At 41.6% G+C, this 137,945-nt stretch overlaps 3 protein-coding genes across 6 annotated transcripts; 2 read left to right on the top strand and 1 right to left on the bottom strand.

Annotated features, from left to right (window-relative positions):
* Window positions 1-663: 663 nt before the first annotated feature.
* Window positions 664-80,678, top strand: LOC117829550 (rho GTPase-activating protein 23-like). Of its 3 annotated transcripts, none has more exons than XM_034707096.1 (24): window positions 664-736; window positions 60,305-60,496; window positions 62,137-62,167; window positions 62,351-62,443; window positions 63,405-63,483; window positions 63,571-63,631; window positions 64,217-65,642; window positions 68,912-69,064; window positions 70,161-70,269; window positions 71,043-71,082; window positions 71,197-71,334; window positions 71,501-71,809; window positions 71,888-71,949; window positions 72,176-72,282; window positions 72,602-72,714; window positions 73,781-73,933; window positions 74,080-74,158; window positions 75,517-75,590; window positions 75,704-75,793; window positions 75,887-76,012; window positions 76,104-76,148; window positions 76,297-76,390; window positions 79,286-79,317; window positions 79,425-80,354. In XM_034707096.1, the coding sequence occupies exons 1-24, from the start codon at window positions 728-730 to the stop codon at window positions 80,352-80,354; spliced, it is 4,545 nt and encodes a 1,514-aa protein (XP_034562987.1). In that variant the 5' UTR covers window positions 664-727. The 3 variants fall into 3 exon arrangements, with proteins under 3 accessions (XP_034562987.1, XP_034562985.1, XP_034562986.1); XM_034707094.1 differs by lacking the exon at window positions 664-736 and adding an exon at window positions 26,944-27,225 and having other exon boundaries at window positions 79,425-80,678; XM_034707095.1 differs by lacking the exon at window positions 664-736 and adding an exon at window positions 27,008-27,225 and having other exon boundaries at window positions 63,571-63,625.
* Window positions 80,679-86,046: 5,368 nt separating this feature from the next.
* acbd4 (acyl-CoA binding domain containing 4) lies at window positions 86,047-102,829 on the bottom strand. 2 transcript variants are annotated; one of them, XM_034708183.1, is made up of 11 exons: window positions 102,709-102,829; window positions 99,673-99,809; window positions 97,406-97,526; window positions 96,260-96,344; window positions 93,353-93,473; window positions 93,079-93,243; window positions 91,828-91,925; window positions 91,483-91,693; window positions 90,924-91,150; window positions 90,536-90,595; window positions 86,047-89,235 (listed from the first exon to the last, which is right to left on the bottom strand). In XM_034708183.1, the coding sequence occupies exons 1-11, from the start codon at window positions 102,750-102,752 to the stop codon at window positions 89,107-89,109; spliced, it is 1,398 nt and encodes a 465-aa protein (XP_034564074.1). In that variant the 5' UTR covers window positions 102,753-102,829; the 3' UTR covers window positions 86,047-89,106. The 2 variants fall into 2 exon arrangements, with proteins under 2 accessions (XP_034564074.1, XP_034564075.1); XM_034708184.1 differs by having other exon boundaries at window positions 87,521-89,235; window positions 102,673-102,778.
* Window positions 102,830-104,206: 1,377 nt separating this feature from the next.
* On the top strand, window positions 104,207-129,872 carry LOC117829602 (1-phosphatidylinositol 4,5-bisphosphate phosphodiesterase delta-3-A-like). Its single transcript, XM_034707177.1, has 17 exons — window positions 104,207-104,296; window positions 105,096-105,356; window positions 111,814-111,869; window positions 111,946-112,057; window positions 117,744-117,972; window positions 118,601-118,730; window positions 118,820-119,045; window positions 119,993-120,194; window positions 120,559-120,703; window positions 121,466-121,618; window positions 123,144-123,278; window positions 123,367-123,520; window positions 123,648-123,764; window positions 123,863-124,041; window positions 124,366-124,501; window positions 124,920-125,069; window positions 125,524-129,872. The coding sequence occupies exons 2-17, from the start codon at window positions 105,266-105,268 to the stop codon at window positions 125,670-125,672; spliced, it is 2,364 nt and encodes a 787-aa protein (XP_034563068.1). The 5' UTR covers window positions 104,207-104,296; window positions 105,096-105,265; the 3' UTR covers window positions 125,673-129,872.
* The last annotated feature ends 8,073 nt before the right edge of the window (window positions 129,873-137,945 follow it).

Below are 137,945 nucleotides of genomic sequence, written 5' to 3' on the forward strand. Positions count from 1 at the left end.
TCTTCATGTGTCCCTGCTCCATTGATAGTTTACTCCACAGGACATCAATGGGAGTGTATGAAGCTCAGAGAGAAGTACTATGGAAGAATGAGTGCGACAGCTGCTGGGGGAATCCTACTACACTGTCAGGTCACATGGTACACACACACACACACACACACACACACACACACACACACACACACACACACACACACACACACACACACTCTCTATCCCTCTGATTCCTCCCCCCTCCTTTCTGCATGTCTCTCACTAATGCTGTGTACAGTGAGGGAGGGAAAAAGCAGGAGGGTTTTAGAGGAAGGTGGAGGAGGGGGAGCAGCTGAGAGGAGAGCCAGCGAGAGCAAGAGGAGGAAAAGGAGAGGCAGAGAGTGTTGTGAGCCCAGATTACAACCGCCGAGATACCAGAGCAGGAGAGACAGACGTGTGGAGGACGAGAATAAAGGGATACCAGCCCCGTCTGACACATTCAGAGGAGGAGAGAGAGACTCTATCTGGGAAAAGGGAAGGAGAAAGAGAAGAAAAAGAAGAGTATTTCAAAAAGTGAGCGCTTCAGAAGACGGTGCTGTCACAGAAGAAGAAGAGGAGGAGGAGGAGGAGGAGGAGGTGTGTGTGAAGTAAACTCCCCCATCAGCAGGAAACAAACATCATCTACTGAGAAGCTACCTGAGGTTTCTGAAGCCATGCTGAGGACCAGGAGCCAGCTGAAGTCCTGCTGAAGACCATGGCCCAGGTAAGACGAGGCTCACACACACAAAAACACAAACACATATGTACATGTTGGTCTACATATACAGGAATACACAAAGTAACCTGAAGAACAAGTTTCTAAAATGCAAGAATAGACCTTCAAGACTTTTTTAACCAAAGTTTGTCCAGTATTTAGTTTGTGTCTGCTTTACTGCCTCTCACACGTTAGGACACATGCAGGTGTTATAATAGTGTGTGACACAGTGTGCTGATCCAAGTTTGTTGAGCTACCTTACTTTGACATTTTGGGTTCTCTGCAGCTCTCATAGGGAGGGAAATAACCCCAGAGAGCACGTTATATCACCAAACATCTCCACGTGTCTGATCTGTCTGTAAATATGCATCATAATCATGTAGGAGTGATGTGCTTGAAACATAATGAGCTTTTCCTTTTTAGACTTCTAGAAATCCACGAAAGACAAGTATATGAATTTGGTAGGGTTACATCATTGCTCAGAAATTATGTAACATAACGTACACGGATTCAAGGCTGGATTACTAATTTAGTAAAGCGAGGCAACTGCCCAGGGATGGAGGGCCCTCAGGGGCGTCAAACCTCCAGGCTGTCTGTGTGTTCATTACTTTGATTAATAATAATCTGATCATCTTTGCATCTACATGGGACTATAAACAGGTGTGTGTCCAGGTTTTTAGACGAGGGCAGCCTAACTGGAGCACTGTCTGATGCAGAGATGTCATAAGATGTCATGGAAAGTCATGATTTATAGCACCAAAAGAAGAAAAAGTGCTTCACTGCTAAGTCCTGCCTTTGTCCTGCCTCTGACAAGGCAAAGAGTCAGTCATGGTTTAGGGTTTTGGGGTGACTCCCTTGACCTGCCCTTGTGTCCAAAGTACCTATAGAAATTGCTAAAAAATGTACATTTGACGGTTAGCATGAAAGAGTTTGCTTGCACTTTCTGATGGACTGATTCCTCTCTCTCACACATCCGTCCAATGAAAAACGTGTGTGTGTTTTTCTACAATTCAAAGCAGCAACAGAAGAAAAAGAGCAACACTGAAATGCACAGGAAGCTAGCAGCCTGATGCAAAACAGCCCCAATAGTTTTATCATACTGTCTCGCTCCGATAAAGCAAATAGCCAATCATAGTGTAGGATTTTAGAGGGGCATCTGGTGTGACCAATCGGATTTCAAGGGGGCTCATGCTGCCCCTGGACTCCCCTCTGAACATGCATCTTACTTTAAACCATGATGCAAAAGCAAATAAGATTAAAGCTTTGAAGTTGTGCCAAAGTCTGAATTTTCCAAACTCCTTCTGCAAGCACAAAGAAAATAACTGCAGCTGTTTTGCATTTTTGGGACATTTCAACATGACGGGACCTTTTTTTCCAAATTTGTGGTTCAAACTCTGCACAACAAAAATGATAGCTACAAAATAGTAGAATGCTAATGTTAGGTGGTGGCTATTGCTACCTCAAGGGTTGTTAAAAATGTTACGTCAGGAGACACTGGACCCTCAGAATCATTACTTCATGATGTCTTTTTTGCATAGACTATATAATATGTGGACATAGTCTCTGTGACGTCATCCAATTGTTTCTGAAGCTGAATTCTGAAGCCGCTAGTGGATGGACGCCATATTGGAAATGCTGACTCAACCTAACGTTTGGGGGACCCAGCAAGAGGCGAAGAGGCGGCATTAAGGTGGGCCTTTAGCCGCCTTGCTAACAGCTACAAGGTGTCCGCCTTTCAATCTAGTCAGCTGTGACGCTAATTATGGAAAACTCATAACCTTAATGCCTTCAAAGCTAATGAGTCATAAAAACATTCACCCCTAACCAGTGTGCGCTGATAGAGAAATGAGCTCTTCAGACCAATACTAGTTTTTTGTACCAGACTGTAAACATGTTTATTATCGCTGTACAGATCAGGTTTTTTGAATGGGTGTGTATGTGGTTTCTGGTACTTCAGGAGGCAGAATCTAGTGGAAACTCGATGAATTGCAGTTTTCAGCACTTCTGCATTGGCTTGATTTCCAACGCCCAAGGCTGCTGCTTGGTTTTAATTTGCTGGTCCATCTGGAGGTGGTGAAACAATGATGATTTATTTAAGTTGCTTTGTTATTATGATTTTTTTTTTTTTTTTTAAAAAGAGGTTTTGAGAAAGAGGAGCTTTTATGCCTTTATCACCTTTAATGAGAGACTAGAGATAGGTGTGGGGTTGCGAAACTTTACCAGCTGATGTCTGAACACACTCTAGGCTCAGTGCTGAACATCAACTCAGCTGTTTCCACAGAAAATCCGACCTGAACACAGGAGCTAAGATTATGTATAAAGAAATAACCAATCTGATTTTACTCTGTACGCCATGAAGAGGCATCAAGATGAGAGAGACTATTTCAACATCAGTTAAAACTCCTCACAGGGTCTTTAAGGCTATAAAGGTAGAGGAAGAAAAGTACATTCAAGAATCAGTGAGGAAGCACAATCGTTAGCTTGACAAAAAACCTTTCACTTATCTAATGTAGCCCAAAAGTAACTCAAAACTGAACATCAGTAATTTAAAGCTGACCCTAACAAGCAGAGCTCTTAAGTTTTGCTGCAGTTAATACTAAATTTTAACTCCAGAGTTTACTGTGAGCACAAACACAGACAGTCGTTGGGTCTGGGACTTCTTAACATTCATTGTAAAGATAATAAAATGTGTTACTGTGGCGTTCATGCGAGGGCAGAAGACGCAGAGAAACTGAAGAGAGGAGTATTTTGGGCTTGTCTCTGCGAGCGAGAGGACGTCTCTCTGAGAGAAAGGAAGGCTGTGTATTTTTAGCAAAGTGATGCAGTTGATTCAGTGTGTGTTATTTATGTGTGTGTGTGACTGTGTGTGTGTGTGTGTGTGTGAGTGTGTGTGTGTGTGTGTAGACTCAGAAACAGAGTGTATAGTCTTTCATAGCTGCTGACAGACAGACAGTGAGAATAAGAGAGCACTGGGGGTCTTTATGGTGTGTGGATATAGAGCGCAGTGTTTCCTTTAGGGCAGTGTGTGAGGGTGGGACGACTCATTCTGCCCGGCAGGATAATGGAGAAACTATGTAGTCAGTGTGAGAGGTGCATTGTGTTTTTGGAAGTTGTGCCTTGTGTGTGTGTGTGTGTGTGTGTGTGTGTGTGTGTGTGTGTGTGTGTGTGTGTGTGTGTGTGTGTGTGTGTGTGCGCGCGTGTGTGTGGTAACGTCAGGATATCCTGCTCTTGCTCTTGTGGACAGACAAACACATTTACGGGAACAAAAAGGAGACAAACTGAAGAACTTTCCAGAAATGTATGAAACAAAACGGACACAGGATAGAACTGACCCATTATATCGAAGCACAACAATGCTTTTAACACTCTTTTATTACAGTGTCACTCATGTTGTGCACTCATGGGTCCTTAAATATTTATCACTTGGGTAGACTTTCACCTGAACTGAAGCGTCATAAGTCGACCTGAGTCTGATTGTATATACGTTACAAAAAATCCCCTATGAAATCGGCATTAATGCAAAACTTCCCTGGATAATGACTTCTGCCGTCCAATCAGATCGGTGCACTGGGATGGAGATCTTGGCCGTGAAGAGTGGTGGAGGAAAAAGCTGCAGAGACAGCAGGGAGAGACATCCTTCCTCCCTACCCATAATCCTTTGGGGGCAAATAAGCCTGATCAAAGTACATCCTCTAAAAGTGTTTGTTTTTGTGGCTGACAGGCTCATTGTTATTCTAAGAGTCTCTTTCATATGGAAGTCAACTGCATTCACATCAGAAAGAAGAATCAGCTCTGTTTTTCTGAATGAAGGAGACACCTGTACCTCACAGTCCTGACAGAAGCTCTCTCACCCGTGTGGCGTATGTAGCCAGCCTGAATCCTGGAGGAACACTGAAACATTCAGATTAGAGCTGATCTGTGACACTTCAGTCAATGCTTGTGTTTCCACAAGTGATGCTTCATAGCAATGTTCCAGGACCAGGACCTTAACCTCAACCTCAACCTCAACTGCGCCTCTTCCGCTACTCATAAATTCCAACCTATCACTCTCCTCCCCTTCATTCCAACATTCTGCCGTCCTCCCTCACATCCTTTTTCTTTCAACTTCTTTCTGTCCTTCGATATGTAGGGCCCTAAAGAGGGGTCCGTCGTGCCTGGGAGCCCCATCCCCTTTAAGCTCCCCAAAACCAACAACAGCAAGAAGTTCAAGATTAAATTCAGAATCACTCCTCCAGTTAAACCAATAAATAACTATCAAATTGCATCCTGTTGATGGTGTGGTCCTTGCTAGTGAAAGAGCAGCGTGACACACCTTAGATCTGTCCCAGAAGCTTCTCTGCTCCTACTCCTCGCTGTAACTCCTGTTTCTGGTTTGAAGAAGGCAAATTAATCTTTAAGTAAAAACTCTTCTCTGGAGGAATTCTTTCTGTACAGTTTTGTGAGATTTAAAGTAAAAAGATGAGTCTGTGGATGCAAATGGCAGTTTTCATTACTGCACGCTGGTAACATTGTGACACAAAAGAGACCCTTAACACTGCATATTTGTGTCTTTTTGAGGCACTATTCCGCTGCTATGTTTTCAGTCTTTGTGTGATACTCAGCTCATAGGCAACTGGCTGTTTACAAGGAAACATATTCAGTAGAGAACAATAAATCAATGGGGATCAACTTTCCCTTGCATGTACACACCTCAGTCTGGACTAGACATTCAATCTACAGCTTCAAAATCGCTGTGTAAATACAGGAATCCCCTGAAAACAGTGGACTCACAGCCCCATTCGAACATGCTTATGTTCCCTTTAAATTACTTTGTACCCACCGCTCTGTTGACAGCTTTTTTCGATATGTGTGGTGTTCTTTGGTGGTGTTTCATTAAAAAACACTGGCCAGGTGTGCATGCTCCAGCGTTTTTCCGTCATTTTGATCTGTGTGCACGTGGATCTTTTTCACTACGTTGTCTGCACATGGCCTCATCTAGACAGGTTGGTTTTTTTTAACTCTGGGTAAGAAGGTGAATTAATTCTTGCTCAAAATGTAAGACTATTCTTGTGAGCTTTCACCCTCAGCTGCTCTCCGCTGTTTTTTAAAGGAGCAATAGTAATATCAATGAATGCTCTGAAATTCAACAGCTGACCTAAAACCATCATTTTCTGTTCTCAGTGACTTGAATGTGTGGAAGCGTGTGACTAAAACATTAGCATGCATGCTTTAAGAAAAACCTGGATAAATGTTTGAGGATATATTTCCTGACACCGTCATGTAGCGCTGTAAAAGGCTCTCGTGAGGTTAGTTGAACATACATGAAGTTGAGTGTGTGACTCAGTGAAGTGACTCACACTGAGCTGACATGTCCGCTGCAGAGAGTCCGGCTCAGCAGCCTGCGGGCGTCTCTCAAGACCTCTCCTTTTTATCTTCTCTGAGTTACGCTGCAGAGGCCACTCATGTTCTAATGGTCAGAGTGTGCTTACATGTGGATTACACTCATTGCATGGTGCTTTAACAGAGTCGTCCAGCCGCAGGGACGCACACAGACACAAAGGAAACAAAGAGGAGAGGCAGGCTGGACAGAGGATAGTTTGTGTGTTTGGAGACACTTTTGTACGTTGTGACCAAAAGACTCTTTGGATTTTTATTTTGAGCAGAAACTGGACATGTATGAATTCACTGACTCTTTGTCTGTGTTTGAAATGCGCACGTCTGAATGTTGTGCACAAAAAAAAGCACACTTCTTCTTCTGTTGCTGCCACTCCTGCAACTGAATATGACAGAAGAGCGTTACAGACAGAAAAGACATGAAAAAAAGATGTGAGGAATGGGATTTATTCAAAATTTAGAGTCTCACTGGTGGTGAGGAAATGATGAGAAAAAATTCAGAGAAGAAGTTTAAACTTTCAGTAATATCTGATCCTTTTTTTTAGCTTTCTGCATTTTGAGGATAAAGTCTCTGTTACATCTCTTCCTCACCACAAGTAAAAAAATCTTTCTTCACCCCGGCACTTACTCTAAATGTTTGACTTCGTACCCAAAATCAAAAGTTCAAACCTCTTCTGATACCTGGTCTTGCAGAACCTGATCAATATATCATCAGTCTATAACTGAATCAGGTTAAAGGCCTCCTCAGCAAGTTAACCAACTCAAAAACAGAAGCATCACACTTTACTCACAACCATCCATGAGAATGTTTCCATTCGGTGGGATGTTCTTTGCCCTTAAAGTTGACTGGATTTAAGGTTTTTCAACTCCATACTCAGCTCTGATTGGTTTATTTTGTCTGACCTGTGCCACTGCATGTTGTAGAATGACGTGTGGTGCTTTAATCTGCTGAGGGAATGATTTCTTTTATTTTATATTCATTAAGCTTCAAACTGTTCCCCATCTTGGCACTGAAGTCTTCAGTTATAATGAACTATGTGAGAATAAAGATTCAAAATAACTGGTGTACTGATGCTTATCATGCCTTAAAGGGATAGTTCAGGTTTTTGAAGTGTGGTGTTTTGAGGTATGAGTCAATGGTAAGTGTGTTACTCACAGGGGATCCCGGTCAGCCTGGTCCCTTTGTTTAGACACCGGCTGGAGAATCTGAACAGAAGCTAGTTTATTGACCTCTGCAGACGAGGTCATCTCTACCAGAGTTAGATAATCTGAACAAAGTCTGTCTAAAACATTAAGGTCAGCGTAAGTGTGTGCTCTACTCTAAAAAGACTTACAAGTACCTGACAAGTTCCTCATACAACCTACTTCTGGGTGAGTAACGTAAAATTAACGCATACTCACAAGTCTCTATGGTATGGAAGTGTGTTCCATTCTCATGAGAGAAAAAAATCTGCTGTTTTTCTGAATTAATGAGACACTGCTACTGTAAAATCCAAACAGCACAACCCGGCCACACAAAGAAGCAAACATCCTCTGGTTGTTCAGTTTAATCTATTTTAATTTAGCTCTAGTTTTAAGACATTGGGAGAAATTTAAGTATCTTAAGTAGCATAGATGGTGTTGTTATTATTTTGTCAACTTTGCACAGAGGGCACATTCTCACTATGCAGTAGTTTAGACGTAAAGCCCGTTCCGATCTGCTGGATGTTGCAGCATTTCTCCAGGATCAGCTGAGCAGATATGGCTTCATGGATATAAGATGATGCATCTGAAATGCATTCAAGCTAGCTACGTGGTTACTCAAGAGACAGTCAAGTATTGCTGAAAATACTGGATCTCTTGTTGATTCACAAAAACAGGGCAGTTTTTTTTTCCTCATGTGAATGCATATATGCTTCTTCAGTGTTGGATGCACAAGGGAAATGTGAGTAAAAAGAGGACGACAGCAATGTTGGCCTGGCTCCAGAAGGGCTCAAAGAATTGGATAAGAGCGTGGTGATGCAGAGATGTGGAGGTTCTTTGTTTGTGTGATACACTGAGGAAGTTATTTCAGTAACTAATGAAAAACTGCTTTTATCTCCTGGGATCTTTTATTAACTGTAGAAATTAAGAACATAATGCTGATGATTTACTGAGACTGGCTGCACCACACACACACACACACACACACACCAAGAAGTGGATAAATGGAGCACCAGCACGTAGAGCTCTGGGCAAAGGAGAGTGGGTTAAAGAGAAGGACATCTAGAGCACTTCCAGTTTGATGTCTTCAGCATTTCTCTCCATGTGTTTGTGTTTCTTGTCTTTGCATCCTGTATGTTTAGGTGTTCTGGGCATTTTGCAGCACATTACATTTGTAGAGTGTTTCAGCTGTGTTGGACTTTTGTGTCTTTAAATCTGCATGTTTTTACTCAGCCTGTTTCTCCTTCAGTAAATATTTGGGTGTTTCAGCCACCGTAGTTTTCCCTGGAAAACAAATACAGTCTGTCGGTGTTTGCTGAACAGATGTCAGAATAAAAAGATGTCCAGTGTGTCCTCTCTGATGGCTGAACCGAGCGTGTGATCTCTCTGAATGTGAGCTGAGGTAAACGTGATGAAACAGATCTGTGTGTGACATAAAAACATCTGAAAAGCATGCAGAAACGCTGAATTGTTATTATAATTTTCTGCTCCCACCCCCCACTCTCCCCTACTCTCCCCCTCCTCCCCCTCCTCCTCTGCTGTGTGCTGATAACAGTCGGCTCGCTGCTGGGATGTCGATTACAGGCCCGGATGTAAGAATAGTACACAATGCTTTTGTGTCTCACTCCATCATTTCTCCGGACGGTGTTTGTGCGTCTGTGGTTTGAACTCCATGACAAACTGGATCACATTCAAAAACAAGAACCAAGTGACCACAGAGCGGATATTATTGTTTGATCACGGTTTATTGTGAGAGTGTGATGATGGCATGTTTGAAATACACTCGTTGTTGAGAGTATCATTAAATCAGACAGACTACACATCCTCTTATTAGGAGTGTAGTTCATTTGAATGGTACGACAGAAGCTTTAGCTTGTTCATAAACAGCTAGTTTGACATTGTTGCTGAATGTGGATGAGAAGGATTATATATGGCTAATCAGTCACCTTTAATTTATATTCAAATCCTGTGCTGAGTATGGTTGTTTATCAGCCTTTATAAAAACACCAGAGACATTTTTATGTATTTGATATCACTGTGGCTCCTTCTCCTTCTCAGCATTTATGTGTTCGACTTCCGGGTCAAAGCCCAGTGTACAAACTCTGGAGCATGCAAAGAATGTCTTGTCCAGACTGAGGTGTATACATGCAAGAGAAAATTGATCTCTGCGGCACGATAGCAGTGTGTTGGTCTTTCTTTGAGAGATTCCACTTCAATCCGATTTCAGTTGGACTAAAAATGTTTACATGCATTTTAAAAGTCCAGTTTTAGTCAAACTCATGCAATAAATTGATGACCGATAGCTAGCTTGAATACATCCAGAAGCATCATCTCGTCCCTGTGAAGCAGCCAGTCATATTGGCTCAGCTGCTCCTACAGAGACAATGTGAAGTCCAGCAGATCAGAACAAGGTCCAGGGGCAACATTACTGGGATCTACTCGTTTAAATAAGTTGGGAGTGATGTTTATTTTGTACCACCCCAGCATCAGAGGCATGACACAAGTCACAGCGTTGACTCTGCTCACTTTCATTTTTTAAAAATAGCTCACATGTCTGGGCTTTATCGAGCTCAGCTGCTTTGAGTTGCTGCGATGCTCGAGTGCAGATCATTCTTTCCTCAGTAATTAGAAGGTTCTGGTTTAAACTCTCTCTGTCTCCTCTTTCATTTTCTGCTGCGTACAGAGGACTGTGCTCGAACAGCTCCACATGTTCACACGAGAGACTTCAGACCACTACCTAACTTCTGGTTTTGGTGGAGGCCGTGCACTTTTAGAAGTCGGTTTTCAAAGGGTCTGTAAGAACGAACTGATCAACTGTTTCAATGAGGAGCGAGTCAACCTGGATGTGATACTGTGAATTTTAAGCTTAGTTTGAGATAATTGGAAGCACTAAAATCTGAACATTCTGGTGCTGACACAGTAATGTGTGTAGAGTCTGTTGTCTCAGCTCAGTCTTCCCCTTCAGCAGTGTATTCTGGTAAGGTAAACGTGGTATGGAGCATGTGTTGTGTCATTATACAAAAACCCCAGTGAGAGCTGAAAAATTTCCATTTTAACTTCTGAAAATTGAAGAAAGCGGGTAAAACAGCAGCGTTCAGTGAGACGGGGAGCTCTGGATGTTGAGTGATGCAGATTGCAGACGTATGTGAGCTGCTGGTATCCTCTGATTCAGATTCAGATTCAGTATTGTTGTTACCAAGTCCCACTCCCGACAGCAGGAGCTCTCTGGGTTCATGGGCTCACAGTTTACACACCTGCACCACCAGGTAACTCTGGATCTCTCCTGTTCTCCAGTTAGCAGACAAGTTTCTCCTCTCTGTCCTCAATCCGTTGACTCTCTTTCTTCCTCAGTAAACTCTGATTCATGAAAGTGTCGTCTTGTGTCTACAGTAAACAGCGCCGCAGTCATCGCCTCTGTCAGAGTCACTCAGGTTTTAATTTGGTTGCTGGTTTCTCAACTAGCGGGGCAAGTATCTCATACAACCGCACTTCCAAAAAGTCTAACTATCCCTTTGAGAGAGAAAACATTTAATTACTGATACTGTTAAGAGGTAAAACACTTTTGTCAAAAGAAGAGAGTTTCATACAGTTCTTTTATGTCCGCCTTCGTCCAAAAACAAAGAAGAAGAAGAAGAAGAAGAAGAAGAAGAAGAAGAAGAAGAAGAAGAAGAAGAAGAAGAAGAAGAAGAAGAAGAAGAAGAATAAATGATAAATAAATAATCAATGTCTCAGAATGAAACTAGACAGACAGAATTCTCTTTACTGTAAGTCGAAGGGTGAGAGGACGAAGAGAAAAGGCTCTTTAAAGGGTTTCTTCTTGCTTCTCATTAGCATTGGCACACACACACACACACACACACACACACACACACACACACACACACATACACACACAGAGTCTATGTATTCCTGAAGCAGCTGCTCTTCATTGTTCGCTGATGAATTCATGCATTTAGACACAGTTCATCAAACAATACAGAGAAACCTGAGCTTCTGATTTAATGAGCGAGGAATGTGAAGCTGAAATGAAAACGATCCCTGAGCATCCTCAGCTATTGTTTCACAGACAGTTCTACTTTATTTTCATCTGCCTCAGTTTCCTCCGCACAGAATCACAAAGAAACAAACCGGCAAAGGCACACGGAGCGTCGTGTTTTTTGAGGTGAAGTTTCTGTTCTTGTCAGGAGAGTCTGGTGGCTTTGATTAAAGGAATGACAGAACTGTTTCTGAGTAAAAAAAGCACATCACACCTTAAAAAAAAACAAAGCTCTGTCCCTGCAGGGATCCTTTCTCTAATGTTGTTAGACTCTTAGAATAACGATCTGAGCCTGTAATTTGTGCACATTTGTTCATTTGTAACATTAGCTGGTTGGTGAAGTGAACAACAACTGCATTTTGACATTGACAAAGATCAGCGTTCATTTTAATACATTCTTGTTTGCTTTAACTATTATGTGTTTTCCAAGTTCCTTCTGCCTTTGTCTTAGTGAACCGATGCTGTGTAGATATGCAGAAAATGTGTAGACAGAGTCTTGATATTTTATTGTTTGTTCACTAGTCGGACTCTCAAAAGACAGAAAAGAAAGGCTTGTCCTTAAGAGCTTATCACAAGCTGCAGCTAAATGCCCTGAAGAGTTAGCTGATGCTTCCAGAAGCTGATGTCAGTGTCAGATTGTAAACCATGGAACTGATTTCACATCTGCTTTAAAACTGCTTTTTTACCTACATGTACATTTCGTTGTAAATCAGTGTTTCCACCTCACTGACATTTTCCTCGCCTCTGACATCATCTTTACACTTCCTCAAGTGTGACATCATCAGCGTGCTGCCATCTGTATGACTCTCACCTTCAGCAGCTGATCGTACCATCTGTCAGTGACACACAGCTCTGCAGGACGGGCTGTGTGAAGGTTGTGCGATGATGCGAGACAGAGTCTGAACGTATGTTTGTGTGTGTGTGAATGTGTGTGAGTGTGTGTGTGTGTGAGTGTGTGTGTGTGTGTGTGTGTGTGTGTGTGTGTGTGTGTAGATGTGTGTTTTTCTGCTCTGCTCTAGTTCATTCATCAGTTTGTGCTTAAAATAGAAACCTGAAAGCCTTTATATGTGTGTGTACGTGTGTGTGTATGTGTACGATTGTGTGTGTGTGTGTGTGTGTGTGTGTGTGTGTGTGTGTGTGTGTGTGTGTGCTCACTCCTGACCTGATAATAGGTTTCCTCCAGAGTGCTTCCCCCAGAGGCTTCTCCACAGAGAACACATGATGTGTGTGTGAGTGTGTGTGTGTAATATGTCTGATAAAATAGTAAGAGCATCGTGTCTGATCCCTCCTGTGTGCTCTTTCATTTTACTCTCCACGTGGAGATGAAATAGCTTACGCTCCTGGACTCATCCTCACCGATACACTCTCCTTTGAGCACAGATCTAGTTTTAGCAGGACCGAAATCTGTCCCACTATTTTGGAACACACAATCACTCACCACCAACCAGTCTCCATGCAGAGAAGTATCTATGTGAGGTATTTGTCAGCTATTTTTACAGCCCCTTTAGAACAGAGGAAGAGGTCTTTAAGCGTTTTAAAGCCAGGCTGTGTTAAACACTTGATTCTGATTGGTCAAAACGAAGAACAATGGAAGTTAATTCACAACAGCAAAAGTGATCACACACGTCATATCGAATCAATCGAAAGGTGTCTGGCACATTCCCCCTCTGCCTGTTGACACTGGTAAAAACATTAAGTGTCGTCTCAGGCTGGTCTTGAGAGTGGGGAAATATTGATAGAGAAAAGTGGACCTACATCCTGTCCTGCGATCCAGACAACAGCAGCAGAACTGGAGAGAGTATCTCTAAGCTGCTGATCGCTACAAAGTCACTTGAACCAGAAGAGGTAGAGATAACAGCAACAATGTTCAAAGTTGAGACATACTTCTCGTGTTCTTTAACCTGACCCTGAATTGAAATGTTCAGTGTAGTGAACATTCATCCCACAAGGATGCTGATAAGAGTCTGTTGCATGGTGGTGTTACTGACTGTTGAATCACCAATAAGTTAAAGCAGCTACAACCAAGACATGCATCAAAAAGCAAAAACAAAGAAAGAAATAGGCTTAAAACTATTAGATATAATTTACAATTAAAAAATGAACGAATATGTTTATTACAATGTGAAGCACCCAGCATTCAGCTCAGAAGAAAAGTTAAAACAGTCTCTGAAATCTACATTTTTGGTGAAGCTCACTTCACTGACTTCACTGAAGATGTAAATAATTCACACCTGATGTTGGCTATTAATAGACCCGGGCCTCGTGTCCCTGTGGAAGTTTGGTCTGTTCAGGTGGTTAATGTTAGAGCATAACACATCTGCACCCAGTAACCAAACTCCAACAATGTAAAGCAATCATTCCAAGAGTCTGGATTTGAGAATCAACTGAATGTAATGAAGTTAACTTTATGATCTTGACGTTTAGATGTATTATTCAAATAAATGTTGCATTGCTGCACCAGTGTGCTCTGAGGCCCTGACTTAGAGGATAAGACTGTTGCACATTAGATAATATTGATCTTTCATTGACATCCAGTGATTCCTGGTTGATGTGACAGAATTTGCACTCTTTAGGAGTTCCGGTTTGTTTGCTTTCTCTGTTCATACAGGTCCTGTATGCATGAAAATGTTCCCCGCATTGGTTAGGCCTGACTGTTCCCAACATGCTAACCTGAGGACGTCCCTCAGACCTGAGTGGAAATGAACGGGTTAATGCTGACAGCCCTCTTTATTTACATTTATATATAAAAAGCCAGAAATGCAGAAAAAGGCCCAAATATCAGCGACTTGCTCACAAAAACTTGATCTTAAGGACTGAATTTATGCAGAAATATTAAAAAGAGACTTTAGTTTAGGAGCTTAGACGACATTTACCTGACATTGAGGTGATTTAAATGCATCACTCTTCATCAATGCCTAATGCGATGGGGAATTTGAAAGAACTCTTTGAACTTTACAGGCTGGATAAATTGTGTGTGTGTGTGTGTGTGTGTGTGTGTGTGTGTGTGTGTGTGTGTGTGTGTGTGTGTGTGTGTGTGTGTGTGTGTGTGTGTGTGTGTGTGTGTGTGTTCGAGTGTGTGGTATAAGGACATGTGTGTATGTGATTGTGAGCAGGCGAGCGTGGTGATTGGTGGCAGGGTTTAAATCCAGCAGATTAAGGCTGTTGTGTAATGCTATGTAGGATTGACATGTGCCCTCTTTGGGGATTAAACATATTCTCTATGGATGAACTGAGGGAGCCTCACTGCTCCTCTCGTGGTCAGGTGTCGGTTAAAGAGGACACATCACATTTTTACATAAACAAGTGTTTAAAATTTGGACACTGAGATTAACAAAAACACAAATTACATTCAGCCTGTTACTGTTTCTTGTTTTCAAATACATTTTTAGTGATTTCACAAGCAGTTTTCTTCCCTTTCTTCTCCATAATGCATTACATTTTGCAATGAAAATACTGAACTTAAAGGTCAGCAGAACAGTACAAATCTAAAAGCATTACCTGTAAGCGTCACAGCACGGGCAGCTGGTCAACAGACGACATGCCGCTCTGCCACTGCACACAAATAGGATGACACACCTTCACTGAGTCAGCTTTTTTAAAGCTCCTGTGAGGAACTTTCAGTCTGTCATGATTCTGGCGCCCCCTGTGGATAGAGGGGGCATCCTGTTTTGAAATGGAAAATGTAAACAAAAGCTGTTTCAGCAGAGTGTGTCATACCACTTAACCCACCCCTGTCAGTGGCTTAAGACATTTAGAATAACCTTTTTGAAACAATCAGTCTTCATGCTGACCGTCTGGTTTGCTCTCGTACATCATGAAGAGACATGAGTATTAATTACAGTCTGTTTTATAGCCACTTAAAGATGCCTCACAGAAGCTTTAAATATATTTATATATGTGCAGTTGAGCAACGAATATATTGTGTAAAGCTAGTGAGTAAACTGTTAATCTGCAATATAAGAAAAGATTAGAAATGTTCAACATGTTTAAAGCACAGGATGTATAAGACACGGTCTCAGGTTTATGGAAGGGATTTCAGCTTTATGGGGCCAAAAGGTGGGAGTCACCATATGAGAGACATATCACAGTCAATGCACTCCAACTCCACACTCAGAGGGTTTGAACGGGACTCAATGTGGCGGACTCACAGAAAACATGCAAACAGAGGGGAAGGGAGAGGGTGAAGGGAGTGGTTTAAGAAAGCCACAGTGTTAACAGGCAGATGTGAAATGTGCGGAACTCCTTTCTGTGGATTGATTTGATATGACGTATGATCAGGTTGTCCCTGGCTTCACTAATGCTATTCAGAATTAATAACAGCTGTCACAGGGTTTTGACCATTTTGGTTAGAGGACGGGTGTGATGTCAGTCCTGTGACTCCATTAGTCAGATTGCTTCTGCCATGGGTCCACCAGCACATATGTCAACATGCGACAAGGTGGTCGTTTGGCTTCACGTCTCTTGCTGGGAGGAGCATGAAGGTGCAGTGTACATATACAGTCAATGGTTTTGACCAATTAGGCTCAAGTATTTAATACTGCCTGGTGATGAGTAAGACATTTCAGAAATGAGAGGAGCATTAAAAAGAGTCAGAGATAACATCAGAGTTGGTTCAACCCTGCAGTGACCTCTGTGCACATAATCATTTGATCCACTGTTCTCACATATATATTGATTAAAGAAGCTTTCATTTCTCAGGAAGGTCATCCAAGTTATCACAAAGTGTTCCCATAACATCCCTGGACTCTTTCTTCCAGGACACATGTATCATATTCACCTGAGATTCCTTGTTTGTAGCGTGTCAGGTAACTTCTCCGCCCTTGAAACAAACTTTGTTGTACAAATTAGTTTTATCTGCTGTCATACCTCCAGGCTTTAAAAAAAAAATGTACCTGGCCTGCTAATCCTGATGTCACAAAAAACCCTGCCCCTGATAAGCAGAAGTAAATACTTGAAAGATCTGTTTTCTCCTCATTGTGCAGCGTTTCCCTGAGGTTTCATGCTCCACAGCTTTTGAATAACACACCATCAACATCTGGACATGTTCAAAAAACAACATCAAGGGAACATTAAAGGGATAGTTCACTGTAACATTATAGAACTTTGGTGTCGTGTGCATCCCACTCCATGGAGAACATAAAGTCCAGAGACGTGTGTGTGTGTGTGTATGTGTGTGTGTGGTCGTGCCATGGCTGCAGCGGAGTGACACAGATGAAACATGATAGTTCTGTAAAGTAGAGCCTCTCTGAAGCTACAGAGCTCTAATTCAATCAGCACTTTATCCATGATCGGGCCGGGACAGGCCATCACTGCAGAGAAGAAGACTGGGACCACTGATGCTGCAGAGGTCACATGTAGGGTGGTGTGTGTGTGTTTGTGTGTGTGTGTACATAAAATCTACCCTTTCTCTACACTGCCTGTTCATTCATCACTTTTACATCTATTCCTCCTGACATGTTTACCCTCATTCATCCTCTCTTTGTGAGTGAAAACCAGTCTCTTCCTTCAGACAGCTGCAAACAGTCAGATCGCCCTCTAGTGTTCAGCAGGCGCCACTGCAGCCTCAGTGTGGTGGATTAGATGGATTAGATATTTAGCGAAATCTCCCCATGCTGCTTTAAATAGACAGATGGGTGTGTGTCCCCACCCTCCCCCAACATTCACACACACACCAGCCTCTCTCTGTTGCCATGCCAGGCCACAACACTCCACAAAATCCCAGAATAGAGACAGATGTTTGATTTTAATTCCAAAACAGGAATATCTCCTGGCTGTAAGAGAATTTATTTTAAACATTTTAATTATGTTTTCTCATCTTAATCAGGTCATGAACAGTTCAACAGTCCTGTAACATTTAATGTTGATTTATCTATGCATTATTAATGATGTATTTACAGATGCACATATCATGCATTTTAATATGCTACATAAAAACTGCTCATACAACTTTTTTGAAGTGTGTTTAATATTACCCAGCAGAGTCGTCAGGCATATGACAGAAAGGACAAGGAGGTGAGATTATTTTTAGTTTTGCATTTGGAGATTAGAGTCAAAATGTTTGAAATTAAATAAAAAACTTTATTAAAAAAAATCTAGATTATATTCAAAAATTAAAATCTCATTAGAAAAACTGCTCATCCTCTAAATCTTGAAATGCCAACAGAAAGCTTGGGTTTATTGTCAACTTCTGGTCTTTAATCTGAATGAAGATTTGAAAAAAATCGTGTTCATCTGTTTCTCCCCTGGCATACTCTTAAGATTTGTATCAGCCTATAATCCGAGTCAAATTGGTCAATTATTTTCCCTCTCAAATATCAGTACACAGAAATACAGCTGCAGTGTAATAAAGTAGAACACTGTGGAAAGGTTTCCCATCAGTTATTTAAGAAAGTGAAACTAAATGTATATAACACAGTGTATCACCAAGTCTCATTTAGTATATGCCACCACAATAACGGGGAAGCCTGCTGACTCAACAGTTGTCCAGAAGATGATCATTGACACCTTCACAAGGAGGATAGGCCACAGAAGGTCAATGCTGAAAAGGCTGGCTGTTCACAGAGTGCTGTATTCAAGTATATTAATGGAAAGTTGACTGGAAGGAAAAGTGTGGTCGGAAAAAGTGAAAAAGATACAGGGATGACCGCAGTCTTGAAAGAATTGCAATGAAAAGTTGATTCAATAACTTTGGATGATGCATTTATTTAATGAGGTTGGTGTCGGACCACCGTGTTTTATCAAGTCCAAAGTCAACGCAGCCCGCCGTTTACAGGGGAGATTTTAGATCACTTTGTGCTCCATCTGCTGATATGCTTTATATACATGCTGATTTCCTTTTCTAGCAGGACTTAGCACCTGCCCACAGCGCCAAAACTACCACGTTATGGTTTCCTGACCATGATATCACTGGGCTAGATTGGCCAGCTCACCTGAGTTGAAGGCTGCTATCAGAGCAATCCAATTCTGGATTTGTACAAGCAATTATCATCACAATGAAAACAAAAAAGAACAACAAGATTGACAATATATGAAAGTTTACATTTTCATATTTAATTATGAAAAAAAATGTTTTGAGCTGCACCTCTTCACTACTCCTCGGTACTTTCTCATTTTCTAGAAACACGGATGGATTTAAACTCAAACTCGACGGGCTGGCAGGGAAAAATACCTCCATGCTAATTTTCAAACAATATGTCAGGCGTATTTATATATCAATGCCACTCCATAAGGGAGCGGAAAAATAAGAAGCCAAGGAGCAAGAAAGATCATGAAAACCTCCAACCAGTGAGAAATTTGTGACTTGGTGAACAGCAGCATCTCTGATGACAGTGGTTTTGAGAGCGATGTTAGGTGGTGAATATTGGGTCTCCATAGACCCCCTGCAATGGGGATGAAACCCCTTCAAAACAAGGCCAGATTAGTCTTTACATATAAACCACACACACACACACACACACACACACACACACACACACACACACACACACACACACACACACACACACACACACACACACTCGGTCACCCTCCTCCTGCCTGACAATCATCTCTCTCCAGCACGATGTCAAGATTAAACCCGCCTTGTTTTTGGAGCAGAGGGGTGTTAAAGGGGCGTTACAGCTAGTGCGGTCTGCTCAGACACCCCTGCTGTTTTTTGGAAACCCTTTGTTTGGAGATGTTTTGGCATTATAACAGCTGTTAATCTCCTCTGATGGAAGATCAGATACTACATTTCCAATTAATCCCAAATCTCTTCAACCACACATCCTCATTGGGTGTAAAAAAAACACAATCAAACAGAAATGGGACCAAAGGTTGTTCATTTGAGTGTTTTACAAACTGCCACCTTAAAGAATTCCATCAGTGAGTGTCCCACGACTGACATGACCAACAAAAGAAGTAGACCCTGACTAATACATGGTTCACTGTTGTCATGGGCCTTTGACCAATCAGAATAGAGTATTTAACACAGCTGAGTGACAATTATAAATAATTTGATAGTGCTGCAGTCATTGTAGTCAAGGCAGCCTACTTTGGGAGGATACAAAGGATCAACACTAAATTTATTTTGATACACCCAATCTCAGCGTTTCACAACTTCCCAGAACTTGTTTACAAAATGTTCTAACTCTGTTTATAGAAAACATAATTCATTCTTCAGTATGTGTCCTTCAAAACATCCTGCAAATTAGTTACATTTAATTTCTGGAAATCTTATCAGACCTTCAGATATCTACCTAGATGTGGACTTTCTTTGACTTAGAACATGACGAGGAACAATCCTTTTGTTGAATTAAGAATATTGTCATTAAAGTTTGCCTGGCAAAGCAGGCTGTGATTCCATTGTTGAAATCCTGTCAGCACTTTCAGCACATGCTGCAGACCATCAGAGCTGTGCAGACTGTGGTCCAGCTACATTTAGACTAGTTAAACAATCAAAATTCCTTAGAGGTCCCATATAAAGAAAAATTATAATTTTACTTGCCCATACATTCATGTGTATTTCAGTCACCAACCAGCCTTCAACCCTGAGAATGCTGTGGCAAAAAAAAAGTCCTGCATTGCTTCGATAGCCCACCTATTAGGAAAACAGCTTCCATGAGGAGGTGTGAATTTGCTCCTGTGGTGACATAACGACAGGAGATTTGCACAGGCAGGTATACAAAACTATTCTCATTCATCAAGCCTTCAGCGTCCTTCTACATTATTGTAATTTTGTTTCTGTGTTGCAGAATCAAAATGCCAAGAGTTAAAGCCAAACACGCAAACTGCTCTGCACAAATGTCTATATTCTGTCCCAGCACCAGAGGAGCAAAGAAAACAGTGGTTGCTTTTTATTTATAACAAAAATGTACCGGCTATAGTTGGGGCTAATTTGTTTGTTGAGCTAACCACTTCACCTCTGACTGTTTCAACAACGAGGGCGGACCAAATAAAAATACAAAAGGCAGGAAGTAGGAGTAATGGTGCTTTCACACCAAGCGCGAACGATCGCGCTATTCGTGCGAATATGGACACGAGAATGTTTTGTGTTTACTCGCTCTATTCGCGCAAATGACTCAATCAATTCGCGTGTCAAAATCACATGTAAACTACTGCCAAGAAGCAAATATACGCGAGAGGGAGGGGGGTTCCCACGCCACAGCTGTCAACAAACAGAAGACAGTGGAGGCTGGCTTGACTTTCGTTTCAGAAGTGGAGGCTGGCTTGACCGCAGTAACAAGGTTGAGCTCACGGACATTGAATGGGGACGCCGGTTATGCTAAAGGCGTCCAAGATAACTTCCTACTACAACGGCTGATAGCGGACAGACAAAGTTCTTCACAACTCACCACATAATCCTCCTCACTCTCTGTCCTCACAGTGAGCTCCTGTTTATTCCTCACCCCATAAAAATAGGTAGTGGCACAGAGTTTGGGGAAGCTGCACGGTGGTAGAATCAAAGTGTTCAATATATTCCAGATGAGGGAATCTCTGCTTGAATCTCCGCTGGTCCATACGTCACACAACACACGTCCTGGGGGATGTGCACGCCGATTGGCTATCGCGCCGCGATTCATTCGTTTGAGTTCAGATATTTCAACTCTTGCTTCATACACGCGAATGATGCGCATCATTCGCACAAATCGCGCCATTTGCGTTGCGCGATACGCGCCGCCAGACCAGTACTCGCATCTACTCGCGTCTCTGCATTGACTTTACATGTACCTCATTCACGCGAATGATTCTATTTGCGTTTGGTGTGGACGCACCATAACACTCAGGTTTTACTGTACCACTCAGAGACCACAGACTGTATAAAATATGGACGTAGTATCCATGACCTCACCCATCTGTTCCTGAGAGCTGTTTTGAAGGCAATCGACGGCAGCAGCCATATTGGAAATGCGGAACTCAACCAGGCAGAGTGTGACGTAGTGTGAGCCTCCTAGCCAATAGCTATGTGTTCCCGACTGGAAGTCACGTCAGTCATGTCCTTATTTGGGCAAAACTAATCTTAATATCTTCTGAACCGTCATGTTAGAAAAAAATTCACTCCCCGTACAGTGTGTGCCATTAGAGAGATTGGCTTCATAGGGCCAAGCCGTTTTTTGAACCAGGCTGTAAACATGTTTATTAATGCTGCAAAGATCGTCTTTTTCCCATTCATGTCTATGTGGTTTCCAGTGTTTCTGCAGCAAGCCTCAAGCGGATTCTCGATGTACTGCAGTTTATAGCACTTCCGCATTGGCCTCATCATTTGAGATCGGAGGTTCCCGCTTGTCAGAGACATGCTGTTGTAAGCTCGGCTGCAACATTTCAACAGTTGCCTCCTCCTCCTGTTCAGGGTCAGTATCTGGATCATAATTGTAGTGTACTTCTGGAGCACTTGTCATGTTTTTTTTTCTGTGTTTTTCCACCTCTGCATCCATCTGCACCTGTCCGTGCCCCCTCCCCTTCAGCCAGCCAATCAGCACCATGCCTCATTATCAAATCAACCCCGCCCACTCAGGAGGAATAACAAGGTTAGAAACTAAGAGGCTTTTTTTGCAACTGCATTTAAAACCTTGCTTAGCAGACAACTAGGACTTATTATAAACAGCTGGATATACAATTACATGGGACCTTTAATAAAGTTATTTGTTGACATGAATCCATCTACATGGTGGTATTTGAGAGAAAATTGGTGAATAGGGTCCATTCTTATTACAGCTCTAAAATTCCATTAAATTTGACCACCATTTGGTTGATACGTGCCTTTTTGTCCTTTGAATCAGTTTCCGTTCCAGACTCACAACTCCCGTATCAGTCAGGCTCCTCTACAAAGCTATGTTTCAAAAAGAGACTGACATAAATCTCTCTCTGTGTCAACACTTCAGTGTTCTTCCTGCTGCCACTCTCACACTCTGAGTTTAGGGACTTAAAGTCGTATCCGGATGCTCTAAAACATGATGAAAAATTAAACAAACCTTCATTACCAAAGCAGGCGCAGACAGGAAAAACATCTCAAGCCCCCAAATCTGAGGTCAGAGGATGACCTGCAGCCATGTTTTTCTTGGAATGGTTACACAAATTCAAACCATCCCAAACTAATCCTGTACGTTATCCTGTGCCTTTGATATTATAAGTACATTTAAATTCCCAGATAAGGCTTCACATTGTTTGTGTGTGGGATTTTTTTCATCATAGGATGCTCTTTGTGCAGGAAGCAATTTAATCAGTAGCCCCATGTTTGTCAGACGCAGAGAGAACCAGTGATCGGTGTTACTAGCTCTGACATGTGGGTGTGTGTCTTCTCTTTCTCCTCTGTGATTCTGTGCCCTGTGATTACATAATGAGTGTGTGTGTGTGCGTGCATGTGTGAGTGTGTGTGTGTGCCTATATATACTATTTGCGCATGCCCGCTCCTCTGTCCTGAGGGCACTGTCACCAACATCAGCAGCAGCAGCACTGGGGCTGCGTCTCTCGCTCCACTGACCATGACACACACTCTCCTTCAGGCGTGACAGCTCTCCCACTTTACTCCATAACACAGCTAACAGCAGATTGACTGACAAAAGGAGAGAAAATACAAACAAGATTAAAAGAAAATGCAACAGGAAACAGTCAGTATGCATGTGTGAAGCAAGAAGGTAAACTAAGAAGAGCACTGATGGGAAATTAGAAAACAACTGTTTGCAGTTCTGTCAGAATTTGGCTGAAGTGAATTTGGCAGGGGCGTGTCCAGACGGTTTGACTGGGGTGGCCCAACTGAGGCACTGAGATATGCAGGGGTGGCATGAAGCATGTGTGCACACAGAAAAAGTAATACAACTATTTAACTACTGTTAAATACTAACATTTATGTGTTGTACACGTTATATGCCTGTATATCATTTGTTGACTTTTAAAAGTAACCCTGAAGAACGGCAACAAATCTTTTAAACTTTATTCTTTAAGAACTCAAAAAGAAGATGTTTTTCAAGAGTCGCAATTTCACGTAGATAAAAATGACAAGCAACATTTCAGAGCCCAAACATATAAAAATGTATTTGCAGTAGGTAGTGTTCAGGAGTTAGCTTGCACTTTTTCATGGACTGATTCCACCTGTCTTATGAAATAGATGTGTGAAGTGTTTTTATACCATTTCAAGAACCAACAAATGAAAATGTGCTTCATTTAACAGCAAAGAGAGCTGCAACCAGCCTGTTGCATCACAGTCTAGATAGTCTGACATAAGTCTCTCCTCTTATAAGTCAAATCAGAGTTTAGGATTTTAGGATGGCTCCATGAGTAGCTGATCAGATTTTGAGGTGGGTCAATGCCACCCCTAGCCACCCTTCTGCATATGCCCCTGCTCAGGTGAACTTTCACAAAAGCTGCACCTGGAAATTAAACATTTGGACTGTAAATGACCTGGAGTTGACCTGGAGCAGGGATCTGTGAGATAAATCTTTTGATCTGGGGCTGCATTCTGTCTTATCCTCTGCACATGAATTGTTTCCCAGGTGAAATGCATGGAGTAAAAGTCTGGAGGGGACTGTGTTCCCACTCACATTGTAGAAAATGTACCATTCTGCATTGGGTGAATTGTCATGCAGCTTTTAATAAAGGGTGCTTTCACACCTGGATCGTTTGGAGAAGACCTCCTGAAACTGGGGGGTTTCCCTTCTTGGCAGGGGTCGTTTGGGCGTGCGTGAACCAAGCGGCAACCTCCGGTCAAAAAATCTGAGTCCAATGTGGAAGTGTTAAAAACTGCAGTTCATCGAGGATCCGCTAGAGGCTGGCTCCAGAGGTACTGGAAGTCACATACACATGAATGGGAAAAAGACGATCTTTGCAGCAGAAATAAACATGTTTACAGCCTGGTACAAAAGACGAGTGTAGTCTGGATAGCTCATTTCTCGATGGGCACAGCTGACTGTGGGAACTCTGTAGCTGTAAGCTAGGAGGCTCAAAGGCCGCCTCTTTATGTCACACTGGCTCGACAGAAGCAATATGGCTGCCGTCGACGATTGACCTCAAAACAGCTCTTCAGAAACAGATGGGTGACGTCACGGATACTACGTCCATATTTTATACAATCTATGGTGTGAACAAAGCACTCACACTCTGATATGGAACAAAAACATTTGTTTCGTCCCTCTCATCACTGAAACCTCCACTTTCACCAAGCTGCTCTCTTACCTTTACATCCTCCTGTTGGACTTTCCTAGCCTTCGTGTGACACTGCTCAGCAGAGCGGTGAAAGCTCTTCTCATTCATGCTCTGACTCACAGGTTTGTAAACTTCTGTTGACCTCCTCCCTGTTCCAAGTCAACCCACAGCAGCTTGTTAGTCGGTGTCTAGGAGCTGACTTCCCACAATGCAAAGTGCAACCAGCATGAATGGCATTAGTTTACCTCTGCCATGGGAAAGAGAGACTGTGACGTAAGGACAGCCCTGCGATGGTGTGTGCTTTGGCCCTCCTTACAATATTTTTGTCAACACAGAAAAACTCAAGGGAAAAATACAACAATGGATAATTTGTCATCTGAATCAGAGCAAAGCAAACAGGCTTCAGGTGTGACAGCACCTTTACACTGTTTATTTAGCATGTTCACTGAAACATAATTATTTCAGTGTGCTTAAATGCACCACAAATCAAACTACAGTGTCGGCAATGACATGCAGACTCGCTGATCAAAAAGTAGTGTTTCTGTGTCATTGTCTTCCTCTTCAACCACAGCATGCATGCTGGTTCATGTTTAAAATGTAAGTTGTATTGTGCTGTTATTAATAAATAAGCAACCATTCAAGTTCTGCTTTTCCAGAAGCGTGTGTTTCTACCTCTGTGTACAACACAGCCAGCTGAAATGCTTGTGTATGATACTATTTGTATTTGAAACAACAAACCAGAACGCTTCAGATGGGAAAATCCAGTACAGCACCTACAGTTTCTACAGTTTTCTACAGTTTTTGCAAATAGAGATCAAATTGGAGCTGATGTAACTAGTTATTGTTATTGTTCATAGTCAGGAAGGATTGTTGCATAAAGGACAGACAGATATTTAAAACATATTTTCCTTTAAGTTTTGAAGGACAAATAAAAACGTTTCAGCCAGCTTGATTTCTCGCTGGATTATGAAGTGGTCTGGTTTACTGAGGAGCACTGGTGCAAACCTCCTCAGGTTGTTTGTCAGAGCATCAAGAGGGGGACCTCTCTCTGATGCAGGTTTAGAGGACCATGTAGCCTAATCCCTGATAGAGCAGGAGAAGTGGGCCTGATATTCTATTGTGAGGAGGGCTGGAGATCACGCTTATAATGCCCTTTGTAACTCCAAAAACATTATACTGAGCCACTAAGGGTATTAGATATTAGAGAGCTCACCTCTGGAGACTAGACATCCTGTTTAAATTTGCTGGCAAAACCTTGAACCATGTATAAAATAAGAAATTGCAGGACTAATTAACTCATTACTACTTTAAGTTTCGTCATATCTTGACCGCCCATGTTGTGTACTGTAGATGTAGAAGGAACCTTGTGACACTGGCTTGCTTGTATAGTAATATGTTTATTACAAGAAAACAATACCAGTATCGAACAAGCAGCACAGAATGCCTGGAATACAGCGTGCCAATCTGTGTATTCCTGTTTGCAGTTTACCAGCACCTTTTATAGGTCTGAGAGCCAGTGACATAGCCTACTACAGAGCACAAACTTATCTTAACATCTGGTCTTTCATTGTACTGTCCTTGGCTCTGCTGACTTAAGGGTCGCAAAAACTTGTCCCTGCAAGTCACAAAACAGGAAAGGGGTCTCTATCTAAATGTCCCTGAGAGTCTGAAACAACATAGACTTCTCCTTGACTTGTTTTATTTGTTTTATTTATCAGATATTTATTTAATGTCAGATACTTCAGTATATCATTATTCCTGACAATTTGCTCTAAATTTAAGATACCAATTCATTAGAATGAGGAATTCCCTCAGCATTGTGATGGTCTACGTCATAATTTTGATAATCTAAATGAATATTTTGCATAAGTTTGTCAGTATTTTAAGTTTAAAGTCTCTATTTCAAGAGTTTTTATTTTTGTATTAGTTTAATTTTTATTATTTTGAGGTATCAATTAATTTTTATACACTGATTTATAAGTTCACCACGTTGTAATTTTGGAAAATGTCTGATTATTTATTATAATAAGATATTATTCCGAGATGAGTCATCCCATTTATTTATTTTTATGTGAGTTCAACTCTCAACTCAACTCAACAACTTTATTTATATAGCACCTTTCATACATATAAACATGCAGCCCAAAGTGCTTCACAAAATAACAGAGACAGAAAACAACAGCAATGGTAAACTGAAAAAAGGCATTATCATAAATAAAATACTTAAAAATAAAATAAAATAAAATCAACATAGTAAAATCAATGAAATGATTAAGAGTGGAAGAAAGGTTAAAATAACTTTAAATGGATACAGGGAATAAAATAGATAAATAAATAATTAAATAAGATAAATAAATGTTAATGCTATGATTAAAATAATAATAATAATAATGCAGTCGAGGGCTAAAAATAAGTTACTTCAAATTAAAAGCTAGATTAGAAAGGTATGCCTTAAGTTTAGTTTTAAAAACACCCAGAGGCAGGTGGACACATGGGTGGACACCTTTATTCTGAAGTTCTTCTTCCGGCCCTATTGTGTTTTAACATGACGTCATGACGCTGCTCGTAGCGGGACAGTTGTCGACGCAGAGAGAGGGAGAGGCGGACCGTGCAGTCTGTGCCGGAGCTGATGTGAACCATAGATGTGAACGACGGGACCTCAGGACACAATGTTGACAGCAGAGTAGTTGGAAACGATTTCTTTGTTCGGTTTAAACACAACAGACGCCGTGAACTCATGAATGGAGTTACTTTCTGCCTTGTTGGAATCCCACCTCACTCAGACACTGAAGTAAGTCAGAACTCAATGTACAGAAGAACTGTTTTCATCCTCCTGTAATCGCAGCTGAAGGGATTAACCCTCATGTTTTATTGTATTGTGTATTTATTGTGCTGCATGTTTAAGTTTCTGCATGTTTTCCCTCACACAGACATACGCTTACCCTCGAGATGCTAATCTTTACTTAAGCCAAAGTGTGTGCTTTATTTTCTATGATCCATAAGCCTTTACAGACCCTTGAATGAATGCAGCCCGCAGAAAACCATGCTGTAGTTTTTCTTTGTGGTAAACATTTGCATCACATGCAAAGTGCCAGGTAAAGTAAGTTTTCCCCTCCACACCCCTGTATAAAGTGTGCTGTGGTCCTCTCCTGCAGAAACACACCCTCCAAGTCTTGGGACTGCTGTTTTTGGAGATGCTCTCATGCACTTGTCTTATGCAACTTGTCAAATTCCCCAGCTTGAGACAAAAGAGAAGGCTGCAGGCTGCTCCACCACATAATGTCAATCCACAAATAAGTGATGCAAATGCACTGTTGTGATTTAAAGCAGATGGAGGCGAATTTCCGTTTTAAGTCGCAGTTTAGTTGAACAATTTGAGAAATGCATGTCTCATCTGCAGCACAAATAACTGCATAAATCATCCCTGGTTTCAAGGAATGCAGCGCATATTTCTGCTGTGACAGTTTAACTCTCCCCCCTTCGCAGGGATGATGTACGGGTGGGTAGGCAGAGAGACAATAAGAAATTTGGCTGGAATGCATATTTCCATATGCCAGCCCACATATGCACAGTCAGTGACAGAAGGCACATTGTAGCCGTTAGTCTTCTCTCAGCGCAGAAAGATTCATTAAAAACATGACCGAATATTCCAGAAATATCTTCCCACATTTAGCCTGGAAGTCACACTTTTATGTGCATATTGATTCTGACAGTTTATTCTTGTCATGTCTCATCACTTTGATCACACAGCACATTGTTTTCTGTCCTGGAGCGTGTTAGTTATTTTCTCCCCCTTGCTTGTGTGTGTGTGTGTGTGTTTTTCTTGTTATTATTCACAGATTATTACTGTGGGGTTGTGTCATGGTCCAATTAGCATCAGGGTCATGGGTCAACAACGCATGGGATGAAATGAGGGTTTCCTGTGGTAATTATCCGCCTTGACATAACTGTGATGCTCAGTAACATCAGAATCACTTTTACTTCTTTTGAAGACACATTTCTGTAACGCCAAAGAATCATCATCTTTTTTTATTTACACCGTGGATAACCAATGAATATTTGAACAATAATTCTGATTCAGGAGTTTCTCAATAATATAAGTTTGTGTTTATAGTGGGATCTATTATACAGCTTTAACAACAGCAACCAGTGGTGCATTTCTACTTCAAGTTACCGTCTGTCAGGTGTTTTACGAGGGATTGAACGCTGCAAATATCACAAATGGAGAAAAGAGTTTAAGCTGATGAATAACTTTTAGTGTGGTAGCAGTCTTTCTGTGCAGTCTTTTTTTCCTCTTCAATGTAAAATATCATCTTTAGTTAGCTCCACTTTGAGCTATTTTCAGGTTTCTTTTGCATAAGTGATGTTTGTTAAGCTACACATTTATCTGCTTGTGTTTATGGGAATACTTAAAACTAGTGATGTCCTGAAGCGACAAATTTCTTCATTTAACTGAAATTTTTAATCCAGACTAACTAGTCTGAAGGTAAGAAAATGATCAGAGAACAGTCCAAATTGAGCACAACATCTAACCCTGTTAAACACGGGATCTCAGAGTATTTCAATCAGGAGAGGAACAATTTAAATATTAAAGGTTATTTATTACAACTGAATGAATGATGAAACTTGACAGAAATCTTTGGCGTAAGGACTCTACGGGGATAATGTTGTGAGCGTAGGATGCATGAATTTGGCAGCTGGAGAAATCCCCCTAGAGTCCAGACACTGGTGGTGGTGGTTGATGATCCTAGGAATTGAAGACTTGCAGAGACCAGGTGGAGATGGGGAGGTGGAGGGGTGCGCACCATCAATGCAAGAAGGAACTAGCTGGAGAGAGAGACGCATTTAAAAAGACAGCAGAAAGTTGATAGGCTGACGATAAGGGCGTGCCACTGAGCTATTGGATGATGCAGCTGCTGATTAACCAATGACAGCTCCGGAGCGTGCAGCTGGAAGCGGGTGAGCTATTGAACGAGGGAGAGGAGAGTTAAACAACTGCTGTGACTGCTTTATAGTCTTCCTGTCTGAACTTTCGCTGAAGCTACATTTGAGTAGCAATGTCAAAGTGTTTTGTAGAGTGACTAATATTAGCAGAGCTAGAACCACCAACCTTCAGTCCTCCTTTACAAGATCAACATACTGACAAACCACGGCGTGCTGCGAAATGAAATATGTCACCTGTGCTTGTTTACATCCAGGTAGTAGAGCTTTACAGCATTATGGTGGCAGTAGCACCGGAAAGGTGAAAGGTGGAAACTCTACAGCCTTGACATAACATATTGAAACACAACACAACACATAAAAGCTCCTGTGAGGAGCTTTTAGCCGGTTCTGAACAGACTGAAATCAGTCCTGATGCCTCGTTATGACCTACAAAGGCAAACAAGACCATCATTGACAAGATCAAATACTTCTAAATGTCTGAAAACTTTTTTTTCCGCACTTAACAGAAAAGATTCTCGATAAACGCTACGTTCGAGTGTTGAAAGATAACTTTGGGATGTTTCTCAAAAATGCTTCTTCAGCGTGTCCAGGACAAGATCAGAAAAGAGATGAGATGTACAGCTTTGTCCACAGAGGGCGCCAAAATCAACACGAAAAAAATAAATCAGTGGAGCTTTGATCATTTGACTCTTTACCGACACGTAACTCTGAGGCCATGAAGGTGACAGTGGTCTTTGTTTAGTTGGCTAACGTGCATATTGCTAGTTTAAATTGTAGATAAGTTTAAGAAACATTCATCATAAATGGTGGTGCCAGTTTGATCCAACTCATATAGCATTTAATGTACCTTCATTCAGAGGTCAGAGAGCGTCTCATCCTTCAGTATGATCTATAAATCCTCTGTTGTGGTGTCATAAAGCTGCACTGCGTGTCTTCAGATTGTCCTGCCACTCGTGATTCTTTACTGTCGCTCCAGTTCTGTCGTTATCCTGAAAACCTTCTTCTTGCCAGTGACTCACATATCCTTCATATAAATCATGTTTTCTTCTCCGTGATGGTCTTTTTACGAGCCTGTACACAGGGTCCTGAGGGCGAGTGCTGAGGGGAGTCTGCAGTCAGAGAGATGAGGTTGCTGGGTTGACGTTGCTCTCCTTGTTTCTGGGGCCTCAGCTGCCACTGGGGTTGCAGTTAGCAGCTGAGCGCTCAGGCTGATTGTAGCAGAGGGAGGCAGCTGCTTTCACCAAGCCAACAAACAGCCTCATCTTTGATGGTCATTTTCAGTTTACAGCCCAAAGTACTTCCACTCTCTGCCTCTTTACTGCTTTGATGTTGTGATTATCCAGTCAGCGGTGTACTGATAGTTCATGAGGCATGGCAATGTTGAGCAAAATCACCCCCTGCAATAACAAAGGGTTCAGAGTTTATCATAATCAGCTGGATTGAGCTCAGATTTTGGAAGTATCAAACCAGAGCAATTTCAAATGATTGAAAACACTTAAATAGTCCTGTGACTGACAGAGACACTGGATTGTTTTGTCTATTTCATGTAAAGATTGCAGTCAGGGTGTGAGGATAAGTTCAACTCGTACAACAAAAACTGCATCCAGAAGAAGTCGTTTAGCCAAGTTTAACACGGTGTGGTCTGTCAGGTGCTCCTCCACCCTCCTCTGTGACATGCAAGGACACTTAAGGCTGATTTATACTCCTGCGTCGAATCAACGGCATAGCGTACACCGGAGGTCCGCCTAACTCCCATACCTCTGCAGAGGCCTACGCACATAGCTGATGTGCACCCCCGCCAAAATTGAACTACGCGTAGAATCAACGCGGACCGCAAGCCCTGTGATTTGTCAGTTCGGCGGCATTGTATATCCCGCATTTACAGCACAGAGCTCGTAGCGGGGCCGGAAGCAGGGGACTGCCGATCATAGAGACCGCACTGCCATCAGGCGTTTCGGTGGAGAATTGCTGCGCGAGACAGACACATCAACGCACAAGTATGTGGTGCTCATGTCTGCGTCAGCCCCTGCTGCATAGGGACGACGCAGAAGTATAAATCAGCTTTTACTGTCACACAAATCCTCATCAATGTGTGGTTTTAGACTGATTTCATTCAAATGATTCAGACCAGATCACTAATACGTGTTTCCTTTCTAGCTGTAAAGGTCATACACAGTGGTGAAGGGATGTGAGAGTTAAGAAACATCTGAAAATTCAGGACGCTTTTCTTGTTTATTTGAGGGGTTTTCTTAAAAAGCTTCCAGCAGATCAGTGATTGCAGTTATCTGTCAGAAGCCTCTTTCACACATGGACTCTTGACATTTTCTAGAAGTTTTCAGTCGCGTTGCTTGTTAACCTGTCCCTCGCAGCAAGAAGTCTCCGGTGTCAGACGAGGGGTTTGGTGGGCGATGATGGAATGGAGATGAGTCTCAGGAGGCAAGATATGGCATCAAAAGCACGCTGTGAAAGCCACAGAGCAATGCTGACAACATGAAGGCAGCTGAAGCAACAGAGACCTACACTGTGATGGCAGTTTTTGCATTTCTATCAATGCAACGTGAAAATAGAAGGAAGGAATTGAAAATAATTCTCCATCTGCAGCCTTGAATATTTTTATCCATCCTGTCACATGGACATTTTTGGAAAATGTCCTTCTGTGTACTCATCAACTCATCCTGTCCTCATGTAAAAACTTAACTGACAGGAAATAGTCTGGCAAAGTCAGAGTGAATTACGCTGCTGTTTGCGTTCGCACATGCAGCTCATCCTTGAAAAGTTTCTGGAAGTTTTCAGGAGTTTTGTGCACATCTGTGAATACAGCTGGAGAGAACAGATGTTAGATTGAAGGTGGAAGCAAAGAGGTAAAGAGGTCAGAAACCTACAGGAGAATTGTATAGCGTGCTCTTATTCACTGTATATCAATGTTACACCATGTAATCTGCTGCAGGGCAGTCCAATTTTGTGGAGCTGACTGTAACATCAAGATTGCTGGCTGGCTCTGTAGTTTAAGTCAGACTGCGAGGAAAGATAATATTAAAGTCTCAGCATTGCCAGGACACTCATGGTCTGCAGGACTTTTCAGGCTAATTTGACTATTTTCCAGCTATAATTCAAATGAATAAAAAGAGCTAACTTGTTTCAGTCTTTAAGGGTAGTTTCTGAATCTTTCATGCTTGGACAAAATGCATATGTTGCAAAAGTTTGCTGTCATTGGTTTTCGTATTCTCAGGGTTTCATTTTAAACATAGAATTAAGTGAAGCAAAGAGGAAGACGTTCACAGACTTTATCAAAAAGCATTGCAGACTTCACACATGATGCATGAACGGGATAATCAGAGCTGAGACCGATAGTTTTTGTTTGTATTGTAATTCTTGGTGTCTGTTTACAATTATCCCTCTCAACATTATTATGATTATTATTTTTTAAGTTATGTTTTTGGGCATTTTTGCCTTTATGACAGGACAGCTGAAGAGAGACAGAAAACATGGGGAGTAGAGAGTGGGGGAAGACTTGCAGTACACGGTCGGGGCCGGGAATCGAGCTGGCGACCTCTGTGACGAGGGCTATAGCCTCTGTATGTGGGACGCTTAGACTGCTAGACCACCAGCGCCCCATCCCTCTCAAAATTTGACCAGAACACATCTAACAAACTGCGTGTTGCTGATTTGTCATGGACGGTGTGATACTCATACAGATACAACATATTCTTAAACACTCACCATAAAAACAGACCAGAGTTTGCCCAACAGGTGACTTCTTCAGCACGTTAAAACAATCCTCTCTGAGTCAGCAGTTAGTCGCTTGTCAGTGTTGAATTGATGTGACAAAGATGCACTAAGTTACAGATAAAGATCGGCCATGTCATTGGTGCATTGCACATTCTGCCGACGGGCTGATGTGTGTCAAAAGATCACATATTGACCTGCACTGATGTTCAGCAGATACATCAGTGGCCCTATAGGTTAGCTGAGGTTCATTTTGCCTACTCATTAGTGTTCAGAGCAGAGGTTGTCTCACATTGTTATATTTCATTGACTGTTTAAATAGCATCATTCAGAGTTTGGAGTCTGTGCAAACACAGAAATGCACCCATGGAAACCCACAAACCACAGAGCACCCAGCACAAAACAAATCCTAATTTAGCCGCCTGCAACAACCACAACAGCTGCATCACACCTCTCTGCAACGTCTGTGCTGTTTGCTTTAAGACAGATGTTCGGGAATTCAAGTCTCTTCACAAAGAGGCGTGTAAACAGAATAAGTTTCAGTAGGAAGGAATCATCCATCTCTGTTATTCCAAATGTGTGTGTGTGTGTTATCTAAGCCCTCCTCTTCATCAGATTCTGTGTGTTCAGTGGAGCAGGCTCCTCTCTCCTTATAAGTCCCGTATCAGGCTGCCAAATGTTGCCCTGAGCTCCGGCGGTACAGCGCAGGGTAATCACTTTGAGCTGGTCTCACTTCTGTTCCTCACACGAGTGAAACAGCTGCACTCCTCCGTCACAGCGGGATGTTATAAAAGGCATGTTTGTTTTATAAAGACCTGATTTAATTATGCATCCAGTCTGGATCCAGCAGCCTCTCAGTGGGCTGTCTTCTTGCCTCCATATGCATTTATCAAGTGTTCTCATTATGCAGCAGTGATGTCGGCCTGCAGGGCTCTTCCCCTCCATTGATCCTTGATTTATTGTTTGGAGGAAACGCTGTCGGCTCCCACAGAGGAGAGTAACCCACCCTAAAGCAGACATGGAGGCAGTTAAGATGCAGCGAGCCTGAACCGGCCCTCATAATGCATGGAGGCTAAAGAGCTCTATAAAACAGCACTCACATGATTCAGCGAGGTGATAATGGAAAGAGAGGATGAGATCATGTTATTGATCACAGTAAGGGTTGCATTAGAGCATTAGAGCTGCGAGGGTTGCTGCAGTTTGCTGATGCTCACTGATGGCTTGGTGTGGTCACATGCCTGTGAATAAAAGCAGAATCAAACTGTGATCAATATCATTGCAGCACATTTGTATGTCTTGTTTATGATAATCTGCCCCATTAGCAGAAGGCAGACGCAGGAAGCTGTAACTGGATACTATTCACAAACTGACAGTCATCATCACGCAGCAATCGATTCTGTCAATTAATTCAAGATGAATTTTTCAGGATGATGTGTAATCATGAAAATAGATGTACATATCCACAGTGGATATGCAGTGATAATCTTTAATGATCTGAATTTCTGTTTAATCAACGTTGAAATAAGTCGCCCAGGAGCTCCTAGAAGTCATTTTTTGTGTTTGACAATGCAAGTTGCAAAAGACTTGTCCCTGTCCAACTCTAGAGTAGTGCTCGCTGTTAGGCTTGGGTACTGGGAAACACATATCTGAGATTCGTGGATTCGATAATGCACATGCATTGCATTTCCACGCAGCGACATCAATCTTTCAGGATTAATCTTCAGTGAGAATTTTGCAGTCCACAGAGAGTTCCTCTTAACTGCACTTCCGTTATGAAATGATTCACTTTAACATGTTGTGAATTTAAGGGAATGCTCTGTCTACAATGTGCTGCGCTTTCCTGTTCAAAATGCCCCAACCACAGCTGAAGTAACATCCCCGTCACACTCAAGTATGAAACACAGCTGAGCTTAAGGTTGCATTTATAAAGAGGTGAACAAATCATGTCTGATAAATATTTCAAATATATTTTAGTTTGATACAAGTTCAGAGAGCTCCCCTCTGTCCGATGTTCCTATGAAGAGTTTTGTGTCGTGCAGAAACTTTGTTCACTTTGGTGATGAAGGGGGAAATGAACGAGGAGAAAAAGTCTCTGTGAAGTGGCAAGATTAGTGGCGAAGATCTCATTTTAGGTCACCAAGGTTTAGGTATGCAAAATCCACTATGTTTGTTGACATTGTTGTGCTTTTCTATAATTTATTTAGAAAGATTTGTTTTCCTAATGTTCTTATTTTTATATCTATCCTGACGAGAAATAGTAATGTTTAATGAAGGAAGAAAGAAAAGCCCTTGTCACAGCTGACAGTTCACTTTTGAGAACCCAAGTGTCTCGACAAGAAAGGCAGACTTACTTTAGTTCTTGTAGTATTCATTGCATCAAAAATAATGGATCAGAATGGATAAAACTGAAACGGTACCCAACCCTACTCGCTCCTCAGAGCGAGCAGATGGGAACCAGGTTTGGAAAAAGACAGTCTTTCTGTGCATGAATGTCCCTGCAGTTCAGTTGTTTGGTGCACGCAGGTTTTTCACCTTTCAGCGTGACGTCATAATGTGATGAAAATATCCTCTGATGGAAGAAGTTGAGCTCGATGAGGAGAAATGAGATCTGAAAAAGCAATAAAGCTGAGTGACTGTGTGCTATCACGATAATGAAGCATCCCTGTACTTACACAAACTACCCCCCTTCACAATAAGCAGGGGGAGTGTGTGTGTGTGTGTGTGTGTGTGTGTGTGTGTGTGTGTGTGTGTGTGTGTGTGTGTGTGTCAGAGTTGCCTGCTGCAGATGAGGGGCAGTCATTGTGTTGTGTTGTGTTGTTTTCAGACTTAGATGCTCGGCTCTGTACCGTATGGCAGAAAGAGGAGGGGGTGTTCGGTGGTTGTGTGTGTGTGTGTGTGTGTATGTGTGTGTGTGTGTGGGGTGGGACATTGGTGGGGGGGTCGGACGGGCTGAGACTTGCTGTGAACTGTTTGACAATGGAGCTCTGTTAAGCTGTGTGTGCTACATGTTTGTGTGTGAGTATGTGTGTGTGTGAAACGGAGGAATGATGTGGGTAGATGCTGTGTGGGTCAAGGTTGAGAGGTCGGACATGAGGCCAGTACGACCTCGTTTAATGCTGATGGTTCCCACGTAGACCGTCAGAGGAAAGGTGTACGTGTGTGTGTGTGTGACGAGCGATGGGGTGGGGGTGACCGCACACACAGGACCATTCTGCTCCAACAGGTGGGCTGTTCAGGAATGTGTCAATGAAAGAGTGTTGGTGATTACACTGCAGGAGAGGAATGAGAGAGAGGGGAAAGGTGCAGCTGGAATCAGCGAACTGAAGAGAAAGAGATGGATGTTTCAAATCTGAATCAGCTTTATAAAGTGTATGGAAAAGTCCCTCACAATAAACCATGCAGCTGTACTCTCAGGTCTGAGAAATTAAGCTAATTGAGCAAACAGTGTCTACTTGAAGCTGGACCTAAAAGTGACCCAACCTTAAGAAGTCTCACGTTCAGATGTCTGACGCTACAGCACAAATAAACACGTCTGAAGTCTTTTTGAAGTCAGCTTTTTTTGTCTTTAAAGATGATTCTTCCACACGGTGGGGAAACATTATAAAACACTCCTTTAATTATAGAAATGTTTAAAGGTGTGCATAATGAGGGGGTGGCTGCTGTAAATGACAGGGAGGAGCTGTATACTGTCTGCTACGTGTCACTTTGATTCAGACACTAAACTCCTCCTGTTGGAAGTGTTTGTGTTGTTATTACAGAGAATCATCACACATGTTGATTTCATAGTCTGGCATTCTGTTAATCACAAAAAGAGGTCTGTGCTCGGTTTGTTTCATGGATCAGATTCTAGCTTTATATTATTTATGTGTTTGTGCTGTTAACGATCATCTTTTTAAATTGAGATTAATGGCAGATTTTTCATAGTTAATCGTAATTAAAGCTGCTGTTGGTAGTCACGGAGTAAACATCTGTTCAGAGAGAGGGACTGCGAATGTCGACACTATCCCTCCCAACCAGATTTCCTCTTAGCCCCACAACACAGATCGGTGTGTGCAGTCATGATTGCCAGACTCATAGTAGGGGCTGCCCCTTAACCAATCAGGACAGATGATTGGACATTAGCTATGATTGGTCCGTCATAACGGGAACTAGGGGAAAAATAACATTGCTTGATACAATGGCATTGGAAGATGCAGAGATTTCGCAATAGTCTCATATTACTCCACTTACTGATGAGTACAGATGGGCATTATGACCTTTTCTCCAAACCCAGCAGAAAAAAAAATTACGTTCTGGACATCATTCCTACCAACAGCAGCTTTAATAGCATCTTTTGGATTGTATTATTTTTCATTTTAAATCAGTTTTTAGGTCCATATTAACAATGTAAATCTGTTGTTATCAGTGTCTTTATTTGGTAATATAATGATCTTGGTTACAATCGTGTTCTCCCGGGCATGCATGGGTTCTCTCCAAGCGGCAACCCCCGGCCGTGAGAATTAAAGCAAATGCAGGAGTGTTAAAAACTGCAGTTTCTCAAGTGTCCGCTTGAGGCTGGCTCCGGAAGTACCGGAAACCACATACACTCCAATTCAAGAAAGACGATCTATACAGCAGAAATAAACATGTTTACAGCTGGTTACAAAATACAAGTGTAGTCTGTATAGCTCATTTCTCGATCGGCACACACTGTACGGGGGTGAATTTTTCCATAACGCAGCAATTTCGAAGATATTTAGATTACAAGTTTTCCATTCCGAGAGGCACAGCTGACTTTACTGACAGGCAGGAACACTGTAGCTGTTGGCAAGGAGGCTCAAAGTCCGCCTCTTTATGTCACACTTGCTTGACAGCAGTTATGTTGAGTTCAGCATTTCCAACATGGCTCCCGCCGATGATTGGCATCAAAACAGCGCTCCAGGTACAGACGGGTGATGTCACGGATACTACATCCATTATTTATACAGTCTATGGTTCTCTTCTGGTTCTCCGGCATCCTCCCACAGTCCAAAAACATTCTCACCAGGTTGCTTGGTCACACGAATTTGCCCGTAGGTGTGAGTGAGTGTGTGCGTAAATGGTTGTCTATCTTTCCATGTTTGCCCTGTGATAGGTTGGGGACCTTTCCAGGGTGTACCCTGCCTTCCGTCAGAAGTCAGCTGGGATAGGTTCCAGCCCCAAACAGGATAAGTGGTCAAGATAATGGATGGATGGATGGATGGTGAAAGTTTGTTGCTTGTAGAGTCGTCCAGGCATCTTTGTTGCAAGCTAACCAACGTGGCGTGCCTTTTATGAGCGGGAGGATGGCTCTCTGCATCAGCTGTGTGCCTGGCCAGCATGTGGTACTTTAGATTTGTTGTACTCTAGTGGTAACTCAGTTCACATCGACAGTAAATACAAAAAACTTTGGTCTTGAGGAGAGAGCCATCTGACCTTTAAAGATGAACTCACCATTCAAAGGACTCGTCTCTTTATCCATTTCTTTCTGCTTGCTCTCCACAACGTTACTACTACACCGCTGCCTGATTTCCCACAGGGCGGGCTGAACAGTACATGTGTGCGTTAATACATTGAACAAATTAGGGTGTTTAAAGAAATGTATTGTTACCTGTTAACGCATTAACTTTGAAAGCCCTAGTTGGCACTAAGTAGCATGTTTCATTGTGTGAACTTGTTTTACCGGGCTTGATAACTTGTCCAATGTGTCTTTAACCCTTTTAACAGAGGTGCAGAATATGGAATATTTTTTTTAGCTGTACCGATTACTCAGAATAACCTGCTCCTGACGTCCGATCTGACAAGATCATTCATTTTTTTTCTTACATTTTTGTATTTTAAATGTATCGTTTCTTCACACCCGAGGGTAAGAAAGGCTGAGATTTAGTAAACAAAGATGCTCATACATTATAATATTCTATACTACTAGCTCTAGGTGAAATCACTGTTGTTAACACACAAAATCAAAGATCAGCACATATTGTTTAATGACTTAGCAGCCAGCATCTTGAGGTTAGACATGATACTCGCTGTGGACTCACAAACGAGGGCTGCAGTGCTCAGGAGGTATCAGGTGCAGTCAGCTACAGCTGCTGTCAGGCCTGTGTGTCTATATGTGAGTATGTGGATATCTATACACAAACCCCTTTTTACCCTGCCAATCCAGTGAGCTCCAGCTGGACCTCACTGGGGGGAGGTCTGGTCCCATCTGGGCTCCCAGCTGCTGTGCTTTGCTATCAGGATCAGGTATCACAGTGCAGCCCTGAGGCCTCACTAATAATATCATGACGCAGATTCATTGAAGCTGGGGCAGGAGGTTTTTTTTTTTTTACATCACAGGGCAAAGATTTCATAATAACCTTTTCTTATATGGTGACAGGGACTGGATTCAAGTTTGGGGTTGGAGGTATTGTGCATAAAATATTTATTCCCAGAATAACACTTAGAGTGTGTTAAATTCCAGAACACATTATCGGGTAATGTTTCATAATGAAGGTAGGAGGAGCTGTGACAAAGTGTTGGTGTTTAACAGCTTGCCTTACAGAGGGAGGTCGTCACAATACCAGGGTATTAATCTTTGGTGTGATACCAGTAAAAATTAGGGATGGGCAATGATTTTCGAATATTAAAATATTCGTTCACTTTGTAAAAAGTGTTATTTAAGAGTTATTTTGAATATTTTCTAATTTTAAAAGTACAATTTTTCATTAAATAACAGAAGAAGAAGAAGAATGCTAACTGCATTAAATAGCAAAAGAAGAAGAAAACATTAGCGACAGTCGTAGTGATTTTCTCTGTTTCTGAATCTCACACTACTACACTTCTAGAGACTGATCCTGGCTGTAAAATGTAAACACATACTAGCAGCACCTCGTCCTGCTGCTGGTTAACGCGACTGCCACACAAACGGGCTGTTAATGGGACAGGAGTGTGTGTGTCTGTGTGTGTCATCGAATAGATGCAAATGATTATCAAATAGTATTTTGGCTTGAATTGCCCATCCCTAGTAAAAATCAAAAGATATTGATACTGCCGCAACAGAAAAGTGGACTCCTGGGCCCCCAAAATGGTTCATTTGGTGGAGGTCCCTGTCAGCAGTCCACAAGTCAAGACTGATAGAAAACATACAAGGACCAGGTGACATCGCTGTCTCTCTCCTCTGCTCTCAGTCCGTCTGTTACAGACAAAAATACAACGTGTGTGTCTCTAATAGATGCTAAACAGATCAAACAAAAGTCAGTATTTGCAGACCTGTGAATGAGGAGAGTTATCGTGTAGTGTCTGTGATGGAGAGCAGAGCAGAGACACACAGCAGTCAGGAAGAAGAAGCATGACTTCAGCTGCAAGCCGGTCTGTGTGGAGGTGTGGGCGTGTTTATAAGTATCAGAATATAACTTCCCACTTTAGGTACGACTTGTCTGGTCAATATCCACATGCTTTGAACTGGACATTTTACGGACTTTACCCTGGCCTCCCTGTGCAAAGTGGATCTGTGAAATCCTACAAAGTCTGCTGTGTTGGGTGAAACTCTGTGATGAAGCTTCACGCAGAGAGACGTTTCTGCTCAAGGCGTTTGCTTCTTGGATGAGCAACATGAAAGACAGGAGCCCCGTCTGCTAACCCCCCGATTTCATCATTCCCACATGTTTCGGAGCCAAACACGGATCCTAAAATAGACCGAGCGCTTGTCAAACTTGCCAGGTCAATGGAAGGCAGAGGAGCTAATGCAGCTAACCAGATTCAAAACAAAGAGAGAGAAAAAGCTTCAGAGATGATGGTTTTGCCAACAGGAATCAGTTTGTTCATCTCTGTTCTCGCATACAGCACGTCGGCATGAATCTGCATTTATTCAAGATGTCATAAAATCTTTATTGATGCATATATTTTTGAAGAAACAGTGGAGGAAAAATCAAAATCACATTTCTGAGCTGTGCTACGAAGCTGTCTGTGCGCTGGTGTCAAACACAGACTGAGATGAACTCTCCTGTGTCTCTGGTGTCAGATGGTAATGTCCTCTTTGATCTTTCTCCTCCTCAGTGACCTCTGACCTTCCTCACTGGATGCTGGTCTGGCCTTAACATGACAGCTGATGTGGTCTATTTCAGTTCTTTAAAACTCATTCTCTTTTTGAGTATCTTTCCTGTTCACTATTGCAGTATTTAGTCATATTTTTAAACCAAAACTGCAGCATTAAGAGATGAGAGAAAGAAAGCAGCAGTGTTCAATCAACATGGAGCTGAAGTGAAGAGATAAAGCACCGGGGAAGAAAACAAAGCAGTGAAAAAGAAAGTTAAGATGTTGTTTTCTAATTATTTCACAGCTCTAAAACGTATTGAACGATCCACACCACACAATGCTCCATTTTGATGTTGTGCTTCTTCCTGCTCTGCCATCTTTCACAACCTCTCCTCCCCTAACTGTTCCCATTATTCCTAATCTACTGAACCAACCCCTACGGTGACCAGCGAGTAATTTTGAACCAAACTTTTCTGCTAATATTAACCTCTTTCTTTTACTGTATGTTCAAAATGTTGAGATAGAGGGGATAGTGTACTGTCTACACTGTTAAAAAGAAAAAGCTGTGAAAACTCAAAATTTCAAGGCAACTGTCTGCACTAGATTTTTGAGTTTTGAGGCTAACTAGAAATCTTAGATTTGAGCCAACTGATGAGTTTTTGTTGAGATAGCTTATCATTCATATGTAGTGTAACTTAAAGTTTTGAGTTCTGCATACTAAGAATCGAAAGTTGTGCCAACCTATTATTTTTTGTTCAGAAAATGTTCCTTTGTTGCTGCACGTTACTGCACCATTTTCACACCTGCAAGGTAACTATCTAATGTTCAAGGCAGCTTACTATTGGTAATGACCATGTCTTATTAAAATAACTAAACAAATTAAAGTAACATTAACCAGTATTCAACTCACCATCAACTGACCAACTGTAAAGCTAGAGTTTCAATACAATACTCAAACAAAATACTCATCTTTAGGACGAGTGTGGAAGACCCCTGTAGATTTGAGCTGGAGACCCCGTTCTTTGCCTGAAGCAGACTCAAATAATTTAGCCGAGCCTCAAACCCATAATTTCAAGTTTTGCCAACCTAACTTATGAAATGAGACCAACTTTACACAACAGACTTTATACAGGTGAGATAACTACTTTGATGTCGTTTGCAATGAGATGGAACATTTTTTGTTTAATTATTTTCAGGCCAATAATTTCAAGTTTTCATTTTTACAGTGTATAATATCTTATAACGCTGATAAAGACCGCCATTTTTCCATTAGGAGGTTCCTTATCCAGCCTCGAACAAGACCGTCTTTATGGAGACTCTACACAGTTAGTCTTTGATGATAAATACAATACTTCATGTGTTATTGTCATTGCATATTCAAGTTTTGGTCAGCCATTCCTTTAGCCACTTCCTGATACCTTGTGTTGGGTCACCAGACCAATCAGAGGCTTTGTTCCAAACTTTCCACCAATCAGAGGCCTCCTTTCTAAATGTGAGTCAGTCTCTCAGAGTGTTGGTACAGTGAGATAGTGATGTGTAGATCATGTTTGTGCATATTGATAGCAATGTAATGTACAGGGACAGTGTGAAGTAAGCATTTCATGGCAGCTTACTTCAGATTTTGTCGTCTGGATGTATAAATCAGCTATAAGTGATGTCAGAAGACGAAAAGCTGGATCAGCAAGTATATGGCTGATTCATTGGAGCGATTCTCAAAGAAGCTCGTTCAAGATGTGAGATATGTTCCGCACAAATAAAGCCCTCAAACATTGCAACTTAAAAATAACTGCTGTGAATCAGGCATGTCAGGCTGCATCACAGTAAGGAACTGGAGAGGTCTAATTTACTTTGTCTTATTTATTAGCATAGCACCTTGCTGTGTGTCTCCCCGGTTCACCGTAAAGAACAATCACGTTACTGAAGCCTTGTTATGAATGTGTGTGTCAGTGGTTCTGTTTCCTTCCTCTCTATCTCTCTCAGAGCTGCTGCGTTCTCTGAAACACAAACACCCAAACTGTTTGTGCGACGCCTCCTCAGACACACAGAGCCACTGTGTGATGTGGAACAATGGTCTCACATATCAGTCTGGGCTGCTCTGTGGTCAGTATGAGTCCTCAGTGAAGACGCGGTGTCTGCTCGAGGCTGACTGGACCAAGCTGAACTCAGAGCAGATCCGTCTTCAGGGTCCAGCAAGGAAGACTCTCTAAGTATCTGTTTACAGAGAAAGAAAGCTCTACTGTAGCTTCTTTCACACATGCTCTGCTTCTGAAATGTTCCAGTTCCAGTTCCTGGTTCACACATGTCCCTCTCAAGGTGTTTTCCCTGTTGGAGTCTCTGGAGGCAGGACATGAAATCAGTCTGTGCAAGTCACAGTGTGATGTTTACAACACGATGGGGATGAAGCAGCAGAGACCTACACAGTTTTTATATTTATATCAATGCTACATGTAAACAGACGATGTGCAGACATCTTCTCTGATCTGGTGGAAATGATTCTCCTTCCTCAGCCTTTAATCCATCCTGTAACACGTCAGACTTCTGGGTTCACACTTGTCACATGATATAGTCGTCATCACTCTGCTCGTTCTTGGTGAATGTTTCTGAATATTTCCTGCTGTGTTATCACTTCAGCTTTTTCTGGCTTCATGTGGACATGTTTCCAGGGCTGGCAGGAGAATTATTCGAAACTTTTGCATGTGTGATGGCAGCCTCTGTAACACCCCTAACCACACGTCTATGCACTCAATGTTTTTGTAGTTTACGCTCCGGGTTGACTGATTTTTTTTTTCCGGGCCATTATTATGAGGCCGACAACCAATACGTGGCACCAATATTCATTTACAGGAAAAAAGAAAAAAAAATCTAGGCTTCTTCATTGCTAATAATTATAGATGAGTATGTGCCACAGAATTGTCACTCAAATAAAAGCAGTAGTTTTTGGCAGGACAGGGTGATGAGTGAAAACAGACAGAAAAGGAAAGAGACACCTGCAGTGGAGCCGATATAGAGCACTTTTTAAATCATTAATTCTATTGGCAATCTGTAAATTAAAATAATAATACAGATATTTGGCCAAATGCCGAATATGGGCTCCTGATCATCAGCTAGGCTGACTCACTCACTGACTCGTCTTCTCTCGTGAGTAGAGCAGGGGGAAAAGTGACAGTTGTCATGCCATGTACACCAACACATTTAACGAGGTCGTATGATGAAGTTCAGACCTTATTCAAAATTATTCTGAAAAGTGTTTCAATGAATGCTAGCTGTTGGTCGTTTTCAGAGTCAGAAATCTAAAAGGAAACAACTTTGAGCTTGAATGCCTCAAAATTACAGAGCAAAGACAAAAGTAGCACAAAAGCATCAAAAATACATGAAATATAAATGCATTAAGTTTCTATTGAATTGAAAGGTATGATGGTTAAACGTAAAGAAAGTAACCCTAAAATAATAAAGCGATGTATGCATGAGGAGCTAAGTAACAAAAGTGATCTAACATAACGTAACATAGGTATCAGCAGATTAAATGTACAGTAATAAAAGACTTGAATTGCACCAGATAACAGTGCTAACACACATAGGACATCATACAATTAAAATAATATTACACTAGCTAGTTTAGAGTTTTATTTTTGTATGCACAAAAAGTGTCTCAGATTCTATATCCACTCTAAAGCAGTTTGAGCATAATGTTCCTCTTGTTTAATTGTTCTTTGTTATTTTTCAATTTTCTAAAAACAGGTGAAAACAAAGAGGTTACGAAAAGGTCTAAATCAGTCCTGATCAATCAGACATCTGTATAATCTGATGAAAACAGAGACTGGTTTCTTAGTTCCTGTTAAACTGGGTATTTGCTTATATTTGTGCTCAGCTTTTTGTTCGTATGGGTTGGATGGCGGTCATTCAGAGCGGCCTTGTCTCAGAAACATAAAAAAGAACTTGAAGTTATTTTTAGCATTTGTTTCACAGTTGACTAAAAATAGGTCAATTATTTTCTCTGCCTTCATGAGGGATATTACGAGTGAATGTGTCCTCATTTATACATATTCATGTTTCTAATCTGACCTCATTTTACTCCTGTTAACACATTAACACACAGGCCTACATTATCATACACATGTTCTGTACATCAGTGCAGCTGCTGGATTTGTTACTGGGTCAATATAACATGAAGAACGTCAGGTTTTTATGGATTTTTATCAGTAGATGTTTGTTTTCTGGCATGTTTCTTGGTAAGACGGATACATCTGTAAAATAAAATGTAAAGCCATAGGATCTTTATAAACAAACATGACAAATAAAAAAATATATGATGTAAGTTACTTTCATGGGATCAAAGGGAGGTTTAGTTCTGAGAAAGCAGTAAAAACTCTCTGACTTAATTATTTTAAATATTTAGTGTTAAAGATGCTTCTCTCTGTGCACCTCAGTCCAGCTGAGGAGGTGCTGTTTGTGGTGCAGTGCTTCCCCCGTGTGGTCGTGTAGAGGAATCATTGAATTATCCTCTGATCGCTCTAAAAACTCTGCTGATTGGAGATCTGTTTCTAAATTTTTCCATTGTAGGCTAAAAGTTATTAAGAAGACATTAAACTGAACATGGCCGACAGTTGTACAGATAGATGGCTAGATAGATACTTCTTTGATCCTGAGGGAAATTCAGGCATCAACAAGCAAATCACATCTGTCTAATGTGACAACGCTGCATGTGCAAGATAACTGTGCACAAATTACACCCGTAACAAAATAGTATTAAACCTTTACAAATTAAAAATTAAGAAACTGCAACTTCAAGCTAAGCACATTCATAAATTTCAATGTGCAAAAATAATTACTACACTCGTACACAACCTAAATAAAAGAGGCTAACCGTAGCCTAACATCATGACTTTTCTTCAGAATGTATCAATCAATCAATCAATCAATCAATCAATCAATCAATCAATCAATCAATCAATCAATCAATCAATCAATCAATCAATCAATCAATCAATCAATCAGACTTTATTTGTAAATCAACAATGAAAATAAAATAAATAAATGAAAAAAAATAGTAATAAGTTGCTGAACAAACTGAGGAAATGTGCTCATTATATTGATAATGAAGGAGCACTGAAGGTAAAATAAGATGTTAAAACTCAACACAGCAAATTAAACTCACCAAAATGAAATACATTTCTAAGATAATAAAACACTAAAATGTTAAACCATTAAAAGAAAATAAGATGCTGTACTAAAAATAATAATAATAAAATAAATAAATAAATAAATACAATTAAATAAAAAGTGACTCAAATTTGAACTAGATAATAATTAAATAAAGTAATATGAAATAAAACTGTTATAAGAATAAAACTCAGTTAAAAGCAAGACTAAAAAGGTAGGTCTTGAGTTTGCTTTACTCTTGTCATACTCTGATTTAATTCTCATAAATTTATTTATTTTTTTCTCATAAATTTACAACTTTTTTATTGTAATTCTGCCATTTTATTCTTGTAAATATATTTTGTTCAATAGAGTGGCCCTAATTCTCCATGGTAGGTAAGAGACAGTTGTTTTGTTGTATTTCTTTGGGTGTGAATATTCCCAGTGTTAAATATCAGGTTTTGAAATGAACACAAAGATCAAGTGCTAACACCTGCAGCCTTTTACTTTGATAATAAAACACAAACTGTGTTTTTACAGTAGCATTTATCTGAGGTACTTACCCCCGGTCAGAGAGTGTGTGTTTCTGTGTGTGTGTTTTGTATCTCTTGCGTGTGCTGTGTGCTGGGCTCACTGATCTGTCCCACGTGTGGTATTGTTGTGTGTCTGCAGTGTCTCTTTTGTGCGTCCTCTGCTGCTGTGTGAGTGAGTTTAGTGCTGTCATCACCTCTTTATCCCTCTATTCAGCCCGGCTCTCTTTGTCTCTCTCTCTCTAACTGTTGTCAGTTTAAATGCACGTGAGCTTTCTTCAAGAGAACGAGAGTGAACATGAGTTGATGTGACACTGCTGTGCATGAAGTGAGTTATGAGTATTTGACATTTTTCACTCTTGTTAGAGCAAAAAACTAAAACTAGACTGACGGAGCATTCATTTTGCAAATTGAAATGTCAGTGTCAGATGTGTCACGTTCCTCTCAGCTTATGTGCAACTTATTAACCCCTAGTGGCCAAGCATAATTCAGCACCACTGACTGTATGTAAAGAAGGATCATGCATCTAACATAAAGCATCATCGCTCCCTCAGGTGAGTCCGGTCCAGACACTCACAGTTTCGGAAAGTCCAATGACTCTTGTGTTACTGTTCGTACGTTTCCTCTTACCAGTCCTCCTCTCCTCTGTGCACACAGCGCTGCAGGAGCCTCATTGGTCAACAGAGCTGTCAATCATGGCCCTTTCTTTAGCATCAAATAACGAGCACAAATCCTCAAACATAAGTCACACTGGTAGTCTGTTTTGGGGCTCTCTAAGTTAGAGCGTCCCTCAGAACCAATTGTTTGGTCATCCTGATCGCTGAGCTCAGCCTACAGAAGCATTGATTGTTGTGAGGCATGGGCAGACCTACTGCCAGTGACCAATTCATCAAGACTCACTCCACCCCTCTCCACTGGTCACTTGTTGTCTTGTTGAGGAGTCTTTGAGTTACTGTCAAATCCCTCTTATCTTATTTAGCGTCCTTCTGCCCCCTAGTGGCCAAGCATTGATTATCTGGACGTTAAATGCTTCAATTTTTGCTCCAGTTCATGTGACATGATTTGTCTTCCTTCTCAGTCCTACAGGCCCTCTCTTCCTCTCCCTCTCTCGAATCTTACGTGCTGTCTGGTTAAGTCGCTCCTCTCTCTCTCTCTCTCTCTCTCTCTCTCTCTCTCTCTCTCTCTCTCTCTCTCTGTCTGTGTTTTCTCCTCTCAGACTCAGATCCTCTCTGACAGCTCTTTATTTACCTCCCTCTCGTTTCACTTCTTCCTCTCCCTCGCTCTCTTGCCCTCTCGGTTGCGCCTCGTTCTCCCTAAACTTTAGCACTTAGAACTTGACCTCGGCTGCAGAACAGTCACAAGTTTACAACTTACTTTACTACAGTGGTTAAGTTGTGTTTAGCAAAGGATGAGTGAGTTCACTGTCACACAAACGGCACGGAGACACAAATGTCATAATGAATGTTTGATATTCTGCAGCTTCGAGCTTTATAGGCCAAGTGGATTCATTTCAGTACAGTGTTTGTGTACGTGTTGTTTGTTATGAGGTGATGTGTATTTGTACAGCACAGACTGAAGTGAACAGAGAGTCAGACAGTCAGAGAGCAGCATCCCTCCTCTCGGCCATCATGTGGTCGCTCACCCTCACACTCGCCCTGAGCTCCAGTGCCGTCCTAACTGTGCCGACGCATAAAGAATCAGGGCAGAACAGATGCATACTCTCCTCTGACTCACTCATCACACTATGTTATTTTTGTTCTGGCCTTACTCCTCCATGATTATGAGTCCTCACAGTCAGAAAAAACAACAGTGTCACAAGTGCACAGATTTGTTTAAAAAGAGGAGAGGCATGCACGGTAATGTCAGGATCAAAATAAAGGAAAGGTTAAGAATGTAGAAGAAAGAAACAGAGACAAAAATAAGAAAGAGGAAAGGTAGGCTGGAGGAGGACATGAGAGGAGGGATGCAGAGGCTGCTGGATGATGTTTGCATGGACGTCAGCCTCTTTTAGCATCTCTGCATCCCACTTCTCCCTCTTTAGCTCCATTCTTCCTTTCTCTCGCTGTCTTTCTGTCGTTTCAGCTGCTCTCAGGTGTCAATGAAAAGAGTGCTGAGGGGATGACAGCGCAGCGAGAAGTGCTGTGGGGAGCAGGAGGACGATGGACACGTGCACACATACACACACACAAAGTCTGACTTGCACAGTGAAGAAGCACAAACGTTTACGCTGGTCGACACTTTGGTAGTAATAATTTTGCACTCTCAGATTCTGGCATTTATTTTTTACCATTACATAAGAACCAGTGAACGCTGTAATACCTCATAATTCAGCTTCAATAGTTTGTGCTCATGCAGGACTGCCCCCATTATTTACACTGATGTCTGTTTATTAAAGGAGCTTGTTCAAGGATGTAGATCACCTCAGCATTAAAAGACAGATATTATCTCAGTGGTTCACTTATTCTAAATCAGGGTGGAGTCAAGTTTTTTATGCAACCTCACCAACACTGAACTGCAGACAATCACATGGGGCTTTTAATCAGTGGCTCTCAATGTGGGGGTTACAAAATTCCTGTCAAAAACTGACTGTTAACGTAGCAATATGTGTACATAGGTAGTCTAATTTTCTACCTATGAGCTAAATTACGTATCTTAGGTCTTATTTTTGTTTTACTTTGTCTGTTTTTGGATTTGCCTATTAGTGTATTCTCCCAGCAGTGAGGGACATCAAACCACCTCGAGATATAATGGGGGGTCGATGGTCTCCGTCACTGCTATTTCGGAGGTTTCAGGCAAAAAGGTTTGGGAACCACTGCTTTAAGTCAAAGAGAGCTCGTGATGATTGGCTGTGAACATCTTTTATTATAGATCTGGGTAAAAAAATAATCTAATGCCTGTACCAAGCAGCAACCTCTGGTCTCAAAATATGAAGCCCATGCGGAAGTGTTATAAACTGCAGTTCATCGAGCGTCCACTTGAGGCTGGCTGCAGAAAAAACGGAAACCACATACACACCCATTCAAAGAAGACAGCAGAAATCAACATGTTTACAGCCTGGTTCAAAAAACGGCTTTGGTCTGAAGAGCTAATTCCTCTATCACACTCGCTGTACAGGGGTGCATTTTTTTCTAACGCGACGGTTCCAAAGATATTAAGATTAAGAGTTTTGCCCATTTAAGGACATGACTGACTTGACTGACAGGCGGGAACACTGTAGCTGTTGTCGAGGCGGTTCAAAGCCCGCCTCTTTACCTCACACTCGCTCGACAGAAGTTTGGTTGTGTTCAGCATTTTTGATATGGCTCCTGCCGACGATTGGCCTCAAAACAGCACTCAGGAACAGATGGGTGACGTCACGGATACTACGTCCATTATTTATACAGTCTATGGCAGGTACTAAACAGGGGCAGTCGCCAGACGACTCACGGTACGATATGATACTGGGCCCACAATATCTATGATATCAATTAGTGAGTGAATTAGTTGCAGGCAGTGTAAACGTCCTCAAAACTATCAGCACTACCATAGGATGAGCTCAACTTCCATGGAGGTAGTGAGAACAGATGGTGCTAGAAAGAGCTACACATCTGCACTGAAACTGAACGTTACTGAATTCAAACAAAGTCTTCACTCAGGAACATAGTTTCAAGCTTTTTCACCTCATTTTCAGCACTTGGTACTTTGGTCATTATTGTGGATGACGAGTTAATTGTTGATTAAGATAATGGAAGGTCTTAAATTGTTTGGTTGCTTCATTGTAGATGTTCCTTCTTTTATTATTATAACAAAAAAAAAAAATCCTTATTTACTTTTGTGCATTGTCTTTACACTGCTTGGCAGTACCTGCACCCAAATGGAAGCACTTTGTTACTCTTACTGATCTTGTTTCCTCTTGTCTAGATCTTTGCTTGTGTTGTTCTTGTTCTCGTATGTACGTCGCTTTGGATAAAAGCGTCTGCTAAATGACATTGTAACATTGTAACATTGTAACATTGTAACCTCTAGCCCTGCAAAACAGACTGCATCTCATACACTGATGTGACTTCTTTACAGATTTTGCGGTAACTGTTTTCCACCGTGCTATGACATTATGGCAAAAAAGCAAAGTCAGCAAAATATTGAACTTCATCTTTAAACCCGTTTTTGCTCAACAAGTCTAAAAGTTAAAAAAGTGACATTAATGTTTTTACTGTAATTATCTATGGAGATAAAAAAAATGGCATAAGGCTTTGAATGGGATAGCATGTTAACAACATCACCTGTATGTGAAATAGAATTAACATTTAAAATCTAAAAATGAGAATGATAATAAATGTCTACTTCAGTTCTCCTAAAACAAACAAACAGATTAAAAGGTCAAGAATAGTTAACCTGCATTAATAACTCCTGACCTGACCCTGGAAAACATCTTTTGGCTCTTTTTTTTTTTTATCAAAGCGACACACATGAGGTTGTGTTGTTATATTCATGGTGATTTTGGACAGAAATGCCAAGAATTCCAAAACCCTATGATGGCATCTCCATATCATCTGTTGTGCAGAATATAAGATTTCATTTTGCCACTAAATATAGAAAAGCAGGCAATCCTCATGTTTCAGACTCTGAAACCAGAGAATAATTGGTCGTTTTGAACGCTGCTAGAATGTTTTCCAAACGAATGTAGTTGTAGCTCTAACCCACATAGCTTGTAGTGTGCTCTTGATGCTAACAGCAGCATCATCCACCAGTTTGTGAGTCTTAAAGGAGGAGACAGGGAGACCCAGCAAACACTGAGGGAGAGAGGAGAGAGAGGGTAACGCTACTCTCTGCTTTACCAATCGGCTGAACTGTGCAGCAAAGGGATGAGAGGAATGTGACTGAGAGAGAGAGAGAGAGAGAAAGAGAGAGAAAGAGAGGGTGCAGGGATGTCAGCAAATAGACCCAAGGGAGAAAGAGAGAGAATGAATAGAGAGAGAGAGAGAGAGAGAGAGAGAGAGAGAGAGGGAGGGCAGGGTTGAGCGGAGGGAGGACTATACTTAGACAGCAATAAAGATAGTCAGCCACAGCCAATGCTGCGCTGTAGTGCCAGCATGGAGGGGGACACAGTGGATCTCTGAGCGGCAGCATGGGATCCAATCCAGTCTGAAAATCTGGTCTGACAACAAAATACCTCCTCGGTCCGGCCGGTCCAGGGACAGGATGGAGTCGCTTCAGAGATCGAGCTTGCAGCAACTACCAGAGAACTGAGTGACTGTCTGGTCTGATATGGGGACTTTTACACTCTGTGCATTTTGAATAGGACAAGTTTGATTTGTCAGCTAACGCTTACATTGATATTAACCCCTGGGGTGATGTCGAGGATGAAAGGATGCTACTGAAGCTGCAGAATCCTTCGTCTTAAACTTAAAACAGGACTGGATAAAAGGTGAGCGATCGCAAGAAGAGTTCAAGATTTGTTGACATTTGCTGTTTTGGATGATCCCAGAAGATGTGGACCAAAAATGAGGACTAGCTTGAAGGATCATGGTGGAAACTGGACGAAGTATGACAAACTAAAACTAATCAAATCAAAACTAGATGCTTTCCCTTGCTTTGGACTGGATCACCATTGCTTGACCGTGAAACTCTGAGTTCCATGAATCATGACCTAATGAGCTGCCCAGAGGAAGATACACATGAATGATGAAGCCTAACCAAGGGAGGATCCAAGGATTACAAATTTGTGCGTTGCAGATTTGGAGATTTGCCTCCAAAGGGCTGACTGTGACTCCCGAGTTGTAGACGTGTGTGCGTGTTTTCCTTTGATTTACCATCAGCTGTAGCTTCTGGCCACGATGCATCAAGCAGAGATCGTGCAGAGGTGACCGATATCATAGTTCTGGGGTCAGCAGCGTTGTGACCCTCCCCGGTTTGTGTTGGTGTGCGGTTGCAGCACAGGAGGTTCATGCGTGTCCGGATGTTTTGGTGCTATGCTGAGGGTGTCGGGTGTTGCTCCAGCTCCGTCGGGCCACGAGTGGCGGTTTCAGTGTTCTGTCGGGGTTGACTGTAGCGACGCCGAACCTCGCTGTATCTGGCTGGCAGTTTTAAGGGGCATCTCACCTCGTGCCTCACCCCGGCCGACTCCCATCGCATCGCCAAGAAGACGAGGCTCCCGGAGGATCATACAACGACATCGTCTGTCCTGGGTAAGAGGCGGGACGTCACTTTGAATTTTATTTTATTTTTTGCTATAATATACTTTTAAAAAAGAAGGGGTCAATATTTACCTTCAAAAAATAACCATTTCATTTTTTTGTAGAGATTAGAAATAATCTGACACGTACTTTTAGACACTGGGTGGATTTAAATTCTGAGATATCTGCCTGGTTAATTGAACAACAATAAAAGTAACAAATCTTTACACAAGGCAGACACCTCTATTCGTTTTTACAAACACACTATCAAGTAAAACTGTGAATATAATACATTTTGAATTTATTTATCTGTATGTGAGGTAATATAATCAGCTTCAGCATCCATGTCAGCTCAGAGGGAAGCTGGTCCAGTTACTCCAGGGCCAGTGATCCCCAAAGTGTGGGCTACAGCCCCCTGGTGGGCTCTGAAGGTACTGCAAGTGGGCTGGAAGAAGTTGTTTGCAATAAATACACTTTTTAAATTTCTATTACAGAAGGTCCTCTTTCTCAAATAAATTTTAAACCTCCTTTTTGGATCGACTTTATCTCAGTGTAAGATGTTGATCAGAGTTGTGTAAATTCAAAGTGTGGGTTGGCCTCAAAATATTTTTATATTTCATGTCCAACATTTACTTTATAAAATTTGTGAATGGCTGCTTGGAGGTTTTAAATTCTTATAATTACACCTGATAATATTTTTCTTCATCTGCTTACTTGAAATCAAATTCCCAATATGAATAACATGATTATTTAGGCCTCTGTGTGACTTACACAGATGAAAACATCATTGAAAAGACTGAAACCTCTAGACCTGGGGAATGTCAGATGAAGTGATTAAAAGCATGCTTGCAGAAACACACATTGTTGTTACTTACAGGAAGAAGTCAGCAGAGTTCTTCTCTGTTTACAGATATCTTGTCATTTGGTTGTATTGTTTTGAGTTATTATGATTGTGAGCATAGTAGTACACAGTATTGTGTCGTATCCTATCCTATTGTGTTTTAACATTTTGCTGTGTCGTATCAGGTCATATTGTAGTGTTTCATAAAGGATTGTATTATATTTTTTCTTATGGTATTGTATCACATTTTGTTGTATCTTATCTTACTGTTTCGTATCTTATAATATTGTACTGTATTATAAGATATATCACTTAGCCAACAGGGGGTGCCAAAGTCATCACAAACTAAAAGTTCCTCACAGGAGCTTTAAATGATCCAGTCCATAAGTTGTAAAAAATAATTTGACTCACTGGAGAATATTGCTTATGTCGCTAAAAAAAATATTTTCATGCTCCAGTGAGATTTTAGATGTAAAGGAATTAACAGATCTGAATCCAGTTCTGCTTCTCAATCCATGATCAACAACAGGCATTGAACATGAATGGCCATGTGATTTGTGTCAGTGCTGAAGAATATCATTTATGAAAAGGTGATTGATTTGACAGTTTTTCCTGATGCAATTTCTTCTTTTTCAAACCTCACAATAAGAGAATACTAGTGTTGGAGACTCGAAGTGGTCTGGTTTAGGCGGAGGTGGCTGGGCAGTGGTGGGAGAGGAGGAGTCTTCAGTTATAGTGGCTGATCCTGTGATTGTATGACTACAACATGCATAAGGATAGTTTCCCAAGGCTGAAACAACAGTGGAACATGTAGTGCAGACAGCTGAGGCCAGCACTGAAGAGCTTAAAGCAGAGAAACACTGCTGACTGTGATCACCGTCCACTCCCACCCTCTCTTTTTTCCAGCTGATTTTACACATCAGCTCACCCTGGCTCCTTGCAGACTTTGTACTGGAGGGGTGGCAGAAAATAGTCCAGATAAAGTCAGCTGTTTGTGTTCACACATGCAGCCCACTGGGATGACGTTGTGAATGTCAGGAGGGCAGTGCATGTGTGAAAGGGGCTAAACATCATGGAATAAAGGAGTCCTTGTTTCAGGGAAATACTAGAAATAAGTGTGACTGATTATACCTCTTACCTGTTTATTTGTGAGTCTTGAGCGCTGTTTGGGATCAGCCAAGTACTGGGACTAGTTTGGGAATTCTCTCATGGTGCATCTCTGCCCAGTCTGCAGCTCTAAAAACAGCAGATCAGACGGGGTCTTCATCGCCTGTCTGATCTGATGACTGTGGACAGGTGTGTCTCCTCTGGGATGCTACTTCCGCCGTTCGTCTCTAACCTTCCCTGTCAGCGTGAGACACGGTTATTGACCGCCCTGTTCTTTAAACTCCATGTTGGCATCCTGGGAGTCAGAGTCAGTGTCGCTGGACTCAACTTCAGGGGTGACTCCAGCCAATGTCAGGGGGTCAAACCGAGCAGTTATTACCAGCCTGTCATCGTCGGCGAGATTCAGCACGTGGTGTTTGATTCATTCATGTGTGTGTGGTGTGTGTATGTGTGTGTGTGTGTTTTTTGCCTCATGTTATGTAATATGGCGCTGAGGGGGGCCTGAGAGGAAGAGGGGATGAGAGATTGTGCCGATGTCCTCACGATGCACACAGACTCATGTAGCTTTAAATAAAGCCTTATGTATGCATATGTGGGTGTGTACAGTGTTGCTCTTATATCATCTGTTCCAGGATGCATCGAGGATCTCACCTTTCCCATAACACTCTCTTGTTTGTGTTTGCATGCTGGGAGAGTGGCTGTTGTTGTAATGCAGCGTCTCGTATCCACAGTGTGTGACTGTGTGTGTGTAAATACACAAAGTCTCTGTCAGTTTGTGTTATGTGATGTGCGCATGCAGGCTGGATTTATGTCTTTTTGCATTCTGTCACTCTTTCTCTCGGTTCAGCTCGCTCTGCTGCCGTCTAAATGTCAGACGAGCAAAATAAATTCAGTACACTACAGTCCGCAATTCAATCCTCGGTCCAAATCAGACAAATGAAACGAATCGTGCAGGAGATGGAAAACAAGAGAGCTGAGTGATGACCCATCGTAATGATGAGCTATGAGTTGGAACAAGAAGCCCTTGTTGTCCTGAAGGAGCAGTGAAATCAGAGCAAAGATCACATGAGGGCTCTCATCTTCTGAAAGAGGAAGACGCCAAAAACATAAGTCACAATAAGATAAATATTGGAGCATTCGGGGTTTGCAACATTTAAGTAATTCTAACAACAAGAGTAAAGATCGGACTCATTCAACAGCTGCTTTTTGGATGAAATGTCATCCTTCCACCCTTCATGCACCTGTCAAGTATATTCCTCCCGTTCTCACAACAACACAGTCCATTTAAACACGGCTCACGCTTCACCACCTCAGCCTCCTCCTTTCTAGTCCCACAGTTTATTTGACTCTGTGGGGGACTTTGCAGTGTGTCCTGTGGAGAGCTATAACACGCTGCTTGCCTCATCCTGGGAGCCTCCTAAAAGCCTTTAGCCCCAAGCCTAACAGTGTCTCTGTTTGTCATCATGTTGTACAATTTATGACGAGAGCAGTCCTGACTGAGACTATTTTGGATGTGAGGAACAGAATCTGAGAACACGCATGCACACACTTCAGAGTGTTTAAGTGCTGACATGTAACATTACTGGTCAATGATTTTTTATCACCTCAACACTCAACCAAGCAGCAACCTCTGGTCTAAAAATATGAGGCCAATGCAGAAGTGTTAAAAACTGAAGTTCATCGAGGATCCGCTTGAGGGTGGCTCTGGTAGTACTGGAAACCGAATACACACCAATTCAAAAAAGCCCATCTTTACAGCAGAAATCAACATGTTTACAGCCTGGTACAAAAAACGAGTGTAGTCTGGATAGCTCATTTCTCGATCGGCACACACTGTACAGGGGGTGAATTTTTTTCATAACGCGGCAATTTCAAACATATTAAGATTACGAGTTTTCCATTATTAGAGGCACAGCTGACTTTAACTGACAGGTGGGAACACTGGAGCTGTTGGCTAGGAGGCTCAAAACCCGCCTCTTTACGTCACACTAAGGTTGAGTTCAACATTTCTAATATGACTCCCACTGACGGTTGGCCTCAAAACAGCGCTTCAGAAACAGATGGGTGCTGCATGAAAACTATGTCCATTATTTATATAGTCTATGCATTCAACTCACATTTTCTGAGTTGTTTTTTTTGGTTGTTTTTTTCTGATATTTTTAGGGGTATAAGAAGCCAGATTATTTTTTAAGTTTTAGAGAAGAGATTGTCACTAAACTTTTTTTTTCACACACTCATTTTGCCTTTTTTCTGCCTGAGTTACTTTACTTCTTGTTTTTTTTAAAAACAACATGCTTTTATTCTGAAAGGACACAAAGGGTTCTTCTGCTGCATCATATATTTAGGGGAGTAAACAAAAACAGCTAAAAGATGAATGTCAGTAAAAAACAATGGATGTCTCTTAGCTGTCACATCCCCCTCTCTCTCTCTGTCTCCATCTCTCTTTCTTTCGCCACATAAACATGATAATGTGAAAGAACGAGGGACCACATATACCTGGAAGTTTGTCATTTTAATGGATAAGAAAAGAAAAATTGTGAAATGGTGGTCATTTGGCGGGCTGTTTAATATTACCGTCATGCCTTTGTTCCTTGAAAATGATCCCGTGACGGCGTAACATCAGTGTGTCATTTCATATTACTTTATAGTGTTGCGGGCATGAGAGTTAAATACAAATAAACACAATAAAAACAAGAGCTCAAAATACACACACACTCTCAGCGCCCTCTGCTGATTGAAGTTATTTTCAGTACTCATTTTTCATATCACCTATTTACAACATCGTCTCAGCTCCAGCATGATCAACACACAGAGTACATGATGCTTTTTTTTAACTAATTAGAAAGGGCTGGCAATTAAACACTCTGTGACATGTTGGCATTTCCCCCTCTGAGCGTGTGTATGTGTATGTGTGTGTGTGTGAGTGTGTGTAAACAGAGTGTAGACAGACAGAGATAGGTAAGCATGTCGAGCATCTCACCTCTGTGTTTACACTCACTCGTGTGTGAAATGTCACCTGCAGAGATGTCACATGATGAGGAATCTAACACAACAGCATGTCCGACTACCTCACACACACACGCAGAGCAGCGATGACTTCATGCATGCTGATGGTGTACACAACACGACTCTCCACACACACACACACTCACCCACAGACACAAACAGAGAAATGTCAGTGGGCAGCAGTCCTCAGAGGTTGTTTCTTTCTGTTGTGAGGATAATACGTGTTACATAACGCTTTAAGAGTGGGTCCTTATAAAGTTCTGGAAAGTCAGTCTTTGATTCAGAGTCCACAAACACTTTAATCTGATGATTTAATTCTTTCAGCACATTTAGCAGCTTTACACTCAGCGACGAGCTGATCCTGTCCGCCCACTGATAAGCCAGCGTGTCCGTGCTGTGATAACAGAGAATAAACTGTTGTTTCATATAATGGAAAATCAATCTTACCTCTGTGGAAATTGTCTCTTCCTCACTCTCCTTGGAACTATTTTTAGAGGCGAAGGTTTCCCCAAATCACGCCTCTCAACTTCCTGCCTCAAAGAAACAGACTTCCTGTTGTTTTCATAACCGGCTGAGTCGGCTGTTCAGTGTTTTGAGTTATGAATGTGTGTGTGTGATGGGTTTCTCAGTGTAACCTAGTTTTATGTGTTTAATGATAATTTTCTTCATAATACAGCAGTATTACAGAATAAGTGTTCCCTGCGGAATGAAGCTGTGGCTCACCTGTGGAGAGGGGGAGGCGGAGACTTGCTTAATTTGCACGTGTTCGAACAGCAGAATGTTTCGTATCCACACGCTTTTTCTTCAGACGGTCAAAGACATCGCTACTTTCCTGCAACCCCTCAGTTTATTAAAGTCAAGCATCTCGATGTAACACATTTTCTTATGTAAGTATTGTAAGGAAACGTTTACGTTTAAGAGTAAAGATTTAAGCTTGGTAAATGTAGATGATGCTACTCTTGATATTTGATTTTTGCAGATATCTGACATTAATTTCTTCTGAAACCAAACCCATACTGATCCATCATTAGCCTGCAGCAGTACCCTGAAAGGTTGCTTATCGAGAGCAGTGGCATCAATGATTTGCTGGTTGTGCTCCTTTTCCCCTCCGGTTTGTTGCTCCTATGTCTCAGCCTTGTTGAAGGACTGAAACAGGCTGCTGAAGTTTTGTTTTCTTACTCTTCAAAAACTCTTAGTGCTTCAGGATGTCTGTTCTTGAGATGCACACTTAAATTGGTGCGCGTATTTGACGCTCCAGAGGGCGCTGGTTCGGCCTTGTGGTTGTACAGAGGCTGTAGTCCTCAAGTGGGTAGCTCAGATTCGAATCCAACCTGTGGTCCCTTTCCAACATGTCACTCCCCACTCTCTCTCTCTCTTAGTTTCCTGCTCTAACTATTGTCCTGTCCTCCCCAATAAAGACATAAAACTTTTGGATAGTCACTGGGAACTATTTGCAGATTAATCAAACAGTCAATCCCCCTTCTCCTGGATGCCCTGCTCTCTTTGCATAGTTGTAGTAGACTAGTGCTAAGCTAGTTTGAGCCAGCCAAATTTGCACTTGATCTTTGTTTTTGTTTTTTTAAATAAGTTCTGCACACAACATTTTGATGACTGACAAAGTCTCACAAGTTTTCTGTGGTTCCAAATCTCACAGAACGCCTGTTTTACCTGGCATTAATGCTTTCTTCTTCTTTTGTTATGAATCTGCAGCTGGCTAACAGCTTACAGCAGTGCTACAGTCACAGTATGTTAATTGTACTGCATCACAGCCAGGTCATAATGATAATAAGAAAAATGTATTTTAAAGATGAGAAATTGGATGTATGGCTGAGAGTTTAAGCATCCTCTGTGTGTATATCTGAGTATTTCACCTCGTATAGCCTGCAAGAGTATCAGTGGATGTTTTGGATCCCTCTCTTCCCCTAAGCCGTGCTCTCTCTTTGTCTATTGTTCCATCTGATTTTCCAGATCTGTGTTTATGAGCCCTAATCATTTCCTGTTGTTCCAGCGCTGATATTTATAGACGGCATATATTTTTAACCGTGCCATTGTTGGGCAGAGGCAGTAAATGTGGCTATACGTGAGGTTCTCCGTGAAAATAGAGCTTCCTCTTTAGAAAAGGAAGTCTCTGAGAAATTCCTGGCATAGGTGGAATAGCCCTGGTCGGATCTGGGCAGAGTCCTGAGTGAATGGAGCTCCTACGCCCACATCCACCCACTCACACTTCCTTTAAATGTATTCAAGGTTGTATGAATACTCAGTCACAGTCACAAAGTCAGGGAAGACTCCTGGAAATGCGACTTACGACTGACTTCACGACCCAAGCTGTAAGGTTTTGATCATTTTCCACGAGAGAGAAAGGAAGCTGAGGATTCTTGAACTGAGGATTTTCTCTTTCTTCTGTTCTTATAGGCTAAAGGGCGGAGAGATGGCATGGTGGCATCCAATGAAATCAGACGCCGGCCGCTGTCGTCGGGTGAGGTGGAGGGCGTGTCGTGGCAGGGCCCACGGACCATTTTCGTCCAGAAGAACTTGCAGGGATTTGGCTTCACTCTGCGTCACTTCATCGTCTACCCACCAGAGTCCTCGCTCCACAGCCTCAAGGTGAGCACTCTACTCAGAACATGTATTCCAGTTCAACATGACTCATTTCAGTCATTGGGAATGATTTAATGTTTAGAGAAACTGACAGATCTCATAAAATCTTCATCCTCTTAACCTGCTTATGTCAACTAGAGAATTTTATAGTTCCTTTTACGGCATGTCAAAAACCAGCCGAGCTGAAACGAAACTCACGGAAAACTCAAAGTATGAGGCTACAACACCAGCTTCTCTTACGCGACATGTTTAGTCAGCCACAAGGGGGGGCTGTTTTGATATAACATAAACAATCTAAGTTAAACCAGCGAATGGGTATCATGGAGTACAAAACATCTCAACAAATCATCACGAGATTACTTCCTTCTGATTGAAACTATAAAGAGGGAAGTTTTTTGATTGAATTGAAATCATGACTGTGATTAGCTTCAGTGTTCATTCAGCTTTAAACTTTTTAACTTGATTCAAACGGTTTGATTTAGATGTTTGTATCAAGACTACCTGCTTTGTACTTGTTCCTCAGTTAGACCTCCTCCGCTTCGACTAAAATCTTGGCAGGACACAGATGGTGATCGTAAATTTAAGATCCTTTTTAGTCACACTGTACAGACCAATAACAACACAATAGCATGTACTGCAGTCATGGTCCCCAGGGGATGATACCTCATGACTAAGGAAGATATTTTTGTTGGATTGTAGCTCTCAAATGTTATACTCTGTCCCATACTCTATGTTATATTATTAGCAAAGACTCAACATCAAGACAGGATAAGATCCAGTCCCATCTTTCTGACAGGATTCAGTCTGATCTCATCTTAATCCACCATGAGCAGAGCACTTTGCAGCATTTAGCAAGTTACAGTGGCAAGGACAAACTTCCTTTAACAGGCAGAAACCTCCAGCAGGACCAGACTCATGTTAGACACACATCTGCTGAGACTGAGGCATGAAGACACTGAGCCAGCAGGAAAACAAAAATTCCTGTGTTCCGCAAGGTAGCATTTTTTTTTTCTGTTGCTGGAGTCTGGTTGATGTGTAGAGATGTAACGGCAGATTCTGGTCTCATGCAAAGTTTCCTCCTCTTAAACAGAAAGGTCTTCCTCAGTAGGGATCCTTCAGAGCATTTCCCTCTCAGGGATTATTTTGCAGCCCAATCTGTTTATTTTTCGTACTTACTTTCAGGGTGTTGCATTTGACCTGTTTAGTCATTCTAGCCACTTTTCCTCTCACACTACACCGCTGCTACACTCACAAATGTGTAACGTTGTAATGTAGACGGTGTACTAATGTCACTCTGGCCCGGGGAGAGGTTAGTGTTGTGTAGCAGCAGACTGTGCAGAGCTCTTTGTGTGTACGAGTCAGGAATGAGCCAAGTCAGCGAAGCATCAAAGCCTGAGGATAGACCCAGCCAGCAGACAGACAGACAGATAGACACACAGACAGCTAAACTAACAGGGAAACAGTATGTCAGTGAGACAGTCAGACACTCATTCAGGTTGTAAATCAGCCAACCAGGCAGCTGGGAAACATCCCAGAAGGCCAGGTCAGCTGAAGTCACTCAGGCTTGTACCTGGGGGTAAACGTGGGCTGAGCAGCGCCCCCTTGTGGTCCTCCTCTCTAACATGTGTGCTGTGTTCTTCCCGCAGGATGAAGAGAACGGAAATGCCACTGGAAAAGGTGGGTCTTTTGTGTGTTTGCTGGATGAGTGGGCATTTCTGTCTGTGTAATCAGTCCTTTATTAAGATCTTCTCTATGTCCAACCTTCCTTCTTATGATGCATTTCTGCTCAGGACATGTGAGGTCAACTCGGATGGAAAATGTGAGTGTAATCACATCTTCTAAATGTGTTTGTCCAAACAGGCTGTCAGCAGTCTCGTTTGGAGCCGATGGACACCATCTTTGTCAAGAGCGTCAAAGACAGTGGCCCTGCCCAGGAAGCTGGACTGCGGACAGGTAGACACAGCCTCCCAATAACCCCTCTGATGTCCAATCCACAAAGCATCTTGCACCAAAGATTATTAAAGTTCAAACACACCCATAGTGTTCTGCAGCTCTGTGCATTTTGCTCTTGTTTTACGTCTCATTGAGGAGATAAGCTGTTAGCATCTCCACTCTCTTCTGCACAGAGCTGTGCTGTGAGCTTTCAGCCTGACATAGATCAAATCTGTCCACATACAGATGATCAGCTGAAAGGGGAGGGGACACTTTTTATTAGTTTATTGTGAAGTCAGTTTATGACAGATGTGATGCAGATTTAATGTTTTATGACAAAGCTTTCTCCCTGCATCGAGTCAGCTAGAGTAACTCAGTTCCAGACCATCTCCATATGTGGATTTTATATATCCAAGGTAAAGGTTCACAGTGAGTAATAATGTTTCACTGTAAGAAGAAAGCAGGATGATATTTTCGTACAGGAAAAATTCAGGAAAGAAAAAAGAGGTGCCAGTTCATCCACAGGGGGCGCCAACATCGACACAAATCTAAAGTTCCTTACCGTTCCTTAAATTGCTTGAAATTCTCACTGGAAATAACAGGAAGCACTGAGTGCTGTTCTCACTGTTAAGCCCTGGGTCTAAGCCCTGGGTCTAAGCCCTGGGTCTAAGCCCTGGGTCTAAGCCCTGGGTCTAAGCCCTGGGTCTAAGCCCTGGGTCTAAGCCCTGGGTCTAAGCCCTGGGTCTAAGCCCTGGGTCTGGCCTGTCAGGCTTTAAAAAATGTAATCAGATCTTTATTTGTGTTTATGTAATGTAGTCCTTTAAATACACTGAAATCAGTATACCTAAGGAGAAATCTACGACACATGATGTTAAGTTTGAAGAATGTTTTAAGGAATGTAAAACATTCAGTGTTTCACATGTTTCTGAATATGCTTTTGTGTGTATAATTGTTTGTGTGTTGTTATTTGTGTGTCCTCTAGGTGACAGGTTGGTGAAGGTAAATGGGGAGAGCATTCTGGGGAAAACCTACTCTCAAGTGATCGCTCTCATCCAGAACAGGTAGAGTAAAACAAATATATACATCTACCGTCTCCATCAGAGCTGCAGTTTGTGTATTTTTCATAAACGCAGTGTTTGTTGTTTTAGTGGAAACATCCTGGAGCTCTCTATAATGCCAAAAGACGAGGATGTGTTGCAGTTGGTAAGTGTGAGTATTATCCTTTCTTCTTCTTTCTTTCTCTCCTTCTCTCTCACCTTGCCAGTGTGTGAAGCTGCAGTATGCAGTTAGCTAGGGTGTTAACGTATCAATATCATATAATATGTATTTCTATAATGACTCTTACAGCCACTAATTGTAGTTTAACTTTAGATATTTGAAAGGTGCATGGACAGAAAGGACCGTAAAGTGAGCTTTTACACAAGGTGGTTACAGAGTGTGCAAACAAATGCTAATACTAGTTTCTTTTGCTGCTTAAATCCTTAGAATAAAAGACATTTAAGCTTTTTATAGATTTATTATTAGAGACAGTTAATGAGATCAGAAAGAACTTTTAACTCAGTGTGTTACAGATTAAAGGAAACATTACAGTCATAGTACAGTAACCCTCTTTGTTATGTATTTTAAGGAACTACAGCTCCAGTGTTGTAAAATAAAAATCAGTCTAACAGAAAATGTTTTTCTGCATGGTGCACGTTGCATCTGCATCGCTCTCTCCACCGACTGTTCCCTCAGACTTTCTGACTTTTCCCTCGGCTGTGTTTTACATTATGTCCTAATCACCTTCGTCCTCAGGCATATTCCCAGGACGCCTACCTGAAAGGCAACGAGCCGTACTCAGGTGTGGCTCATCACCTCCCTGAGCCCCCACCTCTCTGTTACCCCCCCACAAAGACCACAGCTCCCCCGCCCGGCGACGGCCTCCACACTCCCCTGGACAACTGGCAGTGCCGACCCGGCCCCCCCACGTCCCCTTTGGACAACCGCCCCCCTGCTGCTTCTCCCCCCACCTCCGGCTGGTCCGGAGGTCCTGAGGATTCCAGTGCTCAGTTTGCTCCTTGGGGGCGCCACCGCGGCCGCTCCTCCTCCGCCATCAGTGCGCTGGACTTTCACTTCGCTAACCACAACGCTGCCATCGCCTCTGCAACTCTGCCTGCACCACGGAAGAGCGGCATGCAGGCCTCTTCCCGCTCACGGGCCGATGCTCTCTGTCATCAGGCTCTGTCGGACTGGTACTACAGCCAGGCTGAGGCTGCAGAGTCCATGTCCCCCCGCCACCGCAGTATATCTCAGGACCGTTTGGCAGAGCTGGGACTGGGTTTGGCTCTTGGCCCCGGACCTGCACCTGCTCCCACAACCTCTGCAGAGCAACGCAGAAGAGAAACCCTCATGCACCACCACCAGGCAGCTGCTGCTTCCCATGATTCCTATTGGTTAGGGGGTTGGGGTGGAGTATCAGGCCCAGGAAGCAGGTCGTGCTCAGAGAACCTGCTGGCAGCCTACGCTGAGTACGAGCACAACTATGGGCGCTCTGTGGAAACACTGGCACAGGCATCTGCGCTGGTCTCACAGCGCTTGGAACCCCCCTCACAGGGGACTCAAACCGCAAAGTTCATCGAGCAGAAAGACCAGAGGGTGTCAGCAGGGCTTCAGCACCAAACCACAGTGACGAGCCCGGTCATAGCCGTCTCCACAGCACCTCCTAGTGGCAGGCAGCCAGGTCAGCAGGTAGCTGAACCCCAAACAAGGAGAGTCAAAGGAGAAGAGCTGGTGGGCTACCAAAGCTACAGCCCTTCATTCTCTCGTAAAGCTGGCCACATCCTCCAGCAGGCGCACTCCTTCAGAGAGCCCGGCTACAGTGGCCCCCACCTCAACTGGAGCCCTAGCAGGAACGAGGTACCCAGACCTCAGTCCACCCCCGCCCTGTCTGCATCAGAGGAGGAGAGAGCTCGACTGGGTGAGGAGAGGGAGGTCATCTCCCCCGTCTCTCTGAACCAGGAGGTGGTCCTGAGGCAGAAGCCGCCCTCTGGACGTCGAACACCTGTTCAGGCCCTCCGACATCCCCACTACGCCTCACCTGTGGAGTCGCCGGAGCCTCCTGCTCCGACACCTTCACCAGGGACGCCTTCTCCGGTCTCTGGGGGGCCTGGACCAAACCGAAGGGCTAATGGTAGCCTGGCACAGCATGCATTCAACTCCCTGTCCTCTATCCCCTTCATAGGTTAGTGACCTTTACTCCGTAGCAACTGACTTTAATCAGCTGGAGCACAAATCGACATGTTCTGATAATGCCATGGAGTTTTGAATTAATCTGTTATGATGTAAGAAATGTTTATATTTTAGTTTCACTTTACATTATATTTATATTTTTTATTTATTATATTTAGCTTTTATAGATTTGAATGTAAACAAGCATTTAGGTATATGTGTATTTAATGAGTTTGTGGAATTAAATAAAGATTTAAAAAGAAAAGGTAAAAAAAATCAATGAAGCCAAAGAAAAGTCTTACACTGTGTTCAGATGAAAAGCAAAACAAAGAAATGTAAATGAAAAATAGAAATATTTAGATATAGTCGATGTGATCATGATTAAAAAGAAAGAAAAGAACACGATCTGGCCAATCACAAACTTAGACTTTTGTTATTCCTCTTCAAGTTGTTGTTTTTAAACCACTAACACCGATGTCCATTCTTGAATTGACTCAACCTGTTGGGCTCTGCTTGACGCTGTGAACATAGACAGGTTTGGCATTGAGCTGTATCTGACGTAGGGCTGCACGATTAGAAAAAAAACAATTTGTTGTTGTAAATTTGACTTACTTTCTGGCAATAAATTAAACACCTCTCCTGCTTTTAGCACACCGGGTTAGGCCCTATGTTAGTGCATGGAGAGGTAATACGACAACCTGAGGAGAGAGACAAGTGAAGCAAGTGTCCCTCCATCATTAAACGCTTTTCCGGGTTGAATCGAGGTTGCCGCAAACTTAGCGAGTCCACCCGGACGTTTCTCTCCCCACCTGGAAGTTTTTGAGATTTTCCTAGGCCTGGTGACGGGGTATAATCCCTCCAGTAAGTTCTGAGTCTACCCCGGGGTCTTCTCCCAGTTTGCACCTGAAAAGCCTCCGAAAAGAGTGTTGTTGCTCCTTTCATGGCAAGGAGCAACAACACAACACTGTAGGTGCGCTGCAGGTGTAGCAGCTAAAAGTAAACACTCAGAGGTACATTTGCCACATTCACACTCCATATATGATGCTTTCACCAGCAGCAAAGTGGAGTGGTTACAGAAACACATGCACTTAAGATCCATTCTGCGTAACTGAGCAGCAGCCCTGAGTATCATGCTGGGTGTCTGTAGCTGCAGCAGCGTTGCGTGCATGTTTACTTTTTACCTCCTGTAGTGTGATTACTGCAGATGTGCACAACATAATTGCAAAGCGATATATCATGCAGCCATGCTCTGAAAACTCTTCTGGCTTCTGTTTAACTGACTCAAATAAACACAAACAATCCGTTGACAGAATTGATACAAGAAACACAAAGCTAAACTTTGCTTTGCTTTTACTCTGAGTGCAGCATTACAGTGGATCTTAAAAGCATCCACAGACTCAGCCTGTGTAAAAGCCCCTGACAGGCTGTTCCAGGATGAAAGGACAGCTAGGATTTATTTTGGACTTCATTAATAATTTCACATCTTCATTCTGAAAAGGTCGTAAACAGGAAATGGTTGACTGAGAGAGTCCGAGGGCGATGGAGTCACAGAAAAAGACCGAAAGAAGTCCTTTTGAAGTTAGATTTGAACTCCACAGGGGTGGGAGTTACTCAATGGCATTTTCAGACATTGTATACTTTGAACCTTTACTTTGTCTGTTGCTACAGAGCTCTTAAATATTTCAGTTTGCCTCCATGTGACCGTGATGGTGTACCTCTCCTGTCTGTGTGTTTATCACTTTACACATTGTTGTGTGTTTATAGTCTCAACATGTGTTATAATCATGCAAACATGATGTTTGTTCTGTCCCTGTGTTAAACTGTGTTGATGCAAACTTAATACTGAATTCTGTATTACGTTTTTAAACCCTTTTCACATTTAGTGTTTGTGTATTTCAAACAAGTGACAGAAGGTGGAGTTTGATTTCTGGAAACATTTCAGGGAGGTAGAGCTGCTCTGAAGTCAAAAATAACCTCACTCACTGCGGGCAAAAGGCCGTGTTAGAACAGATTTACAAACCAACATAGCTGTAGACTCAAACTTGGTAAAATTATGTAAGAAGTAGCAGGAAACCATTTAAATTTCACATTACTGCCATAAAACTGAAAATATGAGGGTATCCTGAAGTGTCAAATGTCCTTGTCGTTAAAACTGAAATTTAAATTCTGGCAAACAGTCAAGTTTAATGGTAAGAAAACATTCAGAAAAGAGTCAATTTATTTAGCTAAGTTTATTTAAGATGGCTAAATACAGGATCACAGAGTCTGCAGGTAAACAAGGTCACATTGGTTTACTGAGTGTGGCTACAGCTAGCAGAGCTGGCACCACCAGCCATAGGTCCACATGTCTGTGCTGGTTCCTCATCGCTCTGGTGGAGTGGTTATATGTCAGTTTAATCAGACACAGCCTACATACAACTTAATCACCATTTACTAGATCAACATACTGACAAACCACGATATTTGTCATCTGTGCTTGTTTACATCCAGGTAGTAGAGCTTTATGGCAGCAGACATTAACCAGAGCTACAGCCCTTGCTAGTGGTGGGTAGCTGCACTACAGCTTACACACAACGTATGATCGACATTTCTGGTCGACAATATTAAAATAAAAATGTATCATTTGTAAAACTGACTCGTAATTCTAGTGCCGACTAGTGAGGTTAACAACGTTTAATTGTTTAGTCAAGGTGACCTGAAAACTTTCTTAGGGTTTTTCAGGGTTCACTGATATGTTAAGAGATTGTTCAGGGCTATTATCACAAATCAAAAATGAATATAACTGAGGAAAAGGGATGTTTTAAATCCATATTGAATGGTAAAAATATGCCTCGGCCTTGTGGAGATATTAATGTCCAAAGTTATGAAGGTTTCCAGTAATCAGATTTGGTTTTAAGACAACACAAAAAGAACTAGAACAAATCTTTGCACACCAAAATATACAACAAATCAAAGAAGAGTCCAACACCTAATGGAAGGTCTAATGATTGTGTCAACGCTCAGGGGAAAATCTTAAAAATGTGGTGAAATTAAAAGTGACTTTTTTCAATACCTGCCACATGAAGCCACATACAGATGTAGGTGAACAAACGAAGATGCTAATCTTCATAGAGGAGAAACTTTTGTTCTCCTTCAGGGTTTATTCCTCTCTCCAGAGCAGCTCCCCCTCAGAGAAATACTCCACCCAACCAAACTTCACCTCCTGTTGTCTCTCCTGTCTGTGTGTCTTCATAATCATGTCTCATCCCTTTATGTGGCTCACCTCTGATGATGACCTTTCAGATGAACCCACCAATCCTAGCATTGAGCTACAGGCCTGCTATGTACCTGCCTGTGTGGTGTCCAGCTCCCAGGCCTCCACCCTCACTACCACCTCTGTCTCCCCCACCCTCACCTCCATCTCCCCCATTGTCCGACTGCGTTCTCAGGACAGCAGTGAGTCTCACACTGAATACAGACAGGCTTCACAGAGGGCTAGACCAATATACAGAGTGTTTTCTGAGCTGGTCTCAGCATTTTTTGGTCAAACTGGCGATCAGACCAGCACCGTATCGCTGATATATTTGTCTAGCCTCGGCCTCTGTCTTATCATAAAGGAGAAGTTCAGTACTCTTAAACCTGGTTTCCACTTTTATTTAATTTTTCAGGCTCTAAACGACTAACAGATACAAAATCTTTTGGCCCTGCTTCAGTAGTTTACTTCAGTTTGAGCGGTGAAAGAGGCTGTAATGGCTGCAACTTTGTTCTTGGTGGCATCTTTTTCAGGATCACTCCAGAGAGACTTGTTTCCTGATGAAAGATCTTTTTTTTAACAAGCTGCCCCTTCAAGTCATCCAAAATCCTGTAATGTAAACATTTTACAATGCAGACCATATCGCGGTGTCCCTGCAGTACTGTTCTGTGATGTGTAATCACTTCTGGTGGATTCTGGCAGCTGTGAAAAGAGGGATGTAACATCTGTTTCTGGTGAGACAATAAAGATGCTGCCTTAAAGAAAACCTTAATGTCTGCTGGGCACCACTCTGTGATGTTGTTAGACACTTAAAAAAGTATGTAAGCCCTGCAGTGACAAAAACAAACACATGTAGGTCACATGCTTTGATAGGGCATGGTCTCCTTTAGGGATCACGTTGCAGATTTTGCAGATATTTGCAGCTGCCTGCTGAAGAGATCGACTGCACAGTGCTGCAACTTTCACTCATTTAGAGTGTGAAGTATGTCAAATAAAAACAGGACCCAGGTTTAAACACACTGGAATTACTCTTTAACATTGATATGTGTCATCTAATAAGCTCATGTTGTAATTATCACGTCTACAGACTAACTATGATGTATGTTCATCAGTGTTGATTCCTGATCCTTAAAGACGTATTAATGAGTCACCGTCTGAAACCATAAATCCCTTTAATTACTCATCTCTCTGTCATGTCACATCTCATACATCACTTACATACAGCTCATATTTCCCTCCCCCTCTGCGTCTCCCTCGTCCTCCTCTTCTTCCTCTCTGACTCATCTCCTCTCTCCTCAGGAAGTATTAAAGGTCGTCGCTCCTCGTACCTGCTGGCCATCACCACCGAGAGATCCAAGTCATGTGACGAGGGTCTGAACAACTTCAGGGAAGAAAGCCGAGTCTTCTCGTAAGTCAGGGACTCAGAGGAGACTCTGGAAATGCTTTAATAAAGATGAACATGTTATTGTTATAAAGAGCAGCATGCTTTATTTGCGAAGGTCAGTCTGAATATTATTTGTTGGTGGGTGAACCAAAAGCTGTCTCTGGGTCAAAGCTGTTCCAGAGAAAGACTTAAAGCAAACGTATAAACTCAACTCATCTCTGTTGAAAAGGAACCCTGTAGATTATAAAATGATAAAGGGAAGGGGTTTGACTTCTGGGGTTCAGAGATCTAGTCAGAATTGAACTCCTGGCGCTGCGTCTGAGACAGTCCATGAAGGATGTGTGTCAGTCACAGTGCTGGTGTCAAAAACAGAAACTAAGAATGTTTTCTCTTTAATTTGATTCTATTTTATTTAGTTTTGTAACATACATTACAGTTTCAGTTAGATGTTGTTTTTTGGAGAGCTTTACATTTATTTTTTTCCAGTTCAAAACATTTCTATTAACATTTCTTTGAGTTTTAACCTTGGTCAGTATCCTGAAGAACTTGCACCATGCATGTTTCCTGAACACTCAGGTTTTCTGCTTTTTCAATGATAAAAACTGCACAAAGCCAGCGGCCTTACCAAGTGTGTTTTACCTACAAATTCATTGGGCAGTAAATCAGACACTATCAAGGGAGTTCATGTATTTACCTCTTTGTGTATTCTTTTATATGCATCAAAAATTGTGCTCGCATGAGTTTGAAACCTCGGCTTTCGGCGTCCTGTATTAACTTGTGTATTTTCTGTTTCACAGTAAACTACCAAAAAGGGTCAAGAGCTTTTTCACCGATGGGGTGAGTCTCTAAAACTCTTACTCTAACACTTCACTACATGAAGAGTAGTTTATGTATCTATTCTATTCAACAACCCTAACAAACTCTGTTTCCTGACCATTATTCCTCCTTCAGTCTCTGGAGAGCCTGCGAGCCCAGGAGGAAGCTCGCTCTAAACGTCACTCCACGTCTGAGCTGGGAACCATCACCTTCAGTGACGTCCGGAAGGAAGGCTGGCTGCACTACAAGCAGATCCTCACAGAGAAGGGAAAGGTACCAAACACACCTGTTACTGCGCCTGTCACTGCGCCTGTCACTGCACCTGTCACAGCTGCACATTTTACACTTTATATTGTTCACTCATCAGAGTTCATCCAGTTAAATCAACAGTCCTGTGTTTCTAAGCTTATCTTTTTGTTTCTTTCTTTTCTCCTCACAGAAAGTAGGAGGCGGTATGCGGCCATGGAAGCGCGTCTTTTCCGTGCTGCGTTCCCATTCGCTCTTCCTCTACAAGGACAAGCGAGAAGCTGTCCTCCACGGAGCGGGGGCGGGGCCTGGCCAGGATGAACATCCTCCAATCAGCATCCGTGGCTGCCTGATCGACATCGCCTACAGTGAGACCAAACGTAAGCACACCCTCAGGCTGACCACACAGGACTTCTGTGAGTACCTGCTGCAGGCCGAGGACCGGGACGACATGCTGGTCTGGATCAGGGTCATCAGGGAGAACAGCAAGACTGACAATGAGGTGAGAGCTACACAGACAGTTCAACTATAGAGGTTACTCTGACACAGGAAACTAACTTGTGATCTGTTTCTGCTGCAGGAGATCGGTTTCTCAAGACAAGCTCTCATCAACAAGAAGCTGAACGACTACAGAAAACACAGGTCAGCACTGAGGTCATATTTACAGAGCGCACAATTACAAACATCCTGTACTCTTTCACTGAAGCTCCAGGCTGGAAGCCTGTCAGAGACGATCATTGTAATAATTTGTAGTTTCTACAAAAACAAAAATAACGAGGCATCCATCTATTTTGTTAATTATCTATCATGAAAATAGAACAAACCTTCCTTTTTATTGAGCCGTCTTTGTGTCTTTCACTTCATGCAGTCTGACAGGAAACAAACCGGACTCCTCTCCCAGAGCTCACCGCATGATGCCTCCTTTCCTCCTGGCTAAGACTGACAACACCTCCGTGAACCGAGCCTCCAGAACAGGTGAGACTGATGTTTAATTGGCTTTAGTTGTGGAACTTAAGATGAGCTTGCAACTTTAATCATGACCTCTGATTGTACGCTGCTTATATCACGATGTGATCAGACAGGCCTTCATTTATTGTAGGCTTTGGGCCAAGTAGATTGTTTAAATCAGTTTAAACCAAATCAAACCCCTGTGACCTGAGTGATTCTGGTGTCTCATTGATCTGATGTTTAGTGACCTTTTAGTGCTCTCAAACTGTTTCCTACATCAGCACTGAGTAGTAGGTTTTTCTTTGGGATATATTTTTCAAATGTTTTGCTCTGTGTGTGCTCTCAGATGAAAACAAGGCACTGTGGGGTATCAACATCATGAAGAAGGCCAAGAAGACAGGAAGTCCAAAGGCTTTTGGTGTGCGATTGGAGGACTGTCAGCCTGCTGTCAACAATAAAGTGAGTCTTCATTTTTATAATGACGAGTCCGGACGGAAGCAACTAAATCTACGACATGATTCATGAAAGAAAAACAAAATTTAAAAAAATCACTGTCTCAAACAAAGAAAAAAATAGCTGTAGTTTTTTCCTCTCTTCTTTGGTTCCACAAGTTTATTTAATATACATATTTAATACATCCACATACAAAAAACACAGATTCTGTGAGAGGTAATGTTAAACCAGTACGTTTGCTAACCTTCTGTAAGCTAACTAACGGTAATAAATCAGAGTTTACAAAGTTTAGTCTTCGTTACGTTACAGTTCAAAATCTGACGTAGCTACAAATCAACACATGACCTCATCACTCTGCATACTGATAAAAGTTGTCTGAACAAAGTAGGATTAAAAGGAATATCTGTATTCATTAATTTACTTCCACAACGAATGAGACACATCTTTACCACAGAGGGCTCATGGGAAATGTAGTCTTCATCCTAGAAAAACACTACTGACTTCCTATAGAGGGGGCAGCAGAATCAACATAACAGGAAAACTCCTTACAGTGCCTTTAAGTTTCTTGTGAAAAAATGTAATATTTTATTACTACTTGGACTTGTCAGGTGAATAGAGGTTATATTTATCACTTATTTTACATGTATTCAGATGTTTGGACTGGAAAACGACAAATAAACATATTGTGATGGAAGTTTTTGCAGCCCAGAATTAAAAGCTTTTGTTTCCGCAGGGACAGAGTTGCATACACACTTCTGAGGAGCACACAGCTTTAGCACACAGTTGGTGTTTTTGCAGTCCAGCAAGAGTCGTGTTGCATGTTTGTGGACGCTGAGTCACAGTGTTAAGACTTTGAGATCTTAGTAGCACTGACTTTATTTTAGTAATTTTAGATAGATTAGGTGTGGTTGATATGGAAAATGATTAATGTGATGACACAAGACCACCTGAATCCTGTGTTTTGAATCATGTCTCTGCTATTATTGACAAATGGTCAACCTCACTTACTTCCCTCTCCTCCTCCTGCTCCTCCTGCTCCTCCTGCTCCTCCCTCTACTCTGTCTCTTCACAGTTTGTCCCTCTGATCGTGGAGTTGTGTTGTGGTGTGGTGGAGACGACAGGCTTGGAGTACACGGGTATCTACAGAGTACCCGGGAACAACGCCATGGTGTCCAACCTGCAGGAGCATCTCAACAAGGGCATGGACATCAACACGGCTGAGGAGGTGTGTAGGATGCATGCTCACACCTGTTGTTTCAGACTTTTTTAAATGACAGACTGAGCCTGAGTCACATCTGAGACTAGTTTCTGTCAGGATTCATTAAGGGTGTTATTTTTTGTACTAAAACGCTCCCCTCTCTGTCTCCACAGAGATGGCAGGACCTGAATGTGATCAGCAGCCTGCTGAAATCCTTCTTCAGAAAGCTGCCTGAGCCGCTGTTTACAGACGGTGGGTGCAGTATTTGTTGGTAAAGGTTACATGAATCATAATGACCGAGAGGACCTGACTTCAGTCCTGTGAGGGGCATGCCGGGATTATTTCAGCTTGTGTCAAAGAGTTTTTAACCTTTATTTAGAATTATTAGAAAATATAATATAAGCAGCACATTCTATGGAGCCCCTAAAGTCCAATGAGGTGATCTTTTTTATATGTGCGCAAGTTATTAACTTAAAGCAGCAGTGGGAAAGATTCCAAGTGCCATCCCTCGTCATCATTTGCCATTAAATGCCAATATATATATAATTCCCCCCCAAAGAGGGTAGCCTTCATAGTTAGTGAAGCAAAATACTCAAAAGTGTTGGAGTTTGAGAAACGTGAGAGTTTGCATGACTCGTCCTGTTGTGGAGAGAAGCAAACAGGTCAAGTATTCAAGAGGAAAACGCTCCGTGATGATCGGATGCCAGTTTGTCTCAGAAGGTGGTTTTACACTTATCCATAATTACAATCGTCACACTGGGACTGATTGTGTGTCACATGATCGCCCCCTGCTGGGCAGAGCTGATTGGTGCCAACTTTTTTTAGTCACAAATAAGGAACAAAACACTTTGTTTGGAGCTCAGGGCCACAGCAGTGTAGGTATGATGATGTGTGAGGTTGGGGTATAAGTAGAAATGTGTGTTTGTGTTTGATTGTTAATTAAACTTTACTATGATGCATATTCATATTTATAATCCACTCTTTTCCCCTGAAAAGGACCCCTATATTGACAAATGATACCACAGACCTCCATCTGAGAATCAGTAGATATCTTTATCACAGAAAGTGATTGAAACAACGATCTGTAGCTGTTTCTTGCACCTCTGGCTGGCGTGGCTTTCTCGTGCATCTCAGTCACAGCATGCTGTGCTCTGCTCACCTCAAAGCCTTCTTTGTTTGTTGAAGCAGCAAAGTCTTTTCCCTTTTTTCAGTTCATCAATATTTTAATTCACACGTTTGCCAGTCTAAAGAATGAAATGATGCTGCAAGTATATTTGATGCACACAAGAGGGGCTGTGATTGGCTGAAAGGTGTCACTTGACGGACATGATGGGCTGCTGCCTGTGTCAGATCTGATCTAGGATCAGTGAAGTGTCATTCAGTGATAACAGAAAATGAACTTTAAGGGGAGTCCCAATAAGGACAAATCAATGTAGTTAGAAATATGAGACGTACTGACCAATACAGGACTTTTACAATCCCAGGAGTGCACCCCATGTTTTGTTTAATTTGTAAGAAGTGCTGCTAGAATATGTTAAATGTAGTTTATTGACCTGTTTGTAACGTAGCTCTTTAACTGTATATTACTCACATTACCATTCTGTCTGCAGACAAATACAACGATTTCATTGATGCCAACCGGATAGAAGATGCAGAGGACCGACTGAAGACCATGAAGAAACTGGTATGTGCGCACAGGCGTTACAATCTAGGACAATAATTGTGTTTGTTATGAATTAATTTTAAATCTGATCTACCTCTTTATCCATCTCTTGCATCCTGTCCTTCTTCATCCAGCTCCACGACCTCCCTGATCACTATTACCACACCCTGAAGTTCCTTGTGGGGCACCTAAAGACGGTGGCAGATAACTGTGAAAAGAACAAGGTGATATGATCGAAGCAGTTTGATTTCAGTGTTTGAATAAACTGCGCTCTGTCATGGAGCCACATGTTAACATAACTCTGACATCACGTCCAGATGGAGCCCAGAAACCTGGCCCTGGTGTTCGGTCCCACTCTGGTGAGGACGTCTGAGGACAACATGACCGACATGGTGACCCACATGCCCGACCGCTACAAGATAGTGGAGACGCTGATCTTACATGTGAGAATCAACAGCTGCTTCCTCCAGTGCATTTAATACTTCACCTTTCCTCACAGGCTAGTGATGAGCTCTGTCTTTGTTTCTCTCACAGCACGACTGGTTCTTCAGTAACAGAGAGTTTGATCAAGAGGAGAAGGTACGTGAGACTACTGCAGATTTAGTAGAGATAGATATAGAGATGTTTGTATCTAGATGTCCTCATTTGTACTTTTCTCTTGGATACACTGAATTTCTGAATGTTCACACAAACATTTGTGGTTGTGTGTGTGTGTTTGTGTGTGTAGGCCCCTGAGGATAAGCGTGACATGCAGCCTGTACCCAATATTGACCATCTGCTGTCCAACATTGGCAGGGCAGGTATGCCAGGAGAGGCGTCAGGTGAGGACTGTCAGGGTGTCTGACTCATAAAGAAACTTGTTTACTGTTAGAGGACTCAAGTTAACAACCTGATCCTTTTCTTCCTTCCTTCTTTTTTTTGTTCTTCCTGATTAATATTTTAAGGATGCTGTTTTCTTCCAGTGAAACTTTATCTGTTTATTATCAGTTTTTTAGTTCATCTGTTTTTGTGATTCAAAGACAAACTTGTGTTTTTAGTGTGCTGGAAGTCTGCCGTCCCTGATTCCTACCTGAGAATAACCACATCACTATGCACACAGAGACAGTTACACTTTTTAAAATATGATTGGATATCATTGGTTTATTATTGTGATATTGATCTCATTTATTAATCATAACTTCATGTATTAGAAATACTAAACCAAATGTCAGTAAACATCTAAGTATGTTTACTAAGTGTGTCCATCTGAAGCTAATTAAATTCAGTGTTGCATTTGACTTTAAGAAAGATAAATATTCCTTCAATGTATTTTGTTTCTTTCATCAAATCTTAGTTTTTATGTTTAATTGATATGATTCCTACCAGTTTTTAAATGTGTCTCCCTTAAATTGCAAAGAAAGTTACCAGCAGCATGTTAGAACACATCCTCAATAGACAATGTTAAAATAAGTCCCGCCTCTGAGAAGGCACATCATCCAATCATAGTTTTGGATTTTGCGGTGGCCAATCAGATTTTAACACCCTCTGTCAGTCGTGGAAGTAGAAGAAAGGCATGTGTATGTTTAAGAAGCTGGATTTAGCTGGCTGTTTGCACTTTCTTCCTAAGGACAAGAATAGCTGAGCAAGATATACTTGACCTGCTTTTTCAGCTCTTTTTTAAGATTGTAAACACTTGTTTGTTACGTAAACAAGAAAAGAGGGTCTTAAGCGGGGGCAAGGATTTAAACATCTCAGAGCAGGCGTACAGACTGAGCAAAAGCACAAATTTAAGCGTGCACAGGGTTCTAAGTGAATGTATTTCAAAATCTGAATTTAAAACCAATATCATGCCTTCAAACTGAAGAGCTACACTTGATGCCCTGAAGTTATGGAAGGAACGAAGGTTAAAGAAGGAACCGTAAATGTCTGAAAGTTTTATAGGAGTGGAGTTCAGGACAAAGATAATGGTCTGATGCACGTCAGGAAACCTGACTTACAGACTGAGCAAATCTAACCTAACATTTAAAAGCTGCTCTCTTTATTCTGTACACGTCATGAGGTGAACCTCAGTGTAGTGTCCTTCCTCCTCAGTAGAAGTCTTCACCTCTCCTGGTTTCTGCCTGTGTATACTCATGATGTTTCCTACTTTCTCTCACTCTCTCTCCTCTCTCTGATCTTTCTGCACTCTTAACCTCTAGCTGAGACCTTGGATCAGCCTCTTCGGTAGGACCTGGTCTTGCTCCCTGTGTGTTTGTGTTTGGTGCACTTGGATTCATTCACTCATTGATTTTCTTTTTTGTCCGTCTTGTTTTCCACCAACGTACCATCATCCTTCTGTTTCAGTCGTGTTAAAGGTGAACCCTAGCCATTGTTTGCTTTGGGTAACGTGCCAGCAGAGAAAACTGGAGCTGCTTCATTTTAAAGATAAAGTCTCTGATGATGGCTAGAGCTCACCTGAAGGTTGCAGTTCTTGTAGTGTGTGCAGTGATTAGACATCACACCTTTGTAACACTCCTAAAAGAAAGTTCAGACCAAAGATTTGCATGGATATGTCGGTGCTTCAAACTTTCTTTCAGTTGTAATTTTCTAGTGTTACATCTTAAAAAAGTCTTCATGAACGTGACTTGTGTCGCTCGTGTGTTTCCTTTATGAGTTCTTGGAACAGTGTCTTAATTTAAAGATGTCTGCAGTAAAAACAGTCTGTATGGAGAGCAAAAGCATGAGGAACATAATCCAGCATAATGACATCCTGGCTCCCATTGTTGTTAATCTGAGGATGATTTATTTCTCTCTATTAACAGATATCTGCATGAAGAGCAGCTAACAATCTGTTCTAGATCAAACATTTACACTGAGACACAACTCTACTTGATGCTATGTCACTAAAGACAAAAAGGGTTTAGATTTCCTGGAACACATCACAAATGATGGATCCCACCTCCATTCAACAAACAAACATTTGAAAAGTAGTTTTCTTCTCCTCTTGAGGACAGACCTGACAAAGCTTGACTTTTTACTTTTGGCTAATCTCCATCAGGATGTAACGAACCAAGGAATTATGGCGTTTATTTTGCAAACATATAAGGAGGGCTGCATTTCACCTTTCTTTTGGTTTTCTCAAGTTTCTAATTGGACTGTAAACAATGCAGCACACAGAAAAAGAAAGTTGTAGCTGGAAGTCATTTATCATTAACAGCTGGCTACACCATTAGCTGCAAAGTGAACCATTGTTCCTGGAGGCGTATATTGTTATTGAACAATAGCTGGTTGGTTCTAAGATTGATGATATAGCTGCCTTTCTGGGACACAGTTGAGAACAGAGTCCTTATTCACACCGTGGTGGGACTTTTAGGTTTGCTTGTTTCTTCTGTTAGTACATTTTAAGACATTTGTCAAATAGACATGGCTGTTCCCAACAGACATCAAGAGAGGATCCTCTGTCTTTAACTCCAAACTGAGCCATTTCAACTAGTTGACAGTTTTCCGATGACTTTACAATCTGGTTTTGCTCCTTTTATTCTTAAACCAACCAATAAGGATTTGACAATATGTGTAAAGAGCTTCGAGACCAGCTGACATGAGTTGTGAAAGAAAAAAAAAAAGCTCACACAGCTGCAAATTTTCCTTGTAAAGCCATTTCTTCTCTTTGCAAATCTGTGATCTGAACTTGCTTTAACATCACTACGTCCACCTGCTCAGGGAATACACTTTACATCGTCTTGTTTCTTTTTCAACAGATTCCACCACCAGCGATTCTCTTAAGTCAAAGGTAAGCAGGCATCTTTTACTTGTAGCTCAAATTTGAGGATACAGTCCAGGATCCTGGTGTAGGAAGTAAAAGGTGGCGATCATTTGACTGGAATTTCCTTTTTTCAGCTCTCATCAAGCTCCAAGAAAGACCTGAATGCCCGGGACTTCCTGCCCCTGTCCTTCATCTCTGCTGTGACCCGCAAGCGTAAGAAAGGCCTCAGTGCCCACCTGCAGGGCAGCAGCACTGACGAGGACTCTGAGCACGAGCCTGTCAAAGCCAGCAACTACGGTGCAGGAGAAGGAGGAGGAGGGGAGGAGGAAGAGGAGAAGGGAGAGGAAGACAAGGGAGAACATACAATTCCCAAAACAGAAAAATGGGATGAGAAGGAAAACAAAGCTGAAGAGACCACAAAGGGAAAAGATCCAGAGGTGGGAGAAGAAGCATCAGGAAAGGATCAAGGGAACAGGAAAGGAAAAGAGGATCCAAGTTTTGTCCCTTCAAAGCAACAGATCAGGACCACATACCCAAGACCCCCAACAGTGACGACTCAACCTTCCCATTCCAGGCCTCTCTATCCAGCCAGAGGGCGGCCCCCGGTCCCTTTCTGGGTCAGCCCCACCAGGCTACCCAACCTCTACCAGGCCTCTGGCAACCAGCACCCAGACTGGAACCAGTCAGTGCCTGTCCGCTACAGGAAGACCAGAGGTGGGAGGACGAGAGCTGTGTCCATGAATCTGGATGTTGAGTTTGGTAGGAGTGAAGACAGAGTCAGAGGATGGAGAGCAGAGAGGGTGGAGGTGATCAGAGTCATTGATGGAACACCAGGTCAGCGCAGGCCTGTTGGGGTTCCTCAGGGATCAGTTTTAGGTCCTCGGCCGATTTCACAAATCGATCCTCTCCCTCGTCTACCCAAGGACCTCCCCCCTTTCTCCTCCTCTGCCTCGGGAGTGATAGATCAGAGCCCTGCAGGACCCTCCACTGTGGTCATGAGGAGGTCGGCCCTGGACCCACGGGACACGACCAGAAGGTGGCGCCGTCACACAGTGGTGGTTTAACCTGGCTGTCTCCCCTTTACTAACGCAGAACAACGTATTTCCCTTTACTCACCAACACTGGATCACCTCTGTCTTGCTTGCAGCACCGAGTTTCCATGACCTTGCTCCAGAGATCTCAGTAGTCTGAAGACTCTCTCCTCCTTCCTTGTCATTGGCACTAAAGTTGGAAACATGACCTCATGGTAAAAGAATCTCACATTCTGTGCAGGTGAAGAGTTTCATTCCAAAACTAAAACCATTTCAAAACATCTGAATACATTTATCTCTTCTGCTTTTCTTACAAAGAAAAACTGTAAATGTAATTCCCCATGTTTTCATTTATAAGGTAAAAGAAAAAACAATTAATTCTTAAAATATTTTACTTCATACTAGTACTAGGTGGTGCCAAAATCGAGCTGGACGCCATGAAAGATGTTGATAAAAACAGATTAAGACATTTAAAGACCTTTTTAAGTCTATATTTCATTGAAAATAGTGCAAAGACAACATATCATGATGTTATAACAATGTTATTGGTTTTATGAAAAATATTTGCTAATTTTAAACTTTATGTCAGCAACACATTTTCTTTTTTCACCCCTTCTTTTAACACAACTCTTTAAACGTTTGTGAACCTAGGAGAGTTTCTGGAGTTTAGAAAGTGAAATGTTGCCCCATTCTTACCTGATAAAGGATTTCAGCTGCCCAACAGATCAGGGTCTCCTTTGTTTTCAATGAAGGACAAGTCAGGACTACAGACAGGGCAGTGTAGTACCAGATTCATCACACAGAAATCAAGCTGGGTGGTTCCTCTTCTCTTTAGAGCGGAGGATGCAGTGTCCATCATTTCCAAAAAGAGTGTCATATTTTGATTCATCAGACCACAGGACAGTTTTCCACTTACCCCAAGTCCATCTTCAGTGGGCTCAGGTCCAGAGAAGTCTAAGCTGTTTCTGGATCATGTTTATATATGGTTTCCTCTTTACATGGTTAAGTTTTAACCTGCATTTGTGGATGCAGCAACGAACTGTGTTCACAGATGATCATTTTTGGAAGTGATTTTGGGCCCGTACAGTGATTTCCACCACAGAGTCAGTTGTCCGTTTCTTAAGATCAGGTCCATCCAGTCTTGGTTTTGGTCCTTGTCCCTTTAGTACAGAGATGTCTCCAGATTGAATCTTTGAATGATATTATGTACTGTAGATGATGAAATCTACTCATTCTTTATCATTTTACTCTGAGGAACATTATTCTGAAACTGTTGAACTATTTGCTCACACAGTCTCTCAAAGAGTGGTGAACCTCTTCCCATCTTTCCTTGTGAGAGACTCTGCCTCTCTGTAGTGTTCTTTGTATACCCACTCATGTTTCTAACCTGTTGACAATGAACCTCATTAGTTGGGAGATGTTCCTGCAGGTGTTTTTAATAGTGTTACATAACTTTCTCACTGTTTTGTGGTCCCTGTACCAACTAGTTGAAACATGTTGCTGGCATCAGGTATAAAATGAGTATATATTTTTGATCAAACAAAAACATTTTTCAGTTTCCCATCTGATATGTTGTCTTTGTACTATTTTCAATTGAAGACACATTTTAGATGATTTGCAAACCATCCAAATTTGTGTTTATCAACATTTTACACAGCGTCCAAACTCTTGTGGATTTTGAGTTGTATGATGACCTTGAATCTTAAAATCGTTGTTGTCTTTCACGTTCCCCTTGTCCTATCTCAAACTCATATATGTAGTAAAACATTTTGGAATGAAACCCTTCATGCAAACTTGTATTAAAAGTAACGGTAAATGCCATGTTAGACATCTGAGAGTCCCCTCCAGAGCCCAGCAGCTGCTGTCACAACTAACCATCACCAGCAAAGACTTCAGCAGCCATGCCGTGTTTTTTATTGCAAACTGACTGTGCTGTACAGATGCTGGTGTCTTCCCCCCACTGGTTTTCACCGATGATGTCTCTGACGATACCCACGTGGGCCCACTTACCTGCCAGCCTGAGTACAGCACAGATCACCTCTCAACCCTTTACAAGCTCTTCCAAAGCCTCCTGTGGATCTACAGGGACCTTCAAAGATCCTCAGGAGCAAAGATGACTCACTCCCTCTCCAGATGATGTCACTTGGGCATTATGCCAAAGCTTCTGTGGACTAAAAACTGCATGCAAGGGGTCAGTGACATATAAAAATATGCAAACCCTAAGTGTTTAACACAAGCCTATCATGCTTCCCAATGTGTGTGTGTGCGTGTGTGTGTGTTTAAGGAGGAGGGCCAGACTTTGAGGAAACTAACGCTGTTTTTTATCAGAGGAGCAAAGTGTTTAAAGGCAGCTATGTGACGTCATGCCAAAATCATGTTTCTGTTGGGGTTAATGTAAAAAATATCAGCAGTATAGAGCCAAAAAAGAACAAAACGTACTGCTACTACAGACTGACCCACTCTGACTCTACTCAGCTCCACTGGTTTGATACTGATGCTGGAACCTTCTCTTTGTCTCCAGTGAAAATTAGTGCCGGCTTATTTGACGTGTATTTTGATTTCCTAGTTTGACCTGTGCTGCAACCAGCCTCTAGAGGGAGCTCCAAATGTTTTGGCTTTACTTTGGGGAGCTGTTGTGCTGTCCACGTGTTCATATAGTCTGCGGCTCTATCAGATTGAAAGAGTGACAGCTCCCTCTGACCCTCATCAGTCTCCAGTGTTTCCATATCTCCTTTTATTGGTTTGATTTGTATGTAGGGTGACGACTAACAAGTACCAGGTGCTACCCACAACTTTTTTTAAATTAAAGACCAAAATAAAAGAACAGTTACGAGCATGTGGAGTCGAGTAGAGTCAGACTGCACCATGCAGAGATGAGGCTTTAGACACTCTGAGGCCCGTAGTTGAACAGACAGGCTCCAGTTATATCAGTGTTACTGAGAGAGATCCGCCACAACAGCAGCTGAAACTGAGTGAATATCCTCTTTAAACCCAAAAACCACAGAGTCTTACCCAAGTGATATTTTTGCATTCTTCCTTTTCACATTTTCAGTATTTTTACTCCCTATAGTTTTGTAAATCAGAGTCTGAAGAAACAAGAATTTGAGCTGACCCGATGTTACTGCCAACCGCTGTCGTCCGACCAGACTCCATGTTTGTCTTAATCATATCAGTGTGTCCTGCTCTCTCTCTCTGTGCCCCTGTGCATGTTCTCTATGTACGTGGGTGACTGTGTGTGGACCAATTTTGTAACAGTTGTACAAAGCCTTGTTAAGTTAACCTGTGTATATAAATGTTATACATAATATATTAAATTATTTGTTTTGGAAATTCTGAGTTGTTTATTTCTTTCTTTAAATATAAAAATGTAATGAATTTAAATATAAAATGACCTCCCATCAGGTGATAATCATGCTAACCTAATGGTGGAGACATGGTGCCATCTGCAGGTTCACATCAAAGTGTAAAGCTCTATTAATCAGACTGAAAAGATGAAGGAATTAACAAAATATGACTTTATATAAGAGATCTGAAAATCTGGTTAACAGTAAAATATATTAGAGGCAGCAATGGTTCATCTGTAACATTGTAGTTTTTGACTGAGAACAATGAACTCATATCTGCCCTCAGCTGTACAGATATCTGAGGACAGGCACTGCTTCCATGAGTTTAAGTAAAGAGAACAAATGTGAACATCGTATTTTTTCTTATACCTGGCACTTTCTTCTAAAGATATACTCTCAAGTTGACACCTGAGGTACTGCAGTATGTTTAAGCACTTTTGCATTAGCTTCATTTCTCAAGACTGAAGGCTGCTGCTTTGCCATAGCGACCCATGCCATACTGTATGATGGAAGATAAGCAGCATGTGGTGTTGTCAGTGATATGCCACAAGGGGGCCAGTAGCATGTGGTGGTCACTACATAGATAGTTGAAAAGGACATTTAGCATGCTGACTTTTTTTGGATTAGTGTTGCTGTGTAGTTGTGCTCCTTTTTTAGTCTTCTTCACTAGACGGGTGTGCCACTATTATACACTTTATAAATGGACGTAGTCTCTGTGACATCACACATCTGTTTCTGAAGCAGTGTTTCTAACCATGTATTGTCGGTGGTTGCCGTATTGAAATGCTGACTCAACCTAACTTTGGTCAATCTAGTGTGACACAAATACGTGGAGTTGAGGAGGGCTCTTAAAGCCTCTTTGCTCACAGCTACAGTGTGCCCGTCTGTAAGTCAGGCCAGCCATACCCTTATTTAGACAAAACTTAAAAGTGTAATATCTTCAAAAAATAAAGAGTTATAAAGGAAATTCACCCTCTGTATAGTGTGTGCCAAGAAATGAGCTATTCAAGACTAAAACCTTTTGTTGAACCAGGCTGTAAAAATGCTTATTTCTGCTGTAAAGATCGTCTTTTTTGAATGGGTGTGTATGTGGTTTCTAGTGTTTCTGGAGCCAGCCTCAAGTGGACGCTCGATGAACTGCAGTTTGTCACACTTCCGCATTGCTTCATATTTTAAGACTGGAGGTTGCTGCTTTGCGCTACACATTTTTAGTCTTTATCAACAACTGATGTTCAGCGTAGTGATGTAATTAAAGAGATGTATAGAATTGTCACATCCTTCTTTCATGTGTACTGAATGTGTGCTTGTTTGGTACCTCCATGAAGACATAAAAGTAATTTAACATTGCTAACATATTAGCCTAGCCACTGTAGCAAGTCAGAGTAATCAATAGCAGAACGTTATCCCTCTTCATAGACGGCTCTGCCTCATGGAAACAGTGGGAATGGCTAACCTGCTGCTATCCTACGGAGCCCCTGAGGTCCCAAAAAGTAAACTTTTTTATTGTTGTGCCTGCAAGATATCTTGTGCGCAAAAGATAATTAACTTGTTCCCTCAAGAATACAACTTGTAAGCAGAACATAACTACCTTGTGGGAATTATTGATTATCCTTGTTAAAAATGATTTTCTTGTGTGCACAACATAAAAAATTGTACTGTTGGGAGCTTCAGGATCTCTTAGCCATGCTAATGCTCTGAATTCATGAGACATGTCACAGGCCACTTTCCAAGCCCCAACTTCAGCCCCCAAGTGTGTGTTTAGTCCACCATTACTACCTATGAATTAAAGGGCAATTAATACTTTACCTCGTGTAGGAGTTCACTATCCTCTCTTGAGGTCACCATGCAGGGAATGGACTGATCAAAAGATGAGACCTGTGACCGGTTCATTTGTTTGAAATCATGCAGCAAGGTGAGGAGACAAGTGTTTCATAAGGAGGATGCATGTGTTGATGACAGATCTTTTTTTTTCATACACGTAATCTGCATTAAGTCAGAATCAGGATTGGCTCTGATCTTTTAATTCAGTGCATCCTGTTTTGGATGCCGATCAGTTTCTGTGTCCTACAAAAACACACACACACACACACACACACACACACACACACACACACACACACACACACACACACACACACACACACACACACACACACACACACACACACACACACACACACACACACACACACACACACACACACACACACACACACACAAAACCATCCAAATCAGCTGACTGTAGCTGCAGGTTTCATAACGTGATACCAAAAACCTCTGGTTAAATGGTGTTGTTTTTTTCTACTGCCGAGACATTTTCTCATGAATATCAATGTTTTAATCTGGGCTCATGCTTCAGAATCACACACACTCAACCAATGTTGACTGCAGTTCCTCCATCATTTATTAAAGACAGTCTCAAACACACCTCCCATGTCACAGTGTCACTCTGATCAAACCCAACGTAAACGGACGAAACAAACAAGCTGCTGATGTGAAAATCAACATAATTAGCCACATGATTATTCTCACAGTGATAAAAAGATGGAGTTAATTTACATTAAGGACACAATTAATCAAAAGATAAGCTCCAGAGGAGTCTAAAGATGTGAGGGGAATCCCTGTATTTTTGGGCTTTAATGAAAATTGGTGCAAAAACTTTACTCTCTTCTCCAGCAGGTTGATGCTGAAGAAGCTGCAAAGGCTGCAACATTATTCTAACAGAATAAATTCACAAAGTGCGTCACTCAAAGTTCTTGTTTCAGCCTCTGGTTTGGACCAGTGACAGGAGTTACAACACTTCCTCTAAGGCAAACAAACTCCATTGACAAAAGGTAATGTTAGCTTGGTTTGGATCTGAACCCAGAATCTGAAACCAGGTTCCTTTGAGAAATGAAGCCAATGAATAAGTGAAGTTAACTTAGCCACTCCTCTATTTATGCAAATTATGTATGGCTAAAGCTGCAACCTGTAGTCTTAAAACATGAAGTCAATTAACGAGTGCAAAACCTGCAGTTCCTGAAGTGTCCACTTGAGGCTAGTGTCCATCATTACAGCAGCGTCAAACATGTTTACAGCCTGCTACATAAAAAGTATTATGTTCTATAGACGGGGTTAATTATTTTGTATTATTATTTTTCTGCGTTGACAGACAGGTATGTGGTAGCTATACGCTGTACAAGAAGGGACAAAGCAGACTCTTTCTGCTCAGGAGACTCAGGTCTTTTGGTTCAGGTCTGAGGTCCTTCTTTGACTCTGAGGTGGCATCAGCCATCTTCTTTGGAGTGGTCTGCTGGGGAAGTAGCATCTCTGCTGCTGACAGGAAGAAGCTGAACAGACTGGTAAAGAAGGCCAGCTCTGTCCTGGGCTGCCTGCTGGACCCTGTGGAGGTGGTGGCTGACAGGAGGATGATAGCAAAGCTATCTTCTCTGATGGACAACACGTCACACCCCCTTCAGGAGACCATAACAACACTAAGTAGCTCGTTCAGTGACAGACTTCTTCACCCGCGGTGTCTCACGGAGAGATACCGCAGGTCTTTTCTTCCTGCAGTGGTCAGACTCTATAACCAACTATATATATATATATATATATGCTTATTTCTTACCTCTTTAATTTTAATTGCTTATAACTTTTTAATAATTGTTACTTTATAGGCTGTTTGCTTTATATATTTCTTTTGCACTTTGTCTACTTTCTTACTGCGACACTTGAATTTCCCTGTTGTGGGAATAGTAAAGGACTATCTCATCTTCACCGCTCTACCTGCTTTTAATCCGACTGAACGTCGAGTCAACATTTTCACTTTGGTGACCACCATTGTTTGGCTTCAAATACGAGACAGCCTCAAGTGGACACTGGAGGAACTGCAGTTTATTGCATTGTTTTTATATTTCAACTTCAGAGGTTGCCACTGAGATTCATCATGTTAAAAAGTTCCTACACAGGTAATGTGTGCAAGTGTTGCTGCAGTGCCAGACCCTGATGTGTTTTTACACTATTTAAGTCTGACACAAACTGATTGGCTGGTATCAACCGAGCACCAATGCTGAAGTGCAAAACACAGGCAGTGTCTCCAGTGACCACAGGTGTCTTCAAAAGCATGGGAGACCTCATCAGAGTCATAGACTGAGTCAGATTAAACATGAAAGTGTCTCTAAGGCGTTACCCATTCATTTCTGAAGAGGTATTTTGAAGCCCAGCGATGGCAGTCGCCATATTAGGCCAAAGAACAGGTGAAGAGGTTAAGCTGAGGCAGACTTTTAACTCCTGGCAAAATATAAAAAGCTTCAAAACCAGAACTGTTGTTTCAGGTTGTATACGTTAAACTTTTATGTTTTAACATGGGTGTTAACAAGGACTCCTGACCTCATGTGGACATTCAAGGAACTGCAGTTTATATCACACTTAGCATTGGTTTCACTTTTTTAAACTGAAGGATGCAACTTGCTTAAAGATGAATGAAACATGTTTGCATCCTGGAACAGAAACAGTTTCAGTCTGTTCAGCTCGTTCCTTTATTCTGATCAGACTGAACGGGGGCGACGTCAATGAGGCTACGTCCATGTTCATACAGACTGTTAATTAAATCAGAGGTCAGACTCCTGTGAGGACTCAGGAGGTTTACATTGTAGTTTTGTTAAAGGAGTCTGGGGAGAGGGATGAAACGTTTCTCCTCTCAGAGAGGACAGAATCTTAAATCAGACACTTTGTGTTTGTCTCTACAGGCTCAGATTGTTCTAACACTTTAACAGACATCTAAATCCAAACACAGCAAGTGTAGCAGGTATTTTACCTCTGGGTAATCTTTAAAGGGATTAATGCACCTAATTAAGTACCTTATTAGAAAGTTAAACATACATGGATTCCCCAGTGATTACAAATCTTAAGAGATGCTGACGGACAATCGGAGGTCAAGAATCATCTGTGAGAGATATTAGTGAGTGAGAAGTGTAACAAAAGAGATCACATCCGAAACAGTCTTCACAACTTCAAAGTGACAGTGACAAAGTTTCTGTAACTACATGACTTCTTTTCAACAGATGTGCAGGTTGACTTCTTTAGAGGGGACTTGGGTCGGCTGCAGCGACTGCAGAATATTCTGAATATTGCAAAATGTGTTGAGAACTTGAAGTTAACCTCGCGCTACATGATGAGGTGACATGAAGTGTTGTGTGCAGGCTCTGATGATGAGCGTTAGAACCAGTCCAAAGTTTCTGCAGCCGTCAGCAGCCAGCATGAATCCACCCGAATGATTTAAATAAAGACCCTTGTTCTGTAGTGAGGGATTGGGATCCAGATCTGGATCAGGTCTGAGTCCTCTCTCGCTCCTTCCAGTGCACACAGTGAGGAGGATGAAGGCTTTCCGTTCATTAAGTTTTGATTCTTCTTCTTCAGTAGAAATTAAACTCCTCTCTGTCGGTGAATCAGTGAAAGTCTCTTCATGAAGTTATACGGTTCCTCCTCTGGGCCTTCCTCAGCAGGTGGACCAGACCCTGAGCCACGAACGGCCACAAGAGGAAGAGGACGACGGTCTGACCCGACATGTCAAACGGCCACCACCGCTCCTCCTGTAGGGAAAAAGACAAAACATACAGAGCACAGTATACTACACTGTTGAATAAACATCAGTCATCACATGTGTGACCGTTCTGATATAACAAAGTGAGAGACTCATACTACTGACGCCATGAACTGTGATTACAAGATAACTGCTGCAGATTACATCTCCACCTGAATTAAAATGCCAGCGTTACCTTTCTTAATCCAATAAAAACAGACAGATCAATCAATCAATCAAACAATCAATCAATCAATCAATCAATCAATCTCAGATGTTTCCTGTTTCAAATGATCAACCGTAGTGACCTTAACAGCCAAGCATCAAAGCTTCGGTCTCGTCATCATGTTGAGGTGTCCACAGCATTTTGACCATGGACTGTAAAATAATGGATGACATGTAAGCTCCCATAAGTGAAGCCAAAGCATTTAGAGCTCCCCCTTCTGACTGGCTGCAGTATAAAGATCACCTCCTCCTTGTAACAGATGGGACATGAGTCAAGGCATAGAATCAGAACACAGGTGTCTCAAACATGGTTTCTGACATCAGATGTTAAACTCTGATTAAAAGCCAATCTGTGAACTTAACTGCCGTCATTTGGGTCAGGAGCTTATAGGAGACGGGTTTTCAGTTTTTATGTCATGTTTCATTAATTTATTTCTGGTGTTAAACTAAACTTCTGCCCAGTAATGACGGAAAAACAAATACGTGTTGTATAAACCAGCGAGAGTATTTACCTGTGCACAAAATGAGTCAAAGCCTCTATGGACGTGACTTAAAATATTAAGAATTCACACAGGATATCAAAACTTGATGCGTCATCAAGTGTCAACAAATATCAGATTGAAATAAACATTTATAACTATTAAAAAACTCTCTTCAAACACAGCTTGTTTTCAGGTTAAGACAGTTTCTCAGGACTGTGGGGGCTTGGCCGCTAACGTTTTGATTATTATGTCAATCAAACTAAACAATGGCAACAGTCACAACAAAACACGGAGCTACACAGAGAGTGGAATCTTCGTCCAAACCAGAAGACAAAAAAAAACTCCAGCTGACTTTCTATCTGATACAGTCTTCTCTGTTAGTCTCTGAGACTGAAGCAAAGGTAAGCTGAAAGTTGTAACACTAAAAACAAAGAGCACACACTGCTCTATTACTAAAGAATTTGAGGGAAGAGCAGGTTCTGTGAGTTTGCAGCTATAAATGACTCATGACTCATCACACAGTCATGTGACTGATGAACTAAACTCGCTAAATCAAACTTTAACAACTTTGTTTCAGAGCACTCAGCCCACATGAGGTGTTACCTGTTCTTGTGAGGCAGCAGCTGCACACTGAAGGCATGGTCTCCACTCTGAACTCTGGGTCTGTGAAACAGATGAAAGCTTCAGTCAGCACTGAGTGCAGATTAAAGACGGAGTCAGACACCACAAGGAGAGGTGGAAGTTATCAGAAACAAATCAGTGAGTTGAGTCCCTCTGACTTAGAAGTCAGAGGGACAGATTCAAGACAGGATTGTGAAACTTTTGTTGATGTTCTGATATCTGAAATGCTTAATTATCAGCTAACATTATTGACACATGAATCAGCAGTAACCCTGCCCTGAAGCAAACAAGCCTGTTTTATCTGTTATACCTTACATTTCTTTCAACCCAACCCTTAAACTGTTAACAAAGGACGACGCTTTGAGCTCACATGTGTAGCAGCGAGCCGCTCCACCACCTCCAGCCGGTCCATCACACTCCTCATGTCCTCTCTGAGCCTCCGTAGGGCCAGGATGATCTGCTGCTGCAGCTGGACGTCATGCAGCCTCTCTGCTGCTGCCTCTGAACCATCTCCTCCTCCTCGTCCAGCACCGCCTCCACCGCCTCCACCACCTCCGCCAGGGGCCCCTCGCCTCGGACTGCCCTGAGGGACACCACCTACAGAACACCGGGGTTAGTGTGAGCACCTTGTGAAATTATTTACAAGTTTCATATTGCTGCAATATAAAGATAATAATTAATGTGGTTATTATACCTGAGGAGATCCCTTCTTTCAATGGATGTGATAAATGTGATTAATGTCTTATACTTTCTGTATCAAAACATCAAAAACTTCATACCTCTTAATCATTAAACATATTGATACAAGTTTATGGATTAATTACCACTAAAAACCGGACTGATGTTGTGCAGTAGATTACATGGCAGCACAATTATTAACTGGTTTATTTAAAATGAACACTCTGGGCTTCTTTGTTCGAGCAGCTTACGTTCTCTCCAGTTGTGATTAGAACCGTCCCGTCCAGCGTCTCGACTCCTCCTGTTGGGTCCTGAACCCTTCCCGTCCTCTGCCCCCTCTCCACCCTGACCGGCTCCGACCTGACGGCCCTCCAGACGGCCCTCCAGCTGCTCACTCTCAAGCGTGGAGGGTTCTGGGGACACGTGGCCGTTGTGGAAACCGTTTGATTTGATGACCGGAGTCTGTGAACAGAAACAATCTCTAAATAATCCAGCTCTATCACTACTGACAGGACTAATAAGCTGTACTGTGTTTGGTGCTCTTTCTTATCTATTAGATTTTCTCTGTATATTGTCGGAGTGTTGGTAAGTTGTACCTTTACATTGCTGAGTTGCTCCACTGAGTCCACAGAGTCACAGAAGATCTCGCTCTCTGAGTCACTGGTCAACACCAAACCCTCCGACACTCCAGAGTCTGCAAGAGCAAGACAAATTCATGCATACAGTAAGTTTAGAGAAAGAATAGTCAAGGGGCGCCATTGACCTAGTGGTCTAAGTGCGTGCCCCGTATACAGAGGCTGTGGCCCTCGCCGCAGGGGTCACAGGTTCGACCGTTTGCTGCATGTCCTCCCCCACTCTCTGCTCCCCTCATTTCCTTTGTCCATTGTCCATTAAAACCAAGCGGCAACCTCCGGCCGCGAGAATTGAAGCCAATGCGGAAGTGTTTAAAACTGCAGTTCCTTGAGTATTCGCTTGAGGCTGGCTCCGGAAGTACCGGAAACCACATACACACCTATTCAAAAAAAGCCGATCTTTACAGCAGAAATAAACATGTTTACAGCCTGGTCCAAAAAATGAGTGTAGTCTGGATAGCTTGGCACACACTGTACAGGGGGTTAATTTTTTCATAATGCGGCAATTTCGAAGATATTAAGATAATGAGTTTTCCATTATGAGAGGCACATCTGACTTGATTTACAGACGGGAACACTGTAGCTGTTGGCGAGGAGGCACAAAGCCCGCCTCTTTACATCACACTAGCTCGACAGTAGTTATGTTGAGTTTAACATTTCCAATATGGCTCCTGCCGATGATTGGCTTCAAAACAGCGCTTCAGAAACAGATGGGAGATGTCAGATACTACGTCCATTATTTATATAGTCTATGCTTAAAATGCACTAAATACAACTTCATACACTCCAAAAATACATTTTAAAAGGGAGCCTTTGTCTAACTAACAGTCAGAAAAAAGTTACATTTCACTTTCATTTATGATGATGATGATGAAAACAAAAGCTAAAGTACGAGGCAGGGGAAACATTTCATGTTTGCTCTGAGGGGGAAATACTTCACACATCATACAGTGAACAGTGAAGAAACGACTTAGGGTTTCATGTTTGTTATAAAAGAGTACATATAGTCAACATGAAAAGCGTACTATGCACGGGGAAAAAAAAGGACCGCATCTAAAATAATTCAGATTTATAAACCTGTTCTACAAACGCACCCACATGGATCAGGTTTGTATTGTCCCTCTATATGACCACAATGTATGATTAGTGTTCAATGCACGGCACCTCATGAATTAAAGCATACTAATGAGCTAGTGGAAAAGGTCTCTATCTTACCATTGGTGATGTTGATGGCAGTGACCTCTATGACCTCAGACAGGTTGAACTCCAGATCTGGATCTGCATCCTCTGGAGGAGAAGAGTCTTCTTTAGAAGCAGCCTGCTCTTCTTCCTCCTCCTTCACATGTTCTGGTCCGCTAGCGTCATCACTGCCTTTGAGATCTACAAGAGGAGGACAAAGATGACAAAGCATTCATCTATCAGGGAAAGAACTGATCAATCAGCAGAGAAGAAGTCAATGAGTGCTGGTTTGAGTCTCAGGGTCACTGACCTTCTGTGAGTGTGAGAAGAGATTCTGGAGGCCGTGGCATGTCATCTATCACCAGGTAGAGAGGCTCGAAGTGGTGGAAGAGTGAGGCTGTCTTCTCATTCATGGGCATGGTGTTGATGACCTGCAGAGTCAGTGGAAACATATATTGATCTTTAGACTGCCAATTACAGCTTCCTGTTCATGTGACAGTTTAGAGGGCTGCTGAGAGACTTTTTCTCCTCCTCAATATGAAAATGAGATTTCTGGTTTTTCTTTTCTTTTTTTTTTACACATTCCAGGGTCTAGTTGATTAACAGGTTCAAAAAGTTCTGGTATATCCAAAGGTCATCATGTGTTTGGAATTGCACCAGCAAAACAGGCTGAAACAGCTGCATCACAATCTGTCAGCAAGTTTTCTAGATCAAAGTGTATCCACTCAGAGTCATTATTTCAGAATTTTAGTCCGTCAACATCAAACAAAACAATCCCTGAGAACATAAAAGGTTTCTTAAGATACAGCTGTTCTCAATTCTTTCAATATTGTAACCTTGTGATATACGGGAACTGCTGCACTACAGTTCGGGCCTGAGGGACAAACCAAGGAATGACCCTCTTCTTTCATGACCACATATTCAGAGGCTCCAATATATCCCATCACACACCAAACTTCAGACATGCATCAGGCCTGGCAAAAAATTTGAAAGTGTATGGATCTCATGCGCCCCCTGAAATATTTAAAATTCCGCCCCTCCACTGGGTCTCACCTGCATGGTTGAAAATCATGAGGGATACGGCCTCCCAAAAAAATAATCTCTTTTCGTCATGGGGAAATCCCGACAGGAAGTCCAGGATTTTGATTTGACTATTTTGTCATTTTTTAAGAGCAATCTTGAACAAACTTGTCATAGGGGTTTCGCCTTATCAGCTCTAAAGTCACTCAGTGTATTATGGACACTTTAAGGATCCAAATTAGTCAAAGGATGTTGCGTACGTCAAAGGCTGTGTCCCTGGCAGCTTATCAAATATGTCTTGTTGTGAAAGAGGAAGGTGTTGTAAATCCTTCATACAGTGTTTGATCTGTTTTATATTTCGTATGCATGATCAATGTCCATCCCTGAGCAAAACTATATGCCCATTTAAAAAAAAAGAAATCATAGCGCCTGATTCAAAACCGGTCCTCACCAAAACATTATCATAGTGAAAGTTAAAAACACAAACAAACATGGCTGCTGTTAGTACTCACAACTGTCATGCTGGCATTATCCAGTTGTACTGGTGACACGAGATCAGGAGAAAAGTTATAACACATATAATTCTGTCACAGCTCTACAGTTTATTTAAACGTGTTCAGTGTAGATGTTCTTAATTCCTCCAGTGTTGACAGTCAGTGAAGGCATCAGGAGAGGTGTAGAGTGTGCGAGTGGGAGAGAGGAGAGACAAGAGAAGTTTTTCATTCATTCAAACTTTGATTGTTGCTTTGTTGGTTGGCGTGATCACGGCCGACAGTGACCGGTTATTAAAGATCAACGTGTTCACGAATCGGCTCATCATCACTACAGAGAGGGGCAGTCAGTAGAGTCAGGGAAAGCAGAGGCAGGGGACGGGGAGTGCACACTGGGGAAATGTACGCGCAGGAGGCAGGCAGAACGGCTGGACGGGATTTGATTGGTTTAAAATTTTGGGACCCAAAAACGGTGATTGGTTGGTGTTTTCCCAGGTTTACTCCGGCTGTAGAGAGCAGCTTTTTTTCACTCTTTTTTAAGAACACATTATGTATTGATTGCCATCGGGACATAAAGATCATTTTAACCAGTATGACAAAAAGTGTATCTAAATCTGATTACCAACCCCAGCTTTAACTAAATTAAAACAGTGTTCGAACAGTACCCTGTCTTAAAGTCTATGATTTTAAATAGGTACATTGGTTTGTTTTACTGGTAAATTACTTGTAAAATAGTCTGAATAATCTAAATGAAAGAATCGTGATAACATCGTGATCGTGATTTTGCAAAAAAAAATTTGTGATACGATTTATTTTTCATATCGCAAACCCCTAGAAAACAGGAAGTTGTTGTAAATCCTTCATACAGTGTTTGATTTGTTTCAAATTTCGTATGCATGATCAATGTCTATCCCTGAGCAAAACTATATGCCCATTTATAAAAAAAAAATCATAGCGCCACCCTGTGGGGATACATGGTACTAACTTTTACATACTATATCCATTCTGCTCTGTATTTCACAGGTTAATGAAGGTCCCAGCCTGAGCGAGCGAGCGAACAAACAAACAAACATTGGTCAATGTCAGAGAACCACCTATTGGAAGCAACCAGTATCAACTTCCATCTAGAATAAGTCTTCAACTTTAACTTATGATCAATGCACTGTCATGAACAATCTCACAGATAAGCACTGGGTCAGGGTCAGTGCTGCAATGTTCTATGTGCATAAAAATCACACATTCGCTGACAGTCTCCGCCTGAACAGATCTGCTGCTCAGTAAGAACTGATGCCATCGGCACACCTTGTGACATACACTAACGCACAGAAAGTTGCTAGGGCCCTTTGATCGTCACCTGCAGCTTTAACTGTTTATGCTGTTGTGATTTTGGGGTTCTAAATGGATGGTTTGAAGTATTTTAGTACCCCTCAGTAACGTAAAATCTGACAGACTGAGGCAGTGGTAGACCAGCAGCTCCTGTGTTCAAACTGAGTCTGGTGGTTCTGAAAAGAGTGATTTAACAGCTTTAAACAATGTTATAGTTTAACAAAAGGTCTCTCTCTCTGTAGGGATCCTTTTCTGAATCACCAGACTTACTTTCCCAATTTAAGGCGTGCCCTTTTGGTCTGAGAGCCAAGACAAAAACAAGGATCTAAATTAAACATAGTTTAATATCACCTTTAATAATGAATAAATCTGTCATGTACCTCCTGTGCTACTTTCTTCATCTCGTCCACGTATGCTGCCATGGCGCTCTCAGTGCTCATCCCTCCCAGGCTGCTCCAGGCATCCCTGACACAGAATCAGTGAAACATTTAAAATAAAAATCAACCATTACACAACACCCAATCACTCTGTGCTCATATTGACTGAATATTTTAGTGTCCAGGACGAGGAGAATTTTACAGTGTCGCAAAAATATGACTTGTTTTACTAATTTTAAACCATGGCAAGATTTTTAAGTAGACATATTCAGATTCTTTACTTTTCATTATTGTATTAAGTTATAACAAAAAAAAAGACATCAGAAAATCAGTTCCCATTTCTGGTGCACTGATGACTAGAACCCAATGACTACACCTTTTTCTTTAAATACATTGTGCTCAGGTTCATTTAACTTCTCTTCAGATACGGCCGAGTAAAGGCCGGGCACCTCAGACCACTTAATGATATATCATGATGTGTGATTCCACTGCAGCAGATACAAGATGAACGTCTTTACATTAAAAGAGAAACAGTCCGAGTTTGTATAATGTACAGAAGTATCATCATTATATTTATATCTGCCCTCAAATCTGCCGGATCAACATTACTGTGTGTTTAACAAAAGAGAAAGTGCGTCCCCCACTCTTTATTTGAATATCTCTGAGGCTGGATGGCCATCACTGTTTATGAACATGCATTGCACATGCACTAAGGGGTCTGTTCAAATGGCTTGAGTTTGTGGTGTTTTAGTAGAGACAAGAATCATGGCTTAATCTGTCACCCCAACTTTACCTGGACCTTTTTCCTGCCATGCCTGTAATAACATTTCCACATGAAGTCAGGTGAGCCGATATGATATTGCAGCAGGTAAGTTAGGAAAATTAACAAGAGAGATAACATTTATCCATATTAGCCACTGGTGCACGATCGGTGTGATCATCATGCTCATATTGAAGCTGCTTCAGAATCTTTCCGGCTCACCCGTATGTTTTTTTCTATTCGTCTGTTGATGCCTTCACGTTTACACGTACAGGGAAAAGGATCTTAGCAATGTATTGAAATGCGTCTTAACATTCAAAGGAAATAAAACTCACAGTATAAACTGCATGGATAATGTTATACAGTTGCGCACACACACACACACAGACCATTTGTAGCGTCCCACAGGGTCCCAGAAGCCGGGTCGAGCCACTGTGCAGGGTCCACACACCGCCTGCTTGTACAGACTGTAGAAACGCAGCATCACCTCATAGGACGGCCGGTAGGACCCTGCAGGATGACACACACCATTATTTATCTCATTCACTTCTTAGTTTACTCTTTACTTGAACACAGATCTAAAGAGGAGGGGCCAGCAGGTATGTGGTGGAGCAGATCCAGGTTACTTAGGAAAACACTAAAATAACATAGATAATAATTATCAATATTGGTATATAAAAAATCTACCATTCTATTCTATCTATTCTTTCTGCAGCTCAAAGTATTTCTTTTGCCAGCTATCAAAAGTAATGAACCATGACAGTTTTTGTTATGTGTTATATAACAGAAAGAAAAGAAGCGTGGATGACACGTTCATTCCATTATAATCAAAATCTTGCTATACTTTAAACATTTCACAAAATGTTTCGTATGGGAGAAAACCTTTTAGCCTTCTTAGAGGTAAATAGCCCCTGCTGTAATAGAATATAATATCTTTATTGTCATTGTAACATGTACAACGAAATTACATGCAATCCTAATTCTGTGCAGAAGAGAAAGAAAGCACTATGTGCGCAGCCATGTTCACTAACATTGTCTGGGAAATAAATCAGTCAAAGTATGTCCTCTCAGAGTGCTCGTTATCGCTGCTGACAGACAGATATTCCTGAAAGATGACTGACATAGTAACGCTGGCAGAACAGGTTAGTGAGCACAACAGGTGAGTTTCTCTGTATGCTTTAGAGACATCACATTGGATCTGAATTAAACATTGAAGGAATCAAAGTCTCACAAAGACTTTCAGCTGCTCCCAGCAACTCTCGTGTACTACAGCCTAGAACGACTGTTTTCGTCAGAGGAATTTGAGGTCTTTGAAGGGAGCACTGTTAAGTTCCTTACTGTTAAACAAGCTCTGTCTCTGCAGGGATATTTTCAGTTACGTTTTATGGTAAAGAGAAAAACAATCAGACCTTGACAGCTCAGTTCTAACTGCTGATGAAGCAAACTGCTCAAAATTAGACCAAAGTCTAAAAAACTGAAAAGCCTTTAAGGTAGGGGTGTGTGAAAGTATGATATTAGCTCAGGAAGGATTAGAGCATGTCCCCTGCCTGAGGGACTTTGAATAGAGGCCAACACCAGACATGCTGAACAAGGTACTCAAAGCTTTCCGGCTGACTACAGATTGAACCTGTGAGCAGGTGCAGACCCTCAGGGCTTCATGTGTAGCTGTTTACTACAGAAAAACTATGACGGTATTTGTGCAGGAATTGTGAGGGAATTCCTTGAAGGTGGGACTCTGACAACAAGACGTAATATCCAAACAGAATGATCTTGTATTGGTAGTCTCCACCAATTCCCCTCTGGGGACACTTTTACTATAGAATATACTGAAAGGGTTGATTTTGTCTGTCTCTCCAGGGAAGACTCTGGTTTATTTGGATCTGTATCGCTGTCTTTGTCTGCTGGACGAATAAACCTTCGCTTTCACACCTTTCTTGAGAATATCATTAGATAACCACTTAAATTATGTCGCTTTAAATTTTACTAGACAGTTAAATCAATGTAGGGAAGTAAAGGACAGTTACTATTAGTATAAACAGTTACATGCTGAGTACTGCATCAGAGTGCACTAAAGAGTGTTGTTGTTGTTTACCTTTTCAAACCATGTTTATAACCTTGTTTATAACCATGTTTATAACCATGTTTATAACCATGTTATATTTTGAATTAAGCAACAATAGAAGTTTTACCAAACATCCTCAGGTGGACTCAGTACTAGTTGGCTTACTTGCACTAAGTTTAAATCTGTTCAAAGTATTTCGGTTCACTTGGTCTATTATTCTGTTTTCATTTGGGACTACATTTTTCAAACAGCAGTTTATTTTCTTTTTTTCTGGTCAGTAACATGAGAAATCAGACCTAAAAATAAACATGGAAAAGAATGGTGAGGAAATCAAGATTGTAATTCTGCCTTTAAAAAGTCTTCATTAGAATTTGTACCATATCGCCCACCCCTACATTAAGGCTATAATTAGATCCCACTCTTTCTAAGAAGTTTGGTTGTGATGCCCAGCATGAACCACAGCTGTACTAACAGGTCGACTGCCCTGTGGCTTCTGAATAACACAGTTCAGACCAACAATAACAGAGACACAGTTTCTACAGCCAACCAAACACAAACTGTGCATCACATGGGGTATGAGCTAATGTGCTGTACCACTTTTGGGGAGGTTGTGGATGACGTCCACTGCAGCCTGGAAGCGTCTCTGGTGATCAACCACAGGCTCTGCCATCGCGGGGACCGGCATGACACTGACTTGTTGAATCTTGTTAAGGGGACGAGTGCAGGAGACGCTGAAATGAGGAAACACAAAGAGAAACAAAGGAAGTCAGGAGAGGGAAGTCAACACTAAAAACCATTCAAGGGAATCATGAGTGTCAAACTCTTAATTACTTACTGATCAACATCTTTATGTAAAGAGGACAAAAATAACTTCATACCTTAACTACTGAAAAACAATCTACTTTATTTGATTCCCCATCAAGCTAAATTAAAACACCTCGTATTCACATGTTCCTTTATCCTTTTTAATGTAATAATAAGGGGGAGAGAAGACCAATTACTGCCTCAGCTGCTCCCTCTCTGACTCTGAAGGATTTATAAATCACTCAAATCATGTGACTGTTCCATCGCTGCCTGGAGTCAGACTGAAGGGAACAAACGGATTCCATAGATGAACTCCAAAACCTGCTATGGCTGCCTAAATGTGTCTCTTTGACCACAATGGGCTGAGCTGTTTTAAGTTTTTAGACAAAGAGGATGAACACCTCATCAATCCTTTACAGGAGAGAACACTGTCAGCTTCTGTCACAGTTAAGACACCACATCTGACACTAAACATTAAACTTGTAGGCACTGAGGAAGTAGACACAAATGTACTAAGATACGTTTTTTAAATAGACCAAATCCCACACACGGGACAATAAAAAATACATGAGACATGAAATTTAAAACCCACAGTCTGATTCACAAAAAAGACTACACCTGCTTTGGACTGCACCACAAACTGCGCTGCACAACAAACAGCATCTCTGTACACCAATGCTGTTTGCAATTACATGAGACATAATGCATTCATCTATTATATTACACCTTTACATTAAGTCTGTTCATGTTAATTTCAGATTAATGTTGTTGTTACAGTCAGGAGTTAAATCAGGTGGCGGTCCGTGGCTCAACCCCGGACTCACTTTTTAACATGTGTGCAGATTGTCTGGAGCCGTTATGAACAACATGTTACGTTATTTGAACGAGCCGCTGTTGCTGACTCAATTCAGGGAGGAAGGTTTCTTTTATAAATTATGAAGTCTGTATCACATCTGTTGTTAACCAACTTCACAATACAGTTGTAAGAGATCATCATCTGTATGTGGACAGATTTGAGCCAAATCAGGATGAGAGCGCGCCGCACAGCTCTGTGCAGCAGGGAGTGGTGATGCTGACAGCTCATCTCCACAATCAGACACAAAGCAAGAGCAGACTGCACAGAGCTGCAGGACCTTATTGTTGTGTTTGCACCTGAATATCATAAGTACACGTTACTTTGTGAACTAGACCATGAGATGGAGCAGATAGCAGGGGCAAATTAAGTGTTGTTTCATTTAATATGCCTAAATAATGCTGCACTCCTCAGGACTGGGAGAGAGAAAGAAAACATGCATATGGACTGAAGTGCAATATAATAACTATGATGTGTACTGTTTTGTATCATTCTCTGGTTCCCCTGTTTGAATTAGTATTGTTACTACAAACCTCACTGTAAGGGCTGCAGTCCCAGTTTAAGTACTCAAAAGTAATGATAACCTAAAGCCGGTTTTTAAGGTAAGAGATCAGTTGTATTTGTTCCATGAGAGAATAATGTCCAGTTAACTATTTAGCAGTCTCCTACTGTCGTCTCTGAGCCAGTAGTATTTTCACAATCTGCTCCTCTTTCAGGGCAGATATTCAGTGACTATGTGCAAATACCACTGGCCTATTTCTTTGGACAAACTATGTGTGCACAACCAGAGGCATATCCATACTGTTGAGAGTCTGGGATGGCCCATAATGGGGACCCTGTACTCACAGCAGTGAGCAACGCGAACATAGTTCCCGTGCTGGAACCAACTCGGCACCAGTTTGTTTTTCCACCCGCTCAAGCCCGTGAAGAGCCATGTCATGACGTTACTTCTACGTGACTGCTTTTTCAAGCAGCGCTAGTGTGAACTTTCCCTCACAATAACAACGATGGCGGACACCGTAGCATGCTTGCTGGTGTTTCCTCGCCCGACCACTGCTTAGCCGTGGAATCCATTAGCTTGTCTTTGTTATTTTTTGGCTGCAGGAGAATACAGGAAACTTGTTTGGTTCGTCTTTTTGGTCACGGCAGCTTCCTGCAAATCCAATCGCCCTTCGGGGTCAAATAAAGTTGATTTGAGTAATTTTTCTATAATATTAAGAATTAAAAAAAGAAAATGTGCTACATTTCAAGTTACTAGCAACTAAACTACTTGGCCAATCAGCTCTCAAAGGGGGTCTATGTCTCACCCCCCTGCCCCCCTCTTTGGACGCGCCCCTGTACACAACTAGTTAAGCCTGTTATAGTTGAATACTGAGCATTTCTCCCAAACTGCTCTAAAAAATGAAGAATTGCAGCACTTATGAAGAGTATACCACCTCCACCAGGTAACATTAGAACATTTAGGATGAATCACAAGTCTAATAACAACGTAATCATAAAAAAGAGACTTTGATACCATTTCAATGTCCACCCTGTGTTATAAATAGAGGGTGATTATTGGTATGTAGTTGTATACACCGCCTGTGTTGCGTAATCACTACGTTTACTGACTATTTAAAGACACTTTAGGGTTAAAAACAACTCTCACATAAACTACCAGTGCCCTCAGTTACATCACAAACCTCGGATCATGTTCATGCAGAGAAACACATTGTAGTTTAATTCAAACTAAGTCGGCAGAGCCAGTAAGCTAACTTAGCTCACCAAGTTATGAACTCCAATGTGAGTTAGCTTAGCAGCAGTTAGCTTAGCTTGGTAACTTACCTCACTGACACCTGACATCACAAGTTTAAACTACCAGATTATCTCAGAGATCACAGAAACACACTGCTGCAAATGAGTATTATGGTGTGGATTAACGCTGTGTGTATTCTCACCGTGAAGTTGATTCGTTAGACTGCCCCTGCACCTACCTGGGCTGGGACCAGCTGGGACTGCCCTGTCGTCTCCGGACCATACAGGCGACTTCCGCGTCAGATCACGTGACACATGCTGCGCTGGCGTGGGCATTTAAAGTGACACACCCTGAAATAAAACATCATTCAGCTAGAGTAATAACAATGCCGGATTCCCCTCTCAATTAGCTACTGAAAACACATTTTATCAAATAACTGTCACACAGTTTTGATTCAAACGGCTTCAGTCTGCCAATATCTACATTATATACAGCAGTCCATGCTGTTGTGTTATATGTCTGTATATTTGAAAGGCCTATATTAAAGTTTATTGGTTGTCAGATTTAGATACACTTTTTGTTATACTGGTTAAAATGATGATTCTGTTCCGATGGCAATTAATACATGATGTGTTGTTAAAAAAGAGCCAAAAAAGCTGCTATGTACAGCCGGAACAAACCTGGGAAAACACCAACCAATCCCTGCCATCAGGAGCCAAATTATGAAACCAATCAAATCCTGTCCTGCTGTTCTGCCCGCCTCCTGCGCGTACATTTCATGTTTGTTTGTGTTTTTAACTTTCACTATGATAAGGTTTTGGTGTTCTCTTACCGCTGAGTGAGACATGAGTTTACGTAGTGCAAAACACAAACGATGTGCTGAGGACCGGTTTTGAGTCAGTCACGATCATATGGTCGCGAATCAGCGGCGCTCGTGCATGTGAGCTAGGGCGTCGTTTTGGAGGAGCTCCGGGGTGGGGGCTCATTGGTCAACAGAGCTGTCAATTAATCATCCTTATAAAATTAAATCACAAATTCAAACTTAACTTGTGAGAAACATGAAAACTGTGACATACATCAGCATGATAAGAACTAACTATAATGACAGAAGCCATGTTTGAAAAACATTTACTTGACGTATATTTCGGGTTTCCAGTTTGGCCTATATGTTCCATCTGTTAACATGGAGGAGACACCTGTATCTATTATACTGAACATGTATACTGCAGCTAGTCAGCAGGGGGAGCTCTAAATATTCTGGCTGTACAGTCAGTGAACACTTATGGCGTCCATTGTAATATACAGGCTGTGGACCGACTAGATGACTGACAGCCAGGGAAGAAATTGCAGAGAGTTCCTCACAGGAGCTTTAACTAAATTGAAAAAAAATAAAACAACAACACACATGAATTAAAGTGAGTGTTCATTTAAACCCATACATTATACATTACAAGAAAGCTTCAAATCGGGCATTTATGATCAGATTAATTACATATTGTTGAATGCCGAGAATTAAGATATGCCAATGTGTTGCACCTTTTAACACATATATTAACATGAGCTTTTAAAAATCTTTTGGGAGGGGGCCCAACATAAAAAAAATAAAAGCAAGTACACATCCCTCATAATATAACAAATTGTTCCTGGAAATAACGAAGCTGTGTGTTCCTGTATTTTCATCTCTATGCCCTGCACCGCTTTTTATTGTTTTCTAATTGTGGGTTCTTTTCTGCCAGGACACTTTGGGAAGTGGTTAAGATGAAAAGTTGTGATAATTAGCCTATGTTCGAAAACTGGAGCCACCAAATCCCAAAGGACCCTCTGCAGTAAGTGGATTTCAGTAGACAAGGAACACTGGATCATTTGCGATTACCCACAGCACCATCAGCCAAATTTAAGGAGACAGTGTGAGGGGATAATGTGTTTAAATCCATCACTTTGACCGGGATTTAGATATGATTCTGGATAAGTAGACCGAGTAGACGACCGTTAATGTACACTGAGCACACGAGCGTCTCTATGCTGTCCATAATCCGTTTAAAATCCGTCTGATGTCACGCTACCGGAGACACATAAGAGAAACACGGAAATAACATTTTTACTTCAGAACAAAAGCATGGTAGACCCCCCCCCTTTTAAAACTGAAATGGCAGCAATAACCTCAGTAACAGCGTCCGACACTTGTCATCGCCAGTTTCAACTCAAACTATTGAATGTCCTTTTTATAATTAATCAAAAAAACATGTAACTTTTGGAAAGTTTCCAGTGAATTATTTTATTGTGATACTGATAATACTGCTAACCTATTTGTGGTGCATCCTTGACTGTAAATATTTTTTGTATTATTTGTGACATTATGTAAACAATTCATATTATAATAATTTTCAAACATTTCACTAATAAACACGCTACGTCTTTTTTGTTAAGCTGTAAATGAATGTTGGTGGATGATTTTTGTGCTTTTTACTCTAAAGAATCTAAGCCACTTTTATTCTGAAAGGAACTTCTGGAAACCCTTGTTAATTGTGTTTCTTGACGCCTGTCTGCAGCTCAGTGTGTATAAATCCAATCTCAGTGACATCAGCAGGTTGAAGGCTGGCCCACGCTCCTGTTTTCCTCCTCCAGGATAAAACTATGAGGAGCAGACTGAGGAGACTCTCAGGTTGTTCTCCTGCTGCAGCCCTGGACAGCTGATCCTCCTCACCGCTGATCTCCTGCCGCAGGAACCTCGCAGGATCCGGGTCCAGGGAGGCGCAGAGGGAGGCAGAGCGTAAAGAGCGCGTCTTCCTCGCGTCATGTTGGGACACGGGAAGAAAGCAGCCCCGGTGCTGAAGAATGGAGCCGGGACGTCCGAGTCAAAGGCCATCGACCCCCTGAGGAATCTAGGTGAGTGTTTGATCCAGAGCTCGTGCAGACATGATGTGTTCAAAGATCAGAGGCTTCTTTTGTCCTCAGAGATAATAACACTGACTAAAGAACCGTTATCACCCCGCCCCCCTCTGACTGCTGTAACAAGGAAATATTTAAATCCACATGGAGAAGAGAATATTCAACCAACAGTTTAAAATCCTGAAACCAGTGATCAGTTTTCTGTAGCCTAACAGAAGCTCGCGATTGGAAATTAGAGCTCATTTTTGCCACTTTTTGTATTCCTCTATAAATATTTTGCTATCAGGTATAACAATAAGTTGAATCAGTTTTCTGTTTGCTGTTCAGTTAATGGACTTCTCATAAGCATTCAGATGGCTAGCGTCGGTAACTGTAATCCTGATGATTGTGCTTTTTATCAACTAACAGGTGATCTTTTATAAAATGAATTAATATCAATACTAATAGTTATCATAATCTTTATAATCCTAATGAAAATAATAATAATAATAATAATAATAATAATAATAATATAATAACAGTAATGAAAATAATAACAATAATAATAATAATAATAACAGTAATACAAATAATAATACTAAAATGTTACAAATAATCCTTATAATTCTGATAATAATAGTTATAATAATAATAATAATAATAATAATAACAATGATAGCTCTTATTTGTCATTGTATCTCGTCTTAATAAAGTTTCAAAGTGTGTCACAAAATGTACAGAAAGCAAAAAGGAAAGCAGATTAAAAGGACACAAGAAGGACAGATTAAAGAATAAAAACATTGATGAAAACAGCAAGTAATTTAAGGATTTAGAAAAGTTTTCCAACAAAAGAGAGTTTTAAAAGAAGATTGTGAAAAATGACTTCATATTACTTCTTAAAAAAGTTGTACTGTTGCAATAACCCTATTCTATCTACAGCTTGTGTGGATTTAAAATTTGGGGGGTTACAGAAACACTCTGTCAGACACTGTAAGTATTTAAACTGTAACATGAAGCTATAAATCAATCAATCTGGAAAGCTAGTTTTTCTTCTTTCACCGAGAAAGGAGGAGTATTATCTTTTCCGAGAATAGTTACACTTTTATTGTACATCCTTTTTCATTGAGTTTCACTGACACAATACAAATCATTGTAAACAGACAAATAGAAGGCACCCAGTACAAGATCTTTTGAGGAAGGGGTCTACCACACCAGCTTCAGGCTGTGCAAAGATGCCTGTGAGACTGCATGGCACATTATGACAGGGTGAAAGGTGCAGGCTGGGGGAAAGGAAGATACCCCCTAAGGTGGTTGACCGAATTAAGATCCTGTGGCACTGCCAGATCCAGTCCGACTAACTGTTGATTGCCAACCAAATGGACAATGCAAGCTCTGAAAACACTGAGGGCTGACTGAGGAGCGACAAAAGATGTGGGGAGTAAAGGCAACAGTGGGGTCTGTAGTGATCAAAGTGCTGGAAGCTGAATAGACGAAGATAGATTGATGATAATAAGGGAAAAAGAAGAGATTGATCAGACATATTGAACACTTTGTCCTGTGTTTTTGAGGAAACATGTTGGTCATTTCTCTTTTTCAGAGGAGTATGTGGTTACACCCTGAGTATTCAGATTAATGCAAGGGCTTGCTGTTACCGTAAAATGTCAAATCAGCGATGTTTCTTTATGCAACTTGTGAAAAACTGACAAATGTCTGATGTTGCTGATCAGAATCAAAAATACTGTCTTAAAAAAATCATGTTTCAGAAAGAAGCTGAAGGGTGTGGCTGAATAAATCAATAATTTAATATACAGTCAATAATTTATGCTAAATTAAAGAGCATATAAAATTATAAATGATTGATCAGTTAAAATATGAGAAAATATGAATCTGGAAAATTGAAAATGCTTTTGTTTTTAACCTTTTTATGTTGTGTATAACCTCTATTTCACTCTTATGTACGTGCCCCAATGTTGCTCCGCATTGGACTAAAGCAGCCAATGTTTTACTTCCTACATTTACTGATGACTTTGCAGAATCATTTTAGCAAAACACACTTCTTTCTCTTCATTTTCTCACACACGATTCAGTCGTTAATTTCTGAAGTTTTCCACCATATGGAAATTAGCCGGTGTGTTTCCAGTCACCTTCAAGGTCCACTGAGATCCACATCAAAATTTGTAGGCACCATAACATCTTTGTTCCTGTGTGTATCAGTGCAGCACAATGGTTTGAAGAGTGTTTGGCCTTTAAATAAATACTCTTGATGCAGTAAATATCACCACTTTGTAGACGTGCTGTCACAGTCTGTGTAATCAGTCAGACCATACGGTTTCATCACACACTCATTCACACGACCACACAGCCACTGGATTTTTCCCACTGCTGCAACACTGCTCTCAGGGGAGTACGTGTGTGTGTGTGTGTGTGTGTGTGTGTGTGTGTGTGTGTGTGTGTGTGTGTGTGTGTGTGTGTGTGTGTGTGTGTGTGTGTGTGTTTTCCAAATATCAAGGCGTCTTTGTGAGTGCAGTGACCCAGCCCTTTCTAAATCACAGAGCTGCTTCAGTTTCAGAGTCAGTGTGCTGCTTACTCAGCTCAGGGCTCAGCTGTGTCTGTGGAGGAGGGCTCTAAGGAAGGAGGAGTCTTTGTTGGAGTGGAAATAATCTTGTTCTTTCTAGAAAACTCAAAATGTAACATATTAGTCCCCTCGTTACTACATGAACATATGTACAGCTACTTGAAAGCAGAGCCACAGGGCCCAGTGGAGCCCATTTGAAGCCTCTCTTCATTGGAAACTAAAGATAACTTAAATACCACACACTCTGTAGACACTTCAGCTGCTGGCTGGACTCTGATAAGATTGCTTGTTTTAAAGTGGGGACACAGAAAACTGTCTCACAATAGGTCTGCTGCTCAGGGTTTTTATACCTGTGACTGAAGTCTAATACATTTTAAATTATAAACAGACACCTCATGAATATCAGTTTTCTTCAGGAATCCTAGGATCAATGTCAAACTTTAATAAGCCCTGTTAGATATCTCAGACTCTTCCTGTTTGGCAGTGACAAAGAGTATTTTCTAACTGAAGTGTCACCATCTGTAAAAAATATTCAGCCAAAGGTAACCATAAATTCATGTATCCTTGATGCTGTGTCACTAAAGACAATCAGTGTTTAGAATTCCCGACTTCCTGGAATACATCAGAAATGAAGGATCCCACCCATAGACTGTAAAAAATATGGACGTAGTATTCGTGATGTCACCAATCTGTTTCTGAAGAGCTGTTTTGAGACCAATTGGCGGCGGCAGTCATATTGCTGCTGTCGAGCCAGTGTGATGTAAAGAGGCGGAGTTTGAGCCTCCTAGCTGCAGTGTTCACACAGGCAGCTGTGTGTCTCTCATTGGAAGACTCGTAATCTCAATATCTTCGAAATTGCCGCATTAGAAAAAAATTCACTCTCCTCACAGTGTGAGCCGATCAAGAAATGAGCTATTCAGACTACACTCGTCTTTTGTACCAGGCTGTAAACATGTTTATTTCTGCTGTAAAGATCGTCTTTTCCCATTCATGTGTATGTGACTTCCGGTACTTCCGAAGCCAGCCTCAAGTGGATCCTCGATGAACTACAGTTTTTAACACTTCCGCATTGACTCATATTTTTAGACTGGAGGTTGCCGCTTGATCCCACCTCCATTCAACAAACAAACATTGTAAAAGTAGCTTTCTTCTCCTCTTGAGGACAGACCTGACAAAGATTGACCTTTGACTTTTGACTAATCTGCACCATGATGTTATTATTTCAGCAAACTTAAGACCCGTTCACAAATCACAAGAAAGTCATTGTTTCAGGTTTGTAATCAAAAGTGCTGCACGGTGGTGCAGTGGGTAGTGCTGCTAGAAGGTTCCTGATTCGAATCCCTGCCCGGTCAGGTGCCTTTCTGTGTGGAGTTTGCATGTTCTCTCCGTGCATGCTTGGGTTCTCTCCAGGTACTCCGGCTTCCTCACACAGTCCAAAAACATGATCACCAGGTTGATTGATCCCTCTAAATCACCCGTTGGTGTGAGTGTGGGCGTGAATGGTTGTCTGTCTCTCTGTGTTAGCCCTGTGATAGGTTGGCAACCTGTCCAGGGTGTACCCTGCCTTCCACCTGAAGCCAGCTGGGATAGGCTCCAGCCCCCTGTGACCCCTAACGGGATAAGCGGTCAAGATAATGGATGGATTGATTGTTCAAGATCTCAGTACAGCCTGCTCCCCTATGACCATTTGAACTTTGAGTTTTGCATGTATTCCAGAGGATGACTGTATCTTCAGGTTTGCAGTACTGTAGATCTGACCAAAGGTTAGGTGTGGGGGAGTTAGTCCTAGCCTGACCCTCTCCAAAAGAGGAACCAATAACTATAGATTGACTCATTCTGTATTATAAAGAAAAACTCATTCCATCTGATTTTGTCCCACTCTGCAGAACTGCATGTCACTCTGTATGACTGACCAGAGTGAAGCCTTCGTGGAACTTGCTGTTAACTTGCTGAAACTGAGACTCACCACAAACAGATGAATGGATGCTCCTCTGGTGGATGTGATGAATCAAGAAATGACAGTGTTTATTTTGCAGACCGTTCACCTACCAGGATGCCCAGATAGGTTAGCCATCATTCCCAAAGACCTTTATCATCGTCAGATGTTGGTGGAGTAACAGTGCCTCTGTGGAACTTTACAACCTGTCCTGCTCCACAAACACAATGTGCAAGATGTAATTTAGCTTAGTTTGCATCATGTTCAAGCAAGGAGAACTAAGTCTTAAAACATTAATGTTCCAGAAATAGTTTCTTGATCATGTCATGTTAAGCAAAACTCAAGATTATGATAAAAAACAGGATGGTTCAATCAATGGGTTTAAAGATATTACACTGACGTCTCTCACTGGATGTTTGGTGAGACAAGATGCAAGGCAAGTTTATTTACAAAGCAAATCTCAGAAAAAATGAAAGTGAAAGTGCTTCACACTAGAAAACAAAGTGATTGAAGTTTAAAATCATTAAAAAGAAAAAGAAAAAGAAAGTAAAACATTAAAAATAGAAGTTAAAGTGTCATGAAAGTGGGATTAAAGTGACAGTGCATTGTTATATCATTAAAGACACTTCTTTACCGCTGATAACTGCCCTGACAGAAGACAGCGTCAACACCTGAACATGCACAAGTTATTTGTTGTTCTCTTTTTTCACCTCAAATTATTGAATCCAAACAACAACACCATTACTATGACTAAAGACGATTTCCCTTCTTCTGCACGCTCAGCTGAGTAATCATTTTAATTTCTCTAATGGTGCCACAGGATTTCTAAACAGACCAACAGCACTCTGCTGAATGACATTTTAACTCTCCATCTATGAATCAAGTCCCTCTCTCGCTCTCTCTCTCTCTCTGTGTCTGTCTCTCTGTCTGTCTCTCTCTCTCTTTCTTGCCCTTTTCACACATGCCCTTTGGAAAACATCAACAATATTTCACAGCAGCTTACCCTGACATTATTAAAAACATTTATTCACACACGTCCGTCTCCGGATGAAGGTTTTCCATCAGACATAAAAAGAATAACGTGGAAGTCACATGTAATGTTTGCAAGATATCCAGGATGGTGACCGAAGCAAAGTCAAACACTGTGTTGACATTTTTTCATGTTTATATTAATGTTAGGATATATTCACAGTATAAATGAAGAATGGAAAATACCGTGCTCGCGGGCAGAGAGAATGAAGCAGCTTCATTACGTGCATGAAAGTTCTAAGACTGAGTTTTCAGTTTTTAGTGAAACCTGCATCTCCCTCAATTTTTAAGCAGGTCGACTAGCTGCTCATCCTGTATCCCTCCTCGACAACAGCTGTAACATAAAGGCTGATCAATGACTAAAATTACAATGTATATTCTTGATGTATAAGAACTTATATTCTTTCTTTGAGCTGTGCTACATTTAAGAAACAGTCCCAGTGGGGCGCTGGTAACACCATGGCGCAGACAGAGCGTGATGCACAGGCCTCCTGTTGAGTCAAGAAGTCACATGAGCTCACCCTGACTTGCTGACTTTTTACTGCTGGAGGGAAAATTCAGGATAAAGTTGGGATGAAAAATTCAGCTGCTTGTGTTCGCACATGAAGCTTACTCTGAAAATTTCAGGGAGTTTTCAGGAGTTTGGTGCACATGTGGATTCAGTCTCTCTCTCTGTATCCGTACCTTGTCATCTCTAACCACACCCAGCCGCTGGTTACAGAGCTTCCATAAGAGGAGCTGTGGTCCAACATATGTAAACATACACCCACTGCTAATTATGACTATGCTCTGCTTTTCTCCTCTTTTTATATCCTCTCTTTCCTCTCCTCCTTCACTGCCTTGTTTCAGTTCAGAGTTCACATCAGTTGTTCTCGTCCTGCACAGACATCGTATCTGTCTTTCTTCAGCCATGGTTCTTTCTGTTTTCTCTCTAGGTGTGCAGGATGATGAAAATGTGAAACGGATGCTGCAGGGCTCTAGTATGATAAAGGTAATACTTCTTGTATGTATGAGTTATTTTAAGTTGTAGGTTTACATTATAACAGATGTGTTTCTCATGTTTAAAGGTGCGTTCACCTCGCTGGCAGAAGAGACGGACTCTGAAGCTGCTGGAGGACGGCGTCACGGTCTGGTGTCAGTCCCACAAAACCTCCAGCCGAGCCAAGGAGCAACAATCCTGTGAGTGATGTTTATTTAAGCTGAATCAATTTATTCATAGATTTGAAAAGAAACATACAAGCACAAACTAAAGGACATCATGCATAGTACAAGGTGAAGGACTTTTAAAAGAAAGCAAGTAGACATCTTCAGAGAAATCACTGGTTGAAATATTCAGGAAAACGTCATTAGTTATCACAAACATAACAGTCTTCATAGATCTTTGCAATGTCATTTGAGGATAATTGTTGGAGTTTTAATGCCAGCCTGAAACCCCATCTCCTTGTTCCACTCCAGTCCAGTTGGTGGCAATAAAGCACCTCTTGTCAGGCTCTCCAAACATCAATAAAAACTAGAAGAAGAAGAAGTGATCTGTTTTCCCTTTGTTTACATTTACGATACGAACCAACCAGCCAGTCACAAGCAGGAGACAACCTCTGCTGTTGAAAATGAAGCCAAGCTGAACTGAGTGGTTATAAGCTAACAGAGACATGAAGCAGATTTTGCCTACTACATGGCTCATTCAACATATGTGCATGTTTTCTTGCAGTGCCACATTATACCCTAGTGTTACTGTATTTGAGTTAAATATATTGGAATAGTGCAACAAACTGCAGTTCCTCAAGTGTCCACTTGAGGCTGACTGCAAAGCCAAGGGGACCCTGTTGGGCTCGAAAGTTCTAAAGACAAGCTGATGGACCAAGTCTGCAGGTTTCCACATCTGTAGGACGTGTCATTGTATCATCATGTATCATGAAAACCAGAAAAACTAAACATAACCTCCACAAGTTTTGCCATGTCTGCTAATCTGGTATTTGCATACAGCCTGAGCTCTCTGGTAAGCCTTTAAGAGGTATAGTCTAGTAACACATGTAGTGCATAGCCCAGTTTGTGTACAATTACATCCATGACACAGCTGGTTGCATACGTTAAAATAACAACCTGAGCTTTTAAGAGACAAAACAAGACCTTATAGTGGACATATTTTGTCCGAAGTAATTACATTGAAGCCATTACACCCTGTCTTGCGGCTGACGGCTGAAGCAGGACAGGAGCTATAACAAAAATGTTTGACCTCTACGTCATTATACCCAAAAATATGGAAATATGAAAGGCTGAGTCTTATATGTAAAAACCTCAGACATAGTGTAGCTGAGTTTTAACATATTGACACACTGACCCAAAATCTGCAGAAATAGGCTGGGTAACCTTTCCAGGTCAGGTCTTACTTACTGAGACCTGAGAGGATCCCTGGGCTCTTTACATTGCACCCTGAAACCCTTAAAATAAATGTAGTAAACCCTTTGACAGCACCCTGTGTGGGACCCACCACGATGTCTCAGAAACATAATTAGTAAGAAGCAAGTTTTTCCTCGAACATAAGAGTAAAAAGCTCTGACTGGGCGTGTAAGACGAAACATGGATCTATTTCTGCTAACTTAAGTACCACTTGCTATCCTGTACAGAGATAAACTGGCTCACACAGCCACTCTCTCCATCCTCCACTATCAGACACACTACTCCCTGATTATAGAGCGCCTTTATTTCCAGCCCAACATGGCCTCCCGTCCTGCCATAGTTCAAACACAGAGATTATAGGACATTATGCGGCGGTGGGAGTCGGCCCTGAGTCTGTGGTTTGGTGCTGTATAGTTACCATAAGACTCAACCACGAGTACAGTACAAGGCCTTTAATTGCCACAAGACTAGAGCAGCTTATGATGTGGTTCAGTGTGTGTTTGGTGTGCAGGTGTGTGTGTTACACTTTCCTTCTTGTGCCATCAGTAGCTGTGTGTGTGTGTGCAGTGTTTGTTCTTCTTAACCAAACCCTCTCAAGCTGAAGTTAAATGTTTAAAAATGTGTAATCTTGATTTTTGAACTGGTCTGTGATCGAACCTTCTGAAATCTCTTTCTCTACTTTTGGATATGATTCCACCTGCCTCTGACTGAGGCAAGCAGATAGAAGCTACGTTAGCAGCCTTTAGAAGTTTAAACAAATCGTGTGTCACAAAGGTTTACCCACTGTCCTGACTCTTTAGGAGACCAGCAGCACATCCTGATATTTTTACTTAAACAAGAGGAAAAACTCAGCACAGACTGACTGATTCTTTCGTCTGGTAGTCACCAAAGTAGCTCACACACGTTCTGCAAATTCTTACGATAAAATGTGTGGTCAGACAGATAACTAAAGAGTTTAATTGACTTTGTTCTAGACCTATGTCTTGCTATTTTCATGCATGATCTCCTGACATTTCCTCAATAACCCCAGGACATTCTGGCCCTGATATTTTAAGAAACTTGCCTTTTACATGCGCCAGCAGTTTATCCTCTTTTTTGCACCTTAAAATGGCATAGTATTGGTGTTCCACAGTTGATTTAACATCACATTATGGCTTTGTGGCATGCACACACCGCTGTTCCCCCCTGCTGGCTCCGATGCAAAACATCCCCACCGTCTTACCTCATTTCTGTTTCTGTTACTACTTCCAATGGAGGATCAGAGGAGGATTGACTTTGCCCCATCATTACGCTTCGTGTGCGTAACTGGGGCATACATATCCTGCCTTGAAATGCCGGTATGTAAGAGCCTTATGAAAGGGGCTTCTTCCTTAGAAACAAACTCTAATGAAATTTATGAAAAACTGTATTCATGTCATCTCTTGAGTGGAGTGTGCTGCAGCTGTTGGGTCTCAATCAGACACAGCGGGCCAAAATGGCTCTGAACAGTCGTGTTCAGTCCAAACATGAAGCAGGAGCATGCAGTGTAAATCCTCTGCTAACCTGCTGAAACATGTCACAAAAGGCTCACTAACTCTTACCACAAGGTTGCACTTTGCCAAAAAGGTCATATTAGAACATTTATGTCAGAAATCAAACATGTAAAGTTGGAGGCAGTTTGGACCCTGTACTGTAGATTTGACTGATAAACCTAGTTCTAACAACCCAGGCAAGCGGGACATCTAATTTTTAATTAGCTGCAACAGCCACAACCTTGGCATCCAAACAAAACATATTGAGGGGTGCATTTGGAAACTGCTTACTGTCACTAAAAACATCAGATTAAAAATGTTTCAGGGACAAAGACATGCATGCAGATCCCTCTAACTTGTGCTCCAGAGGTCTCTCTAAACCCTGCCAGCTTTTTCTTCACCAACATCTGATGTATTCTGAGTAGATTACCTTCTTTGCTGTGCATGTTTTTAAGGGAAACCACAAGCACACAAAGGTATGCAAACACTAGCAGAGGTCTGGTCTGCAGCGATGGTTATTTGGTGGGATTATTAAACTACACATGTGGATGCTGTGTTATAGGAAGGTGTGATGGATAAACAAACAGTTTGGAAATAACCGTCAAACTGATCTGTTTGAGAGGGAAACACTCGCAGTGAGGTTGTTAGATTTGTATAAATGTCTAGCCTGGAATAGATGGATCCCTCTCTGTTACCTTAAACTGTGGAGCTCTGTCGTCACTATAATTACAGTCCAAGCTGAACTCTGTCCTTCAAACCTGTAGTATAAACTCTTACAGTTTATTTTTCACGAGGAAAAACAAACAAGTTCTGAATATTTATCTTTTTTTGGCCAAACCGAGGACCCTGTGATGCAGAAGTTCTGTTGACTCACTAAAAACAAAACTGAAACTCTGACACAGAAAATACAGTTTATTTTAACTAAAGCAGAAATAGTGGTGGTCTGACAAATATTTGCAGTACACGTACTCAGGAAAATTGGAAAGTCTTTTGAATACATTTGAGATTATTCAAGTATAAACTCATAAGAGGTCATTTTTAGGGCTGATTTATTTTTAATCCTGATTAATCGCATGATTGTCCATATTTAACTCGAGATTAATTGCAAATTAATCCTATCTTTTTATTTGTTGTAAATGTAATTTAAAAGGATATTTTCCAAGATTCTAGTCCTCCTCTTAATGCATTAACTTTGACAGCCCTAGTCATTTTATTGAGGAAGTTCAAAGTCACACAGCACAGAGACCTTAATATGAATACTCATTAGACTGTTAAATGATAATGCAAAGGACAAGACATGGGCCGCCGAGTCCTGCATGTAAGGTTTGTTTGAGTCTGTGAGTGAAAGTAACTATGACAAAGATAAGACGTGACAGCTCTGGTTGCTTGCATTAGTTGGGAGAGGTTTCGTTTTCCCTCCTTGTTTCTCCTCCACTGATCTCAGGTTCAGGTCAGAGCCATCCAGGGAAAGAGCTTGTTTGCACAGTTAGGGTGGAACACAAAAACACAAAAAAGGAACACAAAAATCAACGAGCAAAAGGTTGGAATAGATGATAGGAGATTAAATGTGTGTTGGATAAAATGCAGGTTGAGATCAGAGACGATGAAATCTTAAGCAAGCCAGTGTCCGAAGTCTCGACAAGTATGACGGACGTATGATTTTCCCAGTCGGCTATTAATAGGCTTTGTGTGGCACATCAATTATACAAATGTAGTTGTTTAAAGTTCATTTTTGAATAGTCTCACTCTTAACCTGTTGCCTCTGTATGATCTAAATCCTTCATACTTGAAGCTCCTTTGTTCAGGTCATATTCTCTGTGTAAAAAGCTGAGTTGATATTCGTCCCTCACCCGGAAGTGTCTCTGTTTAGAGCTCTGTTTGGTGAAGTTTGTCAGTGTGAAGTAATTTATCAAGCAGGAGCAGTTTTTCTTCTTTAGATAACTTTTTTTTACATAATGTTTAGTCCTTCTGTCTGATACTGGAGCAGGATTATCAAACAGACCTACGTTAACTGTTGAAGTTTTGTTTCAGACAGAGAAACTCTACAACTAGGGCTTTGCTAGCTTAAAGAGCTAAATGTCTGACAAGATTTCATGTTTATGCTTCACTGCTCTTTGATGACTAAAGAGTTAAACCGAGTGCATATTTATGTTATTCAGACATTTAATGGGACACCAGAGCTCACATCATGACACCGGGGCTGTGACAGGTACTATTAAACCTGTATGTCTACTCACCTTTTGTAAGCTAGCTAATGGTAATAAATCAGAGTTTACAAAGTTTAGTCGTTTTTACGTTACAGTTCATAATTTCACATAGCTACAAATCAACACATGACCTCATCACTCTGCATCCTCACACAAGTTGTACGAACAAAGAAGACATGAGACACATCTTTACCACAGTGGGTGATTGTGCTCATGGGAAATGCAGTCTCCATCCAAGAGGACACTACTGATTTCATCCACAGGGGGCGCCAGAATCAACACAACATGACAACTCAACAAACATATATATTTATGTTCATACTTGTTTACATCATCTTTTTGTCACTGAATATGACCCCGCTAAGCATCAAAGATAAGTAACCCTTTTAATGAACATTGGTCACATGAGCCTGAGCTTTTCTGGACGTTTCCTGCTGACTAACTGACTCAACATCAGGACGAAAACATGCAGTCCACTGTGTCTGCATTACATCACCATAATGTTCTCCACTCACACTTACCTCCCACTACAAACAATGTCTCATGCACATGTCACACACAGGCTGAATGCCTTAAAGGGGAACGCTCACTCAATAACATTAAACTTTTTATACATTTCAAGGCATAAGCTTCGACAAAGGTGGTCCTTAAAAAAATGACCTGTAAGGTGCTGTGTCAGTTGTTTTTGTCTTCTTTTTAAGAGCTTAATGTTCCTCTGAGAGTGACTGATACATTTCTCTCTTCCCTCAGTCTCTATCATGGATGTGGAGTGTGTTCGGGAGGGTTGCCAGTCAGAGACGTTTCGGCCGATGCATGGCTCCGTACCGGAGGGCCGGTGTTTGACGGTGGTCTTCAAAGGGGCCCGCAAGAGCCTGGATCTCCTCTGCCAGAGCCCGGAGGAGGCTCAGAACTGGGCCCGCGGCATCAGAATCCTGCAGGAGAGAGTGGAGAACATGACGCAGAAAGAGAAGCTGAACCAATATCCTAAAAGTTGATGGAATATAAAGCTGTGTACTATCTAACTAGGATGATGATGGCACCAAGAGCAAGTGCTGTTCTTGCCTGAGTTTCTGAGTTGTTATTCCGACTTGAGAGGGCGTTCACGTGCATTCCCCAACATGGAAACTCCTTTTTTTGATGTGTCCAACACCACATGAACGTAGCATATGAGGGGGATTGTCAAGGGTGAGCAGCAGGATGAGGCTGGTCAGTCATTTGCAGAGATACTGGGAGCTTCCAGCCAGTAAACTGGTGCAGTGGGAGCCAACACATGAGCATCATCCACAAGGACATTACGTCTTTTGTGGATGTTCTTCAGAGAGATGCAGGCACAGAAAGCACAGAAGAGCTGCAGGACTCTCCTCTAATTAACAAACCTCCTCTCTGAACATTATCCAGATTACATTTTGTCCTCCTGAGTCTGTGATCAGGACTGTGTTTGGGATTTAGAAATAACAGATTGTGGGACTGCATTTTCAACAAAGCCTTAGACTAGAATCACATTTGTTTTTCTGCTTCAGAGCTTTGTATTGGCCAAATTAGATAAACTGTAATAATGAAACATTTATTCACATTGTGTCAAGCTTCCTTGACCTTCTTTGTGTCACCTGGATTCATGCTTACCTGAGTCGAGCCGATCAGAACCATGATGACAAGATGAGCTATGATGAAGTCCAAACACTGCTGCAGATGATCAACATTGACCTGAATGACCAGTACGCACGCAACCTCTTCCAGGTAACACACACACTCTCAGGTTCTCAGTCTGAATGAAAGTGATTCATGATTCAGCTCTGCTCTGATAAACAACATTTCACCTCTGACAGAAATGTGACAAATCAGCTGACGGTCGTCTGGATCACGGTGAGATTGAAGTTTTCTGCAGGGAGCTGTTACGGAGACCGGAGCTGGATGCTGTGTTTATTCGTTACTCTGCTAATGGCTGTGTGCTGTCCACTGTGGACCTGAGGGACTTCTTCAAGGACCAGGGGGAGGATGCTTCAGTCACCCACGCCCAGAGCGTCATCCTCACCTATGAGCTCAATGAATGGGGTACAGTACAAAGTTACACTACCTTACAGAGAACATACAGTTAGCTGGTGAGCTTGACAATCACTGCCCAGCTCCAAACTGGAAACACAGAGATGTTGACAAAAGGAAGTTGCAAAGGTGGCCAGTAGATTCAATTTAGATGTAGCCACCATGTAGTCAAATGTTGGTCTGTGGACTTTACTTTTAAAGCCTCAAGTTTAACCTTTGTTTTCAGTTTTTTTGAGAAAGACGGAACTATATTTTGATAAGAGGCTGAAGCTAGCTGAAGTTCAAACTAAAAGGAGCCAGTACAAGATGATTTTATCAGCTGCACCTAAATTACTTTTCAGTTTTCACCTCCTGTGCTTCAGTCCTTGCCCTCAATCATTAACATTTCCTTAACTAAATAGATTACTGTATTCTACTACATAATCATAAACAGATATTGAGTTTAAAAGCAAGAAAATCCCAATAAAACATGGACAAAACCTGCAAATTTGAAAACTGAGGAACAAGTATAAATCTGTCCTGGTTCGTTCATTAAACTCCTTCAATGTTCACAACAGCTGGCCTCATCAGCACTGCTGGCAGCACAAGCACAAGAACTGGGTTTAAATTTAGCCTGCGGCCCCTTTATCACATGTCACCCCCTCTCTCTCCCAGTTTCCTGCTGCATCTTCTGTCCTGTCCTCTCGGAATTACAGCCCAAAAATAAAATATGATAAAAAAAAAGAAACATTGTGCAGTTTTTAAAAAAAAACATCAGTCGCCCCCTGTAGGCCTTTAAGGGGCAGAAAGATAGGAATGACTGAGTCCCTCTTAAGACTTGTTTAAGAGTCCACATGTGATTTAAGGTAAAGCATCAAACATGTTAAATATATCTGTGCACCGAAAGCTGCACCACTTTGCTCTCTGTCCTGTAACTCCACTCTTTACTAACTTGTGTTTCTGCATTTTGCCCAGTACAGCCCAGAAGAACCAGTTCATGACCCCCAATGGTTTCACCATGTACATGCTGTCTAAGGAGAACTGTGTGTTCAACCCGGATCACGCTCGCGTTTACCAGGACATGAAGCGTCCACTTTCACACTACTTCATCAACTCTTCACACAACACCTACCTTACCAAGGACCAGCTGACCGGGGACAGCAGCACAGAGCCTTACATCAGGTGAGACTGAGAGGTAACGCGCACATACCTGAACATGTGCACATGTCCTACTTTATCTTAATGAGTGTGTTAATGCTCTGCTTTATGGTATGAGGGAAAGACTGATGGCTTGATTCTTAAAAGGATTGAGCCATTTTGGCACCATAAAACTAAAGACCCTGTCAAATTCCCAAAGCACATGCAAAAGGTTAGAGCATTTTAAAGGGACATCCTGTGAACAGGCACCAAGCTCTGGATGTGTTCCCAAACTGCTCCTCAAATGACAGAGATAAAGGCCTCAGATTAGTTTTATACTTTAATGAAACCTTTACGCATCACTGAGTCATCTGAGTTTTAAAGATTCCTGATGATGATTTTCTCTCAGAGCCCTGAATCATGGCTGCCGCTGTGTGGAGCTGGACTGTTGGGACGGAGATAAAGGAGAGCCGGTCATCTACCACGGACACACTCTCACCTCCAAAGTGCCCTTTGTTGAAGTCATCGAGACCATCAACGAGTATGCTTTTAAAGTGAGTACACCACTCTGTTCATCACCATCTAAATGTTGAGCGCAAATAAATCCGATATCAATTTACCCACAGACTCTGTGATCTTGTGTATAGCCGTGTTTTATAAATTGTGCCCGGTTTGACTGCTTTCTGATCTTGAGATCAATCATTGAGTCAGACTTTATATTTCTGTTAAATTACTTACAACCCATATAACAGATCTAAAATGATTTTTATTAAAATGAACTAGACTAATTTGTATAGATTGAAACTGTCAACAGTTTAAAGAGGGAGCTTTAACTCAGTAACAGTCACCACCAAAGAAAGGCTATGAAAGCCTCATGCATGCGCTACCCAGCATCACCTCCTCAACCAAGCGGAGTATATTGAGCTCAGAGAGCACATCCATCAGATTTTCACATGCTGTGAGCAGCATGTGTGAAAGGCATGTTCCTGACCATACCTTTAAGCTACCCAGTTGCTGCTTGCATCAAAATCAAGACCTTGTCAATTATGTACACCCTTTACATTCCCTGTGTGATGGTACCTGTTTCCCAATGGTCTTCCCATCTGTTTGGATCCGTGCCACATGTTTGGACAAAAACATCAATGTTACACTGTAACTGATCAGGGCTTGACTGTTCTGAAGTTATCCAGAAAATGTCAGGAGTTCATCTGTGAAAGGAGTTTTTGATTGGCTCATACTCTGAGTAATGATTTCCTGCTTCTCTGTGAATAACTTCCCCTTCTTTCTGACTTCATACCGTGGTTCTTCTCTCCTAGACCTCTCCGTACCCTGTGATTCTGTCTCTGGAGAACCACTGCTCTGTGGAACAGCAGACGGTGATGGCCCGACACCTGCGATCCATCCTGGGAGACAAGCTGCTCACCAAGCCCCTCAGTGGTCTGGACCCTCACAAGCTGCCTTCTCCTGAGGTGAGGAGGCTCAGACAGACAGGATGAAACCATTTGTACAGTAGTCTGTAGAAACAGTAGATTTCACTCTGACACACGTTTCTTCTTTGTTAGAATATGTGTGAAGCAGAGAGCAGACTGCTTCTGCTGGATGAGAAACCTTGGACCATCTGCTTCCCTGTGTCCTACTTTTCTCTACATTATCATATCATGTGAGCATTTGTGCATACACACATGATCTGCTCCAGTAACAAGAATACCTCCAGATACTGTACATGCGCAGTAGCGTTGTCCTGTGGCAACTGTCTGATTTAATAACACTCATATGATTGTATATAGATTGTTCAAAGGATTGTATTCTCACATACTGTTTTATTCTTATAATTAAAAGGAGAACTAGAAACTTGAATTAACAAAACCTAAGACGCACAACCTGATTTCAACGGTTGAAGCTGCCTGTGATTAAGATCATCTGAAAAGAGCTGGATTTTTGAGACAGTAGCATTACTTCTTATGATTTTAATATGAAAATTCATCAATAAAGTCAATTATTAAATAGGAATGTATGATCATTTAAACTGGGATTGTGCACATATTTTTCCGAGGTACACAGAAGACTGCCTCCTTGAGCATGCGCTGTAAACAGTGCTGAGAGTATCGTGCATACTGGGCCTGATTAGGTCTGATTACAATATCTCTAAATACATTCATGCATCTATTTTTTCCGGTCAGCCTTGACACATCCAAGATGACTTTAGGCCCAATGTAGGGCCTGATTAGCAATCCCCAATGATCCGGGGGCTTGGTCTGTTTTGAGGCTCATATATTATTTTTTCTAATAATCCTCCAGAATGCATCAAAACAAAAAAAATCACGGCTCATGACTGAGTCAGAGCCATCCGACCTGGGATTGTGAATATCAACACAAACACAACTGTGCCTCAAGCTCATGTATCACCCATATTCTTTTCCTTGTGTTTTGTTTGTCTTTGCAAAACAGAACACACACCAGAACCGCCAGCTCACGTTGTCGTTCATCCTCCTTTTGTTGTTAATCTTCTGAAGTCACGTTTGATCACACAAGCTTCTGTGAGATCTTATGTTTGTGGAATCACCTTTAGGAAATCATTACCACAACAATGAGAGTGTAGTCGAGCAGTCTTATGGCATCGTCAAGTGTGTGACTTGAGAGGATTGTGATGTTAAAAATCAGTCTGAACTGTCCTGATGTGTGTGTTCCCCCACGTTTTTTAATATAGTTTACATCTCAAAGTCATCTAGTGTGTGGCCGGTCTTATCCGAGGTCGGGTGCCAGCAGCAGCGGGCCAAGCAAGTGGACACAGACATCCCTCTCCCTAGCGACATGTTCTCGCTCCTTAACTGGGGTTCAAAGGCTTTCGTGATCCCTCCAGTGAGCTCTGAGACTACTCTGGGGTCTCATCCTGGTTGGATGCTCAGTGTGGTTAAACTATTCCTGTAGTTACACTTTTTAAACAAGTTGTTACTGTTAATGTAAAGCGTGTGTGGTCTGCTGGTTGTGTTGCAGGATCTGATGGGTAAAATCCTGGTTAAGGGGAAAAGGGTGGATGAGGGGGCGTACAGCTCCTCAGATACGAGCTCCTCAGATGAGGAGGCGGGCCGGTCTGAAGGAAAACCGAAGATGAAGAAGGAGGAACAGAAGGTGGGTACAACTCCACAGAACTCACCTTCATCAGAGCAGCTTAAACTTTGATTTTAAATATGACAGGTTTCTGTGTCTCTAATCTCAGCCAGGTGCGTCCAAGCTGAGTCCAGAGCTGTCGGAGCTGGTGGTGTACACTCGAAGTGTTCCCTTTAAAGGCTTCGAACAAACGGCCAAAAACCCAGCAACTGACATGTCCTCTTTCTCTGAGAGTGATGCGCTCAGGCTCGCTAAGGACTCAGGTATGATGTGTGAATATGACCTGACTTACCCTCTGAAATAAAGGGAAATCATTGCGTACCACTCCTGATGTGTCAATATGGGATTGGACTGTTGGACTAATTTGACTCTTCTTGTTACGCCCTCCAGGGATACAATTTGTACGCCACAACAGCCACCAGCTGAGCAGGATCTACCCCTCAGGCCAGCGCCTCCAGTCCTCAAACTACAACCCTCAGGACATGTGGAACGGAGGCTGTCAGATTGGTGAGAGCTTCCTCTTCTGCTGTACAGAGAAGTAGAGATGTGTTGTTGCTCAGACACAGAGTCTTCCCCTGTTGACAGCTGTGTTGGCGTCTCTCCAGTTGCTTTAAATTTCCAGACACCTGGTGAGCAGATGGACTTAAACCACGGCCGGTTCCTGCAGAACGGTGAGTGTGGATACACCCTGAAGCCGCCCTTCATGTGCTGCCCTGACTCCACCTTCAACCCAGAGAATGTGGGCGGAGGTCCCGGCCACCGTCCCGTCCTGCTCACCGTAAAGGTAAGACGATGTTTAACTCAAATATAGAATAGTAATACTGCTGCTTTCAAAAGTATCATCCTGAATGTGAAAAAAACACATGTGAGTACTGGAGAATGTTAGAGCTGCTTGAGTTCATGTTAAAGGGGCAGTTCGGTTATGTTTAAGTGTGATTGTATGAAACCGGTAAAACATGAAACACAACGTCACACAGGGAATATCATTAAGTATTTAATGGCCTTAAAGACAACCGCTGTCTGAATAAACTGAAATTACCCAGGTCAAAAGGTAGTGTCAAAAATGTCTTGTATGATATCTATGTAAAAAGCTCTGTTATTGTTTCAGGTGATTTCAGCCCAGCAGCTGCCCAAACCAGAGTGGGACAAGCCCAGCTCCATCGTGGACCCTCATGTGTGGGTGGAGGTACACGGTGCGCCCATCGACAACGACAAGAAGAAAACTAATCACATCGACAACAATGGTACGTACCTTTCCTCCTGCCCAATTACTCTTTGCAAATCAGATGACCTCAGGAGAAGCATTAGGGATATTTATTCACTAAATCTGCTGCAGGAGGATTCTGGTCAGAGGAGCCAGTCTATTTAAATGCTTCTAAAAGTAGACTGAAGGCATTAGAGGAAGATGCATCAGGCTGTAGATGCTTTCTGTGATCCAGGATTTGTTGACATGTGTTGTCATGTGTTGTATGTCTGTAACTTTATTGGATTGTGTCGCTCGGTCAGGACAGACTTTGAAAATAGATTTTTAATCTTAATGAGACTCTACAGGTTAAATACATCAAACAATAAAATACAGTACATCTAACCATGGTCTGTTGTCATGTCAGTGAGCAGGGCTGATGTTTAAATTGATAGTCTGTGTGTTTTTTCTCGTTTCAGGTTTTAACCCTCGATGGGATTGCACCTTTAACTTTACCGTCCATGCTCCTGACCTGGCTCTAGTTCGCTTCATGGTGGAGGACCACGACTATACCTCAAGCAATGACTTCTTGGGACAATTCACCCTGCCGTTCAATAGTCTGCGTACAGGTGTGTGTTTGTGTGTAGACTGAAACTATAACTGTTTTTAATTCCTTTATTAGTCTGAAGTTTTGTTTTTAATTTCATTGTATTGAGTTTTAATCTGCTTTTGGGGTAGTTTCAGTTTTTTCTCACTTTCACTGCCTCGATGCCAGACAAGGACAGACTGGAAGCACATTAGTGAAATCCCATGCTGCCATCTGCTGGTGACAAAGCAGCTACAACTAAGAAAGATAGATTTAATTTCTACCAAATAACAAGATGTGGATATTTTGAAGGAACATTTTTAAAGTCAGAAACTTTTGAGAAGTAAATAATTATCTTTTTCATAGTAATCAACGAATCACAGAACCGATGTCGATACCTTAAGCATCTTGATAGCATTAATTAAAAGGAGATAGAAGCATATTTGATGAGTGTTTGTAAAAATATGACACTGACCTTTGTCACTCTATCTCTGCAGGTTATCGTCATGTTCGACTTCGTAAGGTGGACGGCTCCAATCTTTCGCCTGCCTCAATCTTCGTCCACATCAAAGTGTCTCCATGTCAGAGCAGTCCATCGAAGTTGTCAGCGAAATCACCGGCCAAGTGTACGACCAAGAAACCCTGATCTCACCTCTGACCCATCACAACGTGAAGGATGGGAGCCAGCATGAGGAGATCTTTGGAGAGATCTGCAGAAATCCAGGCAACAAAGATCAGGGCTCAAGTTTATGAAACTTACTGATTACAAGGTTGTTTTTAAAGTGATGCAGCTATATCCTCAGCGGCTCCATATTTTGTAGAACAAGAGGATTCAGTGAAAGTCAAACTGAGCAGTATTTAATATTTATGAAGAAGGACAACAGTGTGGTATGTTTTAAATACAGTAGAGGTATTTTTTGTAGAAATCTTTTTGAATTATTGAAAGGTGCGAAAACGTAGAATTGAAAGTACGAAAATCTTCATGTGAAAAATATTTTTTAGCAAAGGGACAAAATTTATGATGTTTCCACGTACGGCGCAAATGTGTTTAAACAGGCTTTGGTTATAGGCAAGAAAAAGTTAAAGATCAAAAGAGACAAAATGTGTTAATTTAAGTACAATTCCAGGGAGTAAACGCTTATGTTGAAATGAATCTAAAAAAAAATTCTAAATGTGAATGCAGACCAAATTATCAATTGCAACGCTCAATTTTAATGCTAACGTGTCTCTTAACACGGATTCTACATAAAGATGCAGGATCTGTTCTCAGGGGTCTGGATTTTTAAAAAAGGAAAGCGTTCTGCTGGTTCAGTTTGGTGTACATTTGTAGTTAAAGTAGTATTGACCAATTAGGTGTTTGCAGGAAAAAACAGTCTGTATGGAGAGCAAAAGCAGGAGGATCACAATCCAGCGTAATGACATCCCGGCTCCCATCATTGGTAATCTGAGGATGACTAATTTCTCTCTATAAACAGATATCTGCATGAAGAGCAGCTAACAATCGGTTCTAGATCAAACATTTACACTGAGACACAAATCTGCTTGATGCCGCACGTAAACAAATCAGAGTTGACGCCTCATTTCCACTTTTGGATGTGTACAGAAGCGAGTCAACTAAAGCCCATTCATTAGGAATCCCTGTGATATCCGGCATGCCCGTGTAACTCCCTTTCTCTGTACGATTTTGTTTAAAAAAACTTGCTAACATTTGGCTTCACTGGAAATACAGAGAAGTTGGCCTTGTCCTTAAGCAGTGTCCCTAGTTAATGTATGTGTAACTCTTGGACTTTAAATTATCTTAACAGATGCATTCTGAAAAAAAGATCACCTCCCTTACAGTGTGTCTGAACAAATACATGAGCTACACATTTTAACTGTATTTTAAACCAGGCCGTAAACAGGTTTGATTCTGCTGCCGTTTTAACATGAGTGTTAATGGGGATTCTCTTTGGAGACAGCCTCTGGTGGACACTCTGGGAAATGTAGTTCTTTTGCACTTCCTCGTTAGCTTCATTATTCAACACTGGAGGTTGCCACTTGGTAAAGACTGGTGATGGACTAATGTTAAGTTTAGCTTTGGTTGGGACTGTGCTCCTAATTTCAACCCCTCAAAAAAGAAACACCCGTCACTGTGACCGGGGAAACCTGAAGCCAAACCTGTTCTTACCATAGATGTCTCCTACTATTAATTATATTGCGTGGCATGATGACCAAACTTTGGTGCTAGACTGACTCTGCATATTGAACGTTTTTTACCTACATGTACCTTATATTAATGTTTACTTTACCTTAAATAACCTAGAATGCCTGCTGGTTGTAAATAAAAAAAAAATCTTACATAGGGTATAACATTTAGTTTTATTTAGACACTATTTTCTGCTTTTTGCATGGAAGTAACCAAAAACAAACAAAAAGCTATCTGACAGGATCAGAGGAAATTAGTTAGGGTTCAGGATGCTGGAAAAAGAAGTTGAATATGCCAGGATAATGCATTACATAGACTGGATGGACCTAAGTTTATTTTATACTTTCTAGGTAAGTGTATTTCTAAGATCCACCATGAATATCTATTCTTGTGTTTCATGGTAGAAAATTTGAAACTTGCTTTTTAAAATTGGATTTGGCGAGTGCCAAATAGTAATTCAGCCCTTGATGCTATTGGCCTCTAAAGCGGAAACTTCCCTAAAACTATGCAGCAGAAGCAGCAAAAGTTAGATTATACAGGATGTTTCTGTATCTCCATTAAGTAAAACAAAAGTTAAGGTCCAACCTAAATATTTTTACAGAGTAGCCTTAATGGAAAAATTATTTTGAAGAGATGACTTTGGTGTAACATTTTAGATTGATACCTTTATCCTCTGTTTTTATAAAAAGATCATTTTCATATACAGTGAAACACTTCATTAGCAGCTTGCTAGTTTTCTGCACACTGGCCCTGGAGGTCCATTTTATGACTGTGAAGAAACATTTCAGACAATGCCAAAAACATTTCAATAAACAAAACAATTATTTCATGAAATACAAAAGAAAATTCACACAGTAAAAATATTTCATGAAATTTAAAACATAAAAAATATGCATAAAAACTGAAAACATTTCACAAAAAACAACAAATTTATAAATACTAAGATATTTAATGGAGGTAGAAGTGAAATTATTTTGTAAGAAAATAATCCTGTCAATTATTTTTGTTACTTTTTTTTGTCATTCAAAACAATTTCTGTATTTACTGACATGTTTTAGCATTCATGAAATGCTTTTTCATTTTGGAATTTTTTTTATATTGAATATTTTTGTTTTATGAAATGTTTTGGCATTTTCTTGAATGTTTTTTTGTTTCTTGAAATATTTTTGAATTTAGCTTTTTGTTGTTTAGATTATTGAAATGTTTTAAGGGATAATGAAATGTTCTGTGCAGTAGACCACCATTAGGGCCACTGTACATCTGACTCCTCAAAGCGCTTTATTGTAATTCATGCCGTCCATCCCTTTCACACACACATTCATACACTGATGGAAAAGCCTTTGGTAGCAATTTGGTGTTCCAATCTTGAGATGTGAACCCCAGAAGCCAGAAAACAAACCGTCCTACCTTTTATCTGTTATTATCAAATACATAGATTTATTTAATAAGTACGTTTTAGAGTTTTATATTGTGAGGATAATGTGATCGGTTATGCAACAGAAGAAAGATTATGTGCACTAGATAAATCTGCTGCCTTATTGTTCGTGGGACTCTCTAAAACGTGGTATTTTGAATGGACAGGATTGTTTTGCAGACCTTCAGCTGTTTCTCTTCCATCCAGAGCTTGTTTGTTTGCCTGGTCCACACCAAAAGATTTTATAATCTGAACAGATGTTGAGAATACGAGAGACCTCACACATGGATTATGTTAATTAACAACTTTGAAAGCAGATTATTTGGAGGGGCAAGGCAACTACATGCAGACTACAAGGCAACCGCGCCCATGATGAATTCCATATTTTTAGTGAGTCCCTGTCATTAGCTTTTTAGAAGAGAGCATTTAGACATGCTTCACAGCTGCATTGAGTTTCCTGTGTTTGTATTCGACCTGCTGTTTGGTTTACTTTGACTTTGGATGAGTTTGCTGTTAATCCTGGGGACTGTGATATGAGTGTTTTGTTACTGTCAGCGTTTGCAGAGATTATCAGACATGTTTGTATGTTAGATATGACTATGTTAAATCATGTACTTGTTAGTTTTATACAGGGTTGTTTTTGTTTTAGAGAGACAGATGATTTTTGTATGAGTTGGTTTCAGAGCATCACTATTTTGTTGTTTACACATGAACTATGAATATTTAAAGATGATCTAGCAGCAAATTTTAAGACTTGAAGGAATTTCATAACTTGGGTAAGGTATGGCAAGATAAAGAAACAGCTTACACAACACTAAACAAAAATATTGGTGCAATGAAACATGCATGAAACGGGCCATCAAATGCATGAAACAATCAAAGAGGACAGCCGTTCAGGAGACTTTTTGACTGATTTATCTTTATCTACTTAAAAAGGTTCTTGTGATTAACATTTAAAGTTTCAGAGTCAACAATCTCAGCAATGTTTCCAACAGTAATACACTCACACGTATCAGGATCTGTCACTGTTAGAACTACAATGATCCATGTTTGAAGGACCAAAGTTGTGACTTTTTATGTAGCTTTGAAAACAAAATCTGTTACTGAACAACGTATTTATAATATCTGAAGTATTAAACTGTTGCTTTTGTGCTGCTCTAGCTGTAAAGTTATCAACCTGATGTTATTTATTCAAACAGGTAATATATGCACTATGGTAGAATAGAAATGCAATAAAACATTCTATAAAAAAAGTTTGTGCCTCTTGATATGAGCTTATACCTGAGTAATTAAAGCTCCTGTGAGGAGTTTTCAGCCAGTTATGAAACACTGAAAATGAACACTGATGAATCCATGCATCATCCGTTCATTTGTATTTTAACATGAAACCAAAAAATAAATTCAGAAAAACCACTCGCTCTTTAAACATTTGTTGTAAAACCAGATTAAAAAAAACGGACAAAGACAGAGGGACTGTAGTGTGAGCTTCTGGCGCAGAGATGCCAGTTTACTCTGGTTTTAAGTTTAACCGAGAAACCGTTTACAAAAAATACACATATTTCTCAGTTTTCCCACATGCTCTGAACACACCACGTCAACCTTTACTTTGACTCGGGTTGCTTACTAGAAACCTTCTTTTCTCAGAAGATACAGCGGTTTTCTACCAAAATCATCAAAAGTCTGGCCAGCCTTCAACCATATCCACTTTGAAATCGATCACTGATCAACTGAATCCTTTGAAACCTTTACAAACAACTTTGAATGCCAAGAGCACAACATCCGCATTTTTTAAAACTTGACAAGCAGCAACTCAATGCTGCTCTTACCAACTTACTAGAACATCTTATACAAGCGTGGGTCGTTTATCCCGAAGCACAATAACAACTTTTGTTCCGATCTAGTAAATCTCAGATCTTCTCAGCATTTTAGATTCTATGTAGTGGATCCTTGGAGAAACACTGCTGGATCCTCCTACAAACACAGGACACACATGAAGATACATGCTGAATACAGTTATTTCTGCCTCCAATCCTGTTTACTGTTTACTGTTTACTGATAGAAACTCAAAGAGTACTAAGAACACTCATCTCTCCAGCTTTAAAACTCAACAAATCGTCCCATAGACCGGTCACTCTTTAAGGATTCACAGCTGGGTCCAGGTCCAGGAGACTCTGGTCTCTCTTGTTGGACTGAATCACAAACACTGATGAACAAACATGAACTCTGAAAATCTTCCAGGTTTGAGTGCTGCTGAAATTAACTACAAACTTTTCTAATGTTTGATTCTGATAAGAAGGCTGTGATCGATCATTACTTTGGATGATCAGACTGATGTCCATCTTTGAAGAGAAGAGGTAGACCCTTAGACCGATCACTCTTTAAGGACACACAGCTGGGTCCAGGTCCAGGAGAGTTTACTGGTACATGCTGCTACTCTGGCCTTCAACACACACACACACACACACACACACACACACACACACACACACACACACACACACACACACACACACACACACACACACACACACACACACACACACAAACACACTGATGTGAGTGCTGAGCTCTGACATGGAGCAGAGTCATGGACACCTCTGAGCTTCATGTTCCCCACACAGAGTGCTTTTAAAGGGAGGGGCTCCTTCCTCTCCATCCTCATACTGACTCACAACATGTTCATCATTACAAGCTTGACACCACAGAGACACACACTGCGCTCTGACACAGTGTAACTCCTGATTCTACCACTAGATGGAGCCACATTCATTATATTCCTTTATACCATAGACTGTATAAATAATATATATAGATATAGATATATTTGTGTAATACATATATAATATAATAGTTGCTTTATACCTAGCTCTCTAGAACTGATCTTCTGGCTGTATAAGATGCTTAATTTTGATTGGTAGAATTCCTTGGCAGCCCCTTGGTGACGGTGATTAACTTTCACTAGCACCAGAGGTAAACTGCTCTCATGTCATGTCAAATGAATCCATGGAAAACAGATATGGCACATTTACTTTCTGTTTGTTGACATAATAGCCCGTAAGATGGGGTAAAATCCAGAGGCAACCTCCGAGCTGGCTCCAGAAGTACCGGAAACCACATACACACCAATTAAAAAAAGCTGATCTTTACAGCAGAAATAAAAATGTTTACAGCCTGGTACAAAAGACGACTTTAGTCTGGATAGCTCATTTCTTGATTGGCACACATTGTATGGGGTGTGAATTTTTTCATAACGCTGTAATTTCAAAGATATTGAAAATACAAGTTTTCCAATATGAGAAGTACAGCTGACTTGGTTGACAGGCGGGAGCACTGTAGCTGTTGGCTAGGAGGCTCAAAGCCCGCCTCTTTATGTCACAATCGCTCGACAGCAGCAATATGGCTCCTGCCAATGATTGGTTTCAAAACAGCGCTTCAGAAACAGATGGGTGACGTCACAGATACTATGTCCATCATTTATACAGTCAGTGGGTAAAACCGTAAGCTTCTGTTAGCATGTAAATTTGGCTGGCAAAACAACACGGATACTTTCATACTGGCTACTGTCCAGCAATATTTGCAACAGCAGCGGAGAAGCAGGTGAGAGCCACTTTAGGTTAGCTATGTTTACAAAGAAAGTTAAATAATGAGTGGTGATGATGAAAGCAGCAGGGTTCAAAGTTGTGACATTTCCCTCGTTTATTTTTAAAGTTGTGTGAACCACAGAGCTCAGAGAATGAGAGCTGAATGAGGAAAGTTTCATGTTAAATCGACTGACTATTTTTAAGAACTGTACACATAAATCATATAAAATCAATTAAACTAATCTTTGTATCAAGGTTTTTTTTGCCAATGTGTCTGTATCTTAATTTAGTAGCCATGTAATAAGCTGGATCATGTATGGGTCTTGTCTTATGTCACTCTGTCAGTATTCTATTCTATATATTCTAGAAATGTTCTTTGATATGCTGTTTTATTCCAGAGAAGATCAGACAGCAAAGAAAAGCCCTCAGACATCAAGTTCATCTCTAGTTGTTGAGTCAACATGTTTCAAGGAAAGGTCAACACTGATAATCTTTAGTACAAAACTCTTTTCTGAGACTTTAAAGCAGCAAACACAGTTGAACTCTTTGTTGTTAGCATTTGTCTGTAAGATCATGGTCTTTCTTCAGCTTGAACGAAACTGAACAATGACCACTGTTGGCTGAGTTTGTTCACTTGATACTGTGATATCTTATTACTCATGAACTTATCTTACTCATGAAAATCGCCATTTGACGCAGGACCTGGTTATGTCTCCAGGTGTCGCGGCCTTGGGACAGACTGGTTTTGCAACCGGTGAGGATGTGCTTCAGTGTTGCAGGGGTTTGACAGAGTGCACAAGAAGGATCTTCTCCAAACCACTGGTTTAGATTCTTTGGGGTAGGAAGAACATCATAGGTGGCCCTGATGATAAAGCTGAGTTGGCTTCTTTCCATCTCCCAAAGATCCCTCCATGTAAGCTTGCAATGCTCTAGGTTTTCCCAGCTGGTCCACTGGCCCTGTTTGGACTGTGAAACTGCCTTTGAGCATCTTTCTGCTTCAGAAAACAACAATGTTGTCATCGTCACTTGTCTTGCCTGCTGTCCCCGAAAGTGCCGATCAAGTGAGCACGTACATTTATGTTTTTTCATGATATTGCACGCAGTGCAAGACAGTTTACCACTGCTTTCACATAAAACATCCAGAAAATGACTTGCACCAACTCTGGCGGAAATATTAGTTGGTAAATGTGCTTTTTTCGAGTCGGACATGTCTTCATCTTGTCAACCGCCAACAAGGAAGTGAAATTGATGATGAAACCGATGACGTACAGGTGCTGAGGTTAAGGTGATTGGTCAAATTTGCGGGAAAGTTGCGGTGATTATATTAAATTGCAAGGCTGCACAGAAATTGCGCTGATTGGTTGAATTTGCGTTGATAGTGTTGGTCGCGATATCGTAACTTCCTGGACGGTCCGAAAACAACATAATAACACGATGGAAAACAAAATTCTGGACCTGCAAACTGAGAGCACCATACAGCTCATCAATATTCCCTAATCCCATTCACACAATGCTGGTATAGCCACCGGGGGCAGTTTGGGGTTAAGTGTCTTGCTCAAAGACACCTCGGCATGTGGACAGCGTGACCAAACCCCCAACCTTGAGAGACGGCCGCTTCTAGCACTGAGCCACAGCCGCCCAATAGTTCAGTCTATGAGAATGAAAAATCATTGCAAATATACATGATTTATGTCATTGGTTGGAGAATAAATGTTATCAATACATGTGGTACAAGAATACATTTGCAAATTACATGAAGAATAAAATTGTCATTGATTTATGAAAAATATACGGTAATTTTGAACAAAACAGACATGACTCTGTAGTGGAAATCACTGCATTAAAACAGACATGACTCTGTAGTGGAAATCACTGCATTAAAACAGACATGACTGTAGTGGAAATCACTGCTCTGCCTCATAAACTACTGAGCAGGCCTGCATCCTTGGAGCATAATGCCTTAAAGGGCACAAAAAAATCTTCACAATAAGATTGTGCCTGACCTGTAGAAACTTGGTTGGCTAGAGGAAAGTTTTCTCAAGAACACAAACAGGTTTTTCCACATCCACTTTAGAGTCCAGCTTCTCTAGGGTGTGGTGGTGGCGTGCCTTGTTGACTGCACCCAAGACCTGATTCTCTATCTATAAGTGAATAAACATAGGTCACAACCAGGGTGTGAGCTCCAGGTTAAGCCATAACACAAGGCATTAAGACAGGTTATCTTTGAGAACAAAGGGATGATAAATGGGGTAAATGACAAGTTTAAAAGTTTTAAAGCCTTTATTTTTTAGGGCAGGGTCAGAGTTAAAATATGCCAAAAGGTTACAGCCATTAAGGCCTTCAACAGGGTACATACAAAACGGTCGTTCAGCAAGGTTTACAAGCAGCCACATGATCAGTGATCCCATGATTCCCAAAAACTGGAGACCAAAATCCAGGTAAAGAAAGGAGAAAAGTCAAGTTCCCTGTTCAAACGCTGAGGGAACACAGCGCACACGCTTCCTGTGGAGATTAGGAGCTAATATGTTAATGCTACTCACATGAGCATCCCCCAATCCCTCAAACATAAACCACAATAAAACAGTACTAAGCTGAACGGTCTTCCATTGGGATTATGAGGAACCATATTGTTGATTCAGAAAAAAGCTGATTTTCATGTTTTCATAAAAACGTTTCTCGTAATACCGAAATTATATTAAAACAAATTTAATTAATTAAAACAAATCTGAAGTCATATATTATAATTCAAACTGTGGCCTATATTTTTGTTTTATGTAATCTAGTGTATACCTTATACCTTTAATATTTAAAGTTACTAACCATAGACCTTTCTGGAGTCCTTGAGCTCCCTTGTCTCGTAGGTTCCTCTGGATCTCTGCTGCTGTGGACGTGCCAGATTCCAGCTGCTACAACTACTACTATCCGTCTCACCACTATCATCTCTCTCTCTCTTTATCTCCCTCTATCCCTCTCTCCAAAACGGTCTCAGCAGATGTTAGACTAATATGAGTCTGGTCTTGCTGGAGGTTTCTGCCTGTTAAAGGAAGTTTGTCCTTGCCACTGTAACTTGCTAAATGATGCAAAGTGCTCTGCTCATGGTGGATTAAGATGAGATCAGACTGAGTCCTGTCTGTAAAGTGGGACTGGATCTGATCCTGTCTTGATGTTGGGTCTTTTTTAATGATAGAACACAGAGTACGGTCTAGACCTGCTCTGTTTGGTGTTTCATGGTAGATAGGTTCTAAATTAAGAAAACACAGTATTTGATCATTTTGCACAGACATATCAGCCCTTGAATCCCCGAAAAGAAAACTTTGGTGAATGTCAGAATCTTAAAAACTTGATGTGTTTTAAGAACAAATTCTTCTTCAGTACGTTTGGTGAACGAGGCTCATTGAGAGCAATGTACTTCAACAATGAAGTTACATCAGCTTCAGATATTTGGACAGCAGCCTCCGAGAGGACAAAGTGGGCGTTTTCTTCTTCCCAGCATCACTAGGAAATTAGTCCCCGGTGTACCAAAACAAGCATCATAATAACAGCTTATGAGCCTGTTGCATCTATTAAATTACTTTGATAATTGATTATTAAACCAATGTAGTCATCAGCATTCCTGTCAACTACCTGAGCTCTTTATATTTTACTGTGTCAGAAGGTAGGACTGTCAGGGCAGGGGGCCAAGTCCAACCATCACACGCCATCTCTCTCTCTCTGCTGACTCTAACGACTCGCTGACTGCTTCCTTAGCCTCCATGTTTAGCTCTTTAACAGCAACTTCTGTCAAATATTTTCATGGTTCCAGTGTGTACCACCTTCTTAAGCTCTCGTTCTCAATGACACTGTGAGGACGTAGGTCCGTACAGCTGATGATCGCCACAGACTCTGATATCTTCTGTGCATGCAGAGTCTGACTTTGCAGAAAAACAAGTTGAGAAGTTGCATTCTTGGCTTTGGTTTTTCCACAAGTTGTATAACCTTGGCGTGGTGTCGGCTCCAATGTTGGCGTAGGCTCACTGTATTGTTGCCGTGTTTTAATACGGTCTCACAGAGCTTACACACAACACAGTGAGCTGCACCGTAGTGTCGTCTTTCTTAGAAGAAGTAACACAGATATGTTTACCGTTCTCAGTCTTTGTTCAGGTGTATTACTTCCTTGTAGATTTGGCTTGTTTTGCCTCAGACTTACAGTAACTGTTGAGAACAGGTGAGTTACCTGAAACCTCTCATTAAAGCTGCTGCTTGTGTTGATTTTACCCTCCTATGAACAAAGATGTAAATCTTTTAGCTCAGCTGGTCTTGTTCTGTACATGGCGTGGTTATAATGAATATGCAATCCTGAAATGGTAGGTTTGGAAGTTGGAAGAGAGTCAGAGTCATGGATAATTTGGATAGTACACGATGTACAGAGAGGAGGAAGACCAGAGAGTATGGGTAGACGTGTAGGTATGAAGGAGATGGGAGAGGTAAGAAGATTTAGCTAAACAAACATCCTTAAAATTGATCCACTTTTAAAGACACAAAGGAGAAAAACAAAGACTGCTGTTATAAAAAAACTGAAATGTTGATGTGTGAAACGCACAACACTCTTAGACTGTTTCTTGTTTGTTGTTCACAAACCAACTTGAGCTCTACCAATTAAACGTTGCCAAATTAAGATTATCAATAATACCTGATTAAAAATCGTTACAACCATTCATCCTTTCAAATTCATATTTTACATCTGGACAAATATGATCTCCTGTCCTGTCCTTCATCCATCCATCCATCTGGGGGAAGCAGGCCCAGACATCCCTACCCAGCAATGATCCCCAGCTCCTCCTGGGGGATCCCAAGGTTCTCCCATGTCAGACGGGATCCATAATCCCTCCAGCAGGCTCTTGGTCTATCCCAGGGTCTCCTCCCAGTTGGACGTGCCAGGAAAACTTCGGAAGGGAGGGGCCCAGCCGGCACCCTCACTGTGAACAAGACCCCAAGATACTTGAACTCCTACACTCTGGGCAATGACTCACTCCTCAACCTGAGACGACCCCCGCTGCTTCCTTTCAGAGCAACACATCCTGTACTTTAAAGAAATCTGACTCTGCTGTCCTTCTTCTGATTAGTTCCTCTTGAACCTCAGATGAATCATATTGAAAATGCGTACCACATACTGCACATTTGATTCAATATAGTATAAACTCACCACCTGCCTATCTGCAATAAAATCATGGATGACCACAACTTTCTGAAACTCAATAGTAACAAATCTGAAATCATCATCATCATCGGCCCCAAATCCCTCCTCCCCTCCGCTCAGGACTTCAAGCTCTCCATAGACGGTCACTCAGTCACCCCCTCCCCTCAGATCAAAACCTTGGCGTCATCTTCGATCAGACTCTCTCCTTCCAACCCCACATCCGTCACATCACCAAAACTGCCTTCTTTCACCTCCGCAACATCGCCCGCCTCCGTCCCACTCTCTCCAAATCCGCTGCTGAAACCCTAATTCATGCTTTTATATCCTCACGACTCGACTACTGTAATAGCCTCCTGTATGGTCTTCCCTCCTCCCATCTACAAAAACTACAATACGTACAGAACTCTGCTGCCCGGCTACTCACCCACTCCCACTCCAGAGACCACATCACCCCTGTCCTTCAACAGCTCCACTGGCTCCCCGTAAAACAGCGCATCCATTTCAAGATCCTGCTCACCACGTACAAATCCCTCAAAAACCTGCCCCCCCCCCCCCCATACCTC

This window comes from Notolabrus celidotus, chromosome 18, assembly GCF_009762535.1.
Source record: "Notolabrus celidotus isolate fNotCel1 chromosome 18, fNotCel1.pri, whole genome shotgun sequence".
Taxonomy (NCBI): Eukaryota; Metazoa; Chordata; class Actinopteri; order Labriformes; family Labridae; genus Notolabrus; species Notolabrus celidotus.

What these genes read in the sequence shown, in the direction of transcription:
- LOC117829550 (XM_034707094.1), top strand. Translation starts at nt 27,172, where the DNA reads ATGAATGGAGTTACTTTCTGCCTTGTTGGAATCCCACCTCACTCAGAC. An exon ending in CACCTCACTCAGACACTGAA is followed by an intron (nt 27,226 to 60,304) that starts GTAAGTCAGAAC and finishes CTGTTCTTATAG; the next exon opens with GCTAAAGGGCGGAGAGATGG. An exon ending in TATGCCAGGAGAGGCGTCAG is followed by an intron (nt 76,391 to 79,285) that starts GTGAGGACTGTC and finishes CTTTTTCAACAG; the next exon opens with ATTCCACCACCAGCGATTCT.
- acbd4 (XM_034708183.1), bottom strand. Translation starts at nt 102,752, where the DNA reads ATGGTCCGGAGACGACAGGGCAGTCCCAGCTGGTCCCAGCCCAG. An exon ending in CCTGTGGGACGCTACAAATG is followed by an intron (nt 96,345 to 97,405) that starts GTCTGTGTGTGT and finishes ATTCTGTGTCAG; the next exon opens with GGATGCCTGGAGCAGCCTGG. An exon ending in AGCGGCTCGCTGCTACACAT is followed by an intron (nt 90,596 to 90,923) that starts GTGAGCTCAAAG and finishes TCTGTTTCACAG; the next exon opens with ACCCAGAGTTCAGAGTGGAG.
- LOC117829602 (XM_034707177.1), top strand. Translation starts at nt 105,266, where the DNA reads ATGTTGGGACACGGGAAGAAAGCAGCCCCGGTGCTGAAGAATGGAGCC. An exon ending in ACGCACGCAACCTCTTCCAG is followed by an intron (nt 118,731 to 118,819) that starts GTAACACACACA and finishes CACCTCTGACAG; the next exon opens with AAATGTGACAAATCAGCTGA. An exon ending in TGAAGAAGGAGGAACAGAAG is followed by an intron (nt 123,279 to 123,366) that starts GTGGGTACAACT and finishes CTCTAATCTCAG; the next exon opens with CCAGGTGCGTCCAAGCTGAG.